General features: G+C 43.1%; 4 protein-coding genes across 11 annotated transcripts; 3 read left to right on the forward strand and 1 right to left on the reverse strand.

Moving 5' to 3' along the window:
• Positions 1 to 8567: 8567 nt before the first annotated feature.
• Positions 8568 to 19000, forward strand: LOC110989501 (trans-1,2-dihydrobenzene-1,2-diol dehydrogenase-like). Of its 2 annotated transcripts, none has more exons than XM_022253934.2 (8): positions 8568 to 8762; positions 11893 to 12118; positions 12740 to 12903; positions 13898 to 14033; positions 14575 to 14688; positions 15565 to 15689; positions 16577 to 16784; positions 17279 to 19000. In XM_022253934.2, exons 2-8 carry the CDS (start codon positions 11917 to 11919, stop codon positions 17386 to 17388), a joined length of 1059 nt encoding a protein of 352 aa, XP_022109626.2. In that variant the 5' UTR covers positions 8568 to 8762; positions 11893 to 11916; the 3' UTR covers positions 17389 to 19000. The 2 variants fall into 2 exon arrangements, with proteins under 2 accessions (XP_022109626.2, XP_022109625.2); XM_022253933.2 differs by lacking the exon at positions 8568 to 8762 and adding an exon at positions 9170 to 9472.
• Positions 16834 to 26468, reverse strand: tpgs2 (tubulin polyglutamylase complex subunit 2). Of its 4 annotated transcripts, none has more exons than XM_087136481.1 (8): positions 26313 to 26468; positions 25074 to 25228; positions 24008 to 24140; positions 23370 to 23486; positions 22637 to 22800; positions 21078 to 21256; positions 20000 to 20044; positions 16834 to 19497 (listed from the first exon to the last, which is right to left on the reverse strand). In XM_087136481.1, the coding sequence occupies exons 1-8, from the start codon at positions 26377 to 26379 to the stop codon at positions 19434 to 19436; spliced, it is 924 nt and encodes a 307-aa protein (XP_086992607.1). In that variant the 5' UTR covers positions 26380 to 26468; the 3' UTR covers positions 16834 to 19433. The 4 variants fall into 4 exon arrangements, with proteins under 4 accessions (XP_086992607.1, XP_022109629.1, XP_086992608.1 ...); XM_022253937.2 differs by having other exon boundaries at positions 24008 to 24145; positions 25061 to 25228; XM_087136482.1 differs by lacking the exon at positions 26313 to 26468 and adding an exon at positions 25463 to 26227 and having other exon boundaries at positions 24008 to 24145; positions 25061 to 25228.
• A 17-nt stretch (positions 26469 to 26485) lies between these two features.
• mocs2 (molybdenum cofactor synthesis 2) lies at positions 26486 to 42027 on the forward strand. 4 transcript variants are annotated; one of them, XM_087136485.1, is made up of 6 exons: positions 26486 to 26692; positions 29187 to 29353; positions 30130 to 30222; positions 30760 to 30910; positions 35827 to 35950; positions 36641 to 37029. In XM_087136485.1, exons 3-6 carry the CDS (start codon positions 30138 to 30140, stop codon positions 36740 to 36742), a joined length of 462 nt encoding a protein of 153 aa, XP_086992611.1. In that variant the 5' UTR covers positions 26486 to 26692; positions 29187 to 29353; positions 30130 to 30137; the 3' UTR covers positions 36743 to 37029. The 4 variants fall into 4 exon arrangements, with proteins under 4 accessions (XP_086992611.1, XP_086992613.1, XP_086992610.1 ...); XM_087136487.1 differs by lacking the exon at positions 36641 to 37029 and adding an exon at positions 40481 to 42027 and having other exon boundaries at positions 26488 to 26692; positions 30130 to 30243; XM_087136484.1 differs by having other exon boundaries at positions 26488 to 26692; positions 30130 to 30243.
• A 271-nt stretch (positions 42028 to 42298) lies between these two features.
• Positions 42299 to 63419, forward strand: LOC110989507 (cholecystokinin receptor type A-like). Its single transcript, XM_022253946.2, has 2 exons — positions 42299 to 43659; positions 59333 to 63419. Exon 2 carries the CDS (start codon positions 60615 to 60617, stop codon positions 61764 to 61766), a length of 1152 nt encoding a protein of 383 aa, XP_022109638.1. The 5' UTR covers positions 42299 to 43659; positions 59333 to 60614; the 3' UTR covers positions 61767 to 63419.
• The last annotated feature ends 43314 nt before the right edge of the window (positions 63420 to 106733 follow it).

Below are 106733 nucleotides of genomic sequence, written 5' to 3' on the forward strand. Positions count from 1 at the left end.
TTACCGCTAATAGTTATCTGTGGCAAGCAACATGCAACATGGCACCGTCCTTGTGCATTCTTCGAGAGTTAATGTTGGATAACTGGGCTAATTTCTTTTCCATTTAAAAATTCATTTCTGTCATGGAAAAATATTAATGTTAATTTTGCAAAACTTTCTATTGTCTTCGGCTTTGTAAAGCCATATCGATATTTTTGCGGCTGTCCAAAAATCAAATCTCACGAGTTTTCCCGTGTGTGCGTGTAAACTCCTGACGAGGAGGTGGTGTGTGATCCTGTTCCGAGAACAGTGTTCTTGGGTCGTGTTCCCGCCGTTCGAGCGCGGCGGGAACACGTTCTTGACACGAAGCCCGTGTCAAGAACGGACCGCCCGAACTCGACCTATAGCATTAGCGAAGGTGGAGTTTTGTTTGATGGCAACCACCAAACTATAGAGGGCGCTGTATTAAAAGCACTATTGTGACGTCACTCTATTCAGAAAAGTGGTGATTATTCTTTCTCTGAAATAGATGACGAATCAAAATTTCCTCGATGGACATAGAAATTGTGCCACCAGATTATTACAACGCCAAAAACAGACGTTTCAGATGTTCTAAGAGTAGATGTTCTCTCTGTATTTTTCGATTTGTCGCGTTCAGATTTTCTGTTTCATATTTGGTGGCGATTAAAAAGATTTGCATTTCAAATGAATCACCCCCCCTTCAATTGTTTTATATTCTTATGTGTCTCGATCATTCTATACACACATTTTGTTTTTATTTTATTATTCTATTTGTAACACAATTTTATTATTTATCTTTGCGGTTTTCTTTTTAAAATGGGCATGGATAACGATTATCGCTAAATTTCACTCAGCGTTTATGTTTACGTCTAAAGGCCGGTTCATACTTACCGGGCGAATGTGAAAGCGAAACGAATTCGATGTCACAAAATATTTCCTGCAAAAATTCTCTCCACGCTGTTGAAATGTGAACAACTTTTGCGAAGTCGCAGTGCAAACATTTGATCTGACGTCACAAATACACGGTTATGTTCGTATTCACTCTATTTAGTAGAACTAAGTAGAATCTTAATCTTGGCCGATTTACTTTCACTTCAATCTCAGTTTGAACTCTTCGTCTGTCGTTTGAGTAGGCCCTACATCTTAGACAACTCTAGTGATGATAGTTTTAATGTATATTTTTACAGAATGGTTCATCGCTATAAACTTACCTATCAATAATTCTCAAGCGATGTTTCCATAAGCATGCATTTTCCAAACGAAATAATTTCCTGCGGTGACCGACGGACTTCGGTGTGCAACCACGTGAATCCAAGGGTTTTTTTTTAGTAGACGTGGTCGTCGTTTGGAGAGACAGTGATTCCTCCACGGAACGCTTGGCTCGTGTTTCTCTCACACTGACCTGGATCACTATCAGCGATCTGTCGTGGTAATACGAGCACCAAATACCGACCAGTATTAGGATCACTGATCGAGATCCAGATCAGCTTGAATCTCACTCGTCCTAAAAACCCCACAGGGTGCTGGGTAGGCCAGTTTGCCTCTCACAAAATGTTGTTGAGGAAATACATTACGGCTGTAGACGTGCGAAGTATTGCAGGTTGCGCACTGTCCAACTTATACCCAGCAAGAAATGAGACCTAGGGTTACTCCCCCAACATGTCCAATCCCTATACACATTCCAGACTATTGTTACTTAACACATCCCCCCCAAGATGTCTGAAAGGAATTCCCCAGATTCCTGCGAGACAATGACCAACACAAAGCAGGGGGGGTTCTCTCCGTCTCATACCTTGCTGCATATGGTCCACCTCCACGCATGTACAATCTGTATCACGTGTTTTTTTTTCAGCTTTGAATGTAGCCGCACCTCTCCATCCAAAATAGGTCCGCAATTTGGGGCTTTTTGTGAAAGAAATACCCCGAACTGGAAACTATCAGTTCCAAAGTCGGGATTTATAGAAAGATTTCTATGATCCCTCTTGATTATAGCATGCCTTATTGTAAAAAACAAAAACCGTGGGATCAGAAAATATTAATGAGCTCGCGCGCAGAAATACAACAATTTGGTAGATTGCACCCTTCAGCGCCCGAACACTATGGGAAGGGCTGGTGGCCTTGCATTTCAGTGAAGGAAATACGTCACACAGGGTCACAGCTAACGACGCACAGAGCATTGTCGAATTGCCAGGAGCGCGAGTTCGCTCAATGTGGCGGTTATCAGTTCGATATTTTTTTTATTTCTCTTTCTCATTGCTGAAGATTCTCACTGCACTTTATTAGTTTATCCAGAATTCGGGCGTTTTACAATAGTGCGCTTCCAAGGGTTTGCACTGCGTTGACCAATTACAATGCGCAAAATCTGTCGACCCAGTGTGCGTGCGTTTGGAAAGGGTCGACAGATTTCGCGCGTTGTGATTGGCCAAAGCCCTGCAGCTGCACACTCTTGGAGGCGCACTATTGTGAATCGCACGAATTGATCAAGATAACCATTGATTTCAAATACATTGCAAAAGACAAGTGATCAGTGATACTCAGTAGGAAGATAAATTACCATGAATGTACGAAGGCGTTTTTATGATAGTCAGTGCCAAAGCATAGCCATTGGCGAAACGGAACTTAAATAGCGCTTCACTAACAGGAAGTGATAAGCTCGCAGTCGGAGATCGTGCGCAAAATGGCCTTGAGGGAAAGAAGCGTGAGCAGGCCATTGACTCTAAGAAGTACGGTGCACTAACAATACACGCTCGCGGTTAGTGCAGTGTTTCTGTTAGACGTTCGTAGCGTGAAAACGTGCAGGGGTACGATTTCGATCATTTTCTCTCAGGTTTTCTGGCTTTGTTCGTTTTTTCTTCAGAAAACCCCATTAAATCGTTTTTTGCTATAAACCAGCATGAAAGGAGACCGGCTTAGATACGGAAATCTCGTGCGCACAGGAAAAATCACGATTGTAGAGTCTTTTTACAGAGCACTAAATCCCGCAAAGATCAGAAACTAAAACTTCACTCATTATGAGTAAGACGCTGGCAACGTTTCCCATGTGAGTATAGTCCAATTCTGTGGGCGCAGGTTCTTCCGCAAAAGCGGCACTTGGGAAGGTGTCCTCCCTGTTGGTAGCTGGTAGGGTCGGTCCTGCTGGCTCGGGGGGAGACTGCGCTCAAAGCTTTCGATTTCCAGTCGGTTTTCCACTTCCCTTGCAGCATTGGTTGGGCCTAATTCAGCGTCGCCACTCTGAGCGGTTATTGGCAGCAACCTCCTATGTGGCAGAGTCACTATTGCCGGCTAAAAGGTGGCGTTTGATACGGTCTCTGTAGCGTAGCTTTGGCCTGCCAACTCCTCCTCTGCCTTCCCTCAGCTCACCGTAGAGAACGGGTTTCGGAAGTCTAACGGCATCCATCCGGATGTCGTGTCCAGTCCACCGCAGTTGACTTGGGGATCTTATCTTTCAAGCTGATGTTTAACAGTTGTCTTAGGTGCGCCATCAGCACTCGTTGAAGTCGATGAATGTGTCGTCTGTACAGTGTGTAGGTTTCGGAGGAGTAGAGAAGGCAGCTCAGAACAACAGCTCGATTTACATTTTGCATTTGGTGGCGAGTCGGGGACTCGGACGTTTCCACACACGTGTTTGGAGTTTTCCAAACGCAGTGGCTGCAGAGCTGACTCTCTTCTCCACTTCTGTATCAAGGCTGTTTTGTCAGACACTGTGCTGCCAAGGTAGGTAAAATGCTTCACAACTTCGAGACGTTTGTTGTTCCACATAATCTTTGGATCTGGTGCTTTTAAGCCCGGAGCTGGTTGGAAGATTACCTCTATTTTGCTTACGTTGATGGCAAGGCCAAGGCTGCTGCACTGCAGTTCTGCCTCTGAGTGTGAGACGATGGCTGAGTCATCAGCATAAAGGAGTAATCTGGCACAGACGGTCGTGGTTTTGGTTGCAGCCTTTAGCCGCCTCAGATTGAACAGTTGACCATCACTGCGGGTTGTAAGGTAAACTCCACCATCCGAAGGGCAAAGCTCTATAACTGCAGCAAGGTAGAGAGCGCATCCCTGCCTGGCTCCCTGCCTGATTATGAACTTTTCGGAGAGGGAGCCAGCCGACGACACATGGGCCATCATTCCGTTGTGTAGCTGGAAAATGAGACTGATGATACCTGGGGGACAGCTATAACGTTGTAGGAGAGCCCGTCGACAATCTCTGTTCACCTTGTCGAAAGCTTTCTTAAAATCGATGAAGACCATGTACAAGGGCATGTTCTGCTCCATGGCCTTCTCTTGCAACGGATGTAGGGTGAATATTATGTCAGTGGTTGACCTGGAGCTGCGGAAGCCACCGTTGTGACTCAGGCAGGTTGTCATCCAGAATGAGTTTTGTCCGCTTAAGGATGACCTATCCTAGTATTTTTCCTGCTAGGGCAAGCTGGAAGATGCCACGGTAATTGCCGCACTCTTGCCCAGTTGCCCTTTTTCTTGTAGATGGGAATGACTATGGCATCTTTGAAATCCTGTTGGAGCTTCTTCTTGGTCCAGATGGCCGACAACACATCGAAAAGCCCTTGTAGAATGTGATCTCCTCCTTCCTGATAGACTTCGGAGGGGATGCCATCCGAGCCATCTGAAGCAACTGGACATCAAGAAGCTGCGCAAAGAATCATCACGCTCAGCCAGATTTAATGGGATTTTTCTTAAGAAAAAAATGAACTAAGCCAGAAATTCTGAGAGAAAATCATCAAAATCGCACCCCTGTACATGTTCAATGGCCCGCTCACACTTTTTGCCGTCAAGGCCATTTGTGCGCATGCGTGCATAATTATGAATTTATTAGTGAAAAAGTCTATAATGTGAGAAAGGACCGGTATGTCTGTTTCCACCAGCGTCTCCAAAGTCTCCCATTGTTGAACGGGTCTATTGTTCGAATGCGTGCTCGAAAAAATAAAGTCTTACGTTAGCCTTTCCTTGTCCAGTTTGTATATGCATAATGGCGACATTAAGAACATTTAACAAAACAAAAACACGGTGCATTAAAAAAGGCCGTGTCCGAAACGGGCTTCCAGAGCTACGGCTAGGTCTATTGTCTGCGCGTCTCCACGTCCTTTCAATGGAGTGAAGACCTAGACCTAGCTCTAAACAATGGATTCAGATGCAGCCTAATAATGAGCGTCCATTGTTTTTGCACCGCGCTTCTTCTAGATGTTCATAGTGTAATTACAAGCTCCCATCCGATGAATATTCAAGTTACACCTTAACTTCAAGTTCCAGGGCTCCATATAACTCAATGTCTAGTGGGCGTGGTTTAAATTGAAATGACGTCGTACTTACGAACCGCAAAACCCCCTGCTGTAAGTGCTGTGGCCAAGGGAAACCGAAACGAGCGAATGTTTGATGGGCAAATAAGGTGGAATGGCCACGGATTAAATGCCCCAGTCGCAAAGATTTATCATGAGAGTCGATTGTGTATCCTGAAACTTATGTGCAAAAAATTCTCCACGGATATCAAATAAACAACACAGAAACTCGTAAATGCGCAGATTAGAGAATTAAACTTCTTTTTCCTAGCCTGCGTAACCGCTACACGGTAGTCACTCTTTTTTCTTGTTGTTGTTGTAAAAGCCCTCATCGTTTATTTACGTTCAACCATCTCAAACGCCAGACGTTGATTTGGTATGGAAGAAATACGAGGCGTGCAAGTTTGATTATATTGCAGGCAGCCCAAAAGGGCAAAAATCAAGAGGAACTGGTTTGCAATATGTCTTGGAGATGGATAAGATTACCGGTGGCTTATTATGTTTGCCGAGACCCGTTACTTCCCCACACTCCCTTCGACAGAGCCCTCGACGAGAGACAGGAACCACGTCAATCGCCACAGGCCGATTTGGAATTGAGGACATGGGAGAGTTTCGGGATTGAAATCTAGAGGGGAAAAAAGCAAAATCGGAAGACGAACTGTCGTTTCAAATTTGCCTTGACGATGGTTGACACTTTGTTTACCCTTGACTGCTTTTACGGAGAACCACCTCAAATGTTAGGGGTCGATTTTTGTTCTGGCAACTACTGGACCGCCTATCCGAGGAGCGGGGCACATTGAATTGTTCCACTCTTCAAAAAAACTAGTTAGGACAAATGTATCAACGAAAACAAATCCACTCTTTGTAATTTATGAGGAAAAATCACCGCTCGTTCCCATTTTGGAAAGAATGGTAGAGACCTGCACTGCAAATAGTCTTATTCGCCCGTCGGCTTGGCATCGTTTGCACAAGTCAAGTGTGGGGTAAATTCTTTGCCTTCAGAGACGCGACATCGACAGACTGAGTACCAATATTTTCAAATATGTATCGAAAGTAGATGGCTTTACATGTAGATTAATATTTTCCCAGGTCATTACCGATGACACTCATCGATCATTTACTTATTTAGTTTTTAACCGGAAGTGAAACCACCTCAAACGCCGCAGGTCGATTTAGGGATCCTGGCGATGAGAGCCATCCTAAATCGATTTTCCTCTCCCAGGTCCGAGCCCAGGGCTGGATTCAATGTTCCGTTCCCAGGTACCAGTGCTCCGGGTTTCGTAGATCATATTCCACCAATTTCCTGGCACTGGTTAGCGCTGGAGATTCGCATCTTGTGTTGATGTGTTCAACTGGCATAGGACATTGGCTATGAACAAGCTAGGTTCAAGCTTTTGTCAAAATGGACAAATCAGAGAGACACTGAAACGCATGCGCGTGAATGTTTTTGCTGATGCCACACCACTGTAATTTTGAAGCCCTTCAAATCCCCCGTGTAGGCCCCTTAATCCTTCCATATGCTCTACGGCACAGTGCATGCCCTACCTATTGTTTATCCGGCCCTGTCCGCCCCATCTGGAAAAAAATCTGCTCTCGAACCGACTTATTGCTTTTTTTCAACTCAACAAGTTGCTACAAATATTCTGACTGACACGTTCACCAACTACTTAATGAAAAACCCTCTCGATAGCAAGTCTAGTCTGGCCGTCTCAAACACCACAGGTGGATGTCGGTTCTGAGTCGCAGAGGATGCAATTACTGCTCTGTGGGAGTGTTTTTGTTGTTTGTTTGTTGGTTTGTTGGTTGGTTGGTTTGTCCATCCACTGAAAATTGCTGCCTCGTAATATAGCATTTCGTGCAGGTGCAGGCACTGGGAATGCATTTTATTGCATTTATCTAAGGGGCACACAGCCATCGAGTGGCCCACTGCCATCGAATGGCCCACGATGCCATGCTTGAAATAGTCTGCTTAGAGCAATTCCGACAACGTCTGGGTCAGAGGACTGTAACCTATTAAAATGTCTTACAGTGTACGGAAAAATTAAGCAGATTTTTTTTCACATCTGATCTAACGAGGGTTTGCAAGATTTCTTAATTCGACGGTGTGTTTCAGATGGTTCTAGGCCAAGCCCCTACATAGAAGTATAATAATAACCCAAAGCAATCAACTTAGCGACAATCTCGCCCTGTCTGAATAAAGAAATACAGTGCTTTGTCTATAGTAGGCTTCTTTCATACAAGACAGTAACCCACTTGCGCCTACAGTTTCCTTCAGCAAGTTAAACTGATTTGAATAAAGTCTGGTACACTGAGCTATCTGATTGCACATAAACAACAATTCGAATTCCCCCGGCTAAAGACACTGTTGCTATACACGTCGTTATACCCAGCAAGAAATGAGACCGAGGGGTACCCCCCCAACATGTCCAATCCCTATACACGTTCCAGACTATTGTTACTTAACACATACCCCCAAGATGTTTGAAAGGAATTCCCCAGATTCCTGCGAGACAATGACCAACACAAAGCGGGGGGGGGTTCTCTCCGTCTCATACCTTGCTGCATATGAGTTTGAGATGATTCTTCGGTCAACCCACTGAGCAGAGTCAATGAGTGATTACACCGCCAACAATATCAACCCTCCATTAACTCCTCATTAATTGAAGACAATTTCTCTATCATCTTACCTTCAGCCCTGTCGTCAGCCTCTGGGTACACAGCACCAGATGGGGTGTCACAGGAACAACGGATGATTTTGATGCTTATGGTTTGGACCAATGGGGGCCAGGTGCTCGCCAGGGGAAGCCACCTCCCCCTCCCGCCGACGAGCCTACTTGGCTTTTTCCAACGCAAGATATCGACCGGGCGAATGCTGCAATTTCAAACTTAACTTTGGAATGGTTTTTGACGGCAAAGGTCTGTGTAACAAAGTTGCGGAGTGTCATAACGAAATAAAAAGGAACCACTCGTGATCTCGCCCATATTCAAGCGCTCACATTGCTTAGTACGTTACGGGGTGCCATCAAAATAATGCAAGTCAACATTTCTTCGTCACGAAAACTCATGTACATAGTTTATGGTCTTGTGGTGGAAGTAAATTTCTTCTGAAACTGTGGTGAAGGGTGAGTTCCCTGCAAACAGAACCTAAGAGGGTAAGCAGCAAGCATCCTCGCGAAATTTCAGCTCATAAAACCTAGCGGATGGCAAGTGACATCAGAAAGAAAAAGTCTAATTAAGAGAGTAAGGCCAACTTTAGACTTTGAACGTAAAATAGTAGTTCCATATATCACCGAGCAAGGAAGTACTCTATGCGTGGTTATATGTGCAGTGCAGCATGCAGCTATTGTGCGTTAATTGTGCACGTGCACTGACGCACAATGCGCCATTTTGGCTACATTTTGGCTGCAACTCAAGCCGCTCGCCCTGGATGCTCAGCTATAGTGACACCAACAAGACCAGTGAGATTGGCAAACTACACTGGTAATTTTTCCTGTTACATGTATTGTTAACCGGGGTGCCACGATTTGTTGTTGTTGTTGTTTTGTTTTAATGGCGCGTTCAGCAACCCAGACTATTTGCGCCAATAACTGTACGTTTATTTATACACTTTATTAATCAGCATCACATTACGGAGTTAGGAAGAAGGTCCAGTTTTAGAGGCAGGAGGAAACAGATGTACCCGGAGAAAACCTGCGAAAGCAATTACGGACTGGAAACCAAATGCACTTAAAGCCTGGGCCAAGCTGGGACTCGAACCCGGTCCTAATTGGTGCAAAGCGAGGAAAGAACCGCTACGCTAACCCGCTAACCCATTCCCACGATTTCGTGTTACCACTGTACTATAGCTCCCAGGTTACCAAATAAACGCCTTGAGTAAAGGCTAAGTCAATCTTTGCTATGATCATTAGTGTGCAATCGACCTATGGACGGTATTGGAAAAGAACATCAAACATCAACATGAGGTCAGGAGGTGGTTCTTTGTAGAGGGGTACCTGGCGTCGCGTAGTACGATATTCTTTTTTAGGCTGTTGTGGCCAGTGCCAAGAAGCACAGTATTGAAAATACGAGGTGAATATTTTCCTGTACCACGGTCTTTCATCATCACCATTCTCCTCCACCATTGTAAAAGCTGTGTGGAGGTATTCCACGCTGAACCGTCACTTGGAGTGTCATAAACCCCCCAAAATTAGGTAAGTTTGATAAAGGCCGGTGCGGGGCCTGTGCTGGGTGCCGCGATAGCAGATCTGCGCGATCGCCGGGCCGACCTTTGTGCTAGTAAGTAGTATGCAAGGTAGAGAACGAGAGACTGGTTTTTCAGAAAACGGTCGGTTTCATGGTCTAAAAACCACTATTGTGAAATTTTCAAGAGCTGTAAGTACCTCACGATTGCTCTCACAGGAAAATTTGAGAGTGTGGAATTTCAAGTGCGTCACCCGTAATACCTCAGAGGCTGGATTTAAACATGAAGACTTTATCCTGTTCCTTCCATGATTTAAACAACAGTGTTATGACCTCGTGTAAGTTAAAGAGCTTCAAGGCACGCAGAGGTGCCTTTTGGTTTGCAGAATTTATCCCCGCGTGCAGGTCGACTGAATGCACCCAACAGCGGTGATTATGTAATAGCTGCAGGCCTAGAGGTTTAGGAGGATTTTAGGCTTTGGCGACGAAAGGTTGTTCATGTGGTTTACATAAATACCTTCGTACATCATGAAAGGCACACAGATTAAAGTAGTTTGAACTTGTCTGAGTTTATGACACTCCAAAGTTAATGCTCCCAACAAAATTTTCTCCTAAACTTTTTCTGGCATAAATATTGGAGGTAGGATTACAGTAAAAGGTGGAGGAATAAAAACCCTGTTAGGCCACGGGCAAAATTCTGTACAAGGGCGAGAAATCAGCATTCGTCTTAACTTTTGGGTGTCATGTTTCAATGAAGTTGACTTGATTTGATAGTGCTGAATCCAACTATGCTTGTCCCCAAAAGTGTAGTCTGCACATTACCCGAAAAATGGCACGTTTTCAAGTTTTTGTCCATTTTTAGTCCAAAACCAATTTTTACCTTCCTCTTTTACAATTTTTGTGCAAATTCCAACCACCTTTGTAGAACGACACGCACATACATGTACGAAACATTCATTTAAATTCAAAATCATTTTATTTAGCCTTTGTTGTGTCTGACAAAAAGAAATGTAAACAGAGAAAACAAAGACTGAAGTTATGGAAGTTATGTCATGTCAAAGGCTGCATAATCAGTGTAGCAAGTTTGCAGCAAGTTTTTTTTTTTACATTTTTAAAATAAATATTTCGGTTGTTTTTTTACTGCTATATATGCGCGTGTTATATTGCTCGATTAGGAATGACGTGAACTGTGGAGTTGAATTTGCAGGTTAAATTATCTTCTAGCACAAAATACTTGTTGGAAGCTGACAGAGACACTGTCCAAATTTCCAATATCAGTGCTGTGAAACAGGGAACTGGAATGAACTTGGTGAAGATACCAGCCCAACATTTTGAAGAGGAATTTAGGCCTTGCAGTCAGAATCACTGTCTGAAGTTTCATCCTCGTTCTCACTGTCGCTGTTTTCATATTGTTGAAATCTCTGAGTCCATTCAGGCAGTCACTGCATTTGCGCAGTTCGGTGCATGGAAGCTTTGCCTTGTGGCAAGAGCAATTGGTTGGATTCCAATGTGTGTTTTCTTGCATATACCGTGAACATTTTGTAGCATTTCAGCAGGAGCTGCAGCAATGGACACCCATTTGACATCCATCCATGATGTCGTGAATATACATGTATGTTTCGCTGTTATCCAGTCGCACTTTTTCACAGCCGGTAGAGAGCCAATACCATTATGGTGCAGACAAGAGGAGCAACTCCCGATGTGATACAAGAGGGATTTCTAATAGTTGCCCCTGTATATTATTTTTATTTGGCTCAGAGAAACAAATAATTCTGGAAACACAGAAACAGGAAAAAATGCTTGATCAGGAATCTAACTCAAATCGATAAACTGCAAACTTTGCACTTTCCTTTGTGACTTAGATACAGATAAATTTATATCCTGTTGCAAGATATCAACTATACATGTACATCTGATGCAACTTAGGCTAACTACCCACTGAACCGGTTGGAAAACCAGGAATCAATTGAGAGTAAAGATGGTCTATGAAGGGCTCTTCAATTCCACCATCCCCGACCGTGTCCACATGTTAAGAGGTGATTCGTAGGGTCCTGTTATAGTTACTAGGACTAGTGTCAACGTACATTAATGTGCAATTAGCAAATTACCCGCTTTGAAACGCGAGTGTGAAGCCACACCCTGATTCAGAGCAGAGCGGCCAGCTGCCCAAAGACTACGCCCCTTATCTTCTGGGAGACTTAAGTTAAAGGAGATCTCCATACTGGTTGTCGTTGCTATTGAGTTGTACATGTATGTGTAGCAGCCAGTGCTTTCTCCGGTTATTTTGTCAAAGTCCATGTTTATGACCCCCACGGGAATACTGGCTCGATCAGTGTTTGAAAAACTTGGATCCTCCGTTCTCTTGGGAGTGCAGATTCGTCATTGGACAGATTTCGTGATTTGTGTTTTCTCCACTTTATGATACATGCAGCTGTCGACTCCAAGGCCATTCAACATGAAACTGCGCTGGGGCATCTGCTCCGCGGGGAACATCAGCAACGACTTTGTCGTGGCGCTCTCCACCCTGCCTGCCGAGGACCACGCGGTGGTGGCCGTGGCTGCCCGGTCCAAAGAGGATGCGAGCAAGTTTGCCGAGAGGCACGGGATCCCTGTAGCCTACGGAGGCTACGAAGCCTTAGCTGAGGATGATAATGTCGGTACGCAGCTTCGCGCTTCACTTAAAAAAAACCCCAGAATTCTACTTTTTGCTGCCATTGCCAATGACTAATTACCAAGCAAACGTCCGAAACAAAACAGGGAATTTTGCTTAGTGACAAATGATTAACGCTAGCTTTTCATACATACTCCATTAATTGTACTTCTGTGCTTACAGGAAACCTTCCTGAATATTCCCAAATGCTTCATTGGATAGACGAACCAACTTGTGCAGTTTGCTTTGCTCCGCGTGTGGTGTTGAATTCAACCACTGCACTGTGCAGGGCACTGGGCAAACATCAGTGTCGGGACTGTGTTGTTCCAGTACACAGCATATCCCTCTCACCCAACGATCGACTGCTAAAATATGCAACAAAGCCCAAACCATTTTACAACCGTTGCACTCAGTAACACTCCCTGATTCTGAGGTCTCATTGGTTTTTATCGGCCATGAAAGTTCTCGATCCCTCCTCTGTATTCTGATAGGCCAGTCTCAAACTCAAGGCCGATACGTCCAGCCAGGAGTACCTACGGATAAACAGGTTAAATATTCAAACTACCTACGGTATGCAACTGAAAGAATTTCTGACACATTCTGCTCTTTTCAAACTGTCTATTTGCAGACATTGTCTACATCGGTGCAGTGAACAATGTTCACCTTCCTCTCTGTAAGCTGTTTCTAGGAAAGGATAAAAACGTCCTCTGTGAGAAGCCTTTGGGTCTGAATAAGAGAGAGGTCCAAGAAATGGTCAATCTCGCCAGACAGAAGAATGTCTTTTTCATGGAGGTATTTATATATGAGCATCAACTCTAATTGTAAAAGTCTTGGAGACGATCTTTTTCAAATGTGAGAGGTTGGTGCGTCACGCACGCATTTTCAATTTCTGAAGTTAGCGTGGACGTTTTAAACCCGTATCAGACAGGCGTTCCAGAGTCGCGCTGAACCAAATTAAAAACAAATTTTGAATTAAGTTCGGCAAAGGTTCGACGTCTGAAACAATTTGCAGCGACCAGTTGTGCGAGCAGGCGAAAGATCGACACTCGAAGGAGATCGGAATGACACCAGAGCGACTTGGTGTCAGACGTCGCTCTTTCTATGAGCCGAGCCCGATGCAAAATGTATTTATTTGGTCCGTCTGAAACCAAAATTTACCCAGTGGGTCGACCCGAGTCGCTCTTCTGGCTCGACTCCAGACTCCTGTCTGAAACGGGTGTTACATGTACATGAGAACCCACTTGTTTACATAACATAAGAACTTGTTTATGATACATATTGCAGTTAAATATTGCAGCAAGCAAACGATCTGACCAGCAGTTTGTGTTGTGGTTTTTCCATCCGAGCCCTACTGGCAATCCGCTGACTTTGCTGATCGTTACTTTGTCAGTTTTTTGGGGGGACATTTCCAGGATACATTAGGGTCATTTTTATGTGAGTGTACTGTGGCCAGTACAACATTGTGGCTGGAAGATTTTCATTGTTAGGTAAACTTGGACCAAGTTGTGGAGACTATCAGTCCATAACACAGTGACAGGACATTGTCTCTTTTGAGAGATGGTGGGGGACTTTGGTGCGTCCCCACACTGTTCTAGGTCCTCAGAGTAACTGGTTTAAATAGTGTGTAGTACTCTTATCTGCTGAAGAAGTTTATGCATAACTGTGTATACAATGTGTGTCAAAACACAGCAGATGTACTGTACAAGTTTTTTTTTCTGTAGGCCTATTTGGCGCCAAAGTTTTGATTTAGATCTATACACAATTCTGGTTTCGGTCGCTGATCTAGGGTTGGTGGACTCGTTTCTTCCCAGCCACTGCCAAACTGTGTGAGCTGCTAGATGCTGGCGTCATCGGCGACATAAAGGCTGTAAATGTATCGCTCGGCAAACCGATTTCTTCAGTCGAAAGATTGAGAAATAAAGGTACGGCTTCATTGTTTGGGTAAAAAGTGTTCATAATGTTCTCTTTCAGAGTTGCGTGTATGCACTGTGTTTGCAGCCCTGCTCGGCGAAGTAAGTCAAATATCGCGCATTTTAAATCCCAGCAATTATTAAATTACCATTTAAAAAGGAGGTTTTTGAAGAATGGGCTCAGTTGTTTCAGTTAAAAAACAACTAAGAAATTTCATTGTTGGTAGAAGACAAGAAAAAGGGATGTTTTTATGCTCATTCATAAGTGTGGCATATTTTCATTTGACAACTCAGCATAGTGAAAATGGAAAAGAAATGTCCTCGGCAAGATTCGCAATATACCGTTTTAATGCCCTTTTCATTCAGACATCAGTTCGCTCAGGAAAAGTCAATATTGATATTTGAAGATCAAGGCTTATCAAAATGATTCAGTTGTACACAGTTCGCGAACACCTGGCAAAGGCGTGTGTTTACTGTTAACAAGATAAAACATCTTGGGAAGTTTCTTCACCTCATGTTTTTCTTTGGCGGGATATTTTTTTTTCACTGCCAGATGTTGGGGGAGGTGCTCTGTTAGACTTGGGCGTCTACCCCATTCGAGAGGCACTCATGATATTTGGCGAGGCTCCTATATCGTGCACCAGTGCCGGTACCTTGTCAGACTCGGGTGAGATTTCTTTCCAGATTGGGTCGTTTCTTTTTCGGCCTCTTGTTTGTTATGAGATGGAGCTTAGGAGATTTATTTGTGTCTTTTCGATGTAGACTGTTGGATGTGGGAAAGTTTGTGTATAACCTGCATTTTTTTAGAAGTAGAGCTATAGTTAAGCCCATTTAGAGTCAGTCCAACAAGAATACCAAAAGAGATGATTTGCTAGTGTAGCCTGGAAAAATGACACAACGAACAAATCAAACTAAATCAACAGAAAATCCTGAAGGTTGGGTGAACCTGTCTGCAATAACAAACCAAAATGATCGAATAATGGAAAAGTCGCGAGGAAAGCTAATAAATAGAGACAAACGACTGATATTGAGATCGCGTCAAAAGAAAAAAAATAATTCTTCACCTGAAGGTAAAAATAATGGGTCACAACGCAACAAAGTCTTAATCCAAGTTAACCAAATTCAAGTACAAACAGTGCGAATACAACTCATCAGGCCGCTGGAGCTCAGAGTAAAAATGACAAAGGGAATTGAAGATGACAAAAAAATTAAAATTGTTGTTTGATACAACACTCGCATTTCTAATCACTTAAAGCAGGCCTTATAGGCTACTTAACTTAAACTGGGTCGGTCAAGTTCCATCGGTGATCATTTACTGACCATGTTCTCACTGATAACCTGTACACAAAATGTACCCTGGGTACCAGCCCAAATCGACCAGTACTTGACTAATTGTCGCTCATAGCCTTGGTTTCGTAGCAGGTGGCATTCTTTCTGCCCCACCTTTTGTTAAGGTAAGATTGAGAACTTAAAAAGGACTTGGTTGAACTGTTGTTTGGCCACCTCCGATGATAAACACTTTCCGTGGTGTTATTTCACGCAGGTGTTGATGAGACAACCGTTACCACTTTGATATTTCCCGGCAAGGCCGTGGCAACATTGAACACCAGCATGGTGGTTGAGCTTGCCAATGAGGCCCAGATTAGAGGTGCAAAGGGTTATATCAAGGTAATTCACTCGATACATTGCAGTTATACGCAACCATAATTATAAAGGCTAATTTAAGGAAAAGGTTCAACTCTTCCACAGATATAGTGCCAATTGAGAGGACTATTTCGTTTATATTTTTAAGGAAAGTTGAGACTGATAACCTGTTTGTTCCCAACAATATCTGTATTTCAACACGCGTGTACGTCCCCACAACAAAATAAAAAATAATGCAGTTGTCCTTTAGTAGTTGAGTATTAGTTTTGAGTCAGTTATGACTCATATATGAGTCACATATGTCAATTGTTTGTTACTTCATGTATATGATGAGGTGGTTGCTGAAAAATATGAGAATGTGAGTCTGAGTCCTATGTGAGTAATTGACGTGTCTAATGATGTACCAAATGTGACAAAGTGGACTTTGGCTCGGACTCAAGTTAGGGTTGAGTACACTCACTGACAGTCACTGAAAATGTACCAGGCTGAGAATTAGGGTGCTTCAGACGGAGGTATCAACTCACTCTCTTTCGCAGTGAGCTGTCTGAGAAACATGATGATCTAAACACTATACATGTATCCGGTTCGTAAGTGACTTTGTCACAAAGGCGGACGCGCCACGATTTGCAGGCTCCCATTGGACGATCGCTGAAGTTGCGCCACACTTACGAACCGTATACGCATTCCATTCACTTCATGCACAGTGTCTCCTGAAGTTGGCAGAGCCATATTTTACCACAGTGCAACTGTAAAACCCGCAGACCAGACCAGAAAAAAATGTCTAATTTTGTCTTTCATTATGTAATTCTTGTCTGGAGTAACTTTGGAAATGCCTCAAACGTTGTGCGGCCAAGCATGGCGAACATGTACCCTCCATCTGAATTCTGGTCCATACTATCCCATTACTGCAGGTCCATTCTCCATTTTGGTGCCCTTCAAAGATTGAGGTGACGGCTGTCATGGGCGGGGCCGAACATGAAGTCGTCAAACTGACGGAGGTAGATCTGAAAACCGAGGTGTATGAGTTTTGCCATCCAAAAGCTGAAAAGCGCACGTTCTTTGTGAACAGTGCAGGGCTCCGATACGAAGCAGAGTGTGCACGCCAGTGTCTCATGAAAGGTGAACTAGGGCATGTACTGTTTAAAAAACTCACTTTTCTCCATAACAATTTCAAATCTCAAAGAGTCCTTTTTTATTGTCTTTCCATATTTTGGCAAGTGACACGGCATGGAATAATTATGATACAGATGAAGCACAGAGAACATTAATTTGGCGTTGTCCATATCAGCTGGCCGAGGCTAGGTCTAATGCACACATCTATATGAGAAGTGACCGCTGCTACTTGCGAGCTGCTTCCATCAGTTTATATGTATTGCTTAGCCACAGCCATTACCTCTGAACATAGTCTTACGCATGAACTCATGCCAACAAGATTATTACGTGTTTAAGACACGTACTTCAAGATGCACTCAATATCACAATAGTCAATAAATATGTAGATTTTCCTCTAAGCTAATTGAATTATCTCAAACATTTTCAACATTCCCTTGGATTTCTGTTGTCCACTTTACTTTTACTTTTTATGAAAACGTGGCTTCAATTGTAATCAACAGGTTTGAAGGAGTGTCCAACTGTCTCCCTGGATGAGAGTTTGTTGGCAGCCGAGATCCTGGACAAAGCCCGCTGGGATGTTGGTTATAGACTACCTGCCGATGACCTTTGAGAAGGAACCTACTAAGTCTGGCTGTTGTCAGCCACATCAGTCACCTGTTCTGTTGAACTGAGATATGAACAGTCTGCTAAGGCTTGCGCTTCAGATTCAAAAGTTACTACATGTACTTCAAGATAGCAGGGAATCCATGATTGCTACTTCGGGGAAAGAAATATATTGGATTTTGTTGGCACTTTTTTATTCAAAATAAAGTCTATTGTATTCAGCCGCTATTAAATCAGTTCATTTAACAACAATAATCATTTAAATGTTGCACTTCTTGCCTCAATCAAAGAGGTTTTAAAACAGATCAGCTATGTACAATTTTCTTGAATGGCCAAATTGCTTCTGTGAGAGAAGAGTTATTCCGTGTGACATGCCACGGAAACATCAGCTATGCACAATTTTCCTGAATAGCCAAATTGCCTCTGTGACAGAAAAGTTATTCCATTTGACATGCCAAGTAAAAAGATCAGCTATGCGCTATCTTCCTGAATGGTCAAACTGGCTCTGTGAGAGCAGAGCTATTTTGTTTGATGTGCCAAGAAAAAAGATCAGCTATGCACAATTTTCCTGAATGGCCAAATTGCCTCTGTGAGAGAAAAGTTATTCCATCTGGCGTACCAAAGTAAAAAGATCAGCTATGCGCTATCTTCCTGGTTGGCCAAATTAGCTCTGTGAGAGCAGAGCTATTTTGTTTGATGTGCCAAGAAAAAAGATCAGCTATGCACAATTTTCCTGCATGGCCAAATTGCCTCTGTGAGAGAAAAGTTATTCCATCTGACGTACCAAGTAAAAAGATCAGCTATGCACAATTTTCCTGAATGGTCAAACTGGCTCTGTGAAAGCAGAGCTATTTTGTTTGATGTGCCAAGAAAAAAGATCAGCTATGCACAATTTTCCTGAATGGCCAAATTGCCTCTGTGAGAGAAAAGTTATTCCATCTGACATGCCAAGTAAAAAGATCAGCTATGCACTATCTTTCTGGTTGGCCAAATAGGCTCTGTGAGAGTGGAGTTATTTCACCTGACATGACAGCTATGCACTATGCACAATTTTCCTGAATGGCCAAATTGTCTCTTTGAGAGTCGAGTAACTCCATTTGGCAAGCCAAGTAACAAAATTTGATAGCTACATGTATGCAGAGGTTGAAAGTACAGTTGGGCACCAGATGTCGTCAGACAGTTTACATTATTTTTCCAAACAAAGCGGCAAATCATTACATGCCAGGTCATCTGACACTAACTGAAGGGCAGACTAAATGCTAATGATGATGCCAAGTTGCTTCGAGGTGTCTTATTCTTCCATTACATTTCACACTAATGTGAAGAAACATCTCAATGAAGTTTTATATCAGTTTGACTCAATTTCAGTTTAATTCAGTAAAGAACGTATAACTTTGCTTTGATTAACATTCCAGTTTTGAATCATATAACATTGCTTTTTACAGCATCCTTAAGTTGAATAAGATTTTAATAGATTCACTCGGGGCTCCTTAATTAAACTGATTTAATGGTTAAAATTTTCAGCGCTCTGTTATTTTACAGATCTTGTGTTAAATGTTATTGGACAAGTTGTGATAAGGTCATACGCCGCAATAACATTATGATCTTCAGATTATAAAGTCTCAGCTGAATTTTGCTTTTCTCCCCAAAACCGGTAAGCCACCCTAATTTTTCTTGTAACCAACTTGGTGAAATGGGTCTGAAATAGGCTCTTACCCAGTCAGAGAGGTCAATGTGAACACCGTCTTGTCAAGTACCTCTCATCAAATCATCAACTGTCATCCACAGCATGATTCCATGGACCCACAAACCTGCTGTTCAGGATGCCATGTCAACTCAGTGGCCAGTTTGTTTGCTTTGAATGTCATGACGGGGGCACATGTCCATTCCATATAGCCACACATTCCCTCTGTGGCTGCTGTCTTAGTTCTGAAACCAGTGGGTGTAAAAGACGATCTAAGGATGCCAGACGTTGTGGGAAGTTGGTTTACAACATGTGGTTTGGCAGTACAAGTTAGTCCATCTGGAGGCCTCACAGTGTTCCTAGCTGGGTCATCGAAGCCGGCCCCCGCCCGACTGAGAACTGGACCGGTTACCTGTGGCTCCAGACAGAGGTCTGCAGTAAGAAAAGCAGGAATAAGGAAGGGCAATTTATGAAACTCTCCAAACAAAATTCACATTTCTAGAATGACTAGAAATCAGTCTGTTTTGGACTGGACAAACACCTGTGTCAAGGAATGCGCAGAATACATGTACACATGTACAATGCGATTCTCATCAAAACAGTTTTTATGTGGCTTCGACAGAATATGTGGACTTCATCTTGACTTCAAGTATCATCACAACTTGTTCCAAAATTAATCGACTGGACTCCAGCCAATCAAAACTTTGTATTTTTCTTGATAATTTTGCCTATGAATCCGCATTATCTTAACAAAAACCAAACTATCACCCTACCTTTGAAGGCAACACTACCACAGACTCAAACCAATAACCAACATTGTTTTTCTTATTGCTTAAAACTACTGGTAACAACCAACATGATAAAACTGCCACGAATGACAATTTTTCACGAGTTCATACCACTTGGGATGCACAAGTGATAAGTCTGTACTTACTTTCCAACTTGGCCATATTTTTTCTTGCTTTGAGACGATTTTGACCTATAAGAAAACATCACAGCAACATTCAACAACGCCACAGTAATTTAAACCCAGTAATTCATTTAGGAAATTATTTGTAAATGTAACTGTTTAGGCATGTCAAATCTTACCAATCACAAATCTTAGGCTGATTGACTTAATATTCTGTAGATCTTGAAAATAATATTCACTTCACTCTATTATGCCATGACTAATTATCAGGGTAGGTAAAAAGCACTTATGGCAATCACACTGAAATTAACACAAGTTGTCTCAAGAACACCACCTTGATGTACTGTACATTACTTTAATGGTTGCAGGTTCAAATCCTCCAGTCAATTTTTTTCTGATCTGAATCTTCGACTCATAAAGACTTCCAGATGATCTAGGACTGAGCATCACACATGAGGGACGATGGTAACATTCTGTCACCGTTTTCACAAAGGGACAGGCATGTGGATTTTGAAGAACAAAAACACTTTCAAAACCTTGCAAGAGAAGTTTCCCCTATTTTCAAACTGCAAAAATTACTACTTTGCATCAACTTCAAGCCGTGAGGATCCCTGCACATGTTTCTTTGAATGGTAAACTTTTATGTGAACCCAATATTAGAATGACACATATCCTGTCCCTTCATGAAAATTAAAAGCCAAGTTCTCTTACATTTATGCCTCTATGTTCAAAATGTTGTTCCATGGGGAAGGGACATGAGTGTTTACAAGTGCAGTTGAAAATGTAACAGAGATGCTTGTCCCTTCGTGACAACGAAAATCTCAGTTGACCTACTTTTATGCCTTTCAAGGCAATACATTTTGAACACCTCAGGAATTAATAATAAATAATACAGAAAATTTAATGCAATTTATAAATTGATGACTTTTTTGTTTACGGAAGAATGCCAAAATAGTTCAGTACAATGTTTCACATAAAACAGAAAGAAAAAAATTTAAATCTGATATCTTGTCAATTTTGACATGCCCCTCCCTTTGTGAAAATGAAAACTTTTTCCGAATCCATGAATTGGCCGTTCAGTCCCAAATTGATTTACGCTTACTTCTTGTCTGCTTTCCCTTTGAATACTCGCCCGACATCCAGTTTATTGACTTCAGCCAGGTCGCTCTTAGGAGATTCTTTAGCAACATTCCAACCATTGTCGGTGGCTGGCTCCATATCGGCCACGCTTGTTTCCGAATCCAGTCTGATCCGAAGTGGGGAATAGAGGTTAAACCATTGCTGAAATTAAGACAAACAGAACATGATGTATCAATGCCTACTAAATCATCTCTATCACTCCTCGCACATATGCGACGCAGCTACGTTTATGTTACAGATGCACAAATTCTACATACCATTTTTCTCTCTTAAAAAAATGTTATTAGTTTTGATCTAGGTAAATGCTCTCTTTACGTGAACAGTCTCTTACGAAGCTTCCTTTTATGTGGATGTGCACTCAGAACATTTGAAATTCTCCTGATCAGCATGATGTCACTACAGACTTTTAACAAGCGGCAAGGGGGGAAATTTACCCCCTTTGCGTGATTCAATAATGTAAAGAAGTTCCTGAAAGTCCGACAGTGGAATTCTTTAACCCTGTTTCATATGATTGTGAAGAGCATGTTAAAGGCAAATTGGTGGTTATCTGTCTAGATGTGTATTTTTGTAATAACCATGGAATAGTGACAGGTATTCTAGATGTGTAGTTTTTGTAATAACCATGGAATAGTGACAGGCATTCTAGATGTGTAGTTTTGTAATAACCATGGAATAGTGACAGGTATTCTAGATGTGTAGTTTTTGTAATAACCATGGAATAGTGACAGGCATTCTAGATGTGTAGTTTTGTAATAACCATGGAATAGTGACAGGCATTCTAGATGTGTAGTTTTGTAATAACCATGGAATAGTGACAGGCATTCTAGATGTGTAGTTTTGTAATAACCATGGAATAGTGACAGGCATTCTAGATGTGTAGTTTTGTAATAACCATGGAATAGTGACAGGCATTCTAGATGTGTAGTTTTGTAATAACCATGGAATAGTGGCAGGCATTCTAGATGTGTAGTTTTGTAATAACCATGGAATAGTGACAGGCATTCTAGATGTGTAGTTTTGTAATAACCATGGAATAGTGGCAGGCATTCTAGATGTGAAGTTTTGTAATAACCATGGAATAGTGACAGGCATTCTAGATGTGTAGTTTTGTAATAACCATGGAATAGTGACAGGCATTCTAGATGTGTAGTTTTGTAATAACCATGGAATAGTGACAGGCATTCATCTATGCCCATCCATTCCCACCAAAACTGCTGATGAATGAAAAAATGGGATTAATTCTCGATATATTTATGAAACAAGGCAATTAAGTCATTCAGAACAAGCCACAAGGGAAACAGTCACATCTCACTGTCTGGGTCCAAATAGTCAACTAGGAAATCCAATCGTTCCTGCAGTTGAGTGCAGTTAGTCCCGTTAACGTGAACAGCGGCTCATGCTCTAACTGGACCCTCGACCAGAGCCAGCAAATCGTCCAGAGTAACCAGCAAATCCAGGACGCTGTTCCCAGCAGAGGGGGGTAACTTGTGCCCCGCAGGTATAACCCTCTGCGCCACCTACCTTGGCCTGCGGGCTGAGACCGATGTCAGTGAAGGCGTGCTGCCACTGGGGCAGGCCAAGATGGGTCAGCATCATGCGGAAGTACTGACTGAAGGTACGGGCCAAGAAATGCCACCGCAGGGCCCTGTCTAGAAGCCAGATCTCAGGATGCTGGGCGGGGGTGCCTACAAAAATAAACACAAATGGAAAAAACAAGCCCTAGCGTACACAGTTGACCAGCATATTCTCACAACTTGGGCTGCAGCTACCTCCACAGATGTGCATGCATTGCTGCTCCCTGTCGCAGCCAGTTCAACTTGGGCTTAGAAAATGGAGTCACACTTACTGGCTGACACAAGTGCCCCACCCCACCCCAAAACATCACCACAGTCCTCATGTTTTATTATTTTTTTTCTTCTAGGAATAGAGAGCCCTAATATTTGTCAAACCAATTTCTTGGGGGAGGGAGGTGAGTATTCCTTTATGGATGAAACAATTTAGACCATCGTTTTGGGAAAACCATTCCACCCTCCTGGACTCAGAACCCAGATACGCCACTGACCAGCTGATTAAGTGCGACCTAAAGCTCTAGAAGACTTCTTCAAGTCAACTCCCACATTCCATTCTGAAGTTTGTTGGCAGAACCAATACACACAGAGAGCTGGAACCGACAATACCTGTGTCTTACCTAGCTTCCGGGATGTGACAGAAAATGCAACATAAGTGACGTCTATTAGTTCAGGGTGTGCCTTACCTGGCCTGGTGTTCCTGTAGACCAGGCAAACCTTGGCAGTGCCTTGGCAGGGATCCAGCTCAAAGATACGGCTCCTGGTGTCAAAATGGGGCTTGGGAAGAATGTCAGTTTCTGCATCTGATTGGGGGTGAAAAAATGGGGGGAAAAAAAGTGAAATAAATCGACTGATGTCCTTTTTGTGTGGATAACTGTTATACATAGTCATTTTTTTGTAAAGCAATATCCTACAGGACAACTTGCATCTGTACCCTCATCTGTTCCTGAAGGACATTTAATTACAGACTATGTTTTCCAAACGTCATATTTAGGATACTTTGAAGGAAGGTGGCGATAGACTGGCCTTTGATGTTTATGTCCGGCTTTGTAGCTCGATTTTTTACTCCCCCCATGTTTAAATTTAGAGCAGTAAAACGTCCTGTTTTCATAGAGATGCATAGCATTGTTACAAGCCATAGGCCAAATGCAAAATGTTTTTTTATTTGCTTCCAACATTATGGCCTGAATGTGGTTCCACTGTGAGAGGTAAATCCTGACGTGGTGACGAGGCAAAAATGTGGAAAAGGCAGTACATGTACATGTAGGTCTCTTCCATGCGGCTCAAGCTCAAGTGTCTGACTGATGGTTTGCAGTAAACATACCACACTGCTCCTCATCACTTGCGTAGTCCATGTCAGCTAGCGACGGTACGTTGGCATTGCTGGCCGCTTTATTTCCTGCCAGCTTGGTTAGACTACTGATCTTGTTAATTTCCATCCAACCCACTGGCTGCAACTGATCTGAAAGGAAAGTTACTTCAATCACAAACAACTCCAACGGTACCACCTAAAAATTAACCAAGTATTTGTGAGATAACATCCTGGCAAATATGGAAGACCTCCCGGCAGAAAGAGAAAATATCAGGAGAAAAGACCTAATATCTTTAGCACAGGGCTAGACAAACCGGAGTGAACATTTCTCAGCTAACAAAATTATTCCCTCCCCCTTCATGACAATCTTGAGGTCTGAACAATGTCCCTTTCAGGATCAGTGGTCATAGAAATTTAACAACTGAGCAACTGCTCCTGTCCAAGAAAATTTCATGTGATTCACTTCTATGTGCTGATAAGAAAATTGTCCTATAAAAAAAGTCCTTTACCTGAAAGATGCAATATTTTAGGATTAGTATCAGATGACCTGATGCAGTGTAATGCCGAAAAATAATTTTTTCCTAGATTTGTGACATCAAACACACCTCATCAAAGTTTGACAAGAGTCCCTCCCTTTAAAAAAAAGCCAGTCTTCTTGAACACAATTTCACTCTCCGAAAGACACCAAACTTCCCATGCACAATGCTGAGAATACCAAATAAATATTACACAGTATGTTTGTAATAAACAACCATACGCTGCTGAGTTGAATGCTCTCTGGAGTAGATACACGAGAGCTGGAGAGTACTATTATACTGAACTGTTCATGCCAAGCCACTACGGGTGTTATGTGACCCTGGTGCAAGTGAAAAACAGCAGGTTAACTGCAAAAGGGCCTCTCAATCTCGTGCAAGGACCTAGGCCCTACATGTAGGCCTGGATCTTTACTGGTTGCTTATAACAGAGGCACAAGCTGACGACAGACACAGCTGTAGCTCTGTGAGACCATTTCTGATCTTGGGTCATAACAAGTTATCACAAGAGTTGACCGAGTCCAATAGTCACCATCAAATCTAACGTTCCATTTCAGCAGAAGCCCATCTGAGGTCAGGTAGAACCGCTTCAGGTCGTCCGGCAGCATGCATGAGTTGCGCTGCTCCCATGAGACCACTTGGTGGCGCTCTGCCGGCCGCAGGTCAACGAGTGTTATATCACAAATCCCAGGCCTCTTTTCTGAAAGCAAAACAATGGCAGTGAAATATTCATCACAATCTTGATTGTTTTCCTTTCCTAAAATGATATCTGACGTATGGTATAACTTTAAATCTAACAAGAGTCAGGAAATGGAACCCAGTGAACTAACTTGGTATCAATTTTAGCCCCATAAAAGAGGTCTTGATCCCCACATCCCACGGGTTGATTTCTGGTTTCATAGATTTCACACGTTTCAAGATGCCATCCCCCTACCTTGGAAGATGGTCGAACTGGCACATGGAGTTTGCTTGGCCATTTGCCCGCTGCATGAGCATTATGGTGTACACAAATTGTATGGTACAGTGCAATCGTACAAGAGATTGGTGAATAAAAACTCAGATTTGCTTATGTGCCAACACTGCATGCTTTTTGTGAATGGTCTGTTAGGCCGGCGCACCATGACATCATCTCCAGGACGTTAACATACAGTTTAAATCACTATTTGAACAAGATGGCGACTTTGAGCACTGCACGAGGACAAGAGCATTTCCAATTTGAATGTGAGTAAACCTTGCCATCATTAGTGAGGCTGGGAAGAGTTTCATATAAGAATGCCAGCAAGTCTTCCCTCCAGTGACTTAATGGCGATCAGAAAGCAAAAACATGTTTAGAAAAGTTCAATTTAAGGCATGTAAGGGGGAAAATACATGTACCAAGGTGGTTTACTGAGAAAATACCCCTGCTTAGAATTTTTCAGACCAGTCTCATCGGGTTTGTGCACAGGGTGTCAAGCGGTGTTCATATAGAACTATTTCCGGGAAGCTAATACATTTTCAAATATTTTTTTTCTGTTGTAGACTATTTTTGAAGTGATTGGAGAACAGACTGCAACAATTTTTTTAGGGCCTAGGCCTATACTATAGACTATAGCTTGCCTGATCGAGCAGACTATGCCATAAATTTGCTTTTGGGTTTTGATTCATGTACGAGCTATTTTGAGTAAAATGAATTAATAGCATGGAAAGCCTATGATGAGTGGTGCAGTAGTACTACTAGTACTACTCACTGACTGTGTAATTTGGAAAAAAATAGCCACAGTCCAAACTCAACATTCAACACCTACCAAGAGATTTTACGACACCAAGAGTTAACTGATCGAAGAGATCTTTGGAGTACGGAATTTCGTCCATACTGGTTCGGTTGTAAGCTCAAAAATGACCTGAAAAGTTAGCCAAATGTTTTTTGCTTGCAGTTGCTAAGTACGCTGCCATCTTGAAAACCTGCCTCGAACCAGTGTTTGACAATGAGGGCGCTGCATAAATGGCTGTTTTAGTTATCTGCATGTGCACAAATGGAAGATTGCAGTGCCAATTTTGTGGAGATTAAACTGCTGTTTTTCGCTAAAAGCAGAGAACTTACAGGAGTGAAAGAAGGAATTTTAAATGTGAAGAAAAGTACAACTCCAGATGATTTGCTGCTACTTATTGTGAAGGAGTATCCACAGTAAGAAACTGGCTGATTGATTTACAAGTTACATCGTCGTCCAAAATCATCCTCAAACCATAGCCCTCACTCACTGACTCGGGGCTAGGCTTTGAATGGGATCTCCTTTGACATTTGTCTTTATAGGCCGGGGCAAACGTCGGGGACATTCGCAAAATGGTGGGTAGCAACCACACCTCGCCGGTGGAAACAACTGTGACGTGCACGCGCCTACATGTACATGTACATACTGTCATCAAAGGAAAGATTTGAGTACCCCGATCCTCTGACTGGCTGGTCCTAGCACATCACCATCTGACCATGGTCCCAGTTGTTTTCACCTGCACGGTGTGGTTGCTACTTCAGTACTTGCCATTTTGAAAAAGTCACGGATGTCTGCCCCGACCTCAACCCCGCTCCCATGGGTATGATTTTGCCGCACCATGTTGGTTCCCACAATGTCTTAAACAATCTAACTTCTGGTATTGTATAATTAAATATCCCACTAGGCCTATCTGGGATATTTAACCCCTTGGTGCTGGGACGCGGCTAGACACGCCGTAAAAATTGAGATCCTCAGCCCGCTTTTCAGCTATTATTCTTGGCCCACGCTCGAGCGAACAAGGTGAAAGAAGTCAGACCCTGGCTCTTGTATATATGGTAATTGGCCTTTTGTGTGTAGCCCATAAATGGAAAGACCGAATTTGCATCATAATCACCAGCTTCACAATAGTCCCCACTTTGAAAAGAGGCAATGGGAATGTGGAAGCGTGAGTAGAGCCGCATGCCACCAAACAATCAGCCTTTTCACCGTGTAATTCAAAGCGTGCAGAGCATGCAGGGCCACAAACCGCGAATTTGCAGTTTGGCAGGTGGCCGCAATGGCCAAGCGAGGCTAGAATTCTTGGAGTCGGCTTTCGGGTAGAAATTCCCGGCGCGAAGGGGTTAAATTAGGCCTTTACTCACTATGTTTACACACGATGCAGATTTACTCATGTGTAGGAGACATGAGTGGAGAGTGAGTAGGAGACGTGTAGGAGAATACATGGGCGCAAGTGTGCAGCTTTTGAAAAACAAGCGTGATTGACATTACCATTACATATATTCGTCCTGACTAGCCAGTCAGTATCAATTTCATATTCTACCGGGGGCTGATGCCCACGCAGCCCATGGAATCGAGGTTGCCTCGGCCTACACTGTTGCCATCACAGCCCTACTGCAATGCAGTCAGGATTTCATGTGTTAGCGTCCTGCAGTAAAGTAGGCATGGTAAGGCTATGATGGCAACAGTATAAAGGCAAATGTCAAAAGAGAGCCCTTCACAGCCCTACGTGTAGCGCTACACGTACCTCAACAACCTGACAACAGACTGGCACTGGCATGACTTGGGCCACTTGAAATGCAGAAATATGCAGAAGAAATTCTTGCCAACTTTATTCACTCTTCAGCCAGCAAAATTCACCCAAATTGTCCTGAGTCAAAGACAAGTACAGTACTCCAGTTTTTTGCCAGCCAGGTTTTAGTTTTTAATTTAATTAAAATTTTAAGATAATGTACATGTATATGTTTTACCCATTGCTGGCAAAAACTATCTACACAGTATTTAGTCGGCCACAAGAAAGCATTGCCCTCTTTGATGCGTATACATGAGCAAGCTTATAAAGGTTATTAAATCACCTCCAGAATCGAGCAGGGTCTGTGGTCTACGTGTAATGCATAGTGCGTACATCTTGAAATCACATGATGTGCTCCTACATGTACAATGACTGGGTTCGATTCCCAGTGTCCTTGTTTTTGTCCCGAAAATCAAGAATGTTATTCTTTTTGTTTGTCTTAAATTGACCCCACGACTTGATTACAGAATTTTGCATTTTCTTTTGCAAATTCGTGGTTCTGGAGGATTTTTCTTATTAAGGGAAAAAAACTAAAATTCTAAAAAAGGTCTGATTCTCACCTCGTGAATACAAAGTCACAGTGACTATGTTTTCACAGAACCAGACTAAGATCTGTCACGGTCCACAAAAACACGGTCCACAACGTCCACAAAAGCAGATACTGCGCATATGCCCGGCAAAATGTCACAGTGTAGTATAAATTTGCCAGTGACGGATGAATATCACTGCCAGTTTTTAAAGGTGTTTTTTCTTGAATATTGCAACTCGGCTCACTTCATGTGCACTGCCACTATATACATCATGGTATAAATGGGAACCACTCTTCACATACATGTAGGCCGTTCTTCCTTAGTGCACCAGCTTCATATAGTTGAAGACTAAGGCCTGTTGTTGGTTGTTTGGTCACATCAAATTTCTTGTTTCCTTTCCGTACATACATGTCATGTTTTTTTATTTTGGTAGACTCATACGTGTACATGTACCTGCTGAGGTTTTTTTTTAGGGAGCACAGTCCTAAATATTGATTTGCCTTGGAGAAAAAAGTTGTTCTGGTATTTTAATTGTAAATTGGTGATGTCCTTGTTATTCTTAAGGCCAATTAATTTATTTATATTGTCAAGGCTTGCTGTCATCCAAGACAACGTGGTTTTAGCTGTCAACCAAGAGTACATTGCCAGTGGTGATGACCTCCTCGACCTTCGACCTGATGATGAGATCGCTGTAATCCCACCAATCAGTGGAGGCTAGGCGGCATTAGCAGGGATTTGCATAACTTTACTAGCGATCGGTAAGGCTCTGCTCTGAAGCTCAACTTGGAGAATCCAGCCTACCATTTTCGCAAAATTGACTTAGTCGAGGCATTGCAATTTGCAAAGAGCCTAAGAAGGCCGGCATGAAATTTCAGTTTTGAATACAGATCTTGCTCTTCATACGTGTACATGTCATAGAAATGTCAGGTATTAACCTGCTTACATGTAGGTTGCTGATTGGATGGTAGAAATGCCCATAACGGGATACTGGAAGTGGCATTTGTCAGGCCGTCTGAACTTTCAGAGTCCTCATAATTGGGTTGTTTACGTTACAAAGAAGTTTTACAGATTTCAGATAGATGCATTCAGTGAACTTCAATGAAATGGTGAAATTCACCCCAAATAAGTTACTTTTTAAAGATCAGGCAGGCATGTAAATGATGAAAAAATTATCGTGAGTTCTAAAGCAGGCCAAGAATATGCACTTTAAAGGTGTTTGGAGTTGTTTTAATCTTATTCTTGTAATGTTATTGAATTCTTTGAAGAGAAAAACAAGAGCGTAATTAAAGCAGAGTTTTTTGTATGTGCAAAGGTACTGGGGAAAAAAGAACAAAATATATCACGAATTGGAGGACTTCACAATTCACCCTTCATAATGATATTTTTTGGTCTGTTTATGAATGCCCTTGATATCAAGAGTCAGGGCCCATCCCCCCCCCACGAGTTCGCTTGACTGTCATAACCCCTGGCCTTCAGCAAAAGCTGACAATTTGGTTTGGTTTTGTTTTTGTTTTTCCTCATTCCAAACGAAAAGACCAAAAGATGGAAGGTAAAGATTTTGTACAAATAACCTCGGACCCCTTGAGCGTGGAGAAGGCAACGGCGATGGTTTCCTCCCCTACTTCAGGTGCTATTTCAATTTTTATTGGTAAGAGAAACTTCACATGACCTGTGAGCTTCTTGTAAAACTACCGTAATAACTATGATCCTTTACGCTGATTACACAAATTCTCTCTGCAATATTTGAAGAGCTGTGAACTTACAGTTTTTGAATCGTACATGTGGGCATCCCTTAGCTCATGGAAGATGGTCCCAACTCTAATAGACTGAGCCATGAAATCTTACCCCTTGGTCTTTCAATTCTTTTCAGTGGAAATCACTAGGTGGAACCACCACCGTTTGCACCATTCCTCATGGTGAAAAGTTCAGTGGGTGTGCTCCTTTTAGTGCAACATGTGGAAACTGAGTTTAAACTGAACAGTGCCCTATAGACCTTTTGGGGGGAGATTCAGTCAAATTTTGCTTAGGTGGTGAATAATTTGGGCTTGCAAACAGGTACCACATTCAAACGATAAGCATGCATCAAACAGAGTGGAAAGTACCCCACCCTTCACTTTAGATGGTGAATAATTTGAAGCCTCCTGCTTCCTCAATCTCCTTCTAGGGACTACCAGGAACAATTTTGAGGGCAAGGAGGTTGTCCGCCTGGAGTACGAGGCATACGTCCCCATGGCCGAGAAGAAGATTGGCTGCATCTGTCGGGATGTCCGAGAGAAGTGGGAGGTGGAACACGTGGCTGTCTTCCACAGGATAGGGTAAGGTGACTGCTGCTGTGCCCCTCAGCGAGGTCTGCGCTGTTTTGTTAAAGGGTTTTAGCAGTTGGTTGAGGTCACATGTGTCTGCAAATTGGGCCAACGTTGATCAATCTATAAATGTAGGCGTAGGTGTCAAGAATGAAAAAGAAATAGGTTAGGGCTCCTCCATCTTTACTGATAACCACTCCAAAGGAAGGAAAAAATTTCAAGAAAAGAATCCCCCCACTGCGTTTCCATCCTTGCTTCCTCAGAATGGACAGTTGACTAGATGCATGCAAATGTTCAAGTGTTTTAGAGGTGGTAGTGGAGCGGGTGCTAAACTTCACACTGTTCCCGTGGGAATAATCCAATGGAATGCAGAAATTCCTCGGACTTTTGAGATGCTCCCTGATTTCACAGCGGAGACTCAGGCTGCGTTTGTTTTACACAGATCAGAATCACGATCAGTGATCCGTCGTTCGTGTACAGACATCAAAACCTGCATACGTATAGTGGATGGTGGGAACCGGGTTGGGATCACTGAATGAGATCCAGATCCGTGTGGAACAAACAGGCCCTCACAGAAGTGTGTTCATAAGTACCTCAGGCAGTTTCTCTATCCCTATTGGTTGAGAGCCTGTCATGTGGCTGGTTTTGATAAAGGTACCAACTGGTTTTGATAAAGGTACCAACTGGTTTTGATAAAGGTACCAACTGGTTTTGATAAAGGTACCAACTGGTTTTGATAAAGGTACCAACTGGTTTTATAAAGGTACCAACTGGTTTTTAAACACTTTCCCAGTTTCATATAAAAGTTGGATTCCTATGTTATGGAGTCAAGTCTATCCTACATGACAAACATCACCGTCAGGTAGACATGCTCAATATAATCCAGTGAGTCTGCATTTCATGGAGTAGGAATTTTAGTCCGTGCTTCCTCAACTACGCTCTGCTTTACATCATGCAGCACACACCATGCGATTCGCATACTATAGATATGGCTCAAGGGTTGTTATACAAAACATAACACAAGACTGGTGAAAATTTCTGTTGAGAAAGACATGTATGCATTTTCGATGGATGTTTACTTTTTTCACACAAAAAAGTATTTTCAGAGGTCCATTATCATCTAAGGCCCCATCCAGTTTTAAGCAGGCTGTTCCAAAATTCTCCCTTCACACGGTTTCTCCATAATAGAAGTGTCCATTTGTGCATTTTCCTGTGCATTGAGGAGCTCTATACTGAAGAGACCTCCTTGAAAAATTGATGATAATGCTCTAGAGGAGATTGAAAATTTCAAGTAATTAGTTGCCACGGAAACCAGATATACCCAGCTGCCTAATGAGCAGTGGTTCCGTTGGCGGAGTTGGCTCTAGCCGTCTCCAGCACCCAACCAGTGGGCTCATTAATTCAGCACAGTTGAGTCAGTGGTCAAAGCTGGTCCAACATGAGTCTCCTTTCTCACCATTTGGTTGAGGGTGCTAAGAAGGGGATTGGAGTAACGTGATAAAGTCCACGTATTAATCAAAATTGTTTGATCTAAGTTGGGATAGATCTTAATGAATTAAATGCTGTATTTTTATGCGAAACCTTTTTGGAAGATCAAAAAACCAAGTATAATAATCAAAATATCCTATGCTGTGACAAAATCAAATTGACATATACGTCAAAGTTGAGAAGATTTAAGCATTTTGAAAGCCAAAACAAAATACCCTCTCTGATCCCGAATTTTTAATTGATTTGAAATGACAACTTCCATTAAATGTACATGAGATCTACAGGTCCGGTCGTCTTTTTAAAGAACAGCATTCTGTACAATTAAGCACTGTACCCCAAAAAAGGCTTTCGTCACCGAACCACATTTCTATTAAAAAGGCCCACGAAAACTGTTTCAATGAATTTATGGAATACAAATGAGGATATTCATACATGTTTTGAATGGATGAAAACAGCGGGAGATCCTTTTGACCAGCATTTGTCAACCATCCTCCCTCCCCACAATGTGCATCCTTAATGGGTAGAAATTGGAAACAGCCAGAGTATGGGAACAATGCAGACCAGGCCTGGAGATGATGTTGGATTTTCAGCACGGCACATGAGCCATCAATCTCAATGCCAGACGACATCAAGTCCAGGTTCTCTCGGGATGTTCCAACAGTCAAACCCGGTTTTTGCCATCCCACAGGGATGCTTTTAACGATCCGTGTGAATGATGTGAATGTCATCAAGCAGTCATGTGTATCTATGGTGTGCTTGTGTAGGTGCATGGAATAACTACATGTACCAGGAAATACCCCTCGGTTTGCCTTTTTTCCCCTTCTTATTACGGTTGGCTTTTGGAAAAGAAGGCTTCTTCGCTGCACGATAGTGTGTGCTACATAAGTATAACCCTAACCACTGTGCACATTTATCGGTTATCTGCTCTAAATCAAGGGAGCCCAACTAAGTTCACTGTTACTAAGTCCAACAGATTTAGAATTGGACCCGTTGGATTATGCAAGAAACGTTAGATCCTTTTGGATTCAGTATGACTTGGGTTTATGAATTAACCATATCATTTGGCAGTGTTGTAGTCAAGTACTTTTCAAGTACCAAGTTTTCTGCCTAATATTTAACTAGTTAGGAGGGAACAAAGCTGAAGCACATGGACATTTGATGATACTTGAACAAAGGTAAGATTACAAAGTAGAATGAGTTTAAACCATCACTTTTGAGTAAAATTTGAGTTTTAGGACAACAGTACTTGAAAAGTACTCGACCGAGTACAGTGTACTTTCAAGTACTTTTCTCCTTGAAACTTAAATTTTACAAAACTGGGGGTGATTGAAGTCCTACATGTACATTTCATTTGTAATCTTACCTTTGAGCATTTACCATCGAATGCCTTCGGAAAGTACTCCAGCTTTATTCCCTCTTACCCAGTTCAATATTTGACAGAGAACCTTGGTACTTGAAAAGTACTTGACTACAACACTGTCATTTGGGTGCCAAATCAAGTCGCTCTTTACTCCTTGATATCATGTACACTGTGAGCACGGTAGGAGCAGCCTGAGCGCCTGGGGCCTCAACCTCGGCTTGACATGGGTAAAATCTTCAAGTAACTGGTTACAGTCCAACACATGGGGTTGTGATGTGTATTCTGTCCTCTGCCAAGCTACCTCCATGTAATTCAGTTTGCATCTCTCCACTCTGAAGTGATTTCGTTTGGATCAGGTGGTTGTACCAAAATAGCAATATTGTACTGTATACCTGTACTTCCTCAATAGTAAGGACACGCAATGGTAACAGTAACAAGAAACACTATAAAGAAATAAATTGTTATTATTATTAAATGTAAGATGGCGTCCCCCCTCTGAAAGATCCCCTTCTTACGTTTAACTTGTGCTTTCACCATTCTTAATTCCTGCTGAATAGCGCCGAGAACTTTTGATTCGTCATTGTTTGATCAGCTTATGTCTCAAGTGTGTGATCGTGGACTTTAATCCTCACTTCCGGAGCAAAAAGCATTCAACACTGCGTCGGCAGCTGGCAGAATTCACCCACTGATGACCCCCCCCCCGGCCTCAGATGTTTTCATTTGTTGCCGAGTGTTTTGATAAGTCCTTGGAGTGGCTTATGCGTGTACCATTGCTGCTTCCTCTCTCTGTGACAAGAGCATCACTTTCCCAGCTGCCTTCCCGTCTGCCTCTGTTGGCTTTAAGTGCAGTGGTGTTTGAAATGTACAAAAGGGTTTGACAAATATTGCCAGAACCTGCTCGGCAGTAATTTAATACCAAAACAGAGCTTTGTTTGAGTGGACATGTTGGAGTTATAACCCTCCATACCAAACAGTTACAAATGGGAAAGCGGACCTTTAAAGATTGATAGGCAGATTGATGAGAACAGCCCTCAGTGACATTTCCTTTTTATTGTAGAGGTGGTTATAAACTTCCTCGCCCACGTAGGGATCAAAATCAGTGCGCAGAAAAAATATCCAAACGTGTTCATCACACTGGTCTTGTTTTGCCCAGAAAATGTGTTGATGATTATCGAATACGGGCGTTTCGCAATAGCGCGCATCCAAGAGTTTGCCACGCTTTGGCTGGTAACGATGCGCGAAATCTGCCGACCCAATGTGCGTTTGGAAAGGGTTGACATATTTCGCGCATCGTGATTGGCCAACGCGTTGCAAACTCTTGGAGGCGCACTATTGTGAATCGCCCGTATTACCCCTGCCTTGTCCTTTCTTCACGGTTGTATTGAGCCTGAGGTACATGCACAGGTACCTTTATCATTTCACAGCCTGAAGTTTCAGCCACAAATACACCCAAGTGCTCACATCAACGGTTAATGCCATTTGATCTGCACTGGCATCAGCAGGCCTGAACACGGACAATTTTAGGAGTGTCGATGGTAAATTCGTGGGCCACAGCCGAAGATAGAAATTAATGGCTTCATCGGACCGTGTACCTCTTTCACTGTAGATTCCGATGATTGCCCTTTGCACATCCCTTTATAAACTCTGCAATGCTAGATGTATTATCCTGTCTTCATCCGTGGATTGCTGATTAACCAGCTTCCCCCCCCCCCATAATAAAACTCGGTCAAGTGTTGACTCTTAGAAATCTAGAGTGTTCGTGGTGAGGGTATAAAGTGTGCATGCCTGTAAGGCTGTATACCCGTTTGCTGCTGGATGGCAGGGGTTGCAGTGCTTTTTGTATTGGGTGCATGCACTTTGGAACACTGGACATTCCCTTTGCGTGCACCAGTACGTTTTCCAATTAAGAAACATTGTTTTTCAATCATTAACGTTTTCCAGCAATGCCCTGTCTTTACAGCTGTCTAAAATCATTCCCATTGAAGCCAACACATATTTTCCCCAACCGAGATATTCTTTCAGGTTTCTTGTCAACTTCAAAAATGCGCTTCCCCATCTGTCCCCCTATCTCCTTGTACAGCGTCGTACCCGTACAGGAAGCGAGTGTCATCATCGCTGTGTCTTCCCCTCACCGACAGGCATCTTTGGAGGCAGTGCAGTACAGCATTGATACGCTGAAAGCAACCGTTCCCATCTGGAAGAAAGTGAGAAATCCCTTGTTGCATTCTCCTACATACTCTGTCCAAAACCTCTTTCCTCTTCTTTAACATTGTCTTATGCCTAGCACATTGTTTTACGTTGTAGATGGTGTCTAAAGTAATCCCCTCCCGCGCTTTTCTAGGGAATGGAAGTGGAAGTCATTAGCAGACTTCACGTTACATGATGAAAGAGGTTTTGTCGAGGATTTTGTCAAGATTTCTAGATTCTAGACCTAATCCCGTCAGTAGTGAATCAGCGAAATGTGATGAACAAAACAGGTTCGCTCTGTCATATGTGATCTGCTCTGTCCAAAATGAGGAAGAAAGCTTCAGAGGCTCTGCTCTTTAATTTAATCTATTCCATTCCATTTTTTTCCAAAGTACTGTAACTGAAACCTCCAGCACAGACTCGCTTTGGATTTTTGCGAGGTTTTTCCTGGTTGCCTTTATCTACATTGTCGTAACTCGTTCAACAGAGATGCTCATCAGCTCAATCCGCTTGAAGAATCGGAGCGAGTCGGTCTCAGTGACAAATCAATCTAAACACGGAACTTCACTGGGGAAAAAAAATACCGGCACTGACAGGTTGTTGACTAAATCACCATAAATTGATTATTAAGAAGTAGTTTCAAACTTGCCTGAATTCTTTAGTATAATGACTCAGGGGAGAAATTTGTCGTTCATGTGTTATTGCAGAGATTGTTTCTTCCTCACTTTGATGGAGCGGCTCTTGGCCTGTGCCTTATTTTGTTGAAGTACCGGGGTCACTTGGATTTCCTGTTTTGTGCTGGTTGTTGACAGGAAATGTTTGCAGAAGGACCGGGCCGCTGGAAAGAAAACAAAGAATGCAACTGGCGGAAAACGTGACGTGTCATCAACCCCAGTCAAATTTATTTTTAATTTGAAGGTAGATCTCTGTCGTTTGGGGGGAAGGAAGACTCGAAAGCAATATTGCTTTGAATTTCCCTTGGTTGAAGATGAAAAATGTTTTAATTGAAGACGGTGGCTGGTGTACATGTAATATACTGCGCCTGAATTTTGACATTCAATGATTAAATTTGCTAACAGTATTTTAAGAAGTTAAACATGCAGTCAGTTCGTGATTTTGGCGGAATTATTTTTTGCCCTATTTCTTAACTTAAATCTGGAAACCGGCGCAGAAATCGATGTGATAAAAATGTTTATAATGTGATTTATAATCCATAACATAATGAATCGTCAACGATAGGCATATTGTGTTGCCCAGTGTGAAATTGGTCATTCTGAAAAAACCGCCATTTCCTCAAAATGACTCAAATGCGTGGTTTTTTCCCTGTATGACTTTTTACACCTCAAACTGTGACTGTAAAAGATACACATTTTACATTTTTGAATTGTGGCAGCGATTTTTCCAAAAGAATTTGTCGAATAATTATATGTTCAAGCACAGACAGCGGAAATATTACAGACTTTAATCCCAGCAAGTGCCGCAACTGCGGTGGGGCGTTCTTAAACTTGACGCGCGTGTGGTTTGGGAAATGACAACACCCTGTTGGTCAAAGAGACAATCTAACGCGCGCGTACCATCTATCCATGAGCATTGTGCCGTGGCAGTTATGGCTTCTAGTTGCAGAGTCAAGGCGCCTTTCCATATGAGTGTCAACACTTGCGCCTAGCGTTGTGTATCCGTAAAAACCGCTCCCGGGGTGACTTTGACAACCGAAGGCAACGCATCCCAAAAACGTACATAATGGAAGGACGCCTGTATACTGCTGGACGATTTATCCGAGCCAGATGTGTGGGGGTTGGAGTCGGTTTCACTCTATTTTTTTTGTCGGGTCGCGCGCATCAGGTCGGATATGGGTGCTCAGATCGGATTATTTGCCTGAAGTTCAATCTGAACTGATGCACAACATTGAGTGAACGTGCATTGTCCGGGGGGGGCTACGTCGAAAGGTTGCATGGGGACGCCCTAAATGCATTTACCACGCAGGGGTCTTATTTTTCGTGCATGGTTAAAGACAAAACGGAGATGAAATGGCTTCATGGTCCGCGACAACTACATGTAGTAACCCCCATTCCCTTGTACGAACTGAAATCCCCCCCCCCAATCCTCGCACCAAATCCTGAATCCTCCCCTGCAATCACCGCCAAAAATTTCCCGAGCATAGGTTGAAAAGAGCCATGTTGGTCGGGAGTGTTCATTTTGTTGGTAGCGATTCGACTGCAACTTTTGTGTTTCTTAGTCGTCGTTCGTGAACCAGCGATGCGCAGTTCCTGCCAAAGGAGCCTCTGTTGCGCCTTTTCTTGGTCCAGCTCTGAGCCCATTAAAATGGGATTTTAGATTATTATTATTATTATTACTCTTATTATTTATTCGGTCATTTCATGTATACAGACAAAACAAAAGGCATCACATGAACATAATGCTAAGAAATAAAAAAAATATAAATTAACAATCAGCTGAACACACTCAGCGGAGAAAGGGGACAGTTTGGATTGGGTATGGACGGGGGGTAAGGGGACTAGGGTGGGGAGGGGAGGGGTTTCGGAAGGGAGGGGAGGACAGGGTAGGGTGTGGGGGGAATGGGTAAAGGGACGAAGGACAATCCAATCTAGGGTGGTCAGGATAAACAAAAGTGAAAAACACTGTGACTCGAGAGTCTGTTCATCCAGCCCTAGGTTGGAAACGAGAGTACAATAAATAACTTCAAAATTAAATTATGTAAATAGAAAATAGGACAAGAATAAATTAATCTGTGCATATACTCGGTAGATTAGAAGTATGAGGTAAAAGCTCTTAATGAATTCTTTAAGGTCTAACCATCGTTAAAGTAAATGTTACTTTAGAATATTCGCGCATGACTTTAAAAATTGATACCAGTATGGCAAAATGAGAATTTCAAATGGGATTTAATTAATGGGATACAAAAGTAAATTTACGAAGACTAGATTCAGAAGAAATAATCACATGGCCTTCTTCAAACGAGGCCTCATGGCACCGCACCTTTTATTGGCAGCGGCGTGGCTGGGGGACCCCCCCGCATGAAAAATCGTCGCCCCTCCACTTGTATTTCGGAAAAGGGTGTACATGTAATGTCCAACATCCAGTCAGCCCCCCCCCACCACCACACTTCAGTGTGAAGCCCCCAGCTCGCCCCCTCCCCCGTGCTCATAATTCTGGCTACACCGCTGTTTATTGGCGCATTTGATGTTGGAGCGCGTAACTATTTACTCCTCGAGTCGAGTTGTAAGAAGCCCACCACGTTGTGCGGCAAGCAGTTTATCGGTCATAATGTGGCTAGCGGTCGCATCAGATATGGGTGTGGACGGCGCACGAGCTTTTAGAATTGGCTGATTTTCGGATAACCTGGTTTGCTGCTGAGACTATGAAGTGACGCTGAGTCATTGTGGCAAGGGAAACGATTTGTTTTTTTTTAAACGGTACATTGCAGACAGGAAGTGTCATGACCATGTTCAAACATTTCAGTCGAGTAAATGGTTGAGTAATCACAACCCCATCTCGATGAACTGTCCCCTGGAAATGATTTTTCTGTCCCTTTGCCTGCTGCACTCTTTCCAAAATACACCGTCGCAAATTATCCCTGTGAAAATTATTTCGCAGACGAGTTCGTTTGGCAAGGGAAAAGTTTTTTAAAATTCACGACAACATCAAGCCGTGAAGTGTCGACAGAAAATGTCGATGAAGATTATCAGGACTGAGAAGATAATTGTAAGTTTCTTCCTTTTTTTTCCAAAAAGGCCATGGAGGAGAGGATGTCTTCGTTTCTGTGTGGGAGGAAATCAGACTGCATGTCGCTAAATTTTGATGGGTGTTGATAAGTTTGCAGATGTAATCGGACGATGTATTTGACTCCGTGCAGAAAATAAAGTGCAATAGAACAAACAGAATCCAGGGGCTTTTAGGTAGCTAGCTCGACGGAAATTTAGCCATCAGTCTTTCAACAACCTGACTCATTTTTACCATCGATCATCTTAGGTTTACTCCGACATTACCCTTTCAAAAGTCAGTAATGTACGGTGAATTAAATATTTACATTGTCGAATGAAATCACGGCGGAATTTGCGGCATAATTCTCTCTTCATATAGACATTGACGAATGACATTTATTGAAATGCTTATAATACCATAGCATATTAAACCAAACTTGGGTTCTGTTGTCTATAAAAACGCTTGGATAAAAGGCCCGCAACGAGATTCTGCGTTTTTGAAAGTTGTGCCATGTCTTGGAAAGGGTCTCTATATTTAAGTATCAGTAATAGTACATGCTGACCTTAACCGTAGCGTCAAGTGGCATTTACTATGACACAGATAGGATAGGTAAGCTTCTTACAACCAAGACAAGGGTCGAGATGCAAAGATCACACACTAAATGCTAAGCCGTTCAAGGTGTTCCGTTGAGCTCGGGACAGTATTAGTATTATCTTTTTGTATGTCCCTTTGAAGATGTGAATTGTCTATCTGATTGACCTTGTTGTAGACGGTTTTCCACGCCCTCAAAACAGGAATAGCTCAACTTTTTTTTTCTTAACCAGAAAGCATCGTCGTTTCTTGGGCTGTATGTAGCTACATGAGCACTTCAACGAGTAGCCCCGGACACCTTAACTGGTCATAGATGTATGCAATATCAAACTGTGTCATCGCCCCGCTAAGAAAACTTGGACTTGAAGAGAAACATCGTCTTGTCCAGAGGAGATGCCAAACAAGACGGAACAGACCGGAAACGACAAAGGAGAAAAATACAAACCTAACCTCCATAATGTGTACCTAATACATGCATAGACTCCTGCTCAGACGTCCTTTCTGAAAGATTTGCACCGGTACTACTTGCTCTTGGCGCTGTGGAGTCTTGGGTCCAAGACGTCTTTCGCGGAGCTGCGATCTGATATGCGTCCAGTGTGTGTCAGCGCCGTTCCTGTGATGGCGATACGTCTGGTGATGGTTCGTGTCGCGGAACACAACCGTAGCTGCTGTGCTTTTTGCTGAAATTTTATTCAAACGTGAAAGACATGCGAATAAATACATTTTCTTTCATTCTCGTACACATTAAACCCTTATCTTTCGTGACCTTTAGTCTTTGCGGTGGTTGATACTAAAAGAAAGAGCTGAGCGTTCTGATCACTTTTGGCTGATGGACTTCATAATGCCAGCACTGAGAGTAATTTTCCTTTTGAACACGCCATTGCAGTGCTTCACACGCAGGTGCCAGATAGAGGATTTCCATACCTGCTATCTTGTAGGGCAGTGCTTTTGTTCCACAGGATATGCACAGAGGATGTTTCCCCGTGGAGCAAAATAACTGTCCTGCAAGATGGCTACTACCCAAATCCTCTATTGGAAATGCGAGCTGCCCTTCCAAAAAAAAAAAAATGAAAAGGAAACAATGAAAACATAGCATGCATATTGATAAAGCTTGCCATTGTCGCCTCTTTCACACCCCATATGGGCCCCGAGTGGGACCAAGTGAGGGCGCTATACCATCTTTGCTTCCAATAATGGCTCTTTTCAAACGATGAGGGTCCTTCTACTCAAGGCGGTATTCAGTACCCCTTGTCGCTGAATTGGAATTGAGGGGCAGTTGTTGCAAAACAGGACTCTTTCGAGTGAACCTTGCTTTGATTTCAGAACAGTGATGAGAGGTCGGATACAGTATTATTTTCAACCCTCACACCTGCTGAGACCACAAAAACGCAAACCAACCAAAAGCTCACAACCTCGGTCTTTTATACGCTCACATAATCCCGACGACATGACGTTTAACACAATGAATGAATGTAAGACAACAGAAACCATTATATTAAACCACGCTCGCTCCGAGCCGCCGATAACACGACGTCCAGGTCGCCTGGCATAGTTGGGCAATCTTTTTCCGATATGATGTTTAAATCACTGACTTTGAAAGCGAAGTGATTGATCATCATATGTCGGGGATGTATTTGAACATTAGGACAAAGCCTTGCTCGTTTCACTTGTGTGATAAGGTAGCTTTGATTGATGCGGTAGGTTCCCGGATCAAGGGGGGGCACAGAGTCCATGGCCCCCTCCATTTAAAAGAGCAATTTTTTCCTCGGGACAAACTAATGAGAGCAAGGCAATTTTTTGGTCTATTTTATTTCCCTCTTGGAAGTAAGCTGTCACTGAAACAAGATGTCCTGCTTCAGTTACGGTTCATAAACCGATTCTGTCTAACTTATTTTCTGTCAGCTTTGAAATTGCTTTCCGCTGATCCTTGTGGTTTGGAGACTACCCGTCTGTCTCGTGATTTTGCTTTAGTACACACCCTCACACTGCACGAGTGTGTTACTCGATTTATTATAAGAAAAGCTGTCTCTGGTCAGGAAATGAATGCTCATTTAATATATTGCTTTTTGAAATAATTTCGCAAGGCATCCGTCACGATTTTTTAATTAGTCAATGATTAATGAGATTCCAGAACAGAGAATATTGCGTTAAGTCGAGAGAGTCTGAAGCTTGCATGGTTGGATGTAACCGCACTTTTTCATCTGATGTAAATCGCGGGGATTTCCTTTTATTCAATCGGCCCGGTCACAAGTTGGAGAAAAGACCCCGCGACGGATTGTATTGCATTTAGTCCTAGTAAGAAAAAGGGACAGTCCTTGGTGATGTGCATCTACGTGTATTTCGACTTTGGACGCCCTCTGTTGACTCGCAACTGAATGCTGAAGGCCGAAGTGTATCAGCCGAGGACATTTGATAAATCAAGGACAGGTATCAATTCTAACAGTTTTCGCCCTTTTTCGTTAACCTGGCAGACACTGAGGTGCACGCGTATATGTGCCATTCGTAACGCGCGCTCAAGGATCGTGTCTTCAGCACAGCCTTGGCGACCAATGCAATGTCGGGCCTGATCAAACTGATCATTGCTCAAAGTCTCCACAACTCAGGAGGGCTGGTGGGTGACGTGAGAGGTGGAAAAACTGCACGTGTTTGACTCGAACTATACCAGTGATAGCTCTATTCACGAGCTTGTGGCATTGTTGAGAGCGTGGGTGTGAGATATCGGGATATAGCTATGGTGCTTATTTAAACATAATACGCCAGAGTAAACTGGGAGGAAAAGTGAGGGTTGAGCGAAACCCGGCGACTAATGTTGCAAAAGGGAATTCTTTACATGTAAACAGCGGTTGCCCAACGCACACAAAAGAAATACTATAATAGCAACGAGATCCAACCATCCGCGACTCGACGAAATGTGCCCTGCATAGATTTGCGTGCACAAGCCATTGGCTCTGTACAAAAGAAGCTAGGTCACGTCGCGCGCAGAACGGTTGTGTTTGTTACCCTATTGAGATGCGGCATTGTCCATTCCGGACACACTTCCCTCAAAGTTCTGCTAAACACCAAGAGGGAAAAACAGAGATAGTACCCAGCTTACTGAAAGAGGATATGATACCGCAAAACCTCCAGATAACAGACTTCGTCATTGCGCCAACCGCTGTAATTGTTTACTCTCTGCGGTTCGAAACTACCGTTTTGGAATCATTGAACAGGACTTCACTGTGGTTCCTGCGGAGTGAACATGTATACATGGACACACGTACATGAAACCAAACCGTCATCCAGCCGACCGTTCAGTATTGTCAGTGCATCACCTTTAATCCATTCAGCTTTGCGAGTGATCAAATTCGACGGGTCGTAGGCTCCAAGCTCTTTCCCTGTTTGAAGACCGACAGAAGAGCTCAGTCTGGATTTGGTGAGTTGTATGATCTTTGGTCTTAATACCGTTTTCGTTTTGACTTTCCAATGCCAGCTCGTCCTATTCGTAACTCGAAGACGGTTCACACATGCACAACAGAGTATATAATTATGCAAAGATGCCGTCAAAAAGGTGCGGTATGCGGTACAAATCGTCGGTCGTGCCACGATCTGACCTGTCTCAGTTTTAACGAATTTGGGTGTTTAGAATATTCTTGTTATGCGTGATGAAATCTATAATTTCTGAAAATTTCATTACTAAAAGGTGCTCTGAAAAGCTAATTAAATTAATTTGGGTTATTAGAAATGTTGACCTACCTCTCCAAAATTTAAAATTATTATTTCACTTACTGACGCATCGAGATAAGTCTCTTCGTGAAAGGTGTAGACAGCGCTGTTTTATTTCAAGGAGGTGACTTACACTGGACCTTATCGATTTTGTCATTTGAAATTGGGTAACTCGTAAGCAGTCTTCACCGCTGTTTGATGTCATTCGGTAGCTGAACGTTGAACCTTAATAATCAACTGAGGTTGTAATATGTTCCAGTATGTTCCTTGTTTGGTATTTGATGTTCGAATAAAATCGTGATGTGGGCATTTGTGTGTACGATGACACGAAATCCCAAGCGAGGCGCAGGCCTACTCGTGTAGTCAGCCACGGCAACAATACTTTTTTATTTCAAGTCAACATTTTTAGGTCAGGCTTTTTTATGATCTTTCAGTCGTTACATTCATGATTTAACTCTTTACTCCCGTAATGCAGGTTTTATAATAATAAAGATTTAAAAAGCCTGTAAGTCTATCCATAAAAAAATTAAGTGAAATGCAATGGACTGTAACAAGCTATATTCAGTTGCCATGTTTCTGGTTAATAATGCAAAATATGTAAAAACCTAACTACATGTAATTATATGTTACATACTGCAAAATGTGACACTGGACATGAAAGACACTCTGATTCTCTCTTCGACTATATTTTATGTACAAATTCATGCGAAACTTTTCACGTCAATCCTAAATTGGAATTAACGAAAAGCTATTTGTCACTTAACGCACTGACTCACCTGCAGTATTTTACATCAGAATTCAAGGGGAAAACCTTAAGAGAAAATCAGTGAATTTTAAAAACACTTATCGTAAGCCAAGATCTTTTTAAAAGTAAGCCTGAAATTTATTTTATTTACCCAAAGCATCACTGTTTGTTTGTGTCAGATTTTCGATGCATTGCAGTGCTAGCACTCCGCATCATTAAATCAGCTGTTCTCCAGCTGTTACTAATATCATTTAAAAATCACTGGTGATATTTAAAATGATTACGAGACAACACTGATATTTGGTTTACCTCCTTCACTAATGTCATTTAATTAAAAGTCACTGATGCCCTTTAAATTACTTGAGAGACAACTCTGAAACTATTTCATTTACTTCCACGTGTAGGGTTTGAAATTAAACTAAAGACATAGTAACTGATAATGGTCAGTCCAAGTCAAACATTAAGACAGAACTCTTAACTCTTTTTAAGTAGTCTTTAAACTATTGTGTTTTCCCTTACAACGTTTCCCTTAAATAGGGCCTTTTTCTGATGGGTTAACAACAAATCGACATTATACAATACAACATATTATACCTTGACCCCGGGCAGTTTTCACGTTTCAAGCATTGTTATTGGAAAAGCAGTAGATATTTCTTCAAAAATGTAGGTCGTTGATATATTCTTGTAATTCTTTTTTTTTTAATAGAAGCGTTCAAAGCATCTTCAGAAGATTGACCCTGGGTATCTGTGGAAAAATATGTTTGAATGATAAGAAGGTACACTTTGAAGAATAGCGAAAATAGAAAACAAGTGTTCGTGACTTCTGAGAATCTAAACAGACGTTAATTGTTCTTTTTCAGTATAACTTTGGTTTGTTCCTTTTGATTGCGAGACTAACTCTTTTGCACATGGTTCTTGTATCTCGAGTTTAACAGATTGGCAGTGGAATACACATAAACCTTTACAATGAATTATTTGAGAATTTTTTAAGAGTTACTTAATAATTTTATAGGTTATACTTAGCCCTCCCATGGGAATTCCCCTTCTAATTTCCTTCAGCTTTTGTAAAGTTTTACCCTTTAAGACCTTTTTAATCGAAAAAATACACGCGAATCACAGTGAAGGATTTTAAACGAACCTTCACATAGATTAACTTGAAATGGTCCGCGCACGCTTGCGCAAACGACATAGGTCACTGTTGGCCACAGAAAAGCGAAATGTTTTGTTCCACGAAGTGACGTCCCTATCTGTATAGGTGGCTGATTGCGCTCATAAAATTGTAAAATAAGAATTTAACAAAGGACGTATGAATTTGGCTCCTCGTTTAGCCTAGTACTTACGTTTTTTTCCCAACAAAATATCACATATTGTAATTTGACTATCTAACTTTATTAGAACTCTGAGAACAAACTGAGATTTCTCACAGGTGCATGAATCATGCCAAAAATCATTGTTCCTTTAAGCCTCTACAGACCACCGTGTCATACATAAATATAAATGTACGTGTTTTTTCGAATGGTGTGGCATTGACCCGTGTTCAGTGGGCCATATATTAGCATTCCTGCCCATAACACACAGCAACAAGGCCTACCAGTCAACAATGCGGGTCCCTCTTCATCTCTTATATCCATTGATTATATGGTGTCCTTTGTATATAGTGCTAAACCAAGGTTCGGCCTTCGATCCAAGGGTTCTGGAAACCTAACTGTGATGGTAAAATATGCGACTAAACGACTCCACCGTGCTACAAGGCAAGGAATGAAATAAACCTTTCGCGAGTTAAATTTGGAGAAATCTGGTATATTGAGTTGTCTGATTGCACACAGACATGAGAAACAATAATTCCCCAGACTTAAGACACTTGCTATACCTCGTTATTAAGGACAAGCTTTTGCATAGCATCCACCATCTCTGGAATGGACTGGTTCTTTTGTGCCCTTTTTATCCATTAAAAACAGTGTATTGATGCAAGGTGTCTCTCATAATGCAACTAAGCAAAAGCCTGCCTTAAAACGAAGTACAGCAACAGTGTGGTTTTGTTATTCTCGCGTGAACTTACAGAGCTCAGTGTACCAGATTTTATTTAACTTCAACTTAACTGGCAAAAGGCTTAATACCAGTGAGTGAAAAGTACCGCCAGTTCTCTCGTCGAGCCTACAAGTCAGTCAAAAAAGTTTTAACATGTCAAGTTGAAGTCTCTTCAGATGAACTTGGGCAACAGAGGCCATTCCTACTGTGATTGGTAGTAGCGAGTGCCGATTTGGGCGAGCGAACTCTGCTTCGAGCCGGGTTTGTGATTAGGGCTGTCCTCGAAGACGGAGCACTGAGCAACTAAAAATAAGGCTGACGAGATGAGATCAGCCTACCCAGAGAAACCTGGCTGAAGCGACAAGGACCTGCCTCACCACTATCATTTTGTATATAGCGAGTGGGATTTGGTTTGATTGAAGAGGCTAGTCGGTGGATTGGGTGAAATAAATCGTGAATGGTTGATTTCCGATTCGTGTATACTTTGCCTCATGATTGCCTTTGATTTTTAATGGTGAACTGTTTAGAGATGGACTCGACTATACCACAGCGATGAATGTGCGATACGTGCAATGGTACACAGCGAAATCTCGCCTGACCTGCAGCTCCACCTCTTTTGTAGCATTTTTGTCCGACTTGTTGGCCCCACATATGTTTCGAAGTAAAAACTTTGAAATGTACATATTATTTGTTCTTTATCGACGTCAAGAGTACAGAACGTACTTTACAATGGATCTCTATCCGCCTCGAGCAGAAGCACGCCCTCGTCGGTTGAACAGTACGTTATCAGGAGAATCCCTGTACAATGTCAAGAACATCATAAAGTGTGTTGATTTGTTTTAGTTAAGATTCCTGGAAAGCTTTAAACTATCATTGGTTCAGCTTAGTGTCAACGCGAGGCTACAGTGCCTCTCAGTGCTATGAAGGTGGTGTTGGTTTCTTGGACGGCAAAGGGCTGCAACTTAATAATCCAGCCCTTCCTTCCTTCGTTGAAAGTGTAGCCTCATGTGTGTATGAGGATACTGACGGGGGTGTTTGATGTACGTGATCAATCGGACGACGGTAGCTAGTGCTTCCTGAAGTGAATTTTTCTTCTTTTTTGTCACTGTGTTGGTCTCTTGTTTGTTAGTCTAAGGAAGTGACATGCCACAACTCACATCCCTTTGAATTCTTGGTAAGTTTGACAGATTAAACTCTGGATGTAACAATGACTGACAACGCACGTCTGCCTATCTTTGGTTGAGTGGGAAGATGGGAATCTTATTTGCCAAGAAAAAAAGCATCGCCAGAATGCACGACCAGCCGAAATTGAATTACCGTCACTTCGGAGAGTTTTGCTCACCATGGGCACAAGGAGTTTGAAGGAACACGAACGAGTTCCCTGCCACTTTCAGCACGCCGCGACCGGGGTGCATCAATGACAGACAAAAGCAAGGCGCGTGTGTCACATTTCGGTGATTTATTTCAGAAATGACGCGCCGTTTCTGACGTTGTGTTGCAATTTTGTTTCTCCAAAGTGCTCAAGAGGTTTGTCCTGGCCTCACGCCCACATGTTTCCGTTGCCTGCCTCGTGTGGACATTCGTTTGTTTTCATGTAGTTAAATACATGTACATGTATTTTGAACCGTGAAAACTATTTAGGCATGAGTGACGGTTTCCTATTAATTGTTCATCTCCCTTTTGCTGCGGATAACACGAACCCCCCAAATCTCTCTTAAACTGTTTTCTAGAAATCTTGTGTGGACCTGGGCCAGTCCAGTTCACAGAAGGTTCGCACAACCTGCATTATGTGGACCTGTTTCGCGCCGGTCCACAGAAAGACGGGAGTGTTGGCATATACATGTACATGTGTATGTATGGTGTAAATCGAAGATTTCCTATCGTTTCTCATTTATTTGTAAGCACCAGTTTCCTGCAATAGCCCGTGTTGGTCTTGCACTCATTTTTCCTACTGAGCTATAGACGTCTCGATTGGATTTGTTTCGCGTATCTGTCCTCGATTTACAAGCTTGTACCGTTGCGCTGTGGCTGAAAGTTTCACCCATGTCTTCAAAATATGAAATGAGTAATATACACGGTGTCCACATAAAAGTATACCGAGATAAAAATTACTGTAATGGCAAAACTACTATAAAGGCCTACATGATAAAGAGATATGTATATATGTATCTAGATATGGTGTTCTAAAGCGGACACGCAAATGTTGTGTATGTGTGAGTTTGAACGTCTTGTTTGTTTGAACGAAGTGTTTGTGAGTTTGAACGAAGTGTTTGTGAGTTGGAAGTGGAACGTCGTGCTTGTGAATTTGAAAGTAGTGTTTGTGAGTTTGAACGTCCTGTGTGTGAGTTCGAACGTCATGTTTGTGAGTTGGATTTGGAACGTCGTGCTTGTGAGTTTGAACGTCATGTGTGTGAGTTCGAACGACGTGTGCGCGAGTCTGAGCGTCGTGTGTGTGAATGGTCAGGGCTAATTTCATGGATAATTCACGTGATTTTTTCCCTGGATAAAAACAGGATTACCAACCAAAATATGCATTGACAGGAATGGTGGCGATGTGGCCATTAAACTTATAAGTTAAGTAGCGAAAAAAAGCAGATAAGATTGATTTAGGTACACTCCTTGTTTTCAAGAATGTGTTCTTAAAACAAAGGCATTTGGAATTCTGTACACTTGCATAGTTAATCCTTTTAATTTATCAAAATGCAAAGTTGTCACAGTGCCGATTTCAGTAGCCTTAACATCGATCTACTTTGTTAATCAGCTGTGTTAATAACATCACAAGTTGTATACAATTGCAAAGACGACATTCTGCCCTTTCTAGAGATATATATCTCTTTCCCATATATAAAGCAGTTTTGCCATCACATTAATTTTTGATCTCGGTGCAATTATTAGGCCTATGTAGACTCCCTGCATATCATTAAAAATAATAGTTGCTTTACAATAACATTGCCAGACCACACTTCGTCAAAAAACATGCAAGTTTCCTACCTGTATTGCTTAAGTTTCCTGTTGAAATGATGGTTTCCACTGTGAGGCACTAATACAAGAACACACTTTCGTCAAAGTGAAGTCAGCAAAGAAAATGACTATCTTCAGTTGTTAATATTGGAGAAGAGTCACCCCCCCAACTTCTCGAGGAAGTGCAACTTTTTGTCAGACTAGTGCCGGCACGGTTGACCCTAGTTTGGCAACCCGAGTCAAGGGATAAAGGCATCAGTGGTTTGCGGAATGTAATCAATCAGCGAAAAATAAGTCACTCCTGGGAGATTGTGTGTGGATTGCCGATACTTTATATTAATTAGAGTCAGTAAAAGAAAGCAAAGACGCACGCTTAAGGCTCGTTGTCCAAATTAGATAGCGGGTTAGCTTTCGGCCTATAACGCGCTGGGAAAACATCTGCCACTCGGGCAGTAATAATGCACTTTTATTAACCCATGTGCTTCACGCTCCTCGGCCAAATATTGACCCATTTGTTACATTTGTTTGGCTTTTGTGCATGGAAACGCATTTCTAAGATGACTTCTCTACTGGAACAGGCGCAATATGGTCTGTTGACACAATTCATAAGGGGGCTTTATCGAATTCTTTAATTTGGCGAATTCATGTGCCGGGCCTTGTTGTGGAGCAACGGGAGCATTTCCCACGAGCGAAATGGGCAGGTTCAAAATATAATATGGAGCCCTTGTTTGTGAAAAGTTTCACATTGAGAACAAGCAGGCTATTTTGGTTGCCGGGCATTGGTCTATTATCCGCCTTGAGCACAAGTACCCCCTCATCGGTTGAAATGAGCCAGATAAGTGGCGAGTATTCATTTTGGTTGCAGCGACGTTACCATAACGCGCGCAATTCACAGTCGTTTGTGAACCAGCGAAGTGCGGCTCTCACCAAAGGAGCCTCCGTTGCTGGGAAAATTGCGCCCTCTCTCGGTCCAGCTCGGGGCTCATTGTAAACCCTGACAAAAATCTGAGATCTTATTTTAAAAAAAAATGGCAGGTTAGTCGGGTAACGCTCCCAGTCCTTTTCTTCTTCAACGTAGTGAGAATGTGGCCCAACATTATAGACGTTATTGTGAATTTTCAATCTTATCTGTACATTTTATATGAAACATCTGAATGCAGTGTTTTTATTCTTTCCATCATTCGTTAGTTGTCTTATACAACGCTTGAATGAATAATCACCAACATTTTATGCTTCCTCCAGCCTTTGTTGACGGTTGATTTTGAAGGATTGTTTTTTGTAGGTTTTATCTTCTTTTGAAAAGGAGTGCCTTTTACGACATCAAAATAGCGCCTTCGTGCATATGTTGACGAAAATATTTTCTAGGAATCGAGAAATCACCACCTCTTTATACACTTCCAGTGAAAACAAGTATGTATTCATGAAAACGCGTTGAGCTGAATATCCACTACATGCTTCCTTTAGCGAAGCGCTGCATAGCGAGCATTTTTCCTTTGACCAAGGTGAACTCTTGCACGGTTCTACTTGAAGTGTGTTGTGATTCCCATACGCAATACATTGGTTCCAATATTTCCTGTCACATGATCTGCAGATCAACAATCAGAGAATAATAATGTTTACCAATTGGATTCACCAAGAACGGTCACATGATTTGACATGGCCGCCCCCATCGAAGCAGGTGTCTGTAACTGTGACTCAAGAGACTGAGCAGCATGTGGTTTGAGGGTCCCTTTTTAATTTTATGGTTCTCATGTTTCTGTAACGTTGAAGGACGGTCGGGCAGGAGAATTTTCAAACTTTCTTTTGACCTGGACATTCTTAAGATTGACTATTTTCCTCATTGTTTCCTGGTTGAGATTTCAGACAGGGTTAGCGGTATAAAAAGTTTGTTTTTTCTCGGCCGGAGTCAAAACCAAGGGTCGGTCGGAAATGCGAACCACAGAATTACCTTCGGGCGCCCTTATCAAGTCAGGGAATCGGACATGATTGCTGCGTGTGAGTAATGTTACGGTCTACCACGGTGGTCTGATGAACCGTTGACATTGGAAACGTGTACAGCTGGCGTCAAAACAGAGAAACTTACATAGAACACGTTTCACGCTAATGGACACGTACTGCTTATGGCTTGTTCGATTCTCATTTTGGAATTCTACCTATGAAAATACTGTTCAAACCCTCCTTTGGGGTGACGGCGTGGCGCCAACTCACACGCGTGCTTTATTCCCCATTACCGTTGCCTCTTTATAATACCGAGCTGGCTTTCTCGAATATGTGTAGCTGATTGTTCCCATTTACTGCATTTCCGCACCCACGTCCAGTGACTAAAATGAAGCCCAACCCAATAATAACATCACAAAAAGGCTGACTTTTTGGCAACCTCAGACGCATCAATTTGATAACCCAGTTTTCTGTGTATTAAAGCTGTTGTCTTATCTCTGTCCCTCTGTCCTCTCTATTATCGAACCCACTTTTTGTCAATGAAGTGTACAGCTGGGATTTCGACTGAAATGGTCTCTCTGATTTCACTTGAATTTGCTCTGTATGAAATTTATTCATTTTTCTCAAAATATTGCCGAGCCTATGTCGTATTGAATTAAAATTAATTAGATTCAATTTGAGGTACCCCTCTCCTCCTGTTGAGGTCCGATCAGCTCCTGATATATTTCCCTTGTAAATAACAACGAAAAAGCGTCGATTTCCCGTCACATTATAACTACACGACTGACGTCCTGTACCCTGGCCTTAATGATAGTGTAAACATGAATCATTCAACACAGATTAAACATCCATCCCTCAATTTATGTAGATGCCTGTGTAGATGGCAACCTTAGTGTCCCATGCTTATCCTCATGGGCGTAAATCCCGTGGGTTGGGGGTATAGATCCCCCCTCCCCCACAGACCCCACACACATCCAAATGACCTCGACTTGCGCTTTTGGAATACCGCACTGGCTGTTGATAGTCTACCGATGTACCAGTAGTCATGAGCAAGCCCAGGGAAGGTTTTCAGTCACGTTAATTCTGGCGATCTGCACGGAAATGCTCGCGCCTTCAAAGTCTCTCAACATTATCTAGCGTACGTGAAATTGCCTACAGAAATACCCAGATTCGAAAAATTCAGTCCACTAGCCCCCACGGACAATTTGTCCCGGATATTTACAAATAAATACGGCGTGGCCATCGTTATGCACTGGTCAAGTATGCGGGATGGAGTTAGAGGTCTTTAATCTTTGAAATGAAATCAAAATGTTTGCACAGAAAACCCGCGTCATCTTCTGGAGCGAAGTGTCGCCGGGTTTAAGTGCAAAATGAACATCACATTTAAAGGCATGAGATGCTTTCTCTATGGATCAAATCATTGGTGCTTCATCTAGGCTGTCTATATGCATGTCAGATGGCGATGCCCAAGGTTTTGACTCTCAGAACCGTAAGTTGTGTAAAATAAACACTGTGTCCGCTACCTGCTCTGAACTGTTTCCTGGTACACACGAACTCGTCCCCGCCCTATACGAAATACACAGCTCGACATACCCATTTAACTCTGTACATACAGACCTCTCACATTACCTGATTCTCATTGGAAGGTCACTATTTACAGCAGAACCACGCTTGATTGGCGTCAGGTTTTACCCCAATAGTGCATTTGCCTCAATCGAACAGCAATCTTAGTTTTATTTGGTATTTTCACGGAAGTAGCGTACATTTGGGTGTTATGATAGGTGCTTAAGATTTTTAAGACTTGGTGAGTTATTCTTTTGCTTTGTACCGATGACCAGCCACAGTTTTACAGTCGGCAAAAACTCGAGAACAGCTTGGGGAAAGCAATCTGTATACGCACAGGTTTCAAGCATGTTCAAGACTTTCTTCAATTAGTATCAACACATCAGCTAGCCTCTGGCAGCACCTTAGGAAGAAATTATACACTGACGTCGCCAGACAAGCTAATGTCAGATTGGTAATTGGCTTGATTGTTCAGTTCTGCAGGGGTTGTCAGTTTTAATCAGAGTTTTATAGTCGCCAAATTGACGCCGTCGAAAGACGCAATTGCAATTAAGTGCCTGTCACTTCCCACTGGTTATGTGTTGTCTGCCATGTGGATGGGTCCAAGAGGCGGAGACAGAATCGTGACTGGTCTTGGTACATTCCGGTGAAATGGAATTGCGCACCGCCCAATAAATATAAATTGAAGGTCACCAATGAGGAAGTACTCCGTGTAAATGTACATGTTTCTCTGGGGACTACTGTATGTACATTACACACTGACAGAAATAAGGTATGTTTTCTTTTCATGACCTGAACTATATGAGAGCGAGAGAACCTTGTAATTCTATAATACAGGGTTATGTGTGCTTTTGAGTAAACCTGCGTCGGCCTGCTACTCGAGTGAGGAGAAAGATTTCACGCTCTATTTTTCACCGTAATAGACTCAAATGAAATGGTACTGAGTTGAATAATGGACAAGGGTATGCGAAGCTCTCTGGGTCTATCGTCAAAATCGTTTGCGAACGCCCTCTCTTGGTCGAGCTGGAGGCTCCTGAGTAGGCATACATCCGTTTAGACCCTGCACAGACCGATCGGTTACCCTTCCTTAACTCAGTCGATGTCGAACTTCGGAGGAGCAAAAATAAGTCAATTACCGTTGTAAGAAAGCGTTGAGATCTTTGTTTTGTAAACACTGTGGTGCATTTAACACAAGAAGAGAAAATGCTTGCTCTTGGGTAATTTGCCAAACCTATATCCGGTGACTGGAACTCAGAATTTGTTAATGGTTCTGTATATTATGGCGAGTCCCTTGGAATGACGTGTTCGTGACAAGTGGGGCGTTTATTTCTAAAAGATACTAAGAATGTTTTTTTTTTTTTTTACAGAGGCCATCTTTCGTTTTCAAGTCTTTTTCCACAGAAATTAGTGCTGCCATTAGACTCCACACTTCATGAGTTTCTTTTACCGAGCAGAGAGCGTAGAGGAAGAAGTGATTGGCCCCACAGAGAGATTGATTCTCAGTCCGCCCTATGTCACAAGAACATAACGAATTGTTGCCAACGATCTCCAAGTCTGACCGGGGCCCCTGTGAGAGTGGTCGCATTACCCTCGCTTGTCGTATCCCCTGTACCTTTCCTTGCCTTCAGTACCAAGTGGTGTAGAGGTTTATGCACAATCAGCCTAAAGTGATGTGCAGATTGAATTAGTTTAGTTTAGAGACAGAAATTGCACCAATAAAGTGCCAAATGCCGGGTTCGGTCTCCAGTCCATTCAGATATCAAGGTGACCTTTTGAAAGCCGCAGTCATACTTCATATTGTTAATATTGTTTCTCTGGAAAGTATCGTCCCGAACCTACCTATGAGCGTATTGTCCTTCCGCTGTTTCATATTCAGTACAATCTATTGAACTTAGTGCCAGTCAACTTCACTAAAAGGTAGAGTTTCCGTGTGTTCTGTGCGCTTGTCGTGTAGATATATGATTACAGTTCATGATCCCGCAATGTCCGTGTAGTTTTCTACACATCCCAAGGGGACTGGGGCTTGTTATGACACATTGAAACCAGCAGGATGGTCCATTGTTTCCTCGACTGGAATAGGCAACGGGCTAAGCTGTTTATGAGTTTATGGCTTGACTATTGAAAGCGGTACCTTATATGCCCGTGTTTGGTGTGTCCGAAGTTGTGCCGGATAGTCGCCTCAAAGACCGTGTCTGACATTGTGAGTGCTTACACCGCAAGAGCCTTTCAAACCTTGTGGTTGCGTCGTCCCTTTTGTCAGTAACATGGCATGAAGTCTCAATGATGTATCTGAGAGTAAAAATGAAAGGTTTTATGGCGACTTCAATACAGGAGTACGATAACGTCAACATATTATTGTAAAAAAAAGCTGGTACATCAACGCGCATTATATTTTGAGGCAGCGTAATCCTCATTACGCCCTGAACTAAAATGTTGCCTTGAAAGACTCAGCTCCTGTAGGAGAATGAAGAAATTGTACAGCTTTATCGGATGGCAACTTGCTAAACTCGCTTGGTAGACCTGTGAGACAGGTGCACACCCATAGTAATGCTTAGATATATTGGAGACGCAAGAAAGTCCATTCTCTGGATATTCGATCGCTTGCGAACGAAGTTTTTGTCCGTCCTACGGTCACTGCAAACACGCTTCTGCGGCTCAGTGATTGAGAGGCCTTGCTGACAAAAACTCGTTTCACTTTTCATCCGTCCAATAAATTTCGACAACCAGTAGACAGTTGTAATAACTGTGATCGTCCTGCTGTGACAATATGCTTTCCAAGCGCTTTAAGTTGATGAATTAATTTAGTGCACGGATATTGTAATGGATTGTATATACGCAGGGACGTACAGTCATCATTTGAGAACAAATCAGTTCTTAATGTGAATGATCGAAATGAATTTTGATATTTTGATAAATTTGTATTTGCAGTGCATACACGTAAATACTATTACTTACAGAAAGTATACTTACTCGAGAAAATTATATCCTGCTTGAAAGACCTGTTGTGATCAGGTGTTCCTCTGCCCATTTATACTAAAGATCTTTGAAATACCCTGGTGTGATTACTTCCTGCAATTTGCGACGAATCACCCGGGAATCTATCGGAGCTAAATCCCTCTTCCCTCCGAACTTGTCAGGCCTATTCTTCTAAAATGATGAGATTACTTTCGAGACAGGCCGCAGGCGACGTCGCATCGGCGATGTTCTCGCTTGTTGAACTCAAGAGGGTCACACATCTTTGTCTCTGCTCCTCTGAGGTATTCGCCGCGGAGTCTCACTTGGTTTAATCCACCCACATAAAGTATCATGAGCAAGACGTCCCTCCTGAAGTGCTCTTGATTTCAGGAATTTCGTGAATAACTTTACAAGAGGCCACCAGCATCCCTGTTTGTTTGTTTGTTTTTCTTTCATCAAACCGTAGGCATGCAGACCATTAAGTATTAATAAATTAAGTGGGAAAATACGTTGGAAATCTGAGGGTTGGAAATTCTTTTTTAAGCGTATTGACAGGAACAGAGAAAAATGCAATCTTCTTTATTTATGCATGCCAAGGGACCTTCCGTTATGTATGTAAATACAAAATGCACACTTGTTAGATTCCCCAAGCGTAATCATGGTTCTGAATCCCCTTCAACCCATAAATATATACAGCGTGTCCCCCCCCCCAAAATGGTGCAAGCAAAAACCTGTCCATTTTAAATGGTCTATGTGCAGTGCATTTTTTTTCAATACAGCCTTTGAAAATTCGCTTATGTCTAAATTAACCTTATTTTCAAAGTTATTTTGTTGTTGTAAAGGTTAGTTTGGTGCCTTTGGGGTTTTATGTTGAATTTTTTCATGTTCACGAGTGGTACAAACTCAATTTCGGTTGTTTGTGTTCACTGAGGCATTTCTTTGGATCGCCAAAAGGCCAAAGCAAATAGGATGTAATAAAACTCCTTCCAGGGAGTCTTGTTTCGAACCTTTTGAGTTCCAAATGCCGTCAGTTGGGAGACTATGCTGAAATAGGTAGTATTTGCTTTCACGCAACATTTCTGACGAGGACACACTCTTACATTATTGCACACTATAAGGTGTTACGAAAGGCCACGCTAGACGGCTAATTGAAGTGGTTCCTATACGTAGTATGTCTGGAGCCCCGGCTTCTTACCCGTTTCACACAGGCGTTCTAGGGTCGCGCCGAACCAAATTAAACGCAAATTTTTAATTACCGGCGAAAGTGCGACGTCTGAAACAATTAGTAGAAGCGACGAGGCGGGCTAGCAGGCGAAAGATCAACACTTGAAGGCGCTCGGAATGACACCACAACGACTTGGCTTCAGTCGTCGCTCCTTTCATGGGCCGAACTCAATGTAAATGTATGTATTAAGTTCGTCGGTCTGAACCGAGTCAGTCTTATTTCTTTTTGGTTCGGCGCGACTCTAGAACGCCTGACTGAAACGGGTGTAAGACATTTGGTGGCGTTGTGCTTTGGGGTTGAGGTATGTTATAACAGCTGGTATAGGCCTAACCAATCTGATAAAGTACGGTGACTTCATGACAATTTACTAAGAGAAACTATCCCTCTGTTTGGCATTGTTTTTTCCGCCCTCTATAAAGAACCATCTCCAAAGCGTTTCAAGGTCATCTTAGAGCCATTAGGTGAGTGTGTGACATGCCTTGAGCTGCACAACGGTTGTGACTGCCTTCTTCGTAATTCAGCCTGCTGCTGGATGTAATCAAGGAATATTAGCCCCCAAAGAAAAAAAAATAATAAATTGCATGCAGTGAAAGTTGACACGAGGCGTCCGACATTACGTCGTGACATGCTGGTGCAGTCAGCCTTGTGGTCGGACTGCTCCGGATGTGTTCCCTTAGTAGAACGGATCGACCATAAAGATCAAGCAATGGAATAATTGCACAAAAATCCTCCCACTTTTTTAGTTCAGCGCGCTTCTGATCAAGAATTGGCGCCGTTGTACTTCCACCTTGTGCAGAAGCACCCCCTCATCGATTTAAAAGAGCCGCGTTGGTCGGGAGTATTGCTGGTAGCGATGCGACTGCAACGCTTGCTTTTCCTAGTCGTTCGTGAACCAGCGATGAGCAGTTACATGTAGTACCAAAGGAGCCTCCGTTGCTAAGGGAATAGCGCTCTCTCTTGGTCGAGCTCGAGGCCATACGACATAATTTGCTTTAAAAAGTCCACAGACCAGTTTTTGCAATTTTGATGCGGAAAACGTCTGGAAGATCTTAGGGGTTGATCCATTCTCTAAATTTGAATTATGATCCGGCTGTTGTCTCTGTTTAGTCATAATTTCAATAAACGCATGTGAAGCCACAAAAGTACGTGTTTATAAAGTAATGCGTCCATTCGTGTGTTGCACTGTTATAGCATCTGTATGGTTTCCAAGGACAAAAGATTGTTTTTTCCCATCATTATTTCACCAATTAGTTAGGCCAAGTATGTGGAAAAGGACAAATTTAATTCTCTTAGACTAAGAGCATAATATATGTAAGTTTTGGGAAGCTAACAAAAGGTTAACAAAAAAATCTGCAGGTGGCTGCCATGGTGGTACCAGTCTATTTTGGATACAGGAATGTATTCGCAATCACCGCTAACAAATCCGATTCAGGTAACAATTCGCAGTCTCCGCTATAAGCATGAGAACTGCTGGTGTATCATGAACCGTCCACATCTTGGTTTGTATTTGGCCCGTTTGTTTGCGAGGTAATGCTGTTCGCGTTCCCTCCTCCATTATGTCCGTCCTCAATTACTAATGGTTTTGCGCTGTCGCTTTGTTCTCCTGAGTACATGGCTATAAATTTATATTGTGTGCGCAGTGCACAGATCATGCCGATAAAACTTCGTTTTGAGCAAAGCAGCCACAGAGGTATGCCTATTGTACTGAATTTCAGGGCCTATATTGAGTTAAGCTTGCGTTTAATCGAATTTCGGTTCTCAGTATCTTGCGAAGCATGGAATCGGTGGTGAAACGCGAGGACCTTAATTTCAAGGAGTCCCAAATGCTAAGACTAACCCCGGGATTATAGGCCCTCTAACGGATTTAATTTGCATAGTCCTTCGGTCAAAGAAGTTCTATAAAATGGGTAGGCCTGGCTCTTTTCCTCAGGGAACCTTATTTGCTATCCATTTTTTTTTGGTCTACAGGGCCTTTTCTGGATGGCATTGGACAGCGATATCATCAAACGTCTTGTTACACTGGCGCAACCAACTCAACAGCGGAACTGGCTTTGTGCGAAACCGGGATCTGTACGGATTATGTGCAAGGACAACTGATGGCCTGCCCGCAGGTTTAGTTCAACATCGTGCCGGTGTTTGTCCAAGCGAACTGTTAGCGCCCGTTCCCACTAAATTACGGCCGCTGTAATGCACGCGTCGCGTAACAAAGATTGAATTGTCACACGTCGCTTACTCGTATGCAAACTTTAACACTTGGTTCTTCCGCAGCCCGAGATAACTCATTTAAGAAGATTCCGCTTATCTGTTCACTCTATCATCTTTTGGACTGAGATTGTGACAGTCTCTCTCAATTCTAAGCCACAATCGTCCCTGTCCATCCAACTCGAAGATTTGCCCCACCCCCCCATTTACAACATCACCTTGGACTTTCTCCTGCGGCTCTATCTCTGTCTATCGTCAGAAGGGGATTAACCCTTTATTTTCGACAGTCGACGGCGTTACATTGACGTGGATACCCACTGAATGCTCACTCAATTGGAGGCTCTCGGCGGCAGATGTTGGAAATTTCACGGTCGGCCGCCCTAGTGCTCCCGTCCTCACTCTGTTGAAACGATTTGCCTTTCCGTCATTCGTCGGAACGCTGTGGTGTTATCACGAGGAATCGTGTTTTGTCCTAATGAAATAAATCCCAACTGACTAATTTGGCATCCATTTGTCTTTAGTGAGATCGAAACGACCGTAATTTCCCAAAAATATTCTAACGACCAATTCCCCAAGGAGCAATTGCGCACGAATTGGAAGTTGAAATCGTGTTGATTTTCCTCCAGGTGTAATTATAATCTACGTCCGTTTAAAGTACATGTATTTACTACTTACTTAGGGGACCTTGACTTAGGGGACCTAGCATGCGGCTAGGTACGGGGCAAGCGGGTCTTTAATCACAGTAATTGTGACGTTTTCTGGCTGTTAAGACCCACGAGCAAGACCCACCAGCACGAACTTGCAATTTGCCTTGTTACAACCTCTTACATCACCGTATGTCGGATGTGATCCTTAAAATTTGTTTTCAGAATCTGAAATCACCATTAATGCATAAATATCGCTAGCGGTTCGACAGCTTTTCGTGCAGAGAGCTTAACTGTTTACGACCTCACACGTTCAACGCTGATCTTGCCGAGATACAGTTGCAGTTTGCAACTTACTGTTAGTCACAGTAGATTTTGCTGACCGATAACATTCAGTTTTGACTATGGAGACACCCACAGAAGTGGGAAACACGCTGGTGTATCTCTTGTACAACGCCAGTATGAACGACACCACCGAGGCGGGGCCGGTAGAGAGCCCAGCCCTGAGACTTGTGCTGTGGGCCGTCTTGGACGGCATCATCGGCTTCCTGGGCGTAGTGGGCAACGGTCTAGTCCTTCTGGTCTTCTTCCGGGGCAAGTCCTCCCGGAACCTGATCAACCTGTTCATCATCAACCAGTCTATGATCGACTTCACCAGCTCCGTCATCTTTCTCCTGATCCACTTGGGCCCCAAGTTCGAGCTGGAGCCGGGCCACGGCGGCCACCTGATCCTATGCAAGATCTGGGTGTCCGAGTACGTCATGTGGGCGCTCTTCATCTCCTCCAGCATCAACCTTGTCTGCATCACGCTGGAGCGGTACGTGGCCACGCTCAAGCCAGCCTGGTATAGGAAGAAAGTGGCCGCCGTCAAGAAGCGGATCGTGCCCGTGGCCGTCGTGGTGTGGTGCTCGGGTTTTCTCATCGATGCTTTCTGGGCGTACGTGCAGCAGGTCCTGCCGGGCAACCTCTGCGTGCCCGTCTACAAGTCGACGGTATGGCAGGGTGTCGGCGGTGTCATGATTTTCTGCGTGACCTATCTGATACCGCTGACAGTCATGGCTTACTGCTACTCAAGGATCATCCGTAAACTCGGCAAGCAGGCGGCCAAGGTGCAGTCCCAATCGCCGGCGCGGTCCGTGTCGCGCAACGTCACCGTCAACGAGCAGGCCTCGGGCTCCGGCGCCAGTGGTTCGCTCCTAGGAGGTAACAACAAGAAGTCCATCCGTTCCTCCGCGAGTTCGCGGGCCATGAAGAACGTCATCAAGACCATGATGATCGTATCAGCCACCTATGCCATAACATGGGCGCCCATAGCCTTCAACTATGTCATCTACAACCTGGGTGGTCCGTTAGATTTCCAAAGTACCTGGTACGAAGTCACCAAACTATTTGTCTACGCTAACATGTGCGGGAACCCGTTCATTTACGCAATGCAGTACAGACAATTTCAAGTGGGACTAAAGCGAATGTTTTGCTCCTGTAAGCGAGAAACACAGGTCAATGCAGAGCGTGCCGATATGTCACAGTCACGTACAGGTGGAGACACGCTAGCTTGAAAAGAAATTTGCACCTGTGGCACTTGAAGTGGACGGTTGGAGAACTATTTCTTTAAAAGTTTTATCAAATAGCGTTATTAAACTACCGGTAGAATTGGTAAGAGACGTAAACGAAGAACAGTCACTGGTTTGCCCTACGTCAACGTAGTTTTTAAAAGCATTGTCTGCTTTTGGTTTCCGACATCTTTGGGGGAAATTTTACAGTTATTATCTGCACAGTGGTAAGACTTGAACCCATGATTTCTAGTTCCTAATGTTGATAACCACTCGAGCATCCAAATTACGAATTGGGAATTGTGGGACCCTGAGAGCATAGATCATTACGTTCGGCGAAAGGCACTTTGAGATCAAACATTCAAATAATAGTACACTCTAAAACTCCCGGGTCAAATTGACTCAGAATTGGGTCCTATTCGGCGTGACCCCTTTTGATTTGTTGAAGTGAGCAGGCGCTTCAATTTATATATGTTGATGTTCAGTCTCAAAGGGAAGAAAATTGTGATAAGGCAGTTTTCAAATAGCATGTTTAAAACCAGCTACCGGGACCTGGGGTGTCGTGGACCACGGCTCGGTCCAGTTTCATCACCAGGACCCTGATAAGCCTACCCGTAGTAGTGTAAAACCAGTCGGTACATTTTATTCCCATTCATAATACCTTTTGATGTTGTGAAAAAGTGGAACTAATCAAAAAAGTCATATTTTTTCCACTGATTTTATTCACTTAGTTTTCCCTGTGTTTTATGGAACACCACTCCCGCCATGTCAGTAGTTTGCGCCTTGCGCGCCCACAGCAATAATATCTCTAAATGGAAATAATTTGCGCGCGAAGCGCGCACAGTGTAACTCAGAATGCAGCTGAGCAGTTTTAGAGTGAAATTCCTATTTTGAGTTAAAAACCACCTGCATGACGGTCTTTCAATTAGTGAGAATGAGTACACTGAGTTAGCTACGAATGGACTTATTTATCCGGTTCGAAGTTTGTCATACGCATGCACAAACCTCTGATTGCAAGCTTTCATAATGAACACCCAACTCGCGCGGTATATTCCCGTTCTATGGTTCCCTGTAAAACTCAATGTGGGCATAGTGTTAACTGCGGTGACGGTATACACTTACAAACTGGATAAGCTTCGAAATTGGACTTTTGGTGACGACAGACTTATCACGAGAAAGCGAAGAATTTTTGCATTATCCAGATTGTTTTAGTAGGCCTAAGCAAAGAGTAACAACTGACCAAAAGAACCGATTGGAGCCATTAAAAATCTGAACATTTCCAAGTGTTTAAGGGCCATAGCCAAATGCACCAGGAAATCAGTGTTTCAAATCTGATTAAGCACGTACCCTATCTTGGAATTCGCACCTTAAGCCTTTTTTCCAACAAGACGATAGTAAGTACCGTTACGTTTGTTTGAGCACTGCGTACAATGTCAAACCAAGAGTATAAGCCCACCAGACACTGTGCTTTCGCGCAGTGCACTGATCCTATGATGGTTCAATCGTGCATGATGAATGTTTTCTTATTCACTTCTGTTGTCGACTTTGTTTAAAAAAAAGAGTAGAATGAGTTTCGAGTTGAATTGGAATCTTGCCTTTTGTTCCAAATTGCGCCGATAATCGTATTCGAGAAGAAATTAAAGAGCTTTTGATAAAAGATATCATGCCTCGCTTTTTCTTGCCCTCTTTCCAGACTTATCGTGAGACTTCATTTCATACCGAATATCCAATACCAAACAACAAATACCTAACACCCGATACCAATTACCAATACCCAATACAAACGCCATAATGAATACCCATCCGAATACCTAACACCGAATACGAAATATCCAATACCAAATACCCAACGACAAACACCCAGTACCGATACCGAGTATAGTTTTGTCTTAGGAACAAAAGCCAAAGGTATACGAATGATGTCCAATGGCATCTTACTTATAATTGTCCTTTTTCACTCCTTATGCTACCAACAGTTATTAAACATAACAGATGCAACCCAAATCTATGCAATGAACATATTGCAAAAAGACAACGCAGAAGGTTGATGCTTGTCTTCCATAATACATAGGCCTATTCTTGATATACCTTGAAATACTGGCTGCTCACTATTGCCGTATTGGATGCGTAGCATGTATTGTTTGGTGTATGTGCCAGGTAAGTGAAGAATTCTTCAGAAGACAGAAAATAGTCGAGACTACTTCGATTGAATTTTAAAAAATGTTGTTGAACCCGCGTATTTTCTTCTTTATCCAAGTTATAAGTAATAGCTCCCGTAGCCTTCAACATTCAGTGGATTACCCAACAATATCTCCCAGAGATATTTTGCCTTTTGATCAGAAAAAAGCCTTTTGCGAGTTAAAGTTGAATCAAATCTGCTGCGCTGAGTTATCTGATTCCGCGTAAACATACCAATTTGAATTCCCCACACTGAAGACACTGTTGCTATAGCCCTGTCTGGTGATTTCAGGCAAGCTTTTGCCACGCGACCACCATCCCTGGAATATGTGCCCTCCTTATCCATTGACAACAGTGTATTGGTGCAAGGCGCCTCTTAAAGCAAACGCTTGCTCCGAATACGAGATATAGCAACAGTGTCTTTAGTATGGAAATTATAAATTTCTATGTTCTCGTGAATTTAATTTTAAAGAACTCAGTGTAGCAGACTTTATTCGCATTCAACTCGCAAAAGGCTTATTGCAAGTGCTAGCCATTTTAGAAGGGGTACGCCCACTTTTGTTTTTGTGTTTGTGTGGGGGAAATAAAAATTGCCTTTATGGATAGAAAACTTGGGACCATAATTTCAGATACATTCCACTCAAGACATGGATAGTGCACGCCAATGTATACATGCCGATCCAGCTACACGTCTTGTGGCATTGTAATTGCTCCTTACGACTATCCGTGAGCTTGACGCTGGATGTTTTACCTATGTATTGCTAAACATGACTGCGCGAAGGAAGTGAAAATGGGTAACCCCCCTCGCAAAAGAAACTCAGCTCCTAAGTTTTGATTAAAAGAAATGGTTGCAAAATATCTCGTACCCACTTTAGCTATATTACCACTCACGGATGGGCATTTCATGACTGTTTGCTCAAGAAACGAGATTGCATGCACGCCTACCCCAACGAGGATTCGTATCAATATTGACGGACCTCTGATGGTTTACCAGCCGTTCGTATGAGACATTCTCTCGGACCCGAGATCGACCGACGACGCAATGGACCACCGACATAGAATGGCAAAAACAACATTACTTGTCATCTTCACGCAAAGTGTTCGCTTTGACCAAATTTGTCTTTTTATCGATTGTTTAGTTTTGAGGAGGCACGACGTTTAATCCAAGCGTTGATGGCTATTAGGACGCAATATTGTTCGTGGTGGAATTCATATGCCGCTTTTTTAAACAGTGATGGAATGGAAATTAACTCCAATAAAATGACGTTTACTAATTTAATAAAATAAACATCAACCCAAAAATTAAACCAACAAACTGACGTTCATATCAGTTACGATCCAAGTAACAACACTAGCTTCGTTATACCAGAAAGCAATTTTCAGCGCAGCTATTAATTAATTCGATTAAAATTGATGCTTAATGGTTAACTGTTTGGGCTAAACAAACCCTTCCCTTATCTATGCAATTTAATAATAAAATACAATTGCTGATACTGAATAACCTTGGTCAGTGGTCAAGCACGGAGGAAACCAGCGGCGGGAGATAATTTGTAACATTGCAGCCGGATCGAGTTGAAGCCGACGTGACACGTTACCTTGTCCTGGAGATCTTCTGTTTGGGAGACATCGATCCACCGGATCCCTCCGCAATTGGCGGGTATTTACAATAGCGGGCCAGGGTGCACTTAATCAACTATCAACCAAGGTTTTTGTCTCGCTTTTTCCCCAAGGGCTTAATATCGACACTAGCGCATTTTCAGGGCAACCGGAGCTGGCTCGAAATCAAAGCGAGGGACACAGACCATTCTTCCATTGGCAATAGGAATAAAAATAATGCAATATGAAAAACAAGGTGTTTCAATTACTGGACAGGGCTTTGTCAACGACGGCCATGGGTAGCGGGGAGCCCCCAAATCCGAAAAGCTTACCCACATTTTCAGCTTAGAAGTGCATTTCTCACTAGCAGCTGGAGATATTATTTTGCCAGGAAATCTATCCAAAAAAGCTTATCCAAATGCAGTGGTTTCTTCCATAATGTTTCACCAAATTCCTTACTGGATAATGCCTCCCGCCGCTTGGTAAATGTGCGTACGCATGTAGTCTTTCTAGTGGGTTTAAGCCATGCACAGAGACAATACAGGTTGACTACTTAAACATTCATAACTGTGGTACAGGGTGCATGTAGGCTCAGATGTCCAAGAGACTTGAAATCTGATTAAATTCAAACATCATGCGAACGTCTTTTCCTCGCCAAAAGATTTTAGGGAAATATGAAGTAATGTGCCACGCGGAATCGGGTGGCAAAATCTTGTCAATTACAGCGCTGCTCTGAGTAGTTCTGTCATCAGTCACGCTTACCATCGGTAATGATGCATCTCACGTCTGCATGTACGTGGTCGGGGGAACAAGTGATGAAAGGGTACAGTCCACTAATTCAAGCCCCATTGAAGACAGTGTAAAATCAGCCAACAGCCAGCATCCCTGAGATTTCTGAAACGCAAATGAAATTCTTGTCTGGTCACTTATCTTTCAATTTCTTTTCAATTTTTTGTGGGTTAAGTTTCAGTCAGCCCGATCAAACTTAAGTATAGTGTGAGTTACCTTGGGGGGAGGGGACAGGATGGCCTAAGCGCCTTTTTAGGCGACAATGGGGTAAAACCAAAAGCTAATACTGATTTGACATCCATTGCAATCTCGATGTCGGTTTTTGTGGTTGAATTCCAGCAACTAGGATTAATAATTTCTTTCGAGTTTATTTCCTGCTTGTATTTTTAGGGCAGACTTGTCTGACTAGGGTAAGTGATGGATCTACCTTTCACAAGAAAAGGAGCGGCAGAAGCAACGCATTTGTTGCAACTTTTGCGGGAAAGCCAAGAAGATGTGGGACGTCTTTTTTGAGAGAATTTTTCTTGACAAATATCAAATTACTCTGCAGTTGAAAGCGAACGAAATTTGTTGTTATAACAAATGAAGATGTATTTCCATCAATAAAATGGGAAGGCGATTGCCGCCCGACTGTGCCACTCCTGGATCTCTTCCTATTGAAGCACCAATAATAAACATTATACGCCGGACAGCTTTTAGACTGAGATCACTGAGAAGAAATGGACCCAACACGGTCGGGATCAGTTTCACCGTCGAAAATTTAAAACATGAATGAAACTAAATCAGCATCAATCCTGTAGCTCACTGTATTCAAAACTAGAAAACTGCCTTGTGGGTTCTGCGCCCAGGGACATGGGAAAAAAATGTGGTGAGGGAAAAAATGCAAAAGTTATGCGGTGTTGACCAAGCATTCAGGCGCACGGACTCCTGAAATTCGCTACGAATCGCAGTTACCGGCTTCCATATAGGACTCTTCTGGGTCTCGGGTTCCCGGCCCACCGCACTTCCTCCCTGCCCATCCATTTAACCCAAAAGGGGTCGAGCGGCCATGCAAGGGAGGAACGAGACAGGCCCCTAAGCCCTGGCCGCCGAGTCGGCCATACGTCTCGAACCTGTACTAAGGCGCTCACCTGGACTTCGCGGACAGTGCCAGCCGCAGAGCTTACCCGTTAGGCTAAGGTACTGCTGGTATTTGACGGGGGTGAATTGGAGTCTCTTATAGCTACTGACAGCAAGCGTCGGGAAAATAAAAAAAAGTCACTTCTGGGATTCGAACCCACCGTCTAACGATCTGATAACCGCGAGCTTAACCACTCGGCCATCTCAGAGATACTGTTTCTAGCTGTTCATGTTAATTTAATTAATAAGGAGATAACAAAGTCTTTCAACTTACTGCACAGAATGTTGCTGTGTAAATACTGAGTGACTGAAACGTTATCCGCCCTGAGCCGAAGTGCACCCTCAGCGGCGAAAGAAAGACGGGGGGTATTAAGTTTTCCAACCGGGTTCTGAGGGTGCACCCTGGTAATTAGGCCAGAAATATGTCCGCCGAGCTCATTAATAAAAGTTATAGACTCAAAATATTCTACATTAGAGGGTCCTGAGAGCCATGGAACTGAGGAATTCAAGAAATATGAGACTGGACCTCTGGGCCGGAGTCAGGGCTTCCCAATTCTGAGCAATTTGGATGCAATCGGGTTTAAAAGTGGCACTATTTGAGCCATTTTGCTGAGGGAGGGTTTTTCAAAATGGCTACTTTTCTGGACAGGGACATTTTCTGCATTTTAGGGGTGGTCTGCTTCTGGTGAAAATTTCTCAACAATTCATTGGTCAACCCCCCGAAAATTGAAAGGAAAATGAAAGAGGACATGTGGAACATCATTTTTCTGTGCAGCCTGAACACCTGTGAGAGTTGTGAGTATTTTTGAAATATTTGTGAAGTATGGGGATTTATCACTGCTGTCTATGGGAATTTATTTGTAGTGGTGCACCCCTAACACGCGTTCGGCGAGCACGCAAAGACCACACAATTATTCTAGACTAAAATCGTTGCGCGTACTCAGCGTGCTCCGCGTTAAGGGTGCACCGCTACAAATAAATTCCCATAGACAGCAATGAAAATCCCCACACTCAGCAATTATCTTAAAAAGAACTCACAACTCTCACAGGTGTCCAGGCTGCGGAGAAATACGATGATCGGCATGTCCCTTTCATTTTCCTTTCAATTTTCGGGGGGTGGACAAATGAATTTTGGAGAAATTTTCACCAGAAGCAGACCACCCCTAAAGTGAAGAAAATGTCCCTGCCCAGAAAAGTAGCCATTTTAAAAACCATCCCTCTGCAAAACGGCCAAATAGTGCCATTTTCGGACCCGATTGCATCCAAATCATTTGACACCCAAAGTCCGGGCCAGAGGTTCAGTGCCATATATCTCCAATTCCTCAATTCAAGGCTCTCAGGACTCTCTAACGTAGAATATTTTGAGTGTATAACTTTTATTCACGAGCTCGGCGGACATATTTAGGGCCTTTTAGCGAGGGTGCACCCTCAAGGCGCATAAACTTGCCTACCCATGCGGTGCGTGAGTCCTAAAGGACTGTCGATTTCATTTCAAAACACACCCCCTTTTATTCCTGCTCGGAGCGGGAAATAGTGTATTTGATTTGAGTTGAGTTGATTTATTCACTATTTCCAAAAACATCTTATTACAAAAATAAATTAAAGAAAAGCAAACTCAACGATTTCCGAAAGTAAAACTAGTAGGGATAACGCAAAAAAGTTCAATTGATTTAACTTATTTCCATCGCTGTCCCAACTGATGAGAATTAACCGGACAAGTACAGTAAAATAGATCAAAAATCATCCAAATATTATAGACGAATCAAAAACACAAAAAACGCGTGGCAAAAGCAGAAGTACACATTCACACAAACAATGGTCGTCAATATTAAAGGCTCTCCCTGACAGCTTCTCTTAAATGAATCCGAATCAAACTTAAGTATAGTGTGAGTTACCTTGGGGGGGAGGGGACAGGATGGCCTAAGCGCCTTTTTAGGCGACAATGGGGTAAAACCAAAAGCTAATACTGATTTGACATCCATTGCAATCTCGATGTCGGTTTTTGTGGTTGAATTCCAGCAACTAGGATTAATAATTTCTTTCGAGTTTATTTCATTATTTTCCTGCTTGTATTTTTAGGGCAGACCTGTCTGACTAGGGTAAGTGATGGATCAACCTTTCGCAAGAAAAGGAGCGGCAGATGCAACGCATTTGTTGCAACTTTTGCGGGAAAGCCAAGAAGATACGGGACGTCTTTTTTGAGAGAATTTTTCTTGACAAATATCAAATTACTCTGCAGTTGAAAGCGAACGAAATTTGTTGTTATAACAAATGAAGATGTATTTCCATCAATAAAATGGGAAGGCGATTGCCGCCCGACTGTGCCACTCCTGGATCTCTTCCTATTGAAGCACCAATAATAAACATTATACGCCGGACAGCTGTTAGACTGAGATCACTGAGAAGAAATGGACCCAACACGGTCGGGATCAGTTTCACCGTCGAAAATTTAAAACATGAATGAAACTAAATCAGCATCAATCCTGTAGCTCACTGTATTCAAAACTAGAAAACTGCCTTGTGGGTTCTGCGCCCAGGGACATGGGGAAAAAAATGTGGTGAGGGAAAAAATGCAAAAGTTATGCGGTGTTGACCAAGCATTCAGGCGCACGGACTCCTGAAATTCGCTACGAATCGCAGTTACCGGCTTCCATATAGGACTCTTCTGGGTCTCGGGTTCCCGGCCCACCGCACTTCCTCCCTGCCCATCCATTTAACCCAAAAGGGTCGAGCGGCCATGCAAGGGAGGAACGAGACAGGCCCCTAAGCCCTGGCCGCCGAGTCGGCCATACGTCTCGAACCTGTACTAAGGCGCTCACCTGGACTTCGCGGACAGTGCCAGCCGCAGAGCTTACCCGTTAGGCTAAGGTACTGCTGGTATTTGACGGGGGTGAATTGGAGTCTCTTATAGCTACTGACAGCAAGCGTCGGGAAAATAAAAAAAAAGTCACTTCTGGGATTCGAACCCACCGTCTAACGATCTGATAACCGCGAGCTTAACCACTCGGCCATCTCAGAGATACTGTTTCTAGCTGTTCATGTTAATTTAATTAATAAGGAGATAACAAAGTCTTTCAACTTACTGCACAGAATGTTGCTGTGTAAATACTGAGTGACTGAAACGTTATCCGCCCTGAGCCGAAGTGCACCCTCAGCGGCGAAAGAAAGACGGGGGGTATTAAGTTTTCCAACCGGGTTCTGAGGGTGCACCCTGGTAATTAGGCCAGAAATATGTCCGCCGAGCTCATTAATAAAAGTTATAGATTAGAGGGTCCTGAGAGCCATGGAACTGAGGAATTCAAGAAATATGAGACTGGACCTCTGGGCCGGAGTCAGGGCTTCCAATTCTGAGCAATTTGGATGCAATCGGGTTTTAAAAGTGGCACTATTTGAGCCATTTGCTGAGGGAGGGTTTTTCAAAATGGCTACTTTTCTGGACAGGGGACATTTTCTGCATTTTAGGGGTGGTCTGCTTCTGGTGAAAAATTTCTCAACAATTCATTGGTCAACCCCCCGAAAATTGAAAGGAAAATGAAAGAGGACATGTGGAACATCATTTTTCTGTGCAGCCTGAACACCTGTGAGAGTTGTGAGTATTTTTGAAATATTTGTGAAGTATGGGGATTTATCACTGCTGTCTATGGGAATTTATTTGTAGTGGTGCACCCCTAACACGCGTTCGGCGAGCACGCAAAGACCACACAATTATTCTAGACTAAAATCGTTGCGCGTACTCAGCGTGCTCCGCGTCAAGGGTGCACCGCTACAAATAAATTCCCATAGACAGCAATGAAAATCCCCACACTCAGCAATTATCTTAAAAAGAACTCACAACTCTCACAGGTGTCCAGGCTGCGGAGAAATACGATGATCGGCAGGTCCCTTTCATTTTCCTTTCAATTTTCGGGGGGTGGACAAATGAATTTTGGAGAAATTTTCACCAGAAGCAGACCACCTCTAAAATGAAGAAAATGTCCCTGCCCAGAAAAAGTAGCCATTTTAAAAACCATCCCTCTGCAAAACGGCCAAATAGTGCCATTTTCGGACCCGATTGCATCCAAATCATTTGACACCCAAAGTCCGGGCCAGAGGTTCAGTGCCATATATCTCCAATTCCTCAATTCAAGGCTCTCAGGACTCTCTAACGTAGAATATTTTGAGTGTATAACTTTTATTCACGAGCTCGGCGGACATATTTAGGGCCTTTTTAGCGAGGGTGCACCCTCAAGGCGCATAAACTTGCCTACCCATGCGGGTGCTTGAGTCCTAAAGGCTTGTGGATTTCTTTTCAAAACACTCCCCCTTTTATTCCTGCTCGGAGCGGAAAATATTTTATTTGATTTGAGTTGAGTTGATTTATTCACTATTTCCAAAAACATCTTATTACAAAAATAAATTAAAGAAAAGCAAACTCAACGAATTCCGAAAGTAAAAACTAGTAGGGATAACGCAAAAAAGTTCAATTGATTTAACTTATTTCCCATCGCTGTCCCAACTGATGAGAATTAACCGGACAAGTACAGTAAAATAGATCAAAAATCATCCAAATATTATAGACGAATCAAAAACACAAAAAAACGCGTGGCAAAAGCAGAAGTACACATTCACACAAACAATGGTCGTCAATATTAAAGGCTCTCCCTGACAGCTTCTCTTAAATGAATCCGAATCAAACTTAAGTATAGTGTGAGTTACCTTGGGGGGAGGGGACAGGATGGCCTAAGCGCCTTTTTAGGCGACAATGGGGTAAAACCAAAAGCTAATACTGATTTGACATCCATTGCAATCTCGATGTCGGTTTTTGTGGTTGAATTCCAGCAACTAGGATTAATAATTTCTTTCGAGTTTATTTCCTGCTTGTATTTTTAGGGCAGACCTGTCTGACTAGGGTAAGTGATGGATCTACCTTTCACAAGAAAAGGAGCGGCAGATGCAACGCATTTGTTGCAACTTTTGCGGGAAAGCCAAGAAGATGTGGGACGTCTTTTTTGAGAGAATTTTTCTTGACAAATATTAAATTACTCTGCAGTTGAAAGCGAACGAAATTTGTTGTTATAACAAATGAAGATGTATTTCCATCAATAAAATGGGAAGGCGATTGCCGCCCGACTGTGCCACTCCTGGATCTCTTCCTATTGAAGCACCAATAATAAACATTATACGCCGGACAGCTGTTAGACTGAGATCACTGAGAAGAAATGGACCCAACACGGTCGGGATCAGTTTCACCGTCGAAAATTTAAAACATGAATGAAACTAAATCAGCATCAATCCTGTAGCTCACTGTATTCAAAACTAGAAAACTGCCTTGTGGGTTCTGCGCCCAGGGACATGGGGAAAAAAAATGTGGGTGAGGGGAAAAAAATGCAAAAGTTATGCGGTGTTGACCAAGCATTCAGGCGCACGGAGCTCCTGAAATTCGCTACGAATCGCAGTTACCGGCTTCCATATAGGACTCTTCTGGGTCTCGGGTTCCCGGCCCACCGCACTTCCTCCCTGCCCATCCATTTAACCCAAAAGGGTCGAGCGGCCATGCAAGGGAGGAACGAGACAGGCCCCTAAGCCCTGGCCGCCGAGTCGGCCATACGTCTCGAACCTGTACTAAGGCGCTCACCTGGACTTCGCGGACAGTGCCAGCCGCAGAGCTTACCCGTTAGGCTAAGGTACTGCTGGTATTTGACGGGGGTGAATTGGAGTCTCTTATAGCTACTGACAGCAAGCGTCGGGAAAATAAAAAAAAGTCACTTCTGGGATTCGAACCCACCGTCTAACGATCTGATAACCGCGAGCTTAACCACTCGGCCATCTCAGAGATACTGTTTCTAGCTGTTCATGTTAATTTAATTAATAAGGAGATAACAAAGTCTTTCAACTTACTGCACAGAATGTTGCTGTGTAAATACTGAGTGACTGAAACGTTATCCGCCCTGAGCCGAAGTGCACCCTCAGCGGCGAAAGAAAGACGGGGGGGGTATTAAGTTTTCCAACCGGGTTCTGAGGGTGCACCCTGGTAATTAGGCCAGAAATATGTCCGCCGAGCTCATTAATAAAAGTTATAGACTCAAAATATTCTACATTAGAGGGTCCTGAGAGCCATGGAACTGAGGAATTCAAGAAATATGAGACTGGACCTCTGGGCCGGAGTCAGGGCTTCCAATTCTGAGCAATTTGGATGCAATCGGGTTTAAAAGTGGCACTATTTGAGCCATTTTGCTGAGGGAGGGTTTTTCAAAATGGCTACTTTTCTGGACAGGGACATTTTCTGCATTTTAGGGGTGGTCTGCTTCTGGTGAAAATTTCTCAACAATTCATTGGTCAACCCCCCCGAAAATTGAAAGGAAAATGAAAGAGGACATGTGGAACATCATTTTTCTGTGCAGCCTGAACACCTGTGAGAGTTGTGAGTATTTTGGAAATATTTGTGAAGTATGGGGATTTATCACTGCTGTCTATGGGAATTTATTTGTAGTGGTGCACCCCTAACACGCGTTCGGCGAGCACGCAAAGACCACACAATTATTCTAGACTAAAATCGTTGCGCGTACTCAGCGTGGCTCCGCGTCAAGGGTGCACCGCTACAAATAAATTCCCATAGACAGCAATGAAAATCCCCACACTCAGCAATTATCTTAAAAAGAACTCACAACTCTCACAGGTGTCCAGGCTGCGGAGAAATACGATGATCGGCATGTCCCTTTCATTTTCCTTTCAATTTTCGGGGGGTGGACAAATGAATTTTGGAGAAATTTTCACCAGAAGCAGACCACCCCTAAAATGAAGAAAATGTCCCTGCCCAGAAAAGTAGCCATTTTAAAAACCATCCCTCTGCAAACCGGCCAAATAGTGCCATTTTCGGACCCGATTGCATCCAAATCATTTGACGCCCAAAGTCCGGGCCAGAGGTTCAGTGCCATATTTCTCCAATTCCTCAATTCAAGGCTCTCAGGACTCTCTAACGTAGAATATTTTGAGTGTATAACTTTTATTCACGAGCTCGGCGGACATATTTAGGGCCTTTTAGCGAGGGTGCACCCTCAAGGCGCATAAACTTGCCTACCCATGCGGTGCGTGAGTACTAAAGGACTGTCGATTTCATTTCAAAACACACCCCCTTTTATTCCTGCTCGGAGCGGGAAATAGTGTATTTGATTTGAGTTGAGTTGATTTATTCACTATTTCCAAAAACATCTTATTACAAAAATAAATTAAATAAAAGCAAACTCAACGATTTCCGAAAGTAAAAATAGTAGGGATAACGCAAAAAAGTTCAATTAATTTAACTTATTTCCGTTGCTGTCCCCACTGATGAGAATTAACCTGACAAGTACAGTAAAATAGATCAAAAATCATCCAAATATTATAGACGAATCAAAAACACAAAAATCGCGTGGCAAAAGCAGAAGTACACATTCACACAAACAATGGTCGTCAATATTAAAGGCTCTCCCTGACAGCTTCTCTTAAATGAATCCGAATCAAACTTAAGTATAGTGTGAGTTACCTTGGGGGGGGAGGGGACAGGATGGCCTAAGCGCCTTTTTAGGCGACAATGGGGTAAAACCAAAAGCTAATACTGATTTGACATCCATTGCAATCTCGATGTCGGTTTTTGTGGTTGAATTCCAGCAACTAGGATTAATAATTTCTTTCGAGTTTATTTCATTATTTTCCTGCTTGTATTTTTAGGGCAGACCTGTCTGACTAGGGTAAGTGATGGATCAACCTTTCGCAAGAAAAGGAGCGGCAGATGCAACGCATTTGTTGCAACTTTTGCGGGAAAGCCAAGAAGATACGGGACGTCTTTTTTGAGAGAATTTTTCTTGACAAATATCAAATTACTCTGCAGTTGAAAGCGAACGAAATTTGTTGTTATAACAAATGAAGATGTATTTCCATCAATAAAATGGGAAGGCGATTGCCGCCCGACTGTGCCACTCCTGGATCTCTTCCTATTGAAGCACCAATAATAAACATTATACGCCGGACAGCTGTTAGACTGAGATCACTGAGAAGAAATGGACCCAACACGGTCGGGATCAGTTTCACCGTCGAAAATTTAAAACATGAATGAAACTAAATCAGCATCAATCCTGTAGCTCACTGTATTCAAAACTATAAAAAACTGCCTTGTGGGTTCTGCGCCCAGGGACATGGGAAAAAAAATGTGGTGAGGGAAAAAATGCAAAAGTTATGCGGTGTTGACCAAGCATTCAGGCGCACGGACTCCTGAAATTCGCTACGAATCGCAGTTACCGGCTTCCATATAGGACTCTTCTGGGTCTCGGGTTCCCGGCCCACCGCACTTCCTCCCTGCCCATCCATTTAACCCAAAAGGGTCGAGCGGCCATGCAAGGGAGGAACGAGACAGGCCCCTAAGCCCTGGCCGCCGAGTCGGCCATACGTCTCGAACCTGTACTAAGGCGCTCACCTGGACTTCGCGGACAGTGCCAGCCGCAGAGCTTACCCGTTAGGCTAAGGTACTGCTGGTATTTGACGGGGGTGAATTGGAGTCTCTTATAGCTACTGACAGCAAGCGTCGGGAAAATAAAAAAAAGTCACTTCTGGGATTCGAACCCACCGTCTAACGATCTGATAACCGCGAGCTTAACCACTCGGCCATCTCAGAGATACTGTTTCTAGCTGTTCATGTTAATTTAATTAATAAGGAGATAACAAAGTCTTTCAACTTACTGCACAGAATGTTGCTGTGTAAATACTGAGTGACTGAAACGTTATCCGCCCTGAGCCGAAGTGCACCCTCAGCGGCGAAAGAAAGACGGGGGGTATTAAGTTTTCCAACCGGGTTCTGAGGGTGCACCCTGGTAATTAGGCCAGAAATATGTCCGCCGAGCTCATTAATAAAAGTTATAGACTCAAAATATTCTACATTAGAGGGTCCTGAGAGCCATGGAACTGAGGAATTCAAGAAATATGAGACTGGACCTCTGGGCCGGAGTCAGGGCTTCCAATTCTGAGCAATTTGGATGCAATCGGGTTTAAAAGTGGCACTATTTGAGCCATTTTGCTGAGGGAGGGTTTTTCAAAATGGCTACTTTTCTGGACAGGGACATTTTCTGCATTTTAGGGGTGGTCTGCTTCTGGTGAAAATTTCTCAACAATTCATTGGTCAACCCCCCGAAAATTGAAAGGAAAATGAAAGAGGACATGTGGAACATCATTTTTCTGTGCAGCCTGAACACCTGTGAGAGTTGTGAGTATTTTTGAAATATTTGTGAAGTATGGGGATTTATCACTGCTGTCTATGGGAATTTATTTGTAGTGGTGCACCCCTAACACGCGTTCGGCGAGCACGCAAAGACCACACAATTATTCTAGACTAAAATCGTTGCGCGTACTCAGCGTGCTCCGCGTCAAGGGTGCACCGCTACAAATAAATTCCCATAGACAGCAATGAAAATCCCCACACTCAGCAATTATCTTAAAAAGAACTCACAACTCTCACAGGTGTCCAGGCTGCGGAGAAATACGATGATCGGCAGGTCCCTTTCATTTTCCTTTCAATTTTCGGGGGGTGGACAAATGAATTTTGGAGAAATTTTCACCAGAAGCAGACCACCTCTAAAATGAAGAAAATGTCCCTGCCCAGAAAAGTAGCCATTTTAAAAACCATCCCTCTGCAAAACGGCCAAATAGTGCCATTTTCGGACCCGATTGCATCCAAATCATTTGACACCCAAAGTCCGGGCCAGAGGTTCAGTGCCATATATCTCCAATTCCTCAATTCAAGGCTCTCAGGACTCTCTAACGTAGAATATTTTGAGTGTATAACTTTTATTCACGAGCTCGGCGGACATATTTAGGGCCTTTTAGCGAGGGTGCACCCTCAAGGCGCATAAACTTGCCTACCCATGCGGTGCGTGAGTCCTAAAGGACTGTCGATTTCATTTCAAAACACACCCCCTTTTATTCCTGCTCGGAGCGGGAAATAGTGTATTTGATTTGAGTTGAGTTGATTTATTCACTATTTCCAAAAACATCTTATTACAAAAATAAATTAAAGAAAAGCAAACTCAACGATTTCCGAAAGTAAAACTAGTAGGGATAACGCAAAAAAGTTCAATTGATTTAACTTATTTCCATCGCTGTCCCAACTGATGAGAATTAACCGGACAAGTACAGTAAAATAGATCAAAAATCATCCAAATATTATAGACGAATCAAAAACACAAAAAACGCGTGGCAAAAGCAGAAGTACACATTCACACAAACAATGGTCGTCAATATTAAAGGCTCTCCCTGACAGCTTCTCTTAAATGAATCCGAATCAAACTTAAGTATAGTGTGAGTTACCTTGGGGGGGGAGGGGACAGGATGGCCTAAGCGCCTTTTTAGGCGACAATGGGGTAAAACCAAAAGCTAATACTGATTTGACATCCATTGCAATCTCGATGTCGGTTTTTGTGGTTGAATTCCAGCAACTAGGATTAATAATTTCTTTCGAGTTTATTTCCTGCTTGTATTTTTAGGGCAGACCTGTCTGACTAGGGTAAGTGATGGATCTACCTTTCACAAGAAAAGGAGCGGCAGATGCAACGCATTTGTTGCAACTTTTGCGGGAAAGCCAAGAAGATGTGGGACGTCTTTTTTGAGAGAATTTTTCTTGACAAATATTAAATTACTCTGCAGTTGAAAGCGAACGAAATTTGTTGTTATAACAAATGAAGATGTATTTCCATCAATAAAATGGGAAGGCGATTGCCGCCCGACTGTGCCACTCCTGGATCTCTTCCTATTGAAGCACCAATAATAAACATTATACGCCGGACAGCTGTTAGACTGAGATCACTGAGAAGAAATGGACCCAACACGGTCGGGATCAGTTTCACCGTCGAAAATTTAAAACATGAATGAAACTAAATCAGCATCAATCCTGTAGCTCACTGTATTCAAAACTAGAAAACTGCCTTGTGGGTTCTGCGCCCAGGGACATGGGAAAAAAAATGTGGTGAGGGGAAAAAATGCAAAAGTTATGCGGTGTTGACCAAGCATTCAGGCGCACGGACTCCTGAAATTCGCTACGAATCGCAGTTACCGGCTTCCATATAGGACTCTTCTGGGTCTCGGGTTCCCGGCCCACCGCACTTCCTCCCTGCCCATCCATTTAACCCAAAAGGGTCGAGCGGCCATGCAAGGGAGGAACGAGACAGGCCCCTAAGCCCTGGCCGCCGAGTCGGCCATACGTCTCGAACCTGTACTAAGGCGCTCACCTGGACTTCGCGGACAGTGCCAGCCGCAGAGCTTACCCGTTAGGCTAAGGTACTGCTGGTATTTGACGGGGGTGAATTGGAGTCTCTTATAGCTACTGACAGCAAGCGTCGGGAAAATAAAAAAAAGTCACTTCTGGGATTCGAACCCACCGTCTAACGATCTGATAACCGCGAGCTTAACCACTCGGCCATCTCAGAGATACTGTTTCTAGCTGTTCATGTTAATTTAATTAATAAGGAGATAACAAAGTCTTTCAACTTACTGCACAGAATGTTGCTGTGTAAATACTGAGTGACTGAAACGTTATCCGCCCTGAGCCGAAGTGCACCCTCAGCGGCGAAAGAAAGACGGGGGGTATTAAGTTTTCCAACCGGGTTCTGAGGGTGCACCCTGGTAATTAGGCCAGAAATATGTCCGCCGAGCTCATTAATAAAAGTTATAGACTCAAAATATTCTACATTAGAGGGTCCTGAGAGCCATGGAACTGAGGAATTCAAGAAATATGAGACTGGACCTCTGGGCCGGAGTCAGGGCTTCCAATTCTGAGCAATTTGGATGCAATCGGGTTTAAAAGTGGCACTATTTGAGCCATTTTGCTGAGGGAGGGTTTTTCAAAATGGCTACTTTTCTGGACAGGGACATTTTCTGCATTTTAGGGGTGGTCTGCTTCTGGTGAAAATTTCTCAACAATTCATTGGTCAACCCCCCGAAAATTGAAAGGAAAATGAAAGAGGACATGTGGAACATCATTTTTCTGTGCAGCCTGAACACCTGTGAGAGTTGTGAGTATTTTTGAAATATTTGTGAAGTATGGGGATTTATCACTGCTGTCTATGGGAATTTATTTGTAGTGGTGCACCCCTAACACGCGTTCGGCGAGCACGCAAAGACCACACAATTATTCTAGACTAAAATCGTTGCGCGTACTCAGCGTGCTCCGCGTCAAGGGTGCACCGCTACAAATAAATTCCCATAGACAGCAATGAAAATCCCCACACTCAGCAATTATCTTAAAAAGAACTCACAACTCTCACAGGTGTCCAGGCTGCGGAGAAATACGATGATCGGCATGTCCCTTTCATTTTCCTTTCAATTTTCGGGGGGTGGACAAATGAATTTTGGAGAAATTTTCACCAGAAGCAGACCACCCCTAAAATGAAGAAAATGTCCCTGCCCAGAAAAGTAGCCATTTTAAAAACCATCCCTCTGCAAACCGGCCAAATAGTGCCATTTTCGGACCCAATTGCATCCAAATCATTTGACGCCCAAAGTCCGGGCCAGAGGTTCAGTGCCATATTTCTCCAATTCCTCAATTCAAGGCTCTCAGGACTCTCTAACGTAGAATATTTTGAGTGTATAACTTTTATTCACGAGCTCGGCGGACATATTTAGGGCCTCTTAGCGAGGGTGCACCCTCAAGGCGCATAAACTTGCCTACCCATGCGGTGCGTGAGTACTAAAGGACTGTCGATTTCATTTCAAAACACACCCCCTTTTATTCCTGCTCGGAGCGGGAAATAGTGTATTTGATTTGAGTTGAGTTGATTTATTCACTATTTCCAAAAACATCTTATTACAAAAATAAATTAAAGAAAAGCAAACTCAACGATTTCCGAAAGTAAAAATAGTAGGGATAACGCAAAAAAGTTCAATTAATTTAACTTATTTCCGTTGCTGTCCCCACTGATGAGAATTAACCTGACAAGTACAGTAAAATAGATCAAAAATCATCCAAATATTATAGACGAATCAAAAACACAAAAATCGCGTGGCAAAAGCAGAAGTACACATTCACACAAACAATGGTCGTCAATATTAAAGGCTCTCCCTGACAGCTTCTCTTAAATGAATCCGAATCAAACTTAAGTATAGTGTGAGTTACCTTGGGGGGGAGGGGACAGGATGGCCTAAGCGCCTTTTTAGGCGACAATGGGGTAAAACCAAAAGCTAATACTGATTTGACATCCATTGCAATCTCGATGTCGGTTTTTGGGGTTGAATTCCAGCAACTAGGATTAATAATTTCTTTCGAGTTTATTTCCTGCTTGTATTTTTAGGGCAGACCTGTCTGACTAGGGTAAGTGATGGATCTACCTTTCACAAGAAAAGGAGCGGCAGATGCAACGCATTTGTTGCAACTTTTGCGGGAAAGCCAAGAAGATGTGGGACGTCTTTTTTGAGAGAATTTTTCTTGACAAATATTAAATTACTCTGCAGTTGAAAGCGAACGAAATTTGTTGTTATAACAAATGAAGATGTATTTCCATCAATAAAATGGGAAGGCGATTGCCGCCCGACTGTGCCACTCCTGGATCTCTTCCTATTGAAGCACCAATAATAAACATTATACGCCGGACAGCTTTTAGACTGAGATCACTGAGAAGAAATGGACCCAACACGGTCGGGATCAGTTTCACCGTCGAAAATTTAAAACATGAATGAAACTAAATCAGCATCAATCCTGTAGCTCACTGTATTCAAAACTAGAAAACTGCCTTGTGGGTTCTGCGCCCAGGGACATGGAAAAAAAAAATGTGGTGAGGGAAAAAATGCAAAAGTTATGCGGTGTTGACCAAGCATTCAGGCGCACGGACTCCTGAAATTCGCTACGAATCGCAGTTACCGGCTTCCATATAGGACTCTTCTGGGTCTCGGGTTCCCGGCCCACCGCACTTCCTCCCTGCCCATCCATTTAACCCAAAAGGGTCGAGCGGCCATGCAAGGGAGGAACGAGACAGGCCCCTAAGCCCTGGCCGCCGAGTCGGCCATACGTCTCGAACCTGTACTAAGGCGCTCACCTGGACTTCGCGGACAGTGCCAGCCGCAGAGCTTACCCGTTAGGCTAAGGTACTGCTGGTATTTGACGGGGGTGAATTGGAGTCTCTTATAGCTACTGACAGCAAGCGTCGGGAAAATAAAAAAAAAGTCACTTCTGGGATTCGAACCCACCGTCTAACGATCTGATAACCGCGAGCTTAACCACTCGGCCATCTCAGAGATACTGTTTCTAGCTGTTCATGTTAATTTAATTAATAAGGAGATAACAAAGTCTTTCAACTTACTGCACAGAATGTTGCTGTGTAAATACTGAGTGACTGAGACGTTATCCGCCCTGAACCGAAGTGCACCCTCAGCGGCGAAAGAAAGACGGGGGGTATTAAGTTTTCCAACCGGGTTCTGAGGGTGCACCCTGGTAATTAGGCCAGAAATATGTCCGCCGAGCTCATTAATAAAAGTTATAGACTCAAAATATTCTACATTAGAGGGTCCTGAGAGCCATGGAACTGAGGAATTCAAGAAATATGAGACTGGACCTCTGGGCCGGAGTCAGGGCTTCCAATTCTGAGCAATTTGGATGCAATCGGGTTTAAAAGTGGCACTATTTGAGCCATTTTGCTGAGGGAGGGTTTTTCAAAATGGCTACTTTTCTGGACAGGGACATTTTCTGCATTTTAGGGGTGGTCTGCTTCTGGTGAAAATTTCTCAACAATTCATTGGTCAACCCCCCGAAAATTGAAAGGAAAATGAAAGAGGACATGTGGAACATCATTTTTCTGTGCAGCCTGAACACCTGTGAGAGTTGTGAGTATTTTTGAAATATTTGTGAAGTATGGGGATTTATCACTGCTGTCTATGGGAATTTATTTGTAGTGGTGCACCCCTAACACGCGTTCGGCGAGCACGCAAAGACCACACAATTAACAAATTATAGTCTTTGCGGTGCTCGCCGAACGCGTGTTAGGGGTGCACCGCTACAAATAAATTCCCATAGACAGCAGTGAAAATCCCCATACTTCACAATTATCTTAAAAATAACTCACAACTCTCACAGGTGTTCCAGGCTGCGAGAAATACTGATGATCCACATGTCCTCTTTCATTTTCCTTTCAATTTTCGGGGGGTTGACAAATGAATTGTTGAGAAATTTTCACCAGAAGCAGACCACCCCTAAAATGAAGAAAATGTCCCTGTCCAGAAAAGTAGCCATTTTGAAAAACCATCCCTCAGCAAAACGGCTCAAATAGTGCCATTTTCGAACCCGATTGCATCCAAATCATTTGACACCCAAAGTCCGGGCCAGAGGTTCAGTGCCATATATCTCCAATTCCTCAATTCAAGGCTCTCAGGACTCTCTAACGTAGAATATTTTGAGTGTATAACTTTTATTCACGAGCTCGGCGGACGTATTTAGGGCCTTTTAGCGAGGGTGCACCTCAAGGCGCATAAACTTGCCTACCCATGCGGTTGCGTGAGTCCTAAAGGACTGTCGATTTCATTTCAAAACACCCCCCCTTTTATTCCTGCTCGGAGCGGGAAATAGTGTATTTGATTTGAGTTGAGTTGATTTATTCACTATTTCCAAAAACATCTTATTACAAAAATAAATTAAAGAAAAGCAAACTCAACGATTTCCGAAAGTAAAACTAGTAGGGATAACGCAAAAAGTTCAATTGATTTAACTTATTTCCATCGCTGTCCCAACTGATGAGAATTAACCGGACAAGTACAGTAAAAATAGATCAAAAATCATCCAAATATTATAGACGAATCAAAAACACAAAAAACGCGTGGCAAAAGCAGAAGTACACATTCACACAAACAATGGTCGTCAATATTAAAGGCTCTCCCTGACAGCTTCTCTTAAATGAATCCGAATCAAACTTAAGTATAGTGTGAGTTACCTTGGGGGGGGGGAGGGGACAGGATGGCCTAAGCGCCTTTTTAGGCGACAATGGGGTAAAACCAAAAGCTAATACTGATTTGACATCCATTGCAATCTCGATGTCGGTTTTTGTGGTTGAATTCCAGCAACTAGGATTAATTATTTCTTTCGATTTTATTTCATTATTTTCCTGCTTGTATTTTTAGGGCAGACCTGTCTGACTAGGGTAAGTGATGGATCAACCTTTCGCAAGAAAAGGAGCGGCAGATGCAACGCATTTGTTGCAACTTTTGCGGGAAAGCCAAGAAGATACCTGACGTCTTTTTTGAGAGAATTTTTCTTGACAAATATCAAATTACTCTGCAGTTGAAAGCGAACGAAATTTGTTGTTATAACAAATGAAGATGTATTTCCATCAATAAAATGGGAAGGCGATTGCCGCCCGACTGTGCCACTCCTGGATCTCTTCCTATTGAAGCACCAATAATAAACATTATACGCCGGACAGCTTTTAGACTGAGATCACTGAGAAGAAATGGACCCAACACGGTCGGGATCAGTTTCACCGTCGAAAATTTAAAACATGAATGAAACTAAATCAGCATCAATCCTGTAGCTCACTGTATTCAAAACTAGAAAACTGCCTTGTGGGTTCTGCGCCCAGGGACATGGGAAAAAAATGTGGTGAGGGAAAAAATGCAAAAGTTATGCGGTGTTGACCAAGCATTCAGGCGCACGGACTCCTGAAATTCGCTACGAATCGCAGTTACCGGCTTCCATATAGGACTCTTCTGGGTCTCGGGTTCCCGGCCCACCGCACTTCCTCCCTGCCCATCCATTTAACCCAAAAGGGTCGAGCGGCCATGCAAGGGAGGAACGAGACAGGCCCCTAAGCCCTGGCCGCCGAGTCGGCCATACGTCTCGAACCTGTACTAAGGCGCTCACCTGGACTTCGCGGACAGTGCCAGCCGCAGAGCTTACCCGTTAGGCTAAGGTACTGCTGGTATTTGACGGGGGTGAATTGGAGTCTCTTATAGCTACTGACAGCAAGCGTCGGGAAAATAAAAAAAAGTCACTTCTGGGATTCGAACCCACCGTCTAACGATCTGATAACCGCGAGCTTAACCACTCGGCCATCTCAGAGATACTGTTTCTAGCTGTTCATGTTAATTTAATTAATAAGGAGATAACAAAGTCTTTCAACTTACTGCACAGAATGTTGCTGTGTAAATACTGAGTGACTGAGACGTTATCCGCCCTGAACCGAAGTGCACCCTCAGCGGCGAAAGAAAGACGGGGGGTATTAAGTTTTCCAACCGGGTTCTGAGGGTGCACCCTGGTAATTAGGCCAGAAATATGTCCGCCGAGCTCATTAATAAAAGTTATAGACTCAAAATATTCTACATTAGAGGGTCCTGAGAGCCATGGAACTGAGGAATTCAAGAAATATGAGACTGGACCTCTGGGCCGGAGCGAGGGCTTCCAATTGTGAGCAAATTTGGATGCAATCGGGTTTAAAAGTGGCACTATTTGAGCCATTTTGCTGAGGGAGGGTTTTTCAAAATGGCTACTTTTCTGGACAGGGACATTTTCTGCATTTTAGGGGTGGTCTGCTTCTGGTGAAAATTTCTCAACAATTCATTGGTCAACCCCCCGAAAATTGAAAGGAAATGAAAGAGGACATGTGGAACATCATTTTTCTGTGCAGCCCTGAACACCTGTGAGAGTTGTGAGTATTTTTGAAATATTTGTGAAGTATGGGGATTTATCACTGCTGTCTATGGGAATTTATTTGTAGTGGTGCACCCCCTAACACGCGTTCGGCGAGCACGCAAAGACCACACAATTATTCTAGACTAAAATCGTTGCGCGTACTCAGCGTGCTCCGCGTCAAGGGTGCACCGCTACAAATAAATTCCCATAGACAGCAATGAAAATCCCCACACTCAGCAATTATCTTAAAAAGAACTCACAACTCTCACAGGTGTCCAGGCTGCGGAGAAATACGATGATCGGCAGGTCCCTTTCATTTTCCTTTCAATTTTCGGGGGGTGGACAAATGAATTTTGGAGAAATTTTCACCAGAAGCAGACCACCTCTAAAATGAAGAAAATGTCCCTGCCCAGAAAAGTAGCCATTTTAAAAACCATCCCTCTGCAAAACGGCCAAATAGTGCCATTTTCGGACCCGATTGCATCCAAATCATTTGACACCCAAAGTCCGGGCCAGAGGTTCAGTGCCATATATCTCCAATTCCTCAATTCAAGGCTCTCAGGACTCTCTAACGTAGAATATTTTGAGTGTATAACTTTTATTCACGAGCTCGGCGGACGTATTTAGGGCCTTTTAGCGAGGGTGCACCCTCAAGGCGCATAAACTTGCCTACCCATGCGGTGCGTGAGTCCTAAAGGACTGTCGATTTCATTTCAAAACAAACCCCCTTTTATTCCTGCTCGGAGCGGGAAATAGTGTATTTGATTTGAGTTGAGTTGATTTATTCACTATTTCCAAAAACATCTTATTACAAAAATAAATTAAAGAAAAGCAAACTCAACGATTTCCGAAAGTAAAACTAGTAGGGATAACGCAAAAAAGTTCAATTGATTTAACTTATTTCCATCGCTGTCCCAACTGATGAGAATTAACCGGACAAGTACAGTAAAATAGATCAAAAATCATCCAAATATTATAGACGAATCAAAAACACAAAAAACGCGTGGCAAAAGCAGAAGTACACATTCACACAAACAATGGTCGTCAATATTAAAGGCTCTCCCTGACAGCTTCTCTTAAATGAATCCGAATCAAACTTAAGTATAGTGTGAGTTACCTTGGGGGGGGGGAGGGGACAGGATGGCCTAAGCGCCTTTTTAGGCGACAATGGGGTAAAACCAAACCTAATACTGATTTGACATCCATTGCAATCTCGATGTCGGTTTTTGTGGTTGAATTCCAGCAACTAGGATTAATTATTTCTTTCGATTTTATTTCATTATTTTCCTGCTTGTATTTTTAGGGCAGACCTGTCTGACTAGGGTAAGTGATGGATCAACCTTTCGCAAGAAAAGGAGCGGCAGATGCAACGCATTTGTTGCAACTTTTGCGGGAAAGCCAAGAAGATACGGGACGTCTTTTTTGAGAGAATTTTTCTTGACAAATATCAAATTACTCTGCAGTTGAAAGCGAACGAAATTTGTTGTTATAACAAATGAAGATGTATTTCCATCAATAAAATGGGAAGGCGATTGCCGCCCGACTGTGCCACTCCTGGATCTCTTCCTATTGAAGCACCAATAATAAACATATACGCCGGACAGCTTTTAGACTGAGATCACTGAGAAGAAATGGACCCAACACGGTCGGGATCAGTTTCACCGTCGAAAATTTAAAACATGAATGAAACTAAATCAGCATCAATCCTGTAGCTCACTGTATTCAAAACTAGAAAACTGCCTTGTGGGTTCTGCGCCCAGGGACATGGGAAAAAAATGTGGTGAGGGGAAAAAATGCAAAAGTTATGCGGTGTTGACCAAGCATTCAGGCGCACGGACTCCTGAAATTCGCTACGAATCGCAGTTACCGGCTTCCATATAGGACTCTTCTGGGTCTCGGGTTCCCGGCCCACCGCACTTCCTCCCTGCCCATCCATTTAACCCTAAAAGGGCCGAGCGGCCATGCAAGGGAGGAACGAGACAGGCCCCTAAGCCCTGGCCGCCGAGTCGGCCATACGTCTCGAACCTGTACTAAGGCGCTCACCTGGACTTCGCGGACAGTGCCAGCCGCAGAGCTTACCCGTTAGGCTAAGGTACTGCTGGTATTTGACGGGGGTGAATTGGAGTCTCTTATAGCTACTGACAGCAAGCGTCGGGAAAATAAAAAAAAGTCACTTCTGGGATTCGAACCCACCGTCTAACGATCTGATAACCGCGAGCTTAACCACTCGGCCATCTCAGAGATACTGTTTCTAGCTGTTCATGTTAATTTAATTAATAAGGAGATAACAAAGTCTTTCAACTTACTGCACAGAATGTTGCTGTGTAAATACTGAGTGACTGAAACGTTATCCGCCCTGAGCCGAAGTGCACCCTCAGCGGCGAAAGAAAGACGGGGGGTATTAAGTTTTCCAACCGGGTTCTGAGGGTGCACCCTGGTAATTAGGCCAGAAATATGTCCGCCGAGCTCATTAATAAAAGTTATAGACTCAAAATATTCTATATTAGAGGGTCCTGAGAGCCATGGAACTGAGGAATTCAAGAAATATGAGACTGGACCTCTGGGCCGGAGTCAGGGCTTCCAATTCTGAGCAATTTGGATGCAATCGGGTTTAAAAGTGGCACTATTTGAGCCATTTTGCTGAGGGAGGGTTTTTCAAAATGGCTACTTTTCTGGACAGGGACATTTTCTGCATTTTAGGGGTGGTCTGCTTCTGGTGAAAATTTCTCAACAATTCATTGGTCAACCCCCCGAAAATTGAAAGGAAAATGAAAGAGGACATGTGGAACATCATTTTTCTGTGCAGCCTGAACACCTGTGAGAGTTGTGAGTATTTTTGAAATATTTGTGAAGTATGGGGATTTATCACTGCTGTCTATGGGAATTTATTTGTAGTGGTGCACCCCTAACACGCGTTCGGCGAGCACGCAAAGACCACACAATTATTCTAGACTAAAATCGTTGCGCGTACTCAGCGTGCTCCGCGTCAAGGGTGCACCGCTACAAATAAATTCCCATAGACAGCAATGAAAATCCCCACACTCAGCAATTATCTTAAAAAGAACTCACAACTCTCACAGGTGTCCAGGCTGCGGAGAAATACGATGATCGGCAGGTCCCTTTCATTTTCCTTTCAATTTTCGGGGGGGTGGACAAATGAATTTTGGAGAAATTTTCACCAGAAGCAGACCACCCCTAAAGTGAAGAAAATGTCCCTGCCCAGAAAAGTAGCCATTTTAAAAACCATCCCTCTGCAAAACGGCCAAATAGTGCCATTTTCGGACCCGATTGCATCCAAATCATTTGACGCCCAAAGTCCGGGCCAGAGGTTCAGTGCCATATATCTCCAATTCCTCAATTCAAGGCTCTCAGGACTCTCTAACGTAGAATATTTTGAGTGTATAACTTTTATTCACGAGCTCGGCGGACATATTTAGGGCCTTTTAGCGAGGGTGCACCCTCAAGGCGCATAAACTTGCCTACCCATGCGGTGCGTAAGTACTAAAGGACTGTCGATTTCATTTCAAAACACACCCCCTTTTATTCCTGCTCGGAGCGGGAAATAGTGTATTTGATTTGAGTTGAGTTGATTTATTCACTATTTCCAAAAACATCTTATTACAAAAATAAATTAAAGAAAAGCAAACTCAACGATTTCCGAAAGTAAAACTAGTAGGGATAACGCAAAAAAGTTCAATTGATTTAACTTATTTCCATTGCTGTCCCAACTGATGAGAATTAACCGGACAAGTACAGTAAAATAGATCAAAAATCATCCAAATATTATAGACGAATCAAAAACACAAAAAACGCGTGGCAAAAGCAGAAGTACACATTCACACAAACAATGGTCGTCAATATTAAAGGCTCTCCCTGACAGCTTCTCTTAAATGAATCCGAATCAAACTTAAGTATAGTGTGAGTTACCTTGGGGGGGGGGGAGGGGACAGGATGGCCTAAGCGCCTTTTTAGGCGACAATGGGGTAAAACCAAAAGCTAATACTGATTTGACATCCATTGCAATCTCGATGTCGGTTTTTGTGGTTGAATTCCAGCAACTAGGATTAATAATTTCTTTCGAGTTTATTTCCTGCTTGTATTTTTAGGGCAGACCTGTCTGACTAGGGTAAGTGATGGATCTACCTTTCACAAGAAAAGGAGCGGCAGATGCAACGCATTTGTTGCAACTTTTGCGGGAAAGCCAAGAAGATGTGGGACGTCTTTTTTGAGAGAATTTTTCTTGACAAATATTAAATTACTCTGCAGTTGAAAGCGAACGAAATTTGTTGTTATAACAAATGAAGATGTATTTCCATCAATAAAATGGGAAGGCGATTGCCGCCCGACTGTGCCACTCCTGGATCTCTTCCTATTGGAGGACCAATAATAAACATTATACGCCGGACAGCTGTTAGACTGAGATCACTGAGAAGAAATGGACCCAACACGGTCGGGATCAGTTTCACCGTCGAAAATTTAAAACATGAATGAAACTAAATCAGCATCAATCCTGTAGCTCACTGTATTCAAAACTAGAAAACTGCCTTGTGGGTTCTGCGCCCAGGGACATGGGAAAAAAAATGTGGTGAGGGAAAAAATGCAAAAGTTATGCGGTGTTGACCAAGCATTCAGGCGCACGGACTCCTGAAATTCGCTACGAATCGCAGTTACCGGCTTCCATATAGGACTCTTCTGGGTCTCGGGTTCCCGGCCCACCGCACTTCCTCCCTGCCCATCCATTTAACCCAAAAGGGTCGAGCGGCCATGCAAGGGAGGAACGAGACAGGCCCCTAAGCCCTGGCCGCCGAGTCGGCCATACGTCTCGAACCTGTACTAAGGCGCTCACCTGGACTTCGCGGACAGTGCCAGCCGCAGAGCTTACCCGTTAGGCTAAGGTACTGCTGGTATTTGACGGGGGTGAATTGGAGTCTCTTATAGCTACTGACAGCAAGCGTCGGGAAAATAAAAAAAAGTCACTTCTGGGATTCGAACCCACCGTCTAACGATCTGATAACCGCGAGCTTAACCACTCGGCCATCTCAGAGATACTGTTTCTAGCTGTTCATGTTAATTTAATTAATAAGGAGATAACAAAGTCTTTCAACTTACTGCACAGAATGTTGCTGTGTAAATACTGAGTGACTGAGACGTTATCCGCCCTGAACCGAAGTGCACCCTCAGCGGCGAAAGAAAGACGGGGGGTATTAAGTTTTCCAACCGGGTTCTGAGGGTGCACCCTGGTAATTAGGCCAGAAATATGTCCGCCGAGCTCATTAATAAAAGTTATAGACTCAAAATATTCTACATTAGAGGGTCCTGAGAGCCATGGAACTGAGGAATTCAAGAAATATGAGACTGGACCTCTGGGCCGGAGTCAGGGCTTCCAATTCTGAGCAATTTGGATGCAATCGGGTTTAAAAGTGGCACTATTTGAGCCATTTTGCTGAGGGAGGGTTTTTCAAAATGGCTACTTTTCTGGACAGGGACATTTTCTGCATTTTAGGGGTGGTCTGCTTCTGGTGAAAATTTCTCAACAATTCATTGGTCAACCCCCCGAAAATTGAAAGGAAAATGAAAGAGGACATGTGGAACATCATTTTTCTGTGCAGCCTGAACACCTGTGAGAGTTGTGAGTATTTTTGAAATATTTGTGAAGTATGGGGATTTATCACTGCTGTCTATGGGAATTTATTTGTAGTGGTGCACCCCTAACACGCGTTCGGCGAGCACGCAAAGACCACACAATTATTCTAGACTAAAATCGTTGCGCGTACTCAGCGTGCTCCGCGTCAAGGGTGCACCGCTACAAATAAATTCCCATAGACAGCAATGAAAATCCCCACACTCAGCAATTATCTTAAAAAGAACTCACAACTCTCACAGGTGTCCAGGCTGCGGAGAAATACGATGATCGGCAGGTCCCTTTCATTTTCCTTTCAATTTTCGGGGGGTGGACAAATGAATTTTGGAGAAATTTTCACCAGAAGCAGACCACCTCTAAAATGAAGAAAATGTCCCTGCCCAGAAAAGTAGCCATTTTAAAAACCATCCCTCTGCAAAACGGCCAAATAGTGCCATTTTCGGACCCGATTGCATCCAAATCATTTGACACCCAAAGTCCGGGCCAGAGGTTCAGTGCCATATATCTCCAATTCCTCAATTCAAGGCTCTCAGGACTCTCTAACGTAGAATATTTTGAGTGTATAACTTTTATTCACGAGCTCGGCGGACATATTTAGGGCCTTTTAGCGAGGGTGCACCCTCAAGGCGCATAAACTTGCCTACCCATGCGGTGCGTGAGTCCTAAAGGACTGTCGATTTCATTTCAAAACACACCCCCTTTTATTCCTGCTCGGAGCGGGAAATAGTGTATTTGATTTGAGTTGAGTTGATTTATTCACTATTTCCAAAAACATCTTATTACAAAAATAAATTAAAGAAAAGCAAACTCAACGATTTCCGAAAGTAAAACTAGTAGGGATAACGCAAAAAAGTTCAATTGATTTAACTTATTTCCATCGCTGTCCCAACTGATGAGAATTAACCGGACAAGTACAGTAAAATAGATCAAAAATCATCCAAATATTATAGACGAATCAAAAACACAAAAAACGCGTGGCAAAAGCAGAAGTACACATTCACACAAACAATGGTCGTCAATATTAAAGGCTCTCCCTGACAGCTTCTCTTAAATGAATCCGAATCAAACTTAAGTATAGTGTGAGTTACCTTGGGGGGGGGAGGGGACAGGATGGCCTAAGCGCCTTTTTAGGCGACAATGGGGTAAAACCAAAAGCTAATACTGATTTGACATCCATTGCAATCTCGATGTCGGTTTTTGTGGTTGAATTCCAGCAACTAGGATTAATTATTTCTTTCGATTTTATTTCATTATTTTCCTGCTTGTATTTTTAGGGCAGACCTGTCTGACTAGGGTAAGTGATGGATCAACCTTTCGCAAGAAAAGGAGCGGCAGATGCAACGCATTTGTTGCAACTTTTGCGGGAAAGCCAAGAAGATACGGGACGTCTTTTTTGAGAGAATTTTTCTTGACAAATATCAAATTACTCTGCAGTTGAAAGCGAACGAAATTTGTTGTTATAACAAATGAAGATGTATTTCCATCAATAAAATGGGAAGGCGATTGCCGCCCGACTGTGCCACTCCTGGATCTCTTCCTATTGAAGCACCAATAATAAACATTATACGCCGGACAGCTTTTAGACTGAGATCACTGAGAAGAAATGGACCCAACACGGTCGGGATCAGTTTCACCGTCGAAAATTTAAAACATGAATGAAACTAAATCAGCATCAATCCTGTAGCTCACTGTATTCAAAACTAGAAAACTGCCTTGTGGGTTCTGCGCCCAGGGACATGGGAAAAAAATGTGGTGAGGGGAAAAAATGCAAAAGTTATGCGGTGTTGACCAAGCATTCAGGCGCACGGACTCCTGAAATTCGCTACGAATCGCAGTTACCGGCTTCCATATAGGACTCTTCTGGGTCTCGGGTTCCCGGCCCACCGCACTTCCTCCCTGCCCATCCATTTAACCCAAAAGGGTCGAGCGGCCATGCAAGGGAGGAACGAGACAGGCCCCTAAGCCCTGGCCGCCGAGTCGGCCATACGTCTCGAACCTGTACTAAGGCGCTCACCTGGACTTCGCGGACAGTGCCAGCCGCAGAGCTTACCCGTTAGGCTAAGGTACTGCTGGTATTTGACGGGGGTGAATTGGAGTCTCTTATAGCTACTGACAGCAAGCGTCGGGAAAATAAAAAAAAGTCACTTCTGGGATTCGAACCCACCGTCTAACGATCTGATAACCGCGAGCTTAACCACTCGGCCATCTCAGAGATACTGTTTCTAGCTGTTCATGTTAATTTAATTAATAAGGAGATAACAAAGTCTTTCAACTTACTGCACAGAATGTTGCTGTGTAAATACTGAGTGACTGAAACGTTATCCGCCCTGAGCCGAAGTGCACCCTCAGCGGCGAAAGAAAGACGGGGGGTATTAAGTTTTCCAACCGGGTTCTGAGGGTGCACCCTGGTAATTAGGCCAGAAATATGTCCGCCGAGCTCATTAATAAAAGTTATAGACTCAAAATATTCTATATTAGAGGGTCCTGAGAGCCATGGAACTGAGGAATTCAAGAAATATGAGACTGGACCTCTGGGCCGGAGTCAGGGGCTTCCAATTCTGAGCAATTTGGATGCAATCGGGTTTAAAAGTGGCACTATTTGAGCCATTTTGCTGAGGGAGGGTTTTTCAAATTTGCTACTTTTCTGGACAGGGACATTTTCTGCATTTTAGGGGTGGTCTGCTTCTGGTGAAAATTTCTCAACAATTCATTGGTCAACCCCCCGAAAATTGAAAGGAAAATGAAAGAGGACATGTGGAACATCATTTTTCTGTGCAGCCTGAACACCTGTGAGAGTTGTGAGTATTTTTGAAATATTTGTGAAGTATGGGGATTTATCACTGCTGTCTATGGGAATTTATTTGTAGTGGTGCACCCCTAACACGCGTTCGGCGAGCACGCAAAGACCACACAATTATTCTAGACTAAAATCGTTGCGCGTACTCAGCGTGCTCCGCGTCAAGGGTGCACCGCTACAAATAAATTCCCATAGACAGCAATGAAAATCCCCACACTCAGCAATTATCTTAAAAAGAACTCACAACTCTCACAGGTGTCCAGGCTCAGGTGAAGTACGGTGATCGGCAGGTCCCTTTCATTTTCCTTTCAATTTTCGGGGGGTGGACAAATGAATTTTGGAGAAATTTTCACCAGAAGCAGACCACCCCTAAAGTGAAGAAAATGTCCCTGCCCAGAAAAGTAGCCATTTTAAAAACCATCCCTCTGCAAAACGGCCAAATAGTGCCATTTTCGGACCCGATTGCATCCAAATCATTTGACGCCCAAAGTCCGGGCCAGAGGTTCAGTGCCATATATCTCCAATTCCTCAATTCAAGGCTCTCAGGACTCTCTAACGTAGAATATTTTGAGTGTATAACTTTTATTCACGAGCTCGGCGGACATATTTAGGGCCTTTTAGCGAGGGTGCACCCTCAAGGCGCATAAACTTGCCTACCCATGCGGTGCGTGAGTACTAAAGGACTGTCGATTTCATTTCAAAACACACCCCCTTTTATTCCTGCTCGGAGCGGGAAATAGTGTATTTGATTTGAGTTGAGTTGATTTATTCACTATTTCCAAAAACATCTTATTACAAAAATAAATTAAAGAAAAGCAAACTCAACGATTTCCGAAAGTAAAACTAGTAGGGATAACGCAAAAAAGTTCAATTGATTTAACTTATTTCCATCGCTGTCCCAACTGATGAGAATTAACCGGACAAGTACAGTAAAATAGATCAAAAATCATCCAAATATTATAGACGAATCAAAAACACAAAAAACGCGTGGCAAAAGCAGAAGTACACATTCACACAAACAATGGTCGTCAATATTAAAGGCTCTCCCTGACAGCTTCTCTTAAATGAATCCGAATCAAACTTAAGTATAGTGTGAGTTACCTTGGGGGGGGGGAGGGGACAGGATGGCCTAAGCGCCTTTTTAGGCGACAATGGGGTAAAACCAAAAGCTAATACTGATTTGACATCCATTGCAATCTCGATGTCGGTTTTTGTGGTTGAATTCCAGCAACTAGGATTAATTATTTCTTTCGATTTTATTTCATTATTTTCCTGCTTGTATTTTTAGGGCAGACCTGTCTGACTAGGGTAAGTGATGGATCAACCTTTCGCAAGAAAAGGAGCGGCAGATGCAACGCATTTGTTGCAACTTTTGCGGGAAAGCCAAGAAGATACGGGACGTCTTTTTTGAGAGAATTTTTCTTGACAAATATCAAATTACTCTGCAGTTGAAAGCGAACGAAATTTGTTGTTATAACAAATGAAGATGTATTTCCATCAATAAAATGGGAAGGCGATTGCCGCCCGACTGTGCCACTCCTGGATCTCTTCCTATTGAAGCACCAATAATAAACATTATACGCCGGACAGCTTTTAGACTGAGATCACTGAGAAGAAATGGACCCAACACGGTCGGGATCAGTTTCACCGTCGAAAATTTAAAACATGAATGAAACTAAATCAGCATCAATCCTGTAGCTCACTGTATTCAAAACTAGAAAACTGCCTTGTGGGTTCTGCGCCCAGGGACATGGGAAAAAGATGTCGTGTGGGGAAAAAAATGCAAAAGTTATGCGGTGTTGACCAAGCATTCAGGCGCACGGACTCCTGAAATTCGCTACGAATCGCAGTTACCGGCTTCCATATAGGACTCTTCTGGGTCTCGGGTTCCCGGCCCACCGCACTTCCTCCCTGCCCATCCATTTAACCCAAAAGGGTCGAGCGGCCATGCAAGGGAGGAACGAGACAGGCCCCTAAGCCCTGGCCGCCGAGTCGGCCATACGTCTCGAACCTGTACTAAGGCGCTCACCTGGACTTCGCGGACAGTGCCAGCCGCAGAGCTTACCCGTTAGGCTAAGGTACTGCTGGTATTTGACGGGGGTGAATTGGAGTCTCTTATAGCTACTGACAGCAAGCGTCGGGAAAATAAAAAAAAGTCACTTCTGGGATTCGAACCCACCGTCTAACGATCTGATAACCGCGAGCTTAACCACTCGGCCATCTCAGAGATACTGTTTCTAGCTGTTCATGTTAATTTAATTAATAAGGAGATAACAAAGTCTTTCAACTTACTGCACAGAATGTTGCTGTGTAAATACTGAGTGACTGAAACGTTATCCGCCCTGAGCCGAAGTGCACCCTCAGCGGCGAAAGAAAGACGGGGGGTATTAAGTTTTCCAACCGGGTTCTGAGGGTGCACCCTGGTAATTAGGCCAGAAATATGTCCGCCGAGCTCATTAATAAAAGTTATAGACTCAAAATATTCTATATTAGAGGGTCCTGAGAGCCATGGAACTGAGGAATTCAAGAAATATGAGACTGGACCTCTGGGCCGGAGTCAGGGCTTCCAATTCTGAGCAATTTGGATGCAATCGGGTTTAAAAGTGGCACTATTTGAGCCATTTTGCTGAGGGAGGGTTTTTCAAAATGGCTACTTTTCTGGACAGGGACATTTTCTGCATTTTAGGGGTGGTCTGCTTCTGGTGAAAATTTCTCAACAATTCATTGGTCAACCCCCCGAAAATTGAAAGGAAAATGAAAGAGGACATGTGGAACATCATTTTTCTGTGCAGCCTGAACACCTGTGAGAGTTGTGAGTATTTTTGAAATATTTGTGAAGTATGGGGATTTATCACTGCTGTCTATGGGAATTTATTTGTAGTGGTGCACCCCTAACACGCGTTCGGCGAGCACGCAAAGACCACACAATTATTCTAGACTAAAATCGTTGCGCGTACTCAGCGTGCTCCGCGTCAAGGGTGCACCGCTACAAATAAATTCCCATAGACAGCAATGAAAATCCCCACACTCAGCAATTATCTTAAAAAGAACTCACAACTCTCACAGGTGTCCAGGCTGCGGAGAAATACGATGATCGGCAGGTCCCTTTCATTTTCCTTTCAATTTTCGGGGGGTGGACAAATGAATTTTGGAGAAATTTTCACCAGAAGCAGACCACCCCTAAAGTGAAGAAAATGTCCCTGCCCAGAAAAGTAGCCATTTTAAAAACCATCCCTCTGCAAAACGGCCAAATAGTGCCATTTTCGGACCCGATTGCATCCAAATCATTTGACGCCCAAAGTCCGGGCCAGAGGTTCAGTGCCATATATCTCCAATTCCTCAATTCAAGGCTCTCAGGACTCTCTAACGTAGAATATTTTGAGTGTATAACTTTTATTCACGAGCTCGGCGGACATATTTAGGGCCTTTTAGCGAGGGTGCACCCTCAAGGCGCATAAACTTGCCTACCCATGCGGTGCGTGAGTACTAAAGGACTGTCGATTTCATTTCAAAACACACCCCCTTTTATTCCTGCTCGGAGCGGGAAATAGTGTATTTGATTTGAGTTGAGTTGATTTATTCACTATTTCCAAAAACATCTTATTACAAAAATAAATTAAAGAAAAGCAAACTCAACGATTTCCGAAAGTAAAACTAGTAGGGATAACGCAAAAAAGTTCAATTGATTTAACTTATTTCCATTGCTGTCCCAACTGATGAGAATTAACCGGACAAGTACAGTAAAATAGATCAAAAATCATCCAAATATTATAGACGAATCAAAAACACAAAAAACGCGTGGCAAAAGCAGAAGTACACATTCACACAAACAATGGTCGTCAATATTAAAGGCTCTCCCTGACAGCTTCTCTTAAATGAATCCGAATCAAACTTAAGTATAGTGTGAGTTACCTTGGGGGGGGAGGGGACAGGATGGCCTAAGCGCCTTTTTAGGCGACAATGGGGTAAAACCAAAAGCTAATACTGATTTGACATCCATTGCAATCTCGATGTCGGTTTTTGTGGTTGAATTCCAGCAACTAGGATTAATAATTTCTTTCGAGTTTATTTCCTGCTTGTATTTTTAGGGCAGACCTGTCTGACTAGGGTAAGTGATGGATCTACCTTTCACAAGAAAAGGAGCGGCAGATGCAACGCATTTGTTGCAACTTTTGCGGGAAAGCCAAGAAGATGTGGGACGTCTTTTTTGAGAGAATTTTTCTTGACAAATATTAAATTACTCTGCAGTTGAAAGCGAACGAAATTTGTTGTTATAACAAATGAAGATGTATTTCCATCAATAAAATGGGAAGGCGATTGCCGCCCGACTGTGCCACTCCTGGATCTCTTCCTATTGAAGCACCAATAATAAACATTATACGCCGGACAGCTGTTAGACTGAGATCACTGAGAAGAAATGGACCCAACACGGTCGGGATCAGTTTCACCGTCGAAAATTTAAAACATGAATGAAACTAAATCAGCATCAATCCTGTAGCTCACTGTATTCAAAACTAGAAAACTGCCTTGTGGGTTCTGCGCCCAGGGACATGGGAAAAAAAATGTGGTGAGGGAAAAAAATGCAAAAGTTATGCGGTGTTGACCAAGCATTCAGGCGCACGGACTCCTGAAATTCGCTACGAATCGCAGTTACCGGCTTCCATATAGGACTCTTCTGGGTCTCGGGTTCCCGGCCCACCGCACTTCCTCCCTGCCCATCCATTTAACCCAAAAGGGTCGAGCGGCCATGCAAGGGAGGAACGAGACAGGCCCCTAAGCCCTGGCCGCCGAGTCGGCCATACGTCTCGAACCTGTACTAAGGCGCTCACCTGGACTTCGCGGACAGTGCCAGCCGCAGAGCTTACCCGTTAGGCTAAGGTACTGCTGGTATTTGACGGGGGTGAATTGGAGTCTCTTATAGCTACTGACAGCAAGCGTCGGGAAAATAAAAAAAAGTCACTTCTGGGATTCGAACCCACCGTCTAACGATCTGATAACCGCGAGCTTAACCACTCGGCCATCTCAGAGATACTGTTTCTAGCTGTTCATGTTAATTTAATTAATAAGGAGATAACAAAGTCTTTCAACTTACTGCACAGAATGTTGCTGTGTAAATACTGAGTGACTGAAACGTTATCCGCCCTGAGCCGAAGTGCACCCTCAGCGGCGAAAGAAAGACGGGGGGTATTAAGTTTTCCAACCGGGTTCTGAGGGTGCACCCTGGTAATTAGGCCAGAAATATGTCCGCCGAGCTCATTAATAAAAGTTATAGACTCAAAATATTCTACATTAGAGGGTCCTGAGAGCCATGGAACTGAGGAATTCAAGAAATATGAGACTGGACCTCTGGGCCGGAGTCAGGGCTTCCAATTCTGAGCAATTTGGATGCAATCGGGTTTAAAAGTGGCACTATTTGAGCCATTTTGCTGAGGGAGGGTTTTTCAAAATGGCTACTTTTCTGGACAGGGACATTTTCTGCATTTTAGGGGTGGTCTGCTTCTGGTGAAAATTTCTCAACAATTCATTGGTCAACCCCCCGAAAATTGAAAGGAAAATGAAAGAGGACATGTGGAACATCATTTTTCTGTGCAGCCTGAACACCTGTGAGAGTTGTGAGTATTTTTGAAATATTTGTGAAGTATGGGGATTTATCACTGCTGTCTATGGGAATTTATTTGTAGTGGTGCACCCCTAACACGCGTTCGGCGAGCACGCAAAGACCACACAATTATTCTAGACTAAAATCGTTGCGCGCACTCAGCGTGCTCCGCGTTAAGGGTGCACCGCTACAAATAAATTCCCATAGACAGCAATGAAAATCCCCACACTCAGCAATTATCTTAAAAAGAACTCACAACTCTCACAGGTGTCCAGGCTGCGGAGCAATACGATGATCGGCATGTCCCTTTCATTTTCCTTTCAATTTTCGGGGGGTGGACAAATGAATTTTGGAGAAATTTTCACCAGAAGCAGACCACCCCTAAAGTGAAGAAAATGTCCCTGCCCAGAAAAGTAGCCATTTTAAAAACCATCCCTCTGCAAAACGGCCAAATAGTGCCATTTTCGGACCCGATTGCATCCAAATCATTTGACACCCAAAGTCCGGGCCAGAGGTTCAGTGCCATATATCTCCAATTCCTCAATTCAAGGCTCTCAGGACTCTTTAACGTAGAATATTTTGAGTGTATAACTTTTATTCACGAGCTCGGCGGACATATTTAGGGCCTTTTAGCGAGGGTGCACCCTCAAGGCGCATAAACTTGCCTACCCATGCGGTGCGTGAGTCCTAAAGGACTGTCGATTTCATTTCAAAACACACCCCCTTTTATTCCTGCTCGGAGCGGGAAATAGTGTATTTGATTTGAGTTGAGTTGATTTATTCACTATTTCCAAAAACATCTTATTACAAAAATAAATTAAAGAAAAGCAAACTCAACGATTTCCGAAAGTAAAACTAGTAGGGATAACGCAAAAAAGTTCAATTGATTTAACTTATTTCCATCGCTGTCCCAACTGATGAGAATTAACCGGACAAGTACAGTAAAATAGATCAAAAATCATCCAAATATTATAGACGAATCAAAAACACAAAAAACGCGTGGCAAAAGCAGAAGTACACATTCACACAAACAATGGTCGTCAATATTAAAGGCTCTCCCTGACAGCTTCTCTTAAATGAATCCGAATCAAACTTAAGTATAGTGTGAGTTACCTTGGGGGGAGGGGACAGGATGGCCTAAGCGCCTTTTTAGGCGACAATGGGGTAAAACCAAAAGCTAATACTGATTTGACATCCATTGCAATCTCGATGTCGGTTTTTGTGGTTGAATTCCAGCAACTAGGATTAATAATTTCTTTCGAGTTTATTTCATTATTTTCCTGCTTGTATTTTTAGGGCAGACCTGTCTGACTAGGGTAAGTGATGGATCAACCTTTCGCAAGAAAAGGAGCGGCAGATGCAACGCATTTGTTGCAACTTTTGCGGGAAAGCCAAGAAGATACGGGACGTCTTTTTTGAGAGAATTTTTCTTGACAAATATCAAATTACTCTGCAGTTGAAAGCGAACGAAATTTGTTGTTATAACAAATGAAGATGTATTTCCATCAATAAAATGGGAAGGCGATTGCCGCCCGGACTGTGCCACTCCTGGATCTCTTCCTATTGAAGCACCAATAATAAACATTATACGCCGGACAGCTTTTAGACTGAGATCACTGAGAAGAAATGGACCCAACACGGTCGGGATCAGTTTCACCGTCGAAAATTTAAAACATGAATGAAACTAAATCAGCATCAATCCTGTAGCTCACTGTATTCAAAACTAGAAAACTGCCTTGTGGGTTCTGCGCCCAGGGACATGGGAAAAAAATGTGGTGAGGGGAAAAAATGCAAAAGTTATGCGGTGTTGACCAAGCATTCAGGCGCACGGACTCCTGAAATTCGCTACGAATCGCAGTTACCGGCTTCCATATAGGACTCTTCTGGGTCTCGGGTTCCCGGCCCACCGCACTTCCTCCCTGCCCATCCATTTAACCCAAAAGGGTCGAGCGGCCATGCAAGGGAGGAACGAGACAGGCCCCTAAGCCCTGGCCGCCGAGTCGGCCATACGTCTCGAACCTGTACTAAGGCGCTCACCTGGACTTCGCGGACAGTGCCAGCCGCAGAGCTTACCCGTTAGGCTAAGGTACTGCTGGTATTTGACGGGGGTGAATTGGAGTCTCTTATAGCTACTGACAGCAAGCGTCGGGAAAATAAAAAAAAGTCACTTCTGGGATTCGAACCCACCGTCTAACGATCTGATAACCGCGAGCTTAACCACTCGGCCATCTCAGAGATACTGTTTCTAGCTGTTCATGTTAATTTAATTAATAAGGAGATAACAAAGTCTTTCAACTTACTGCACAGAATGTTGCTGTGTAAATACTGAGTGACTGAAACGTTATCCGCCCTGAGCCGAAGTGCACCCTCAGCGGCGAAAGAAAGACGGGGGGTATTAAGTTTTCCAACCGGGTTCTGAGGGTGCACCCTGGTAATTAGGCCAGAAATATGTCCGCCGAGCTCATTAATAAAAGTTATAGACTCAAAATATTCTACATTAGAGGGTCCTGAGAGCCATGGAACTGAGGAATTCAAGAAATATGAGACTGGACCTCTGGGCCGGAGTCAGGGCTTCCAATTCTGAGCAATTTGGATGCAATCGGGTTTAAAAGTGGCACTATTTGAGCCATTTTGCTGAGGGAGGGTTTTTCAAAATGGCTACTTTTCTGGACAGGGACATTTTCTGCATTTTAGGGGTGGTCTGCTTCTGGGGAAATTTCTCAACAATTCTTTGGTCACCCACACGAAAATTGAAAGGAAAATGAAAGAGGACATGTGGAACATCATTTTTCTGTGCAGCCTGAACACCTGTGAGAGTTGTGAGTATTTTTGAAATATTTGTGAAGTATGGGGATTTATCACTGCTGTCTATGGGAATTTATTTGTAGTGGTGCACCCCTAACACGCGTTCGGCGAGCACGCAAAGACCACACAATTATTCTAGACTAAAATCGTTGCGCGTACTCAGCGTGCTCCGCGTCAAGGGTGCACCGCTACAAATAAATTCCCATAGACAGCAATGAAAATCCCCACACTCAGCAATTATCTTAAAAAGAACTCACAACTCTCACAGGTGTCCAGGCTGCGGAGAAATACGATGATCGGCAGGTCCCTTTCATTTTCCTTTCAATTTTCGGGGGTGGACAAATGAATTTTGGAGAAATTTTCACCAGAAGCAGACCACCCCTAAAGTGAAGAAAATGTCCCTGCCCAGAAAAGTAGCCATTTTAAAAACCATCCCTCTGCAAAACGGCCAAATAGTGCCATTTTCGGACCCGATTGCATCCAAATCATTTGACGCCCAAAGTCCGGGCCAGAGGTTCAGTGCCATATATCTCCAATTCCTCAATTCAAGGCTCTCAGGACTCTCTAACGTAGAATATTTGAGTGTATAACTTTTATTCACGAGCTCGGCGGACATATTTAGGGCCTTTTAGCGAGGGTGCACCCTCAAGGCGCATAAACTTGCCTACCCATGCGGTGCGTGAGTACTAAAGGACTGTCGATTTCATTTCAAAACACACCCCCTTTTATTCCTGCTCGGAGCGGGAAATAGTGTATTTGATTTGAGTTGAGTTGATTTATTCACTATTTCCAAAAACATCTTATTACAAAAATAAATTAAAGAAAAGCAAACTCAACGATTTCCGAAAGTAAAACTAGTAGGGATAACGCAAAAAAGTTCAATTGATTTAACTTATTTCCATTGCTGTCCCAACTGATGAGAATTAACCGGACAAGTACAGTAAAATAGATCAAAAATCATCCAAATATTATAGACGAATCAAAAACACAAAAAACGCGTGGCAAAAGCAGAAGTACACATTCACACAAACAATGGTCGTCAATATTAAAGGCTCTCCCTGACAGCTTCTCTTAAATGAATCCGAATCAAACTTAAGTATAGTGTGAGTTACCTTGGGGGGGGGAGGGGACAGGATGGCCTAAGCGCCTTTTTAGGCGACAATGGGGTAAAACCAAAAGCTAATACTGATTTGACATCCATTGCAATCTCGATGTCGGTTTTTGTGGTTGAATTCCAGCAACTAGGATTAATAATTTCTTTCGAGTTTATTTCCTGCTTGTATTTTTAGGGCAGACCTGTCTGACTAGGGTAAGTGATGGATCTACCTTTCACAAGAAAAGGAGCGGCAGATGCAACGCATTTGTTGCAACTTTTGCGGGAAAGCCAAGAAGATGTGGGACGTCTTTTTTGAGAGAATTTTTCTTGACAAATATTAAATTACTCTGCAGTTGAAAGCGAACGAAATTTGTTGTTATAACAAATGAAGATGTATTTCCATCAATAAAATGGGAAGGCGATTGCCGCCCGACTGTGCCACTCCTGGATCTCTTCCTATTGAAGCACCAATAATAAACATTATACGCCGGACAGCTGTTAGACTGAGATCACTGAGAAGAAATGGACCCAACACGGTCGGGATCAGTTTCACCGTCGAAAATTTAAAACATGAATGAAACTAAATCAGCATCAATCCTGTAGCTCACTGTATTCAAAACTAGAAAACTGCCTTGTGGGTTCTGCGCCCAGGGACATGGGAAAAAAAATGTGGTGAGGGAAAAAATGCAAAAGTTATGCGGTGTTGACCAAGCATTCAGGCGCACGGACTCCTGAAATTCGCTACGAATCGCAGTTACCGGCTTCCATATAGGACTCTTCTGGGTCTCGGGTTCCCGGCCCACCGCACTTCCTCCCTGCCCATCCATTTAACCCAAAAGGGTCGAGCGGCCATGCAAGGGAGGAACGAGACAGGCCCCTAAGCCCTGGCCGCCGAGTCGGCCATACGTCTCGAACCTGTACTAAGGCGCTCACCTGGACTTCGCGGACAGTGCCAGCCGCAGAGCTTACCCGTTAGGCTAAGGTACTGCTGGTATTTGACGGGGGTGAATTGGAGTCTCTTATAGCTACTGACAGCAAGCGTCGGGAAAATAAAAAAAAGTCACTTCTGGGATTCGAACCCACCGTCTAACGATCTGATAACCGCGAGCTTAACCACTCGGCCATCTCAGAGATACTGTTTCTAGCTGTTCATGTTAATTTAATTAATAAGGAGATAACAAAGTCTTTCAACTTACTGCACAGAATGTTGCTGTGTAAATACTGAGTGACTGAGACGTTATCCGCCCTGAACCGAAGTGCACCCTCAGCGGCGAAAGAAAGACGGGGGGTATTAAGTTTTCCAACCGGGTTCTGAGGGTGCACCCTGGTAATTAGGCCAGAAATATGTCCGCCGAGCTCATTAATAAAAGTTATAGACTCAAAATATTCTACATTAGAGGGTCCTGAGAGCCATGGAACTGAGGAATTCAAGAAATATGAGACTGGACCTCTGGGCCGGAGTCAGGGCTTCCAATTCTGAGCAATTTGGATGCAATCGGGTTTAAAAGTGGCACTATTTGAGCCATTTTGCTGAGGGAGGGTTTTTTCAAAATGGCTACTTTTCTGGACAGGGACATTTTCTGCATTTTAGGGGTGGTCTGCTTCTGGTGAAAATTTCTCAACAATTCATTGGTCAACCCCCCGAAAATTGAAAGGAAAATGAAAGAGGACATGTGGAACATCATTTTTCTGTGCAGCCTGAACACCTGTGAGAGTTGTGAGTATTTTTGAAATATTTGTGAAGTATGGGGATTTATCACTGCTGTCTATGGGAATTTATTTGTAGTGGTGCACCCCTAACACGCGTTCGGCGAGCACGCAAAGACCACACAATTATTCTAGACTAAAATCGTTGCGCGTACTCAGCGTGCTCCGCGTCAAGGGTGCACCGCTACAAATAAATTCCCATAGACAGCAATGAAAATCCCCACACTCAGCAATTATCTTAAAAAGAACTCACAACTCTCACAGGTGTCCAGGCTGCGGAGAAATACGATGATCGGCAGGGTACCTTTCATTTTCCTTTCAATTTTCGGGGGGTGGACAAATGAATTTTGGAGAAATTTTCACCAGAAGCAGACCACCTCTAAAATGAAGAAAATGTCCCTGCCCAGAAAAGTAGCCATTTTAAAAACCATCCCTCTGCAAAACGGCCAAATAGTGCCATTTTCGGACCCGATTGCATCCAAATCATTTGACACCCAAAGTCCGGGCCAGAGGTTCAGTGCCATATATCTCCAATTCCTCAATTCAAGGCTCTCAGGACTCTCTAACGTAGAATATTTTGAGTGTATAACTTTTATTCACGAGCTCGGCGGACATATTTAGGGCCTTTTAGCGAGGGTGCACCCTCAAGGCGCATAAACTTGCCTACCCATGCGGTGCGTGAGTCCTAAAGGACTGTCGATTTCATTTCAAAACACACCCCCCTTTTATTCCTGCTCGGAGCGGGAAATAGTGTATTTGATTGAGTTGAGTTGATTTATTCACTATTTCCAAAAACATCTTATTACAAAAATAAATTAAAGAAAAGCAAACTCAACGATTTCCGAAAGTAAAACTAGTAGGGATAACGCAAAAAAGTTCAATTGATTTAACTTATTTCCATCGCTGTCCCAACTGATGAGAATTAACCGGACAAGTACAGTAAAATAGATCAAAAATCATCCAAATATTATAGACGAATCAAAAACACAAAAAACGCGTGGCAAAAGCAGAAGTACACATTCACACAAACAATGGTCGTCAATATTAAAGGCTCTCCCTGACAGCTTCTCTTAAATGAATCCGAATCAAACTTAAGTATAGTGTGAGTTACCTTGGGGGGGGGGAGGGGACAGGATGGCCTAAGCGCCTTTTTAGGCGACAATGGGGTAAAACCAAAAGCTAATACTGATTTGACATCCATTGCAATCTCGATGTCGGTTTTTGTGGTTGAATTCCAGCAACTAGGATTAATTATTTCTTTCGATTTTATTTCATTATTTTCCTGCTTGTATTTTTAGGGCAGACCTGTCTGACTAGGGTAAGTGATGGATCAACCTTTCGCAAGAAAAGGAGCGGCAGATGCAACGCATTTGTTGCAACTTTTGCGGGAAAGCCAAGAAGATACGGGACGACTTTTTGAGAGAATTTTTCTTGACAAATATCAAATTACTCTGCAGTTGAAAGCGAACGAAATTTGTTGTTATAACAAATGAAGATGTATTTCCATCAATAAAATGGGAAGGCGATTGCCGCCCGACTGTGCCACTCCTGGATCTCTTCCTATTGAAGCACCAATAATAAACATTATACGCCGGACAGCTTTTAGACTGAGATCACTGAGAAGAAATGGACCCAACACGGTCGGGATCAGTTTCACCGTCGAAAATTTAAAACATGAATGAAACTAAATCAGCATCAATCCTGTAGCTCACTGTATTCAAAACTAGAAAACTGCCTTGTGGGTTCTGCGCCCAGGGACATGGGAAAAAAATGTGGTCAGGGGAAAAAATGCAAAAGTTATGCGGTGTTGACCAAGCATTCAGGCGCACGGACTCCTGAAATTCGCTACGAATCGCAGTTACCGGCTTCCATATAGGACTCTTCTGGGTCTCGGGTTCCCGGCCCACCGCACTTCCTCCCTGCCCATCCATTTAACCCAAAAGGGTCGAGCGGCCATGCAAGGGAGGAACGAGACAGGCCCCTAAGCCCTGGCCGCCGAGTCGGCCATACGTCTCGAACCTGTACTAAGGCGCTCACCTGG

This window comes from Acanthaster planci, linkage group LG05 (assembly GCF_054643075.1).
Source record: "Acanthaster planci isolate LZ-2023a linkage group LG05, COTS_SCS, whole genome shotgun sequence".
Taxonomy (NCBI): Eukaryota; Metazoa; Echinodermata; class Asteroidea; order Valvatida; family Acanthasteridae; genus Acanthaster; species Acanthaster planci.

Bases quoted from the DNA above. Each gene is read 5' to 3' on its own strand.
- tpgs2 (XM_022253937.2), bottom strand. From the start codon at position 26,379: ATGGACGAAATTCCGTACTCCAAAGATCTCTTCGATCAGTTAACTCTT. The intron at 21,257-22,636 runs GTAGGTGGCGCA...TCTTAATTTCAG, and splicing joins GTCTCAGCCCGCAGGCCAAG to CAATGGTTTAACCTCTATTC. The intron at 20,045-21,077 runs GTAAGCGTAAAT...GTTTTCTTATAG, and splicing joins AAAGGGAAAGCAGACAAGAA to GTCAAAATCGTCTCAAAGCA.
- LOC110989501 (XM_022253934.2), top strand. From the start codon at position 11,917: ATGAAACTGCGCTGGGGCATCTGCTCCGCGGGGAACATCAGCAACGAC. The intron at 12,904-13,897 runs GTATTTATATAT...TCGCTGATCTAG, and splicing joins AGAATGTCTTTTTCATGGAG to GGTTGGTGGACTCGTTTCTT. The intron at 14,689-15,564 runs GTGAGATTTCTT...TATTTCACGCAG, and splicing joins CGGTACCTTGTCAGACTCGG to GTGTTGATGAGACAACCGTT.
- LOC110989507 (XM_022253946.2), top strand. From the start codon at position 60,615: ATGGAGACACCCACAGAAGTGGGAAACACGCTGGTGTATCTCTTGTAC.
- mocs2 (XM_087136484.1), top strand. From the start codon at position 30,138: ATGGAAGGTAAAGATTTTGTACAAATAACCTCGGACCCCTTGAGCGTG. The intron at 30,244-30,759 runs GTAAGAGAAACT...ATCTCCTTCTAG, and splicing joins TGCTATTTCAATTTTTATTG to GGACTACCAGGAACAATTTT. The intron at 30,911-35,826 runs GTAAGGTGACTG...CTCCTTGTACAG, and splicing joins GCTGTCTTCCACAGGATAGG to CGTCGTACCCGTACAGGAAG.